Genomic DNA, 144,179 nt, shown 5'->3' on the forward strand with positions numbered 1-144,179 from the left:
TTCCTGGACAGTGTTTTGTGATGCTATTTCGAAAATAATTCAGAGTTGCGAGGAAAACTATACCATGATAAATAAAGCCATGATCTTTTAGGGTTGACAGGAGACTTGTCACCTTGCTTCCTCAAGTCTGGTTCTCTGCTATCAGCCTCAGGGAGTTGCTGCCCTCCTTTAAGGCCTTTGCCCTCCAGAAATCAGGCCACGCTGGGCTTCATTCTGTCCAACTGACTGCTTTTCAAGAAGCAGCCAGCATTGACTTGAGGTTCACAACCTTCTGCATAGCAGGCCTGACAAGACAACAAACAGCCTCGCAGACAATCCAGAAGCAAGGCCCCTTTAAAATCTTTTGTATGAAATGTCTCTTAGCAACATTTGGTTTCCATGACGATGCTCAACCATAGAGTTTTTTGTTTTTTTTCTACTAAAGCCAGGCTAGTGGCATGGCGCTGCAGCCTGGGGTGGGATTTGGATGGTGTGGATGGAGAGAGGATAGAGGGGGAGATGTGGGAGCGAGTGCGGGCCTCAGTGATTGTGTGACTACATTACTGTAATCATGCAGAGATTAAACAGCAGACCAGCATCCTATGGGGCCTGCAGGGGAAATTGTGTATATGGAGGGTTGAGATCACATCCTCTTTGGCCAGAGAAAGGAGCGGGAGACTCAAAGAAGAGTGTGTGTATGTGATATTTGTGCGTATAAAAAGAAGGTGAAATGGAATTGTTGGCTGGGTCATGAAAGACAAAAATCAAAAGGACAAGATAAGAGGGTCCCCAGGGTGAGGGTGCTGGATAGTGAGCAGTGCACAGTCAGAGGAATCTATGCTAAAATGTGATAGTGCAGCCTGGTTATGTAAGATGGAGGGGAAGGATCTGAAGCAGCTCATCCTGTTGGGCTAAGGGGGTTAAAAAAAACTCCCATAAGGACATAACACATCAATAGATGCAACCAGACACACAAAACAAGGCATGCAAAAGGAAAAGCCTCAGTAATACGCTGTACAAAATACACAAGGAATTTATTAAATTAAACTACCCCCTCCATAAATGTGAAATTCTACCAATATGTCAAATAAAACCATGTAGCATTGGCTTCCTGTTAAATCATTAAAGCATATCCTGAGCCTCACTATGAGCAATATGGAAGACCCCTGCAACATTTGATAAAATTGGCAATCAAGTAATATCTGGAGTTATGGATCGAGCATCCATCAAGTGTAAATAAAATGAGTCAATGAAAAACAGTGATTTCACTCCTGGATTAGGTCTTACTGACCTCAGCATGGCCTCCAGCATTCAGAAGCTTGTTACAGCGGTCACATTTGAGACACAGTTTGTGCCAGTCCTTCCCCAGTGATGACACCTTTTCAGCTGCAGATAAAAGACAAAAGACAGAGAACAATGACACTGAATGCAAACATTCACATAAAGCAGCATTTATACTGATTACTGTGAACACCTCCTTTATGTTCTCTATCAATTGTGTATGTTTGTGTCATTATGCGCCTTTAAATCAGCCTACACAGAAAACGATGACGTCCATGATTGCTTCACTCTCCAATATAATGATTAGCTTGTGCTGTAGTCTGTGGCCTTCATGGAAATCCTGCCATCACGCCAACTGGGGGATTGTTTTGTGAAGGGAGGCGGGAACTCTGGGAATGCCTGTGTGCCACACAGGATGCTGCAATGATGTCACAGCAAGACGGACAGACACTGGCGTTAGTCCGAGTCCAGCTGGAACAGCAGGAGGGTGTTCACATCTAACCCAGATCTTTTGTATAACCCCTCCAAACAAACACACAACCATCCCCCAGTTTACAGTATACCCATCCTGTCGAAGACGGCCCCCTCAGCCCCATTTCCGTCCCCTTTTTCTCATGTCGCCCCAAGCAACCCCCCCCTCCAGACAGGCAAGGGACCCCGATTATACCCTTTCCAATAATAAATCTCCGCTGTTTCCAGACAATAGGCCCTAAGGAGTCGTGCAGGCAGCAGAGGAAACACCTTCTCTTATCAAGGCAGGGCAAAAATAGCCGGATACTCCAGTCTGTTTCCTACATTCCCTTGAAAAAAACAAAAACACTATAACATGTGTGCACACATACAGCATGTATGCAGACATAAAGAAGACTACATCCTGCTGTTCTTCCTCTCTTTAGTGGTGTTTTCACATGTACAGAAACCTGTAAAAGTAAGGAGAAATTCTTTTATCTGAGAGACTTTAGATTTTGATCTTTTGAAAAACACCTTCATGACGGATGCCAAAGAACATGAATTTGATGGTTTTAAAAAAGACTTTTGCACAAGATTCTGCAGAAACCTCTTCAGTAAATAAAAGGACAAGACCAGTAGACCTTTTAAAATCAGTGAATAAATCTCTGTGCCTCAAATATGTATTACAGATGTCGGCATTATAAATGCTTAACAGCTCTAAACAGGCTCATATCACACTTCCTCATTTAGCAGAAATTGGTAGATAGAGAGAAGTCAGAAGTTAACAGAGCAAAAGCATGCATAATTCAGGACTAACAGTGCTCTGCTTTGTATAAACTGTGTCTCTCTGGGCTTTTTAAAAAAGTTTCTCATATTTTTTGCACATCTGATTAAATCATCTTTCCTCTGCAGGTAATTGTGTTAAATTTGATTTGATTTGATGTGAATGACAAAAATGATAAAAAAAAAAAGTGGAAAATATCTCTCAGGGTTACTTTGGGAGATGTGATTACTCCCTGCTGGGGTTTCTGTTTACTCTCCAGTTCCACTGTCAGCTCTTTCTGTCAATTGCAGGACAAAGACAAATGGATCCCAACAAGGCCCTGGAGAACAGCTCAGGACGGGGGTACAGGGTGAAGAGGTTAGGGGAGGCTCTTATCAACACAAGACAAACAATTTGGAATGTTTTCAGGCACTTTAGCTTCTTCTACCTTCTACTGACATTTAAGTGTTTTCCAAATATCACAACATCTGCTTTTATCTGTTCAACATCATTTGAAAGGTTTGTGCCTCCTGAACTTGCACTTCATCAGGACAAGTGCAGACATTTAGAAGAAAATGTGTCTTTTTCCAAGTTTCCTTTTCATTAGAAATCTGCCACATCCCAGTAGTGCTAATAGGACTAGTATGGACTTCACAGTCTGCTCTGCATGTGTGATTTATTTCCTCTTACGTCTCAGGGTGCACATATGCCTTGCAACACTTACAGAGTGTTCAAAATAGACTGCCGACGTAGCATAGAGGAACACTGCCAATGTGTCCTCATTACTGTGGTTGTAATATGTGTGAATGTCACTGACTGATTCATGAATGCAGACACACCTCCAGACAGCATTAAAAAGTCGGTGTATGAATGGAAACTGACGTCAGAGACTGTCCACAGTTTAACAACTCCCGCTTTTAAAGGACAGTGTTATTGTAAGAGGGGTGAGCTTCACTACAGTATTATCTGTTGTGGGAGTTATGTGGGAGACTGGGGGGAGGTAAAGGGGATATGCAGCTGACCCAGATGTTTACACACCCAACTCTAAACCAAGCTATATCTTTTTATCCTTTAATACAAGAGCAGCCAGTGAAATAAAGGCAGAAAATCTACACATTTGTTTGGTCTTGAGTTTTTTATGTTTATACCATTAACGATCTGAAAAGGAATTATGTAATGGCTGCAACAAGGGAGCAATATACAGTCTACATTCTAAAAATAGTAAACATGTGGGCTCAAATGATGCAGATGAAGTGCCACAGCATCCTTCCATACGTCGTTACAACAGCAATGTGAGAGTAAATGCATCCACTTGTGTAAACTAACAATCTGCTCTTCACAGGAAAGTCTCTGCAGAAACTCACATTATTGTCAGCATCGATGAGGATGTGCCAAATTCTGTTACCTAATCTGTAAAGAGAAAAAGCACTGCTGGAGAATGGTAGTACATCTTACCTGACATTACTGCCTGCTTGCTGCTAACTGATTTTCCATTCAGGGATAAAAGCCACTGTATCACAAAGTATACGCCATACATTACATGAAATAAATACCATGCAACGTGCAGATATGAAGTTAAGGGTTGTGGATATATTCCATGAATGGGGTGACTGAATGATATAATAATGTGATAAAGGGTCTAAAAAGCCTGAGTGAAGCAGAGGTAAAGCAAACAGTAACCGCTAATGGGCTGTGATCAATATCTGGATATATTTCTGGATCCTAACATTTGATCCAAATGTCTATGCATTAACTTATGCCATTGAAAAGCCATTTTCATTATCATGATTGTCTTTGGCAAAATAGCATTACCTCCCACTTAATGTCTTTACTTCATCAACATTTTCCAGGTTGTTTTTAACCCTACTGGCTCGTTTCTGGTCCTCTTCAGAGCATGATGTCAGTGCACATATAATCACAAATTGCATAAAACAGATGATAAAGCAGAGTTTCTGATGATGATAGTGTCTACAGTTCAATCAGGTCAACTTCTCACTCTTGACATCTGGTTTCAAAAACTCAAACTTGAGTCCTGCAATTTAAAAAAATCATGAGATGATGTCGAAAAAGGCTACATTTATTCATGCAGACTGGTGTAAACGGGTCACAGCTTGGAAAAGGCAGCTTTATATCCTTGATAGCTGGACGCACAGAAAGAAAGAACGATGCCTGTGTTTTCAGAAAGAAAATGAACCTCATGGAAAGGACGGAGATCGCCCATAATTGTGGGTATAAGTATAGAAAAGCTTTAATTTGTGGTTGCTGTTTTGAAAAGTGTTTTGGCCCTATGCAGGGCGATTTAGATTTGCTTGCTGTAGAGGCGTTTAGAAAATCTCTGGATTTGTGGGGCTTTTCACATTTATGTAATTATGATCACTGCTGTTTCTTCTGAGAAATGAAATGAAAAAATTAAGTAAATAAATAAAAAAAAGGGATGGACTGACAGAGGAGGGACGTCCCTACAGGAGTGTTGAACTCCAAGTCAGACACAAACTGCTGGACAGAACTCATCACCATAACCATATGATACCTGCACCGCTGTAAGCTGCTTAACTTCATTTGTAAATTCCTGATCTAAGCTCTTTAGCGTGCTGCTGTTCTGTCTCACTGAACTGTCAATATGGTTTAAGTCACTGAGACAAGCTGCTGCTAATTCTTCCTCTCACTGATTTTAAGGGAGGCAGCATATTTGGGAAATAATCACATCAACGAGTAAATAAAGCATTTAATGGCAATTTTCATGTTAAAATGACCATCAGAGCCTACAAAAATGCTACATTTCAGCTCAAAAGATTTACTGGGAGACAGAATGTTATTTGTGGATCCTGTCAACGTTTCCCAGGGAAACTAGTCATAAGATGTCTGCAGAAGATAAAAAGAGCAATTCAACAACAAACAGATTCAGTATCTTTGAACATGAATTGCTTGTGATTGAGTTTCAGCTGGTAAGAGTATCCGCTCTGCTAGCACAGACAGCAGTGCATCATTAAACTTCAAGCAGGTTATAATTTGATTAATCTTGTTTGTTTGGCTACACGACACACTTGTTTTTCAGACTGAATTCACAGACGGAGCTCCTGAGCCTATAAAAGCAAGCAGCATGAGAGCAGGCCTGCACCAATTGGTCTACAAACACGATGTAATTGGACAGAACATTAAGCAACAGACACTAACGAGGGGCCTTCTGAGGGAAAACATTAAGGCCCCATTTCTCATAATGACTTAATTACTTTTGCTTTATTGTCAACAGTGACGGAGCAGCTACACCAGAGCTGAGATTCACCCTGAGTCAGGAGGACATTTTTCTTCTGCCATACTCATGACAGGTAAACAAGCAAAGCACACCGAACAATATTTATACGGCTGAACTTACAGCATGCAATGTGACAGCAAAGTCCATCAGAAGGGCAGATTTTTAAATTTCATATGGGACTTTATTTTACCGGTCAATAATTCGATCCGGGTACAACAGGCGGAAATATAATGCATTTGACAAAAAACTGGACAACAGGACTGCAGGAGTTTGTCCCTATAACATAAATTCAGCACCAGTAAATGTTCCCATTACAGTTTATCGCTGCCTTTTATTTGTCTCAAATAAGGCTAACTATTTCAAAAGCACCTTCAAATCACAAGTTCAAGTGTCCCATAATTTTCATGATGTAACCAATGTTATTGTAAATATCTGTAAATCACGGCTGGCTGGTTTCAGTTCTGTTGCACCCTCTGGTAACATGGACCCATCTGTTCAGCTTTTTCAGCAATAAACCCGTCCAAAACACACTCAGCAAGCAACACACACACGCAGCCCTCTCTTCATCCTCTTTTCTGTTCCCTTCCTCTATCAGTGACAGCTGATCCACGCGGGTGTTTGTTTATTCTAGCTTTTGTCACAGCAGTGTTCTAACTACACGTCCCAATAAACATTACAAACCTGAATGACAGACTAGAGGTGAAACCGAACCAATGTATGGAAAGTGCATCAACTAAGAAGAAGCTCTGCTCAGGTCTCATGAGAAAAGTGGGCTAACAAAGGAAAAAATAAGCACCCTGCATTTCCTCGTCTGCATCCTCTAACTACTTTGCTCTCTGGAGCACAAACACCCTCAAGGACTTGTGACCTTTTACTTAACGTAAAGACAATGGCCATTCATTTTTACACGCAGGGGCCTTTGGCCTCGTCAAAGGAAGTGACTCCACAGAAAAATATGCCATTTTTTCATTAAACTCGTTCATGTGTGGTATTTTTATCATTGGATGAGAATCAGGCTGCACAAGACAGAAATACGTAATCGAAAAAGTTCTCATGTTAATTTACTGACAAATATTTTGGACTAAAATGAGTTGATGCCAATCTTGGGTTTTCAACCCAAAATTTTTTTTAAAAACTTTCCAAGTGCAAGTTCTGAGGACCAAGTCATCAATAGAGTATGTATGTAAAGTAGACCTTAGTAATACCTTGAGGTATTTTAGGTGTTTATTTACTTGATTTCTGGGTAGAAGTCAGGAGAATGTTTAAAAATCCTGCTAGATCTGTACTCACTAAAAGTAGGTTGACCCTGGTGGTGGTGTGGACCATTTTAATTAATTTGTTCAAGTTGAGTGTGCACATGTAGCTCCCTGTGAAGCTCAGTGATTGTGCAGGGTGGATACCAATGCTTCAGAGCCACTAGGAAACATGCATTTAATTCAGGCTCTCCCTCCAGCTGATGCAATCTTGTAGCAAAACCTAGCTCTGGAGGTCGTCTGTCGCCTCAGTTAAGGTGAGGTTTCCTCCCCAGGCTTTCCCCTTCCAATCCCACTAGTCCTCCCTTAGCGAATAAAAAGAGGCCGACCTCTTGAATCCTGGTGGCTGACGTAAATGGACTGCAGTTAACTCACATCCTGTCTACCCTGGTCAGAGAAGCCGCAGGCAAAACAGCCTTTCCACAGTCCATTTCTGTGACTTGTTCAACCTCTATGAATCCCTGAGCCTGCTTACCATACACTGTATCTCCGCCCTGACCTGACAGGACACTGTGTCCTAACTACAGGGTTTTCAGAGGGAGTTAGTTTGTATGGCTTGCAGAGTAGTGGACCAAATCCTAGAGAAAAGCAAGCAGACCTGCATCACTAAAACTCCACCTTCAATCTTGAGCTGCTGTAATTTGATAATTAGCCCCTTAGGGGGAGACATCACATGTCAGAGGTATAAAATCTGGCAGTCCTTGAGTCTTCTTTAAGTGAAATCATCTGAATCTTGTAAGGCGGTGTAATAAAACAGACAGTGTCTACATGAGGACATGGTGAGACTAATTAGAAATACCGATCTAACAAATGTCTGACACATCACATGAAATACACACACCAACTTATCTTCTGCATCGTGTATAATAAATCAATAAAGAATAAAGAATTTAAAACCTGTCATACGTCATGTGTAAGCTCATAAATCGCTGTAGCCCTCTAATTTGGCTGCATTTTTATAATCATATCTGCAGCTAAATTATTCTTCTTCACTACTGGGTAGAGATGGGAACTGATAAGATAATATTTATATCAACTCCATTATCAGTTCTGGCTATTGAATCTCTTATCAATTCCTGACCCAACTTTCTAAGAAGAAACAAGTACAACACAGATTTACCGTGTCAAGAAATTGTCTGTCTATTCAATATCTAAAACCAGTAAACTCTGAGTTTAGGATCTTTGTCAACACCACACGACTTTGCACGACTACACATCTCCTCTGCTCGTGCACGACCCAATGCGCACACAGAACACACGTCACAAAATAAGCCCCCCGCCATCCACCATATCTGTTCCACCACTACAATCTCAGACTGAATTTTATCAACAATGTGCTCAACTACAGTATACTAAAGTCTCCATGAAGCACATGTACACATGGCCACAGGTGAGCTAACTGCTAAATTAACGAGCTGCTAACAGCCTCCAGACAGATACAGCAGGAATTTTTGCAGCAATAGGAGGAAAACACACATCTCACATCAGTGATAAACTCTCCGCCATCCACAGAAAGCAGGAAGTTAATCCGTTAATGTGAGGACTGGATTGAATTAAAAGAAGCTGCACATCAGGCAGACCTCCAGAGTACTCTGCTCCACTCACATAAGAAACACAGAGCAGAGTAATGATTAGGCTGCGTATTCCTCTGCACAAGGATATAGGTCTGTCCTATGATCTGTTGCTATTACTGTATTGGTCCTTTAATTACAGACATTAGAGCTTTTGCAATTCTCCTGTTTATCAGTAAAATGTAGTCATGATATGGATTGTTTAGCCATGAGCTGGATCGCCTCTTCTGGCAAGAAAGAGACAGATGTCTGACATTGTTTATTTGTAGTCGGTGAGCTGGCCAGCACCTGTCGGCACTGATAGAGGTATTGATAAGCCCAGTGGTGCACGATTCCGGGGTTTTGGGAAAATTAGAACCGTTTCTGAGTGGAACCGGTTCTCGATTCCCATCCCTACTCCTGGGAAATACCGAAACACTGATTAACCTCCCTTATCAACCCCTGTCTGAAGCACCTGCAGATTGATTGCAAGAAGACGTTACTGGAGGAAGCGAGGTAAAGAAAGAGAGAAGAGGATAAGACAAGAGTCGCCACCAGACTGACTTTTACTGGCTGTAGAGAGCTCAGAGAAGAGACAAGATGCAAGGCAGATGTTGAATTATCCCTCGTTGGGGGCACCAAAATCTGAACATCTACCAAAGTAGTGGGGCTTTAAAATCCCTGACTTCATGCTAATTTTCAAGTAAAGTTGTGAATTATGCTGAATTTGTCAATATTTTGATATTAGAATTTAACAGCCTTTATTGGCCAATGTGGCATATCACTATCATGCATTTCTACCTTCACTGGCATCTTGTAAACATAAACTTAATATACTACCTGAGAAAATTAATAATGGTAGAAAGGCTACGCATTTTACACTATCACTGCTTGTTATTAGATAGATGGCTGACTATTTAAAAACCACAGCAGGCTGTATGCATCTATCCATTTGATGTAAAGGGAACCAGATCACAACGTCAACAGCAACAGTGCGTGGGCTATAAAATCAAGATAAATTGTTGCTAAGGTGTCAAATACCTCTGGTATGAATTATCTAGCTTCCTCTGAAAAATGTTTCAGTTTACTACAACATTTTCTTTACAACTGTTCCATCGTGTCTTAAATCCTGAATAAAAGTGTAGTAAAGGTAATGGAAACATGGTTGTTATTGTAAACTTGTGCATGATATACACCATGATTTACTTGCACTTCCTGTGTGCATAAATACGTACTTGGGGAATTTACTGCAGAGAGACGAAAATACTCCAAATATAAAGAATAATCTGTAAATTTGGATGAAAAACCATCTTTTTTCCTTCTGTGGTGTTATGTAACAGGTCACATTGCTGCAAGCTTTCACCTGTGTGTGAGGGAGAGGGAGCTGTCAGCACCTAGCTTAATGCCATCTCCATTAAGGGATCATTTTTGTGCCTCAAAAAGGCAGAGAAAAGGGACCCTCATTGCCTGGCACACAGGAGCTGGTAGGTTATGCAATGTCACTGAGCAGGAGGCAACAACTCAAGAAATGATCTTATATAACTGACAAGGAACATTCACACTGCCCATTGGTCAGCCAAGTGGAAAACAGGGTGCTCTAACATTGACAAAAGGGGAGAGAAAGGGCCATTGTGTGAATGTCATGGGATAAAACTGGAATAAAAAAGATAAATAAATAAATAATAGGTGTGTGGGAAACAGTGGACTGGTCGAACTTGTCAAACCGAGGGGACGAAGGTACTCGATCTTCCTAAAAAGACAAACGGCGCAAACACAAACAACCCTGTGCGAATAGAAATGTCCCCTCTCATTGTAATACATAAAGAACGTTGAGAGTTTAAATAAAGGTGAGTCATCTCACACCATTTCTCCCAGTCCATACAGATAGAAAAAAAAACACTAGGGAAGAGGAATTTGGGGCCTGGGGGCATCACCAAGTGAGTGAGAGGGGCTTGTGAATAAAAGAAAGAAAGGAGACACTCACAGGAGAGCGCCATTAGTTCCCATTAAGTCTCGTTTATTCAGCTTGCTGCACAAAGATGCATTGCTCCTGTTTGTCGTACACAGGAATTGGATCGCTCAGCTGAATTTGGGTTTGGAGTTGAGAGATTTAGCGAGCTGTGCTGTCCTGTGTTCTGCATGGACTCTCTCACACACCATGAATTTCCACTGGGCCTGGTCACATGTCAGCCAACAGTCCCCTGTGCATTTTAAGCATATCTGTACCACAAGAAATAACAGATGCAAGGCCGTGATGCGGACACTGGGAATTTGAATTCAGCAAAGCATGCACTTGAAAAGCAACAGTCCTTTAGATGCTTGCATTCTTTTAATACCAATGCCAAGCATGAATTTCCTTTTCATTTTATGGCTCCTGTTTATTTGCATTTTAGGTTGCAGAAACTTCAAAAGCAGAGGCAACATTCATCTTTTAGTGGCAATGTAATTGAACTGTCACAGCTACGAGACAGCTGTCCAATAAAGTAGCAAAACTGGGAAAAGAAAAAAAAAACTTTTATTTAAAACCAGAAGAAATTCCACCCTGACTGTGGCTCACCACTGCCTTTTGAAAGAACACTTATTTTTGCAGTAAAGATGAGAATCAAATACTAAATGCCTTGCGTGGTACAACTTCAATACTGGGCAACCAGCTGGAACACCAGGTGGGTTACTTCAGGGTGGGCCAGTTACTGTTCTTTGTAGCACACCCCAGACCACCACCACAAAAACGAAAAAAAGAGAACAAAATAGGATGGGAAATAGACTATTTTCTGTATTGATAACACATGGTACAGATGTGAATGAGGAGATTTTTTTCCACTTCACACCCTTCACTCGTGTCTGTTTTCTGACTTTAACACTCCTGAAGAGCTAAAAAGTTGCCTCAGCTCTGGATTTTTTACCTCTCCAAGGAGCTAAGTGACTGAGAAGAGGTGTGTGTAGGTGGAGCAGCTGAGCTCACTCTACAATACCTTAAAGTCATCAGACATCATATTGATGCTGCAAGATGAGTGTTGCTCCCTCGTTGACCTCCCCCAGTTCATTGTCATGTGTTTCACAGCCTCTCTTAAAATAACTTAGGACTTTAATATTGTCACCAATGCCTCCTCCTCCTCCTCCTCACTCAGCTAACTTTCACATGTTCCCAGTAGCCATTCATCATCCTCATCACCAACTCAATCCTGAATGCTCTCCACCCAAAAAGACACACCCCAACCAAAAATAACTCTACAAGGCTGGACCTCAGCACGTTACATAAAAAATAATAAAAAAATAAAAAACATCACCATCACCAAGGATCTGTGACTCACTTGCTGAGGCGAAATAAGGCTGCAGTGCAAATGAATACTGGAGGAGACAAAAATCTTATTTTTATAGATATTATTCCATTCCAGTGAGTCTCGGGAGCCACAGAATGAGTAGCAGCTGTGATGCGTGCTGCCACCCTGTTACGTAAGAGGACTTCCATCCACTCACATAATTGGTTTTGACCCCCATGACAGCTCTGATGTGTGCTGTGAAGTGTGAAAAAGATCACTACAGAAGAATAGAGAATATTTTGATTCCAACATGAGGTAAAACATAAACATAAGATTATTCAAGGTTCAAACGTGCAGCATTTTCACTAGTAATAAAAGGGAGCGGGGCACATATAACCCTCAGATATAAATTATTATTTGTGTTCAAGAGCTGCGATCCTTTAATCCTCTGCTGTGGACTTAACACAGCACATATCTCATTCGTTTTAGAAAATATAAGGTGTTACTTCCCAAGTTGTAACGGCATATGAGTCAAAGCGCTTTGCTCAAGTGGGTGTTCTGATTTCTCAGCTTTGTTTACAAGGATGCAAAAGATGTGCATTTACACGTTTTCATCCCACTGACACAGCATGATGTTGCTGCGCTCCTCGATGAGTGGGCAATCTCAACATATGGCATTTCTGCACTCTTGGCAAAGGCTTCCATCAGCTACCATCTAAAGCCAACTGCCAAGCTTGGATGTTTACCAAAGACAACAAATTAAAAATGGCACAGATCTGTGTCAAAATAAGATAAATCTTGCATGTATCCTTCAGAAGGCAGAACAAACACTGAATGTTTCATGTCATATCAACATTATGTGCCATAAAGAGTGAACCCTGAAATATTTACTGTTGGATCGTTTGTTTACTTTTTGTTTGTTTATTAACCCTTTTGCCCCTCCAGCTTTTGGGTTTTCCAGAAATTTGCCCTTGTTAAACATTTACCTTTCCAGCAGTTATTTGCCTTAAAAATACTGTAATAAATACTGTGAGATATTTCTTTAGGAAATCTGGATAAGCTTTACGTTTTCTTACCAATACCAATAAAAAAAAAACCTTATTCCAAAAGAAAACTACTGACAAATATTCAAATTCATAACTGTTCTGTAGCGATATATTGTTTAAAATACACAAAAATATCCAAAGTTTTGTTCACATTTAGATCTTCATTAAAAAAAACAGACATTTCTAGTCAGTTCTGTTACTAGATATAACTCCAATGCGTTTTAGTTCAGATGAATGGCCAACCATTTTTCACAAGAATAGAAGCATTTATAAACTGTACCTCTAAAAACTGTAAAACAATGTATCCCAAATAGCTTGACTCCTCGTCAGGGGAATCTTTTGGCAAACGAGCGGGACCACCATCATCAGCCAAAAGTAATTTCAGCCACCAGGACCCCATAAACTGGGCACCACTTACCGAAATACACCGTCTTCTCACACTTGGGGCACTTTGATGCCATGCTGGGGTGTTGTGTGAAGAGTTAAAAGTGTTGTATTTGGTTGTCCTCAGCGGCTTTTTCTCCTTCTCGGTCCTCCGGCTCTTGTCTGAACAGCAAGTGTCCCGCTGCTCAAAGAAGCTGGAGCATCTATTCAACTGACGAGTCCTCATTTGCATAGCCACGCCTCCCACGACGACACACCGTTATGAATACTTCAATGTTGTAGGAAATGTTCCGATTTGCTCACGGACTGGTTGATAAACTAGACATTTTATGTAGCCTCTGCAGCTTTTATTTATTTGTTATTTGTTCTTTAATCAAACGGCAACTTTTCTAAACAAAGTGATTTAGAATAGTAAATATTAGGCAGGTTGCTGTTTTATCTATTTGCAAACTCAGTCTTTCTTTTAATGACATTTCTGAACCACATTTAGATCTGTGTGCTTCACTGTATAATTTTTTAAGGAAAAAAATAAGGCCTATTATAAATTCTTGTTTAATGTTTGAAATGTTGAGCATGTATCCACATTTTACTGAGGACAAAACTGAGGATAAGTGGCATTGTACACTGAGATTTGTGTTACTTTGTGAGTGAAAATCTGTTTGTTGTGTTTAGCAACTTTTAAGCAGCTTTTTGAGGAGCAATATTTGATCAATTACTTTTAAGGTACTTCATGGGTAAGTACTTATAATAAAAAAAGCTTCAGCATTTTATGAGCCCACTCCATCACAGATCCTCTGGACTTCTTGAGATATAGTTTTGCTGTAAAGAATGCAAATCTGTGGCAAAGCTCCTCTTAAAATCAGGCTGACTTACATTTTTTATTTTATTTTATTTTTTACCATCTCTTCAAATGACCTGTCATATTGTGATTTTGTTAATTCAAGCAAACCCAGCCACAAGCTTACAGTTGAATGTCAAGTCTTCCAAGCAGCTACTGAAAGCAGCCTGGGGTCTGTTTCTGCCCTGCAAGGCCAGGCGGGAAAATATTTTGAGAAAGTGTTGGGACAGTCCAATGGGCCAAATGCCCTCCCACTTCCTTTTTTCCCCCTTCTCTCACAAGAGGAGTAGGCACTGTTTGCTTGAATTACAATGTTCTCTTTCATGCTGAGCGTCTCCTAGGAATTTGTGAGGCAAAAGAAGACGCTGAAACGTGGCTCGGGTGGATCAGCTTTCCCTTTAGAAGACTTGTTGGCCTCATGACAAATTAGGTCTACTGAGAGAGACAGGTGTAGCTGAAAAGCATGTTCTAAACTTCTCACACTCTAGCATCACATGTAACTGCTGCATTCACCTATGATGACTAATTAAAAACAGTGACAAGATTATCAGTTCCTCCGGCAGAGAGTTTCCCTCTTTTCACAGGGCCCCTTGAGACTTAGATCATCTCTTTCACACATTGATGCTGTCTGCTCTGTCCGTCTGGTGACATAGAGCAGGTCCCGGTCCAGGAACAGCCACCCTGATATTTCCCACATCTGTGGAACAGCTGATTAGCACCTGTCATCGTGCCAGCAACCGCTTCCTTCTTATCTGTGAGTTCACTGTTTTTAGAAAAGAAGTCAGACTAACGGTCAACAGGAGACTCAATGGGCTCTTATGGGAAGCAAAACTGTGTGCTGGACAATCATTTGTCCTAGACAGAGACGAGAGTTCATTACTGTGGAAGAAATTTTACTTATTATGCTCTAAATATATTATAATCACAACTATAATTACTTCCTTTACTATATTCTTTTATAAATTGTATTTACACTGATTACTATATTACACTTTTTACATTGTACATTTTTACTCATCAAGCTTTTATTCACTTTTAAGTTTTATTCTCTTCATATACATGCTTTGTTAAAAGTTAAGGTGACCATTATCTGGTCCTTCCTCAGACCCTTAGTCAGACTGGTTCTGGTGGAGACACAACTATTGTTTTTCCTCTTGTCTCTCCAGAGTCTCTCTCGACTTCACGGGAGTCGGGACGACCACTCTCATTACTTGAAAGTAATTCTGTATTCAATACTTCTCCTGTAAATAAACCTTATATACTTTTACTCATTCCAGACTCTTGGTAATTTTTCTACAACATCAAATTGTTTGCTGTGGTTGCAGGCTTTAGCTGCATTGTACAGACCTGCTGAGAGGAGGTTAAATGCTCTGTGGAGTATATTGGAGACAGAGTGGAGCAAGAAGGTTTTCTAAAAATGTTCTCTAAAATTTATTGGCTCAGTGAACTCATGTAATAAATATCTGTCATATAAAACATTTATATGAGGCTGAAAAAAACTATTGAATACCTAATTTACACAGCAACATCAAAACGACTCAGAGAATTGATGCTCCTGACAGGCTTGTGCTTTGAGGCGGTGTGATTTGATGCTTTTGAGGAGTGGGTGATGCCAGCGAGACGGGAGTGGACATATGCAGGCCAATATTTTTTTCTTTTAACTTGATTCATATTTGGTGTTTGGTTCAAATCCGCACTGGAGCACATCAAGCTCCAGCTCATCCAGCCATGCAGGGATAGACAGAAATAGACAAGAAAGAGAGAAGAGAGAGGTGGTCTTAAGGGCCTTACAGCATGTAAGTACTTTATAGTTATAGAAAGACTAAGAATAATAGATGACAATGCACATCACAGTGTGGCATATTTTAATACTATATCAAAGCGTCTCCTTGAGGGATGTCATAGAGTTTCCACATGAACACTTGCAGTTTGATAGACATGAGCAGTATGGGTTAACTTTAAAAGCAGCTGTTTGGATTGGTGAGTCTAAATTGACCCCAAGTGTGAGCATGCATGGATGTTTTTTTTTTTGTGTGTGTGTGTGTGTGTGTTGATGGACTGGTAACCAGACCAGGATGTATTCTTTCTCCTACTGTAGCTGGGAACAGTTTTATTCTGAACACATGCACCAAAATTAACATAAATCATGTCAGTTTCAGGGCAAAGTCAGTGTCGTATATCCAGGGTAAACCATACAAATATTTGCAGTTAATATGCTGAAAATTTACCAATGCCAATGTCAGGTCAGTATATCTGTGCATTCCTATTTTTTATAGTACAGCTTACATAAATTCTGACACATCTGAATAACTTCTCTAAAATATGGTGTAAATCATTCAGAATACATCAGAAAAAGTTCAGTCTGAATTAAAGCTGCAAGCCACGATGAAGGCCCTCGCACTAACGCCGTCGCTCCGTCCTATTGCACCGCCCCATCAGCTGGCAACCTCCCTCCTGCAGCACAGCAGCTCTCGCCTGCAGCCGAATGCCCATTCTTCCAGAGGTTGTCTACATTAAGGTGATTTTCCTCATGAGAGGATCAACTTGCACTTCAGTCACTGAGGCACTGAAAAAGGCACTTCCTGTTGTGGGCAGGGCTTAGGCCAAGACCAGAAGTAGCTATATATATCTGTTCAGGAGCAGACCCTGATTAATCACTGTAAATGTGATGTGATTGGATGAAAATTAAGGGATTTATACTGATTAATGATGTCATGGCGTCTTATCCAAGTTTGTCATGGTGCCACGGTTTCGCCATTCAGCATTAAGTAATGTCCATATGACAACATCTGGACATGTAGATGTGGTTGGCATGGAACTGAAGTGAAACATGTGCAGTTTGGTGCAGAATTTGTGTTGTATGTCAGAAATAATGGATTCCGTGCTTGATAGCGAAACAAGAAAACTTGATGAGGCGCCGCCGCTGAACGCCACCTCCTATTAGAAAGCTATTGATAACCTTTGACCACACATGCCTCTGGAGTGTTCAGACTGATTTTGGGGTAAATACGATAAAATCTGTAGGAGGAGTTCATTTAAATACAAGGCAAAGAAGCATGCAAAAATGACCCAAAAAATGACACTTTTTTCAAAATGGCTGACTTCATGTTGAAATTATCATATAGGTCCAAGAGGCTTTTTTTGTACATCCTTCCAAGTACTATCAATATGCCAGATTTCAGCCATATCGGTCAATGTAGAGGGCGGTTATGATCAATTAAATATTTGTAAGGGGCGCTATAGAGCCATTTTGCAGTTTTTCCAGCATATGTCAATGTGGCTGAGTTCCTGGCCTGACCACACTCCTCCCTGGCGAGTTTGGTGGAGATCAACGTTACAATGGGTCAGTTACAAGTACTTCCTATTTGATGGCGGACCACCATTCACCATGGTTACGTTTGGTGAAGGAGCCTGTAATTTTTATTCTGGCATCATGAAAGGGTTTGACCTGTTGTGAAGCACTTTCCTGTGTCTGGAGTTCATGCCTGAGGAGAAGGACCCCCGACATCTGAAAAAAAGCACTTCCTGTTGACAGGGCTAGACCGGAATTGGTCATATGGGTCTCATCGGGACCAGACCATGAGTAATCCCTGTAGTTTGATAGTGATTGAATGAAAATTGAGGGACTTATATTGATTTATGATGTCATGGCGTCTTATCAAAGTTCGCCATGGCGCCACGGTCTCGCCATGCAGCGTAGAGCAACAGTTTTCACCGGATATCATCACCAACTTGTTTTCAAGTGTCTGACCAATTTGACCCCGGTTGTGTTGAAAACGTTAGAGAAGTGGGTCTTAGAGTAAAAAACATGATTTCCTGTCGCCAGGGGGCGTGGCCTATTCATAATCTAATAATGACCATGTAGATGTCTTGAGGATGGGTCTAACATCGTTTGTGGCCATTTTGGTTCAGATATGTTGTTTTTTTTTTGTTTTTTTTTTACCCTGTCCTGTCCAGCATCCTAACATACAGAACGGTGGTCTGTGTGCCATATTTTGCTTGACAGATTTGCTCTACCAAGGGAGACATGTTATATACATGGCTGCCCTTGATATTTTTATTATTTTTATTGTAATCTTATTTTCTTTAGTCTTATATGTCAGTGCCGAACCTGACAGGGAGATAGAGGAAGAGAGAGAGAGAGAAAAAAAAAAAAAAAAAAAAAAAGGGAGAAAAGGACAGGATTAAAATGTGGAAATAACAGTTGTCTATGCTGCCCAGAACATATCACAAAAAAAAACAACAACATAAACTACCACAGTACTACATGATACCGAAAGAAAGATAGAATGATGATGATATAAAAAATTACAATAGTCATCAAACTTACCTGCAGATGAACGTACCAACACACAAACATCAGCTACATCTAGTGAGAAGCGGATGGAGAGACGAGCACGTTTGTGAGCATGCACGTGTTAATATGCATGTGTGGCCATGCAACAGGGAGGAAATGTGCACCCGCAAGGGGGCCGCGATCACGCCGCACCCCGAAGCATCAGCGGGGGACGGGGGGAGCCCGAGGCCCCAAAGGCCAAGCAGATCCACAGAGTACCAAGCCCGGGACAGCCAAAGCAGACAGAGCAGTGGCCCACCCGGACCAGAGCAGAGGGGTCCCCAGACCGGAACCCCCGGCTCGAGGGGGCAGGGGCACCGGGCAGCCCAGGGCGATGGCGAGCAGGCCCAGCGGGCGCCGGGCGCTGCGGCATGGGCCGCACGGATGGCAGGCGCCCCACAGGCCCAAGGGCCACCCTTTCCCCCCAGCAAAGCCCCACCCAGGAACCCGACGGGGCCCGACAGCCCCAGGCAAAACCACCGTGGGCCACGCCAACCCAAAACCAAGGCTAGGCACCCCAGGGACAAGAACATGTCCGCAGGTTCCCCCCTCCCAAAAAAAAAAAAAAAAAAAAAAACCCTCTTTACCCCAACCCTTACCCATTCACCCCCCCCCAGGGGCAGCCCAGGGAGTCTAGGGCCTGGTGGGCCCCAGACCCGACCCTCTCCACATACACACACCCACACAACCACATACATTCTCCCTGGGGTCTCACCAGCCCCCCGATGCGGCACCTAGGGCAGCCCCCAAGGCAGATGGCACCCAGCAGCACCCCACACAGGACTCCAGGCAGGCACCGAACCTCCACCCCCCGCAGCCCCGAGTGCATCCCGGGACACGAGGGCGCAGGAAGACCCCGGCCCCCCTGCCCCCCAGCCTGAGTTGTGTGTGCATGAGTATGGGCTATTTATAATGCAATTAAAAACTGGAAGGAGCCATGAGATGGTGATGGGTCCCACTGCTGCCAGGCAGCAGGACCCCCTCAGGACTCCCTCAGTGTGTGTGAGTGTGTGTTATGTGTGTAGTGCAGTACTGTTAAATGTGGTAGTGTCTAACATGTAAATAAAATCGGGGGGAGAGAGGTCACAAAGGGAGGGGATGGAGGAAGGGCCACCTCGGTGGCTCCTTTCCTCTCACCCACAGCCCATGTGCCCATCCCCCCGAGGCCCTAAATGTATATTGATGTCTAGGTTGTGATTAAAATCTAGTGGGGTGGGCAGTCACAGGGGTCCACCGGGGGATCCCGCAATGAGGACCCCCCAGCCAAACCCACCGCCTCCACCCGCCCCACAGTGCCCTATGTGTAGTGTGTGTGATGTGGGGTGGCGGGGGAGGAGAGGGGCTCGGGGAGGGGCTCAACTGGGAGAGAGATCCCCGTCCCAGCCGGGCCCGAGGAGGGGCACAACTGGGAGAGAGATCCCCGTCCCAGGCAGCCAACTCCCCAGCTGGCCGCTGTAGGCGCCCCCACCCCCCCAAGACCACCCGAGGGAAGAGGGGCAAAGGCCCGGCCCCGCCAAGAGCCCAGCGCATGAGCGCCCCGGACGCCCACCCACCCCCGGCAGCCCACGCCACCACACCAGGGGACCAGAGAGCCCCAGGCCGCACACACGCATCCTGGTCGGGTCCAAGGCACAGCGCCCCCATCCTCCCCGAAGGAGCCCCCGGCAGGAGGGGAGAGAGCGAGAAGGAGAGCAGACTCCATCCCCACTGCCCACCAGGACTCCCGCCGCCCCCCTTCCCCCTACCCCCTACCCCTCCCTTAGACCCAACGGACACATTGTAATCCCAAGGGTACCTGCCTGGCATCGGATCAGCCCGACCCCGATGGCATGCCCAGGGCGACCAAGCCCCCCCGAGGCCCAGGAAGGGCCCACCGAGCTGGAGGGAGGCAGCCCCCAGACCCCGGGGCACCCGCCCCCCGCCCGGCCCCCACCCCAGCAACCCGGCCGCCCAGCCCCAGGCCAGCCCCCCAACCGCCCCGGACCCCCAGTCGCCCCCCCGCCCGCCCCCAGTGAGCATCAGCCCCCAGGCCCCCAAGGCCCCGGAGCCAGTCAGCCACACCGTCCCCTACTCAATGCCCCCCCCGACCACCGACCCAGAGAAACGGCCAGGGCCGATGGACCCCCAAGGCCCCCCAGCCAGCCCCACCCCTGACCCCCACAGAACGACTAGATATGTTGTTTTATGTGGAATATATATCAATTTCGTCTTTCATCATGAGACATCAAACTTTGAGGCGACGCCCCCTCTACGCCCTTACTCCTTTGAGAAAGTTTTTAAAAACTTTTGATCACACATGTGTTCTGAACATCCTGAGCTATTTTGGTGTCAGTACGATAATATCTCTAGGAGGAGTTCGTTCAAATGCGAGGTCAGTAAAACGCCAAAATGGCGACTTTGACCCAAAATGGCCGACTTCCTGTTTGTTATATGGCCCATGCTCCAAAAGGATTTTTTGTTCGCCTGAGCATTTCAAACAAGTGTGCCGATTTTCATGAAGATTGACGACGTGCAGTGGCGGGGCACCATAAATAGGTGGCCCTCTCGTTCAATTTTGCCCGAACAGTCCCGAGCACCCCAAAATACAAAATTTTTCACATTCTCAAGGCAAAATTTGATCAGTTTTCCAGCATTCGGCGGAAGAATAAAAATAATCAACGTTTGCATTTAAATAGGCCTTCGCACCCCCTTCGGTGCTCGGGGCTAATAAGAAGAATACGGAAAAAATGCTACAATTACAACAGGCCTTCGCACCGCTTTCAGTGCTCGGGCCTAAAAATAAGTCAGCCTTGTGCATTATTTTAAAATTTCATTGAAAAACTAATCTGCTCCATTATGTGCATGGGTATGATTTCATCAGACTAGACGGATAATGTAGGAAACACAAGCAACAGCTCTACAGCTGTGTTGACATTTGGATTAAAACATAGAATTAATTGGTGCAGGAAAATACTGGTTAATTTAAATGAAAATCAGTCAAAATGCAGAACTAAATTGACAAAAAGTTTCAATATTCTGGCTACCAATAATATGTTCATGTGTGCTTATTTCCTTACATTCTCTTAGTAGTAAACATTTTTTCCTGAAGAGTTCAACCATTTATTTATTCGACCCATATCTACCAGCAGCAGAGAGGTGTTTATGGATCCCAGCAGAACACCTGTCCTAAACACCACTCACCACCGAACACTAATATTACACAATCCCTGTGCCTCAAGGCTGAACAGGTGCTGCTGTTGGCCTCAGACAGTGAAAATCCCACATTTTTGACCTTCACTTCCTTCCTTTTCCCCTCCAGTCAATCCCACCCCCCTCTACACATAAATTCAGACATTCAGTCTACACAGATGCAAATGTGGCCATAATCCACAAGATCCACGTGACAAGTTGTCTCTGCACAACCCAAGAGCGTAGCAGACCCGCCTCTCTTGGCAAACAGGCACAAGTGCAAGAGGCGACCATGTGACTTGGGTTAGATTGAGGGGTTTGAGGCCTCTATTTAAAATTCACAAGTGCATAATTTAAACAGTCTCAGAGAGCTGTAGATTTCCTGAAAATATAAGCACATACTGTTTGTATGGAGAACACGTGATCTGTTGGGTTAACATGTGCTTGTCTTTAAGAGAGAGAAAAGAGCTTGAATTAATTATTGAAATGTTCCCACAGCACATGCTCTAGACGGCTGATTATTTTAGAAACAGTAGCCTGTGTTTATCTCTGTTAGAAGACTGGGATGAGACAAAATATTCTCAGCTGATGATAAGTGTTAAGATGTGTGAGGAGACTGAGTGTAAGTTCTAGAAAGGACTCTCAAGATAAGATGCATTATTCCTGTTCATGACTCAAACAGCTTCATAAGAAGCAAACAGTTTGCTCACAGCTAAGCAGTTCAAGTCATAATGCTCTGAGAACTGATCTAATGTAATCCCATAGTATGTTGCTGGAAACTTGCATTTGTTTTATTTGGATACAGTGTTTCGGTTGTAGACTGTCATTACTTAAGATCCATGGATTGGATGGCAGCGGTACCACACACTGTATACACCCACCCATTTTTCCAGTAGTAAACAAAGTGTGGTAGGTTACAAATTACAGAGGAAAAAGCCACGTTCTTGTCAAAGTTCAATTATGGTTCTTGATACACCAAGACATACATTATTGAGAAAATAGATACTATGGTGGGAAAATATATCTGCTAGGTCAGATTTAAATGGCATGCTCTGTTATTGAGATCAGGGTAATTGGAATGTTTGCCAGTTCTTATGCAAAAAGTGATGCTAAATGGTGGGATACAACTATATTATTCACTTTTTAATGTTGGAATGATTTATTAATTTCCAACTTTTCCAAGGAAAATACGCAATGTGAGCAATGAATTCAAAATAGAGAATAGGGGTTTTATTTTGATAATCAGACAAAAGAAATAAAATAAAAAACAGTATATTACTCCCTTCAGGGAAAATCATGTTGTAGTAGTTTGTTTTTGTTTTTAGATTATTGTCAGTCATAATCTTGAGGACATTGGCTGTTGGCAGGAATGACTTCCTGTGTCTTTCTGTCTTGCAGCTACTTGAAGAAGCCTCTGACTGAACACACATGTTAATTCCTCACTGTGTTGTGTAAAGCATGTGAAGAATTGTCCATTATGTTCAGCAGCTTGTGCAGCATTTGTCTCAGAACCATCCTTCTTGATCTTGATTTTGATTCTTGAAAGATATGGACAAAAACTCATTGCCCCCCATTTAAGAGTCCCATATGCAGATTTTTTTTCTTTATCATGACATGTCCAAGTTGAACAAGCAATGCAGGACCTTCTTTTAGCTTTCTGCTAACTTGTTGGAACAGTCAGAAAGCTGTGTATAAACACACGAGAGTCTGCGATATGTTTATACAGTCGTGTCTCAGTGAAACACATAATACTACTTTATTTGTATTCCTTCTGTGTTCTTGTTAGCACCTTGAGCCAACAACGTCACATTTCACATCAGAGGAGTTTTTTCTGCTTTTCCATTAATCGACCTGATGATATTGCATTTCCCAGACTTCCTTACAATGAAATACACTAGTACGACTCCAGATACTACAACCCCACCACTATCACTGACTGCTATCAAACAGCTAAAAACGGAGGGATTGTTGCTTTTAATGACAAATGTTGACAAGTTAACGAAGGAACTCTTGAGTAAACACATATCCACACTCCACACCAGGGGTTTTCACAAACCATCTTTGTTGTTTTTTTACATTCTTCTTTCTACAAATCAGTCAACCACATGTGGATTCACCACGTAGCTGAGAGGCTTTACATTCCTCATCCCTGTGCTTGTGTATTCTTTCACTGTTTCTTGTATTGTTTGGGGACTTTATAACTGGCTAGCACTGAGTAGCTGAACTTTTTTTTCCCTATAAGATTATTAAAGATATCCTGAAGTCTAGTCTGTACTTGAGCAGTTAGTACTGAGTCCAGTTGGCCAGCCTTGAAAAAGATTAAATTATGTGATTAAATAAATTATAATTTGGGTAAAATTTGGATAAATACTTATATTTTTCTCAGCTACATTGGTTTAAAACCAGTAGGGCTAACTATTCTTATTTATTTATCAAATAAATCCATCTCTGTCAGCTCTGTAACTCTGAACTTTGACGTACAAGCAAACTGGGACAGAGCGCCAGCCTCGAGGTGACTTTTACAGAAAAAACAACAGCTTGTTAGTGGAACATTACAGTGTTTTTAAGTGCAGAAGGGAGAGTGCTCTTGTGTTTTTAGCTCTGAACAGTCAATTTTGAAGTATTTGCACTCCCACGGAGACTGTGGGAAGGTAGAAGGGGGGAGGGGTGTTGGATTCCACTGACTGCCATTTTTAGTGATGAGGATGTATTGTTTTTCTTGGCAAATTACTTTACTGTTTATTGAGGCCCCACTTCATGTGTTTTCACTGCAACTGTGTTGAATGTAAACATCTATTTTTAGCACAGTGTATATAGTCAATAACCTACAACAGCTAGACACAAATCAGCCATTTTAATTCCTGCCCTGCATTTGTTTATAGTACAAATATAAGTGTTGCCCCCTAAACCTGTCCAAGGTCGTAGGGGGTGTAGTGATAAATCCAGCTGTTGATATAATCAGAGAGGCAGACAACAGGAGCTTGTGATTAACCAGTGGCAGGATTTATTCTCTTAACAAAGATCTGTGAGAAAAATCTGTTGAGAACAAGCAAATATTCAAACTTACATGTATATGTCCCATAGCTTTAGCACTTGCGCAGCATATACAATGACACTACATATCAACATCATTTTCTCCAGCTAATAACCGTACATTCACATAAGCATGACTATATTTCAGTGAACCACCATTAGTTACAGTGCTAACTTTTTATCAGACTTGTTACCAGTATCACACATTCAACCCCATATAACACAAGTTGGTACAATGGTTCTTTAGCTATGTATTTAGGGCATAACTCAGGCATAATCCATCAACTAGGCTGTGTCCGAATGTCCACCCTACTCCCTGACCCCTCGTTCACTACATAGGGCTGCACTACATAGCACACTACATAGTGCACTCATTGGCTGTGTCTGAACGTGCACCCTGCTCCCTACATAGTGCCTTATATAGGGGTCACGCCATTTTGTCGGAGTGTGCGAATGTCCAGAGAGAAAAAAGTAGGGCCCTCAAAATTACCCACAATGCATCTTGAAAAGTAGTGAGCATCAATAGTCACTAGACGGGTCAATATAGACCACAATGCATTGCTGGCAGAAGCTCAACATGGAGCAAGGAGGCGAAAAAATTGAGCTGCGCGTAATTACCTATAAGCAAACAAGCAAAGAATAAAATACAACATAAGGAATAAAAATAAAAATATTTACACACAACTTTGTATTCGATTTGGAATGACATCTTGACGCGGTTGTGGTTGCTGTGGTGACGGCGGGAGTGACGTGGTTTGCGACGATGAAAAAATAGGCAGCTTCGTGTCCGAATCGCCAAGAGAATGAGTGCACTATGTAGTGTTGTCATTTTCTTGGCGATTCGGACACGAAGCCCCCAAAGCTGCCTATTTTTTCATCGCTGCAAACCACGTGACTACTGCCATCACCACGGCAACCACAACCACGTCAAGATGCCATTCCAAAGCCAATCCAAAGTTGTGTGTAAATATTTTTATTTTTATTCTTTCATCGCTGCAAACCACGTGACTACCGCCATCACCACGGCAACCACATCCACATCAAGATGCGATTCCAAAGCCAATCCAAAGTTGTGTGTAAATATTTTTATCTTTATTCCTTATGTTGTATTTTGTTCTTTGCTTGTTTGCTTATAGGTAATTTCGAGCAGGTCAATTTTTTCGCCTCCTTGCTCCATGTTGAGCTTCTGCCAGCAATGCATTGTGGTCTTTTTTGGCCCGTCTAGTGACCATCGATGCTCACTACTTTTCAAGATGCATTGTGGGTAATTTTGAGGGCCCTACTTTGTTCTCTCTGGACATTCGCACACTCCGAAAAAATGGCGTGACCCCTATATAGGGCACTATGTAGAGAGTAGGGTGCACATTCGGACACAGCGTGTGTCTTATTTGCTTACAAACTCTGTTGCTAGTTACCCAAGCGGTTAGCATAAAGTCCGCTAGCTTAATACCATATACCATCGCTCATATCATCAATCATTCTGGCTGATTACTCATTTCTATCATGTCTTAGATCATCTCTATGTGTTAATATCACTCTTAAAAGTTATTCTGTCGTAAGCAAGCTCATATTTCCAAAGTATAACTCACCTGCTGGTATAATCAGAGAGACAGACAACAGGAGCTTGTGATTAACCAGCGGCAGGATTTATTCTGCTGTAGTCTGCCCGCTGTAAGTTATATGTACCTCAGAACGCTCTGCTCCCTCTAGTGGTAAGTCCCAATGACAACTGACATTATATTAACATATAAATTAGAATTTTCCCATAACTTTTGAACACAATAAAGGGATAACATTTTTCTTTTACTTTTAAATACTGGGAGGGTCTATTTTAAATTCTTTTAACTCAAGAACTGTGCATAAATCCAAATGATAGTCCCCTTACATAAGGTTTTTTGGATACATGTACTGTGCTGTCAGAAGGGTCACATTAGAGGTGTGGCACAAACAAGGAATCCTAGTGAGGGCCCCCATGGCAGGAGGGTGTGGTGAAGGCAACTGGCAGAAGCCTTTGGAGGTTTTGATCTCTCTATCTCAGAGTTTTCTGATCCTCCCTCTTTAACGCTCCCTTTCATTTAAGGAATAGCGTGAGTGATGCGTATGGGAATTAAACTCTAAATCTACACAGTTTAATATTAGAATCAGAATGATTAACAGATGAAATACCCCATTTATGCATTTCTTTTTCCACTTTTCTGTTTGTACAGTTTTATCACATGTAGGTCTCTGAAAGTCTGACTGATCAATTCTTTTCTGTTTGCATGGCAATATGTTGTTGAAGTGTAACAGACTAGTAATCAGTAAAGTGGCATCAGTGATGGATTTGTCCTAAAAACTCCATCATACTCAGCAGATGTACCAACCGTGAATGTGCTGTGTGAGCTTCATACATAAAGCACCAGTCAGCAGAGGAATCAATCAGTTGCACACCATCGTGTAACAGTACTGATCCTTCTCTCTACAACTAATCCAATGAATGCCTTCCCCAAAACTGCAAACTGGTCCTTTAACTGACCTCCTTACTGTTTCTTAATGTTTTGTAATAATTTCCAACAATGTTGTGGCACAGTGAAAAAATGAGATTATTGGTTCTAATGACACTTTGTAGGTTCCAGGAGTTACTACGAGCACAAACTCCACTTTCTTTGAAGCGATGCTTGGTTTATAACCCCTCAAGAATCAGTCTGTTCCTTCACGTCTTTCATCTGACAGGCGCTCCCAAAAGAAGGCAACCTACAAACAATATCAGTCACTGTGACAAGGCCTTTCCTGTTTGGCCCCAACCTCATAATAAAAATCCTGACACTGGAATAGTTTTTTTTTTTACCTCAGCATCTAACAAAGCTTGCCTGTTTCTTCCATACAACTGCAACAGCATGATGTAACAGCCATGTACAGCTTTGGTCCCATTCAAACTTTATGGACAAATGGTGAAACATGGTGTGTTCTCTGATTTGAACTTATATGGCATATAATAAAATCCCACCCTTGCTGGAGTGAAAAAGAAATCCAGCTCCGTCAGGGCCCACCATGGATTAAGTAATTGCATGGATCTTTAATATTATTCTCACCAGGTGGAAAACGCCCACCATACATTATAGCTTGTATCTATTTGACTGTTTCACCAATCAATCATATAGCATTATGCAACATGCCAGGGATATGCACTCACCTCACAGAGAGATAATGCATCATTGGGTTATTGATCTCTCTGAAAAGGACTTTCAGGGGTGTCGTGAATTAAATGGATTTGTGAAATGACTATCATCACCACAACATGCACTGAAGCACTGCTTCTAAATATTCATCAAGACTTCACTGATACACCACTCGAGAGCTTCCCACTCATATGTTTGTCTGTACCTTGTTATTTTTACTGACTGGTGTTACTCTGATATAAACAAGCGATGATCTAATTGGTAAACTTTATTTTGTCTGAACTTCAAAAACATATATCCCAAGGTGATGAACAAGTGCCTTGACATCAGCTGGTGAAACTCTAATTTAATAGTATTCAAGCTAGAGCGAGATTGAAATATGGTACGTGACATATAGATACTATTTGCCATTCCAAGAATTCCTTTTTCTGTGTCTAACTGTTGTGGGTTTTTCCCACATGGTACAGTCCTTGCACCAACTGCCAGCACCTCTAAAGATGGAGACACATTTGGCAGCTGTTTTTCAAAAAATGCACAGCTCCTGTCTGGTAGCCTCTGGCATTTTGCCATATGGTCCTGTGGTTGAAGTGTTGAAACTCAGCAGCAGGATTCCCCTGCAAGGTGGGGCTTGGGCCATCTTTTTGGGTGCCACATATTCCACCGTCTGCCTCCATTTCTGAGACAGCCTATCTTCTCCTTCTCGTGGTTACTTCTCTTTCACTCTGTGAAGGTCAGAGTATCAATAACCCACAAGTGCACTATGGTTAATCCCTCTGGATTATGGCCAAGGTTTTTTATGTGTTTGATTGTTTCCATCAAGGCCATGTGGCAGATGGCAGACTGGGAGAATTCTTCCTGTAGCGACATACAAATTCATGAATTGATGCCGTTCCTTTAATACCAATAGATAGCATCACCTCAGACTTCACTGAGGTGAAATTTGCATTGTAAGAGTTACCTGTATCTTTGGCCTTTTTCCCTCTCTTTGACTGGTTCCTTTTCAGGGAGCAACTGAGGACAACAGGAAAAGCTGTGTGGATAACGACCTCTGCTGGCAGCATGGGGTCAATGCAATTTCATTTACCTGTTTATTTAGAAGTATTATCAAGAAGCAACGTTCAACTACACCTTTAAAACTCAAATATGTGTTTCATGTGGTCTAAAAATTAGAAAAAAATACTATATTCCGCTGTTCTTGTTGCTGAAGCAGCTATCCCTTTGTCTTAACTGGCATTTTTTGACAAAAGCAACACAATAGCGCCCTCTGCTGATGTGGATAAAATACAGAAAAATACAGGCTGATTATTTTGCCTTGAACCACAGTTCTATGAGGGGTGAAACCATGGTAAATTATCACAAAAGTCTGCAACTGCCACATGGAGGAGGTGAGTACAACTGATCAGAGCAAAATAGACTTCTCCATTTATATGCATATTTTGAAAGTGCTTCAGCTTGACACAAGGTTAGCAATTTTATGTGTAGATGTAAGGATTTATAATAGTCTGCAATGAATGGCTTTATAGGCAGCAGTATGTTTATGTCCTTGTCTATGTTTCATATCTACAGCATGACTCATGACTGAACCGAAGGTACAGAACTTGTTGTTACCAGACAAAGACTGGTTTTGATGAACACCGTCACCAATCTGGCAGAGTGACATTGTTTTGTGGAGAGATCAGTCTTATACAAAGAATCCTCTGGAAAACAGCGTCACAGTTTGTTCTTTGACAAAAGAAGTTGAGCTTTTTCCTTTTCTGTTAATCGGGAAAACAATAATGCACAGCAAAGTGTGCAGGAGAAAGCTCCCTTTTAATGCTGTATGGTCCCTAGTGTCTCTGGATTCATGTGCAGCCCCCAGTGAGAGAACAAATGAGGAAGCATAATCAAAGCTATGGAATGATTTCTACCAGGAAACGGGCCTAATTGATTTCCTAAGCCTTTTTTTTCTCCTGTGCATTTATCTGCAGAGAGGAGGAAGAGAGGAGGATGGGAGACAAAGGAGAAAGTAGGAAACAGAAAGATAGGCCACCACAGACCTCTCTCTAGGATTGAAAAAAAAAAAACAAACAAACAAAAAAAAAAAAACAAAAAAAAAAAACAGAAAGAAGTTTCTGAAGATTTGCTGCCTCTTGGGCCAATCCATCTCCACAGACTGAGATTCAACTGGGAGAACACCTGCACTGCTCTGAATAGAGTTACGCCTGCATGCTCGTCTGGTTGTCATCCTGAATGCAGTAACATCTGGCAGAGGAGCAAGTGGATTCATATGAACATCTGCACCAGCAGCGAGCAGCCAAGTAAAGACTCCTAATGAAAGCAGAAACAGTTTCCAAATTCACAGCTACACTGTGGACCATCTATTTTACCTTAATTAAGGACGTATTAAGTATTGGCGCTGCTTTCTTTCCAGCTTATTGGGGAACATTACAGTGCCTTATAAGAAAGCTCACTTACATTAGCATGTGCAGAACAAATTTGCTGCAATATCACACAATTTTGTTCTATCCGTTAGCAAGCTAAGCATAAATTTAGTACAATACAATAGAATTGTAAACTGGGCAAGAAATCTACTCTGGATGAAAATTTTCTTTCATTGTTTGACACAAAATTGTAGATTATACCACATTAGCATACTTTGTAACTCCCACAATGCAGTGCCACTTAAAAATGATCCTAAATTGCTTATAATTTAATCCAAATGACATTTTGTGGCCAAGATGTAAATGTTTGTACATGGCTGTAAATGAAAATGCACTCTGTCTGTCCCTTGTTCTTTGTCATAATAGAGCTCCAGGACATAATCCAGGATCCCTCCCATGCAGCACACTTTCCAACATTGAGACTCCACACACAAGTAGGAGTGCACACTGTAAGCCAACATGATTGGCTCATAACAGTCATGTGACTGCAGGCTGTAGTCCCCTGTGTTAGACCACAGTAATTGAAGCTACCATATGGTATAGATCAGATGTAGCTCTTACCACAGCATTCCTCCAACACAGATGCTCTATGCTTGTATCCACAATGAAAACTAAGCTAATTTAACAACTGGCTTTGGGTAACGACACTATATTTCATCATACAGTGTGACAAATCAGCTATGATTTCTATGAGAGATAAAAGATATTCTTTTATGGGTTTGTAGGAGCATTTATGGTTTGATTATATTAAAGTGCCAATATAAATAAATGCCACAACATAAAGGAGGAATCTGTTAGTGATAATAAACAAAACATCCAGTTTTACAAAATGCTTCACTCTTACTATTTTGCATGTAAAGCCACACAGTTAACAAAGTGAGTGGTGGCAATAAGCTTAATAGCCCAATATCTACGTTATTTTGCCAAAATCCAGTATAAATCAAACCATCGTTGCATGAGTCACCTTTTGCCTGCACTGCATAGTGTTGTCATAATTTTGTGACATATATTGCTATACCACTGCAACATGGATCCCTAATGCATCTTTTTGTGAATAAAACAGAGCTCAACCTTTTTAAGAAAGAAGAAAATATACTACAATGTGCAACATGCTGCAACATAACTTGGAAACACACACAAAATACATAAATAAAAAATTCAATAAGTAAAATATATATTGTTTGATTGCATGCACTAGTTCATGCAGTAATGCAGCCCAACAATTAGACCAAAGCTTTGCATTGGGACCCCTGAGATCCTCTTCTGATCTAGGCATTTTAGTTGTGATAGGCAAGGCAAGGCAGTTTATATGTATAGCACATTTCATGTACAGGATAATTCAAAGTGCTTTACATAAAATACAGTTTCAAGTACAACAAATTTTTAAATTCAATGGTTTATTTCAATGCACACTACATCCATATAGATACCAAACAAAATGTATCCATATTTTGCAACTTTGTCTCACTTGCCACGAGTTTACAAATCTAACAAGGATAATTAAAAAAAAAAGAAGAAGAAGAAAAAAAAAAAAAAGAAAATTCACCTACAAATTTACCCAGTGCATTTTTTTAAATATCGCGATAATTCACTGTTCACTCCTACATTGATAGAAGATAAACGTTGATTGCGCTAGTTATTTTGATAGCAATCACATTATTTTAGCTTTTAATAACACTGGCTAATTTCCTCAGAAAACAGTCAATTTTTCTCAATTTAAAACTTTTGAAAAAACAAATAATTAACCAACAAACCAAGAAACCTGAACTAACTTAATTAATTAGAGGAAGTTTGGTTTTGGACGTGCCAGTGACGTAACGTGCTGTTACGTTATATGTTTGCAAATAATGGCGTCGTTCCATTTTAAAACTGCTAACACTTAAAGGTAATACAATTTGCCGTATTAAAGTGGCATTTTTTACGTTGCTTGCCCCTATATACCACTGCCTAAGTTGGGGTTTAGAAAAAGGCGAACTGTCTCTTTAAGGTCTCTCGTCCAGTCTGTTTCGTATTGATCAATCCACCATTTTCCAACACACAGCGGCGGCAGTGCTAACACAGCTTCGGCAGCGCGCGAGAGAGAAGAGAGCCACCCCTCTACCTGGAGAGGAAGCCAGGGACCGGGGGCAGCCATGGCAGCGAACATGTACCGGGTTGGAGGTAAGGTTGGGGTATTACATTTTAGAGCCTTCCCGTAATTTTTATGGCGGACTCGCCATGATTCACGTCGACTCTTTTATGTATTTTCAGAGCGTGGTCCGTCTTTCCTTCCCCTCTTTTATTTCACTAAAGCTCAAAGAGCCTTGTTCCTCACAGATGATGATGATGACTGTGAAGAAGAGGTGATGAAGAGTAGTGATTCACGTAAAAAAATCGCTCTCAGATTTCCTCTTTTCTTTTGTCTGTTTTTATTGCAAGTCAACATAAACCCCAACAACTATTTAAGTGTAATAATGCTCCTAAAGTACTATGCATTGCGTTTACATATATGCAAGGTAACACAGCGAACGTACTCTTAAAGTTTTACGTGCCATTCAAGTATTGTTCTGTACTCGCTCACATAAGTAACATAATGAGCACTTCACTGACCTGCAGAAACCGCTTAAGACTGACAAAGCATCAGGGAGTACATGCAAGAGGCAACTGGGGCAAAAGTTAAATTTTACACTTGCTTACAAGAACTAAAAATTATGAAACTACAATGGAGAAATAAATATCTCAGGAATCTTAAAGGGCCTTTCACCCACCTGCAATCAGATTATATTCCCCTTTTTTGCACAGGCAACTACTCTTAATACCTAATTAGGAATCCTGAATCTCCCTCCCACTTATTTTCTGCTGATGTTGCTCTGATTTACATCCTGTAGGTACTGTGTAAAATAGTAACTTGTTAGTTGGTGTTGTTGTACCATAACTTAAATATAATAGTAATGCTGGTTCCCTATATCACTAAATATATGAAGTACATGGATGCAGTGAAAAATTACATCAAATTGAGCTTGCAAAATGTGTCACCACAGGAAGGTGTGCTATTACTATGGACTTACAGGACAATTCCTTTATCCATTTATCTATTTAGGGCATACGTTTTCTTGTAGTGGCTTACTAACCTAATTGGATACATTTACTTGTGATGATTGATAATTGTCTTGTAGACCAGTACTGCGATGACCCCTTCTTGGCATGGGCACATGCGTCAAAAATAGCTCCCTAGTGAACGTCATAGCCCTTTTTGTTTAGTCAAATTAAACAAAGCTTACCAGAGTGAGAAAAGGATTATGTTCAGAGCAGGGTAGAAAGTTAACACTTCACCAGCCAAATGTATCTTAATTTGGTGCATCTCTTCATGCTGTCAGCCTTTTACAAAATTCTTACCTCCTAGGCTCATGTATATTTTTTGTAAATTTACAGTAAGAATGTGCAGTTTTTACTTTATTGATTTACGTGCATTCTGGTCCATGTTTTGTTGCACTGCTCTTTTGCAAATGAAATGTAATCAACACGAAAAAGAACTGAACTCTTCAGACTTATAAGTTCTTCCTTTAGATTATTTTTTTTTGTTGGAAGTCTTAAAACAGTACAAGAAGTTTTAATTTGCCCACATTCATTGGAAACCACAAAGCATAAAAATTCTGTTACTGAATTAACTTACTTGCATAGTCAAAATGATAATTAAGATTAAAAGGAGGGGGGCCGGTTTAGGTGTAGAGTGAAACTCATAAGCTTCTCTGGAGACCTTTTCAGCTCAGGATCAGAACAAAGCAGGGCCCTCGAGGAGATGGCTGCAACTTTGCAAGACAAAGCAGGACCATCTTGGGAAGGCAGCTACTTCCTTTGAATGAGCAGTGGACAAAAGCTGGATCCTTAGTCTTGATGTCTTTGTTTTTACCTTGTAGGCCACAAGCCACTCATCCGGAGCTTGTGCCACATTTTCCTGGTGATTTCTTCATATGCAAGAAAATGTTGGTGACTAATTACAAGCTTGCACATCATGTGTTTCATTAATGGTGGCACAAGTATATAAAGTAATCCAGAGTTTTTGTTTAAAAAGCAAGTTTAAAATAGTTGCATAGACTTACTGCAAATGTATTACTCAGATGAAAATGATTTTTATAGCTGATACACTGTGATTTTGATATAAATTATAAAATACAATATTTTTTTAGTGCAGAAAATGATTGGCCGAGACTGCATTTTTAGCAGGAATTGATCCAGATTCAGCTTTTCACCTGAGAGACCCTGTGTTGTTATTATCCTACCCAATCCTATCCACTTTATTTATATAGCACATTATAAAAACACATAGTTGTCATTGTGCTGTACATATAGAACATAATTTTTGAGCGCATAGAGACATAAAGACATTCCACAAACAGCCAGAAATTTTGCCCTAGAAGAGACATTGAAAGACTTTAAAACAAAATATACTAATATGTCAGAAGTATACTAAAGAAATATAAAACCTGAAATGCATTAAAAGAAATTAAAAGATGAAAATGTGCTAAAAGACTTAAACAAATTAAGATACATTATTATTACAATGATATATTTGTAATAAAACCCTATCTGTTGCGAAAACGAGAATGGACAATTTTATTTTATTATATTTTTAAATAAATCTTTGAGTTTAAGTTGGTTTGAACTTGGCCTGACCTTACCAGATTTATTAGATAAATGGAAACTTTTAGACTTTTCAGTGCATTGTTGCTTCTTTGTGTTTCCCCCAGTATTACTGTGCTTCCCTGCAGCAGATATGCACTAACACAAAGAAATCCTCATTTGATTACGCTGCTATTTCATGTTTATTTTATCAGGAAAATCCCATTAACCTAAAACAAAGCCAACTTTACAGACTAAAACCTGAAAATTGGCATCAGATACGTTTTCTGTGGTATCTTGAGTCCAAAAGGACAAAAGTGGTTTTTATCCCCAATCACCTGCATTGGGCAGTTGGAGTCGATTTCTTAACCCTTGTTCCCAGCTGCAGCATTTTCTGCTCTTTGTTGCACGCTTTAGAAGTGTCCCAAAAACATTGCAGCGCCCCCCTCCGAGTGTGTTTTTTTAGACAGAAGCTGCATTAGAGCATCCAAACAAGATGACACATCAATGCAGACTCCTGATTGAGGACCATCAGAATATGTCATGCTGCAGCTGAAATACAACTATTGGTGGAAATGAGAAGCCAGGCTATCCCTGACATTAAGAATGATTGGTGCATGTAAAAGATGTTTCAGTCTTCATATGGCCATCATACTACATACTTTTAAACAAATATTTTCAAATATTGCCATTGAGTCTGTAGGTCCATGGCAGCTTGTGTTCAGACAGCTCTAAATATGTTATTGTGTTTACCAACTTAAAAAGTGACAAACGTTGATGTCAGTGGGCATTTCTTGTAGCCACTCAGGATTTTCTCCATGCTGCCAGTTATGATTCATCAAGTGCTTGAAGTTGTTGCAATATTTACCAGTTTACAAACTGAGTGACTGTCAAACTTTGACAGTGCTCATACTTCGCTTGGCTTATAGCTGCTGTTAATATCCCACGCCTGCAGTCGTCTCTCACTGATCTTTTGGGTGTACATGCAAAAGTAAAATCTTAGGCTTCTTTGTGGCCTTTCCTGCCAAGTTCAGGATGTCTAGTTGGAAAGATGCTTGACAGCAATTACATCCACTCAACAAAGTGTCCCCATCATTTTATTTCAGAGGCTAAACAGCACATATGTCTGTGACAGTAAACAGTATTTGCCAAGAGCAACGTGCCTTCATCTTAACAGGATCACACATTTTTGGAATGTCAGATCTGGATATTTATGCTAATTTAAAATAAATGTTGGAGTTTTTTTCTGTTAATGCTGCATTGGTTTGTTGGTTAATTACCGCATTTTGCAAACACATGAAGCAGTTAATCTTGAGGCATACAGAAGCACAAAAATGAAGAGTGTTTCACAAATATTTGCTTAAATATAATTTATGTGAACCAAATTTGTTCATGTCTTGATGATATGTGATAGTTGTAGAAGAAATAAGGAGAGGATGGGAGAGGCGTAATTCTATTTATTGTGCCCACAGAAGATGTTGGTGGGAAGATGCAGTGATCAGTATATTTTCCATATAGTGTGAAATGTGTGCAGTTGTTTCTTTGTTTATCAGGCCTTTACAGATAATGTGGGTGTTGTCAAAGTACGAAAAAAAGGTGTGAGTTTGGTTTCAGAATATTCAGTTACCTGCTATTACCATAGAAACCTCCCTTCATATTATGACAGTCTGTGGCATAGTCTCATCCATGGTTGTTGCTCACGACAACAGACACACATCCCAGCGTGAGTGTGTGAGCAAGCATTGGATGGGGTGTGGGATGTGGAGGGGGTATGTGTGCATGGAGAGCCGTGGGCGAATGTTCATGCTCTTCGTTTCCTGCTTCTCACTCCATCCCTAGCTCAAGCCCAGCCCTTTTCATTACATCTGTGGTTTACCTAATGTTCTTGATAGCATAAGGATGTGTTTGGAGCTGCATCCCTTCATCATATTTGTAGAATTTAAACCATGTTGTCATTTGCTTACTGGCTGGGCTTTCCTGTGCTTCGATTGCTACCTTTATTTCACAGAGTGCTTTTTGACGCTTTGCTACAGATTCATTGAATATTTGTGTTGTAGCGAGGATGTGGACAGCTTTTGTAATTGGACCAATTGGCAGAAACTGGGTTCTTTTGTCCCACGTATGCAAGGCTGCCTCCAAAGGATATGCAGACAGGCCCAGAGTGATTGCTTAAACTTTTGATCAATCTTCTTAACACCTTGTTGATTAATAATTTTGAATATAGAATATAATGTAAGTATTTCATGACCACTACAATGGGATCAGTGGCACAAATGTGCAGCAGAGAAATGTAAACATAAAGTTAGAACAGCATAACTGTGTTCTCATCAGATGGTGCATAATTCAGATCAGAATTATAATTCATCTTTAGGTGACTTCTGGGTATTTACAGAAGCAACACTATAAATTTGTAATGTTGAGGCAAAAAGAAGTATGTTATTGTCCTTATTTGACATTTGCACTTCAGGTGTTTTTTTTTTTTTAAGAAGTTGCAGGTGGCAAGCACTGTTGTAAGCGCTGCATCTAAATACTGTGCTAACAGCAGTGTTGGGGCTTCTGAATAAAACTGATGTGAACAGTTTTATTTGCAACTCTGTGAAACTAACCTAAGTATACATGAAAATCTCTTTGAATAAAGTGCATTGTCAGTTATTTCATTGTTGGATTGGTTTGTGTTTCCAGTGAGTTATCCCATTTTTCACATCTCAAAAAAGGTTAACTTTTTTTTTTTTATCAGTTATGTGATATTTTTCCTCTTCCATTATTGCATCTCTTGTCTGTCTCTCTCTCTCTGCTCTGGTTTGGATCAGCTCAGCAGACTCTTTTTTGGGGGGGCTCAGGAACATGCCTTGATTGGCTCACACAGATTTTGACTGCACTGTGACATCATTACCGCCGGAGATTGCTGATTGGCTTATGCTAAGAGTGGGGGATGGAGAGCAGGGTGGTTACATGCGGGTTGAGGCGGCAGGAGGGCTGATGGGAAACGCAGAGACTGAGTGATGCTGCTCAGTGCCTACAGGCCCTCTCTCCCTCTCTGTTGCTCTCATTTTGAGTTCCTCTCCAGCCTGCTCTCTACCAGGCCTCACCTCCTCACATGGTGGAAACTCCAACACTCAAACAGCCCGCTCTCGACAGTCACTTAACATTTTCTTCCGCATTTGCTTTTTCCCACATGAAGTGAGAGTAGGGGAGTTATGTTGATCTTAAAAGTGATTTCATTATTAGTAATTAGTAACTTGTCTTTTTTCTGTTATCAGTTATCAAGCTGTGTCCAATGTCCCTCTACTTTATGTGTGGGTGGACAATGCTGGCGATCCCCACCTCATCAAAGTAAATACTCAAAAGGCGATCCTTCTTCACCCTTAAATGGTCATAATACACTTTGTCTCATGGCTAATGGATCCCTAAGACCAGAAACCATGTTTAACAGCACTGTTTTTTCTCTCTTGGTGTACTTAGACTTATCTCTATCTTAGAGGATCAAACATCATTTGCTGGGCTCTTTAAAACATTTCTGTTTTACCTTAATTATGTATAAAGTAATGGGACCTGCTGTATATTGTAAGTGCTGAATTAAGTTGATGACTTCATTAGAAGTTAATTAGCTTGCAGTTTAATTAGGCCAAACATCAAGATTCTTACATCTGAATATTTATGTTTTATACAATGAAAGGCTTTTAATTTTTTAACTGTTCTGAGGCATTGTGACAAACTTTTATTCTTCCTTTTTTTCTTTTTTTTTTATCAGTTAAAGTATAAAGTCTGAATCCAATTCCTTTTTTTGTCTGGAAACTAGCAAGCTTAGGTGTCTTGTGTTCATTTTCTGACTCATTGGTGCACAGTTTCAACTTGGCCTATTTTACATTCAGAAGCAGGAGGAAGATGTCAAAGTGACAGCGGGTCGTAGAACAAGTTGTTGCAGGGTGAAGGGTGACAGACACGACGTGATGATTTGTGGATGTGTGGATAGAGAGAGGAATACTGACGACTGACTTTCACTTGTAATCTTGATGCTGTTTGTTGTTAAAATGCTGCTCTGGTTGCAAACAGAAACAGTAAATAAGAAACTACCTTCCTTCTTGCTGTTGGAATCTTCCCAGAGGAATGCAGTGTGTGAGCATACAGTGTTTTTGTTGATTCATATTGTAACATGTGAATTATGCTGTCATTTGCAAAATAGAAGATGCAACGCAGTTCAAGAAGTACAGCTAAAATGCAAAGGTGTAGTAGGGGACTATAATTGAAGCTTGAAGCTAATACTTTGTGGCCTTCCTTCCCTTTATCCCATTGACCTCCACCTCAAAGGGATCCCAGTTACACAAATGATCTGTTCCATGACAAGGCAGTTTCCTGGAATTAACTTGTTTTAAGCTCCAGAAAGAGGAATTTCTTTCTGAACAACTTTTAAGAGCTATACTATATTGCCCCCAAGTAATGGTGGGACCCATTCCAGCTTAAATCATACTTATGTGGTTGTTGTCCTAATTGCAAACATAATATTTGATAACATAAAATTATTATTGTTAAAAGATGAACATGGGTTTCCGTCCATTTGGCCATAAAATAACAGAAAAGACATCAGGCCAAAGAGTTTGACACAACTGAAAAAGTGGTTTGGACCAAGATTAATGTCTTCAGTGGAAAAATGTAAAGTCAGTAATGATTTAATTGTTTAAAGTTTTAAAGATATCAAACATCTTTGGGTCTTAATAAGAAGATTTTCTTTCTTTGGCTCCAGTTAATTACGAAATATTTATTCAACATCTTAATAACTTTCTCTGAACGACTAGTCAATTAGTGAAGAATATTCTGCATCCCTGTCCTAAACCCAAATTTGGATGGACCAATTAGAATTATGCTTAAATAAATTAAGATTTCACAACCTTGAAAATATTAATTGACAGATTTTTCTGTTTTCTTTTAGCACAGTTGTCTTATTCCAGCATATTTTTATTTAAGAGCAGTGGTTACATACTAAAAAAAACCCACATGCGCACACAGAAGAGTTATGAATGTTTACTTTAACAGGAATTGTATGTGGATCTCTCTTTGATTTTGGCTGTAAGGTTATTTTAGACGTCAGTTCATATCCTGAGTGCGCTAACTTGATGGGTGCATGCCTGAACCAGTTTTTGTTAGATGTTGTAAAAGACAGGAAATGAAGGCAAAAATCTTATACTGGTGGTTATACTTTGGTTATACTGGTGGAATTTCAGTCCAGATTTAGGGTGACGAGAGGAAAGCTTCACCACCAGGCAACTTACCAAGTGTGGGGTATAATCTGACAGCATTTAGCCAAAACACATGCGGGGCTAAGACCAGGCACCCTACCAAGACCGGGGCTTGTGGGGACATCCTGGTGAGAGCTAAGCCTCCAATGGGCCTGGAGTGGTGCCAGGAGCCACACAGGCACACACACATGGTAAAACTTGTGCAGTCTCTTTCTTCACACCCACACAAATGCAGACACACTGTGCATGCAAACGCCACCACACAGGGAGAGAATGAATGGAGCAATAAGACAAAGAAAGCATGAGGGCTGAGAAAATGCAGGGTTTGCAAACTGAATGGGAGGTTTGGAGAGCCAGATTTGTTACGTGTGTGAGTGTGCATTAACGCGTCAACATCTCTTTCAGTCAGACTTCCCAATGACAATAGGATCTGCTGTGTATTAAATGAGCCCAATCAAGTTAAACCAACATCTTGTATATTTGTTTGTTGCACTTTCCTGTTGGAACATTAAGCTGTCATGATGTCTAAAGGAGATGGTTTGTATATTTGCATGAACCTACTGTGTTGTTGGAAATTTCTTACGTTTTTTTTTTTAACTTTCTATTCTCCTCTGTTTCTCTTTTTGTTCTTCCCTCTTGCTGTTCCTCTGCAGATTATGTTTATTTTGAGAACTCATCCAGTAACCCACTGCTGATCCGGAGGATAGAGGAGTTGAACAAGGTGAGTGGGTGTCTAAGGTTGAATTTCTACACCGTTTTACATCAGATGTTCTTGCTTTTTTCTCCCATGTGCCAAACTTGGAGTCCCTCTTTTTTTCCACTTTTAACAGCCTTGTAAAAAACTAAAGAATATCAGCAATATGAGCTACAGTAGCTTATCTTTTGGATCAAACAACATGAGCCCACATGGGAAATGGGAACATCCCACGAGAGCTACAGTGGTGGAGATGCTAGAACCCAACCAGCTACAAACTCTCTTACTGGATGGGATTGTAAAATACTAAAACTTTATTACAATGTTTATCTTTTCAGTTTAACAGGTCATGTTTTATGGTGTATTAGAATAAACATATTGCCAAAATATATGCAGATAGTCTAGCTTCAGTTTTGTTCAACAATTCCAGTGTTCCAGTTTCTCAAATGTAGTGATGTGCTGAATTTCTTGTTTCATCTGACCATAAATGGAGCGTCATCAGGCTTCGGACTGATGTGATCCTGTCCTTTACAGTGTTGTAACACTTATGTTTTCAATATTTCACTTAATAATTACTTCGTAACTAATAACAGACTTTAAATTCAAAGATAAAATGAAGTAATCTTTTGTGACTTTTTTGATTATGAATGTTTTTTGCTTAAGATAGAAGTGACGTTGTATTTTGTCTCCCACTATAAAAGCTGGGAGGGATGGATGTACTTTATTGATCTCCACTTGGGAGTTGCAATAACTTTTCTACAAGCAGATGATGAAAATAATAAATTACCAATTAGGACTTAAACTCTTGATATGCTAATAACTTACCATTTTGAAGCTGTTGTGTAAAATAAGATTGATTGTTAAATGCTGTGTGGTTCTAAAAGTTTAATCTCTTTCACGCTAAAGTCAGTAAAACAATACTGCTGAAAGACTGTGTAAAGTTTAGACTCATATTTTGTACTGTACTCAGTCATAGAAGAAGAAAAAAATCTTTGTTAACTGGCCGCAGTTCACAGCTCTCTGTCTTCTAATCCAGCCTGTGCTGGATAATATGGAGAGTGTTTAATGTGACTGACACAGATCTCAGAGTCGGCGTTCTACTCTGCCTGTCACTGTCAGTCTCTGTGCTCCTCTGGGATGTTTGGGTTTCTCCTCATGGTTTGAGATGCAGGTTTAGGAAGTATAGAGGTGCAAGGGGGGAAATTTTGACAGCTTCCAAAAAAAAACCAAAAAAAAAAAAAACCCAAACAAACAAAAAATCCCAGAAATGTATTAGCTGAGTCTGCAAGTGTAAGAGTCATTTAACTCAAGGATGTTGGTATGAAGTTAAAAATCTTTGTTTCCTGATTTTAAAAAATTTAAACAGACTAAATGTTCATATAAGTCTTGGACCAGTCCAGACTAAAGATGGACTTTTTGCTAAAAGAAGCGGTACTAGAAAAGTTGTCATGTAAGACAATCCTCATAAAATAATGATTTAATTGAGGTCCAGTCTGACTACTAGGGATTTACTTATAACCCCCTATAATTTTCCTGCCTGATCTACTTGAGGCTTTACAGTTGCTTTCTTATCATCTTGCTTCATCTTCTGCTTCGGTTTGGCTGCAGACCAAGTGTTGGCTTGCAAGTAACTTGAATGCACATATAAATATTAATGAATTTAAACTGTCAGTTCTGGTGTACTTTGTTTGATTGCTTTTTAGTTTAACTGTATTAGTTTGGTCTTAATGTAGTTAGGATTTGTTGATTCCGATCAAGCCTTAAAGATAAAATAAAAAGCTTATTTAGTTTTTCCTGTGCACCAAATCTCTTTGCCCTTTTTTCTCATTCTGCTTCATTTCTCTGTTGAACAATAAATGTTTAATTTTATTTTTGACATATAGATGTAATGATCCAGTTACCCTGTAGTCTTTTTTTTATGTGAAACAGAAAGTTTGTTAGTAATTAATTGCTTAAAAATACAAAGCAGAGAAATTGAAATATTCTTGACTCGTATGATTCTTGAAATTTCCTTAACTACTGTTGCAAGCAGATGTGGGTTAGTGATGAGTAGTACTTAAAGCAACAGGTTTAACATCTCATACGTATTGTAGGTATTCAGTATATTTTATGTGGACTGTTTTCTTTTTTCAGGTATAAGTATAAAGTTTATGATACATAACACAAATGCAGTAGGGTGAAACAAAAGTTACTGGTTTACATCTTGTTCTGATTGCTGCCACATGGTTGCTTTAACCCTCACTTTGTTTTCAGGCAACGTTTCTTTAATTACCAAAAAAAAAGAAGAAGAAGAATAGCTTTTTTTTTTTCCATTTGTGTGTGTACACCCTGCATGTGTTAGGGCTTTGTGTGCGGCACAACTTGTTGCCGTGGTAACGCCAATTTGTCTCTGTTTACAGACAGCCAATGGGAACGTGGAGGCCAAAGTGGTGTGTTTTTACCGGCGGAGGGACATCTCCAGCACACTCATCGCTCTGGCAGACAAACACGCAAGTGAGTAACCGATAACTGCCTTCATACATTAGGCATCAGAAAACATGTCAGCCTTTGCATAAAACTGTTCTTTATTGCAAAGCTGTTTTTCCACTGCAAAGCTTGCAGTGCCTTTATGTCAAATCCAGCAAGATCCCCTATAGCTGAAATATACAACGCTGCTTGTTATGTACCTTGATTGTAGGGCTTGTTTACAGATTTATCAAGAAGTGGTACTAATTTAAACTGATTTTACTGAGCTGGTTCAGACTCCTGCCTCATCTCTGATAGACTTGTTAGCAGACAACATTCGATCTACTGTGATTTTCAATGTAAAAAACATTTTTGTGTGTGTCGGTGCTCTGTTGAGAGTGTTGGTGTGTAGCCTTCACTTAAATGTGACACTGTCCTCCAAATCTCCAAGCAAGCTCTGCAATATCTGTTTCAGCTGGGAGACTTGTGAGTAGTCTCAACCTCATGCTGAGTTGTGTTTTTTTTGATATTGGGTCGAGGTTGTTTCTCAGAGAGCAAGGCTGTCAAACAGGGATTTAAAAGAGGTGAGGGGAAATGCAAAAGAAATATTTGTTAAAGGTCCCATATTATACACTTTATTCCCAATCTGAGACCATTCATTAATATCTAAATGAAATATTTCCGCCATGGTATGGACAAATCGACCCTCAGTTTGAGTGCAGCGGCTTCTCTTCACCTCCCTCTTTTTAGCAGCTTCAGAAATGTGCCGTTTATGGTGGGCGGAACCCTGGTGGAGCAGCTCAGCTGTTGGCTCCGCCCATCGCATCGCCCGTCATGAGGTGATTGACAGGTTAGGCCTTAGCGGTTACTAGACGCTGATTACAGCGTAGTGAAGGATAAACAAACGCCGGAACACCGGAACCCATTCCTGAAGCCCCCATTACCGACCCAAACCGTGACGCACGGAGAACACAGCTAGCTACGCTCATCAATCTGATGCACAATGGCACCGGATACAAACAGTAGAAACAGTGACTTGGCTACATTTACAACAGTGCTAATATATTTTCAAGCTATCAGACTAATAAGGCCGAAACGATAAAATAACTGCCAGCTCTTACCTCTCCAGCTGTGTCACGGACAGTTGGTATTGAACCTGGCTTCAGCTTCAAACGGTTGGCGAAGCCTGCTTTCCATGCACCCATGTTGTGGAAACAGTCCTCTTTGAAATGCTGGCCACAGACATGCAAAACCTTTGGAAGTTTTCCGGGTACATTTCCTCCAAAAATAAAATTAATCCACTCAGTCCTCGTGGGTTCAGTGGATGGAAGTAAAAAAACGTTTTCGTGTTCATTTATGCAGCCACAAACAGAACAGTGCTTCTGTCGCTTAGCCATGTCCGCTAACGAGGGTTGCCGAAAAGGAAAAACACTGGGCGCTAGGTGATTTTTAGAGGGCGGGCTTTGAGAGCCGGTAAGCGGGTCCATCGCTCTGTGGGGAGTGGTTATTGTCCCTTATGACGTCTTAACGTACAGGCTTTCAAACTCGCTCAATTCAGCGCTTACTTCCCTAGAGGTGGAGCAGGGGGGAGAGAGAGCGCCTGAAAGAGTTTCACACTTACGGGTCTCCTACACATGCGGGGGGACCAGTATGACTGTTCCAAAACCATTAAAAAGTGAATTTTGCATAATATGGGACCTTTAAAGACTGAATCACAGTTAAAGTCCAGAGCTGTTCAGGCTGTTGGGTCTCCTCCCAGGTGGTCCATTGGAAACGCTGCCTTCAGAGAAGTGCTCCAGAGTGCCTGAATAAAACAAAGAAAAACACCATTTATTTCAACTTTACATTGTAAAGCCACTCACAAAATAAAGGTGCATCTCAAACCCACCAATAAAAACTTTTTTAGTTTGAGCATAGTATTTATTTAAGGGCAGCATTCCCTCTAGTGGTGCTGTCTTACAGACAGCAGAAACACTGCCATCCTTAAGCATAGTTTAGCACACTAACTGCTAGAATTTGACTGGGTGTGGCAGACTAAATGTTGGCTCTTGGGGTGTGAAAGTGTAAATATGCCTGCATAAGCCTGAGAAACTACCAAGTGACCCGTTCGAATGAGCGCAGATATAAGTATGACTCTAAACCACAGAGTCCGCAGAGACCTTCGGGCGCATCCATGACAGAACAGGATTGTTTCTTCTGTTGGACCACACAGCATCAGCAAGTTAGTCGATGTGTGTATGCACATGTGTGTTTGTCCCTTTAAGACAATGTGCAATGCATTCAGGCTCTGCTACTTCATTAACAGAGCAATTTATGCAGGTTTTCTTTTTGCTGTTTTCATTTTCAGGGTGCAGACTTTTGACAAAGGTCCTTTGAATGAATAGATGAAGAAATTTATTCTTTTTTTTATATGCATCTTCCGTATGCTTGGTGAGGAAATGTGAACGTCTAATTAGTAATCACAGTTGTATTGCTGATGAAAAATAAATGTATAGAATATTTTTAACTACTCGCACATGATGTGATGGAAGATGTTGTATCCTGGTGTGGAGTGATATTTGTATGAATTCTTTCTATATCTATATATATCTTGGCTTTTACTAAGCTGCGCCAGGGACAGTTCGGTGAACTGGTGTTCAGACATTTGTATTATATAGGTTGGAGTAGAAATTAATGTCAAGAATTTCTCTGCACCACATGGGTGTGGGTAAAATCTTGCCAGCATTTCTTTAGCTGCAGGCTCATTTTCTCTGACCATATGTATGCTTATGTGAGTGTGTGCACTTATATACATAATGAGTTGTTAGCTCTAGGCACTGTCAAAGCACTTGCTGGAGGGGCACATTTTATTCACTTTGGTTACAGATCAGTGGGGAATGGTTGTGGTGTGTGCGCACATAAACCAGCGTCTCTTCATGTGTGTCTGCTGTGAGTCATTGATCAAATATTTTGCTTGCAGAGGTTCGGAGCACTCCCTTAAAGAGGCCTCCAGCTCCAGTACTAGTCCCTCCCCTGGGAGTGAAGCAGGTTTCTGAGTGGTCAACCTCTGTGGCAGACTTGGCATTTTACATTTCTCTGGCCCCTCCTCTCACACACTTGAATTTGCCATGACTCAAATCTTTTCCTTCTTTTGAGATGTGGATTCTTCCTCCCAACAAAAGATGTTCTTAGTGAAATGATATACAGAATTAGCAGCAGTTAAAAGAGTTATGGGGACGATCCAGTTATAGCTACAGGATTCTCAGGGCCATAAACCTATTAACCGTTTTCACTTTCATTCAACTTCTGCAGAATGTAATAAAGACATTCACAGAACACGAGTCTCAATCTGGAAACAGCCTACTTTAGCATTTATACAGCTACTCTTTATTTGACATGCATGTGCTATATGCTGCATGTGACCAAATCAGTCACTGAATGGCTGAATTTGTCTCACTGAATCTCATGCTGCACAGCAGCCATATCGGCAGTAATGAGTTAAGGAATTATCGTAGTCTTTCCTCAACATAGTTGTTGACATTTAACTTTGTTTTGTTGTAGTAAATGTATAGAAAAGGTCTCTTTGCCAAAAGGAGATGGTAACTTTACATCAAAATTATGTGTTGCATTTGTTGCTTGAAAACACACACAAAAATGTTAAAATTTAAACAGCCACTCAAGATCTAGACTGAGAAATTAAGTTATGACAGGAAATCACACATGGCAGCAGACACTGCAGCAGCATGATTAAGGCTGGCAATGGCATCCATTTGGTATGCTATTTAAATGGTGGCGCAGTTAGTAGTCTGAAAGAACGTGTTATGGAAATGCACTGTTTTATAATTCATGCAAGAAATCAATTTAAACATTTACCTGACCAAAAAATAACTTACCCAACATTACAGCTGGGATATGTGGTCAAATTATTCAAACTCAGTTGGTAGTAGATCATTTTGGTCCTTTAGGTTGCAGGATTAGGCCTCTATGGATCAGGGATGTTCTGGACACCTTATTTGACTGGGAGCAGGAAGTCATTGAAAGTTGGCTCAAAGGCATTAGCATTTTTTTCATATTTTTTTCAGGCCAATCCTGAGATGTTTTGCTGTTTGGGTTGAGGTTTGATCTGCAGCAGTGTAGCTGAGTGTCCAGGACCACTTGTTCCCTGCAGAACATTCTCTTTTATGCAATAATCAATATTTTTTCACCTCACCTGTTGTGAATGATCAGATGTGATTCCAGTAATTATTTAGTATTGCAGAAAGCTTTGAGAAACATTGCCAAAAATACACCTTATTGATAAAAAAAAAAGCTAATTGGATTTGAGCCCTAATCCCCCCCCACTGCCCACCAGGACCCCCGCCGCCCCCCTTCCCCCTACCCCCTCCCTTCGTCCCTACAGACACATCATAATCCCATAGGTACCTGCCCGGCATCGGATTAACCCGACCCCGATGGCATGCCCAGGGCGACCAAGCCCCCCCGAGGCCCAGGCAGGGTCTCCCAAGCCGGAGGGAGGTAGCCCTTGGTGCCCTGGCTCCGGTCAGACACACAGTCTCCCACCTAATGACCCTCCGGACCACTGACCCAGAGAAACAACCAATGCCGATGGACCCCCAAGGCCCCCCAGCCAGCCCCACCCCCGACCCCCACGGAACGACCAGGCCTCAGCACCCCTTCCCACTACGTGATGTGACTGATCAGCAGGGTCCAGGGAGACTGAGAGTTAACTGATTGTGTTTAATGGATGCCGATGCAGTCTCTAGACTGATGTGATCCAACAGGAGATTTCTGTACTGGTTAATATTTAGATTGTTTTGAGACTTCCAGTTCGCTAAAATAATTTTCTTTGCTATACATAAGGCTGTGAGGACCACGTGTGCTTTGTTAGTGTCTATATTGATGTAACTTAAGTCACCCAGTAAACAAAGTTTAAGACATGCAGGAATGTTACATCTAACCCATGTTGATAAATAATCACAAACCTTATTCCAGAACTTTTGGACAGGTGCACGAAGCCATAAAGCGTGTAGGTAATCATCTGCTGTGTTACCTGTGCACTGTGTGCAGATATCTGAGTGATTAAAGCCCATCTTGAACATCCTTTGTCCTGTGTAATGCGTTCTATGGAGGACTTTGTATTGTATGAGTTGTAAATTTGGGCTGTCTGTTATATTGAAGGCATTAAGACACATTTGTAGCCAAATGGTAGATTTGGATTGATTGATAAATCTATCTCCCATTTTGAAGTAGGTAGGGAATTTGAATCATCTATTTTTAACATTAATCTGTATATTTTTTTAAAGTAATTTTGGGGTACAGAGGTCAGTCTGTTTGGTGAAGGGGGAATTTTGTGTGTATTATGGTTCTGAGTTGTTGATATTCTAAGAATCTGTTGCTATTAATCCCATATTGTGATGAGTGTATTAAAAGATCAAAGTTTCTGTTATAGATAATATGTTGAAGGTATTTAATTCCTTTGTTAATCCATTGGTTAAAATTTAGCATATTTTTGTTTAGTAGAACATCAGGATTGTTCCAGATGGGTGTGAGTTTACATGGTATTATTGAGGAGTTTTTTTTTTTTTTGAGAAATTCCCACCAGGCTGTCAGAGAAGTGCTGATGTTGACACTTTTGAAACACTTTAGCTTTTTTATACTTAAGCTGAAAAAAAGGAAGATTAGAAATTTCCAAATTGTCACAAAATGTTCAAAGGCCATCCATTTTTTTAAATGTTGGGATAAATTCAGATGGGCAAAGCAGAAGCAAGGGGGTGATCAGAGAAAAGCTGTCATCTTACGCCATGTTATCTTGTACATGTTGTATCTCAAACTGTTAATAAACAAATTCAAACTTCACATTATCCCGATAATGGAAGGGCATGAGTCCAGTTGATGTCAAGCAATCTAATCATGCATTTTTATTTGCTGAGGAGAGTGTAGCAATGTGATCTGCATGCATAATAGACTGAAGAAAAGGCAGATGCAGATTTAACTTAAATTGAATATTTTGTTATGGTAGTGAACATGAACATATTACACCAGGAACATATTTTATTACAGCCTGCCGGGGGTCTGGGGAGGGGTTTAGTTCTAGTTCTGTGTTGCCTTCAGCATGAAAAGCGTTTTGTAAAAAAAGTTTGATTTGACTTGGTGCAAAAATAATCAACAAGAGTAAATCTGTCTTAGTCCAGAAGCTATGAATAAAAATAATCCCAAACATCTGGTAGTTGATGTATAGATTTTTTTTCTTTTTTTTTTTTTTTTTGTCATTTTTAAATATAACCAACCTTGAACAATGTTTCTCTGAGGTGGTGGTGTTGTAGATGTCTGGTCTGTCTTGAGTGTAATGAGACAGAATTACACTCAGCTTGTGATGCTTAAAGCAAAACATACATTTGAAGAATTCAACAACAGCAGCTTTGTCAAGTAACCATGACCTGGTTGCTCCAAAAAAAAAAACTCCCTGACATTGTTAGGTTTGTGTTGGAGCTTTTTTCTTCCTACTAAACCATTTAATTTTAAGCACAGTGAGAAATATGCACCTACTCATGACACAGAGCTTGTGACAATGTGACTCAATGTGAACCACAGCGATGTTTGCCTCAGCTGAGCTCTAACATTAGCTTCTCACATCTTTCATTCAAAACTGATGGAATAGACTAGGATTTGTTTTACACAAATTCCCTTTTTTCTCAAGAAAAATTATATTAAATGCAGTAGCTGTGGATAATGACTCACTCTTTGGGTATTTGGCTATTTGGTATCATGGCTCTCAGTCACTCTTATTTCAGGTAAATTTTCTTTTAGTGTAAACAATCCATTAAACCACACTGTCTGAAATGAATCTCAAAGTAATGATCTTTCATTCAATCTTTCATTCTGGCTTTCAGTTAATTCTTTTTTTTTTTTTTGTTTGTTTGATTTGGGATCAAATGTCTGCATGTTAACATTATACAACCGGACCCTTTGGCTCCAACTCAAGGACACACCCACAAGAAAGTTTTGTAGTGATTGCAGACAAGAGTTGAAGTCCCATTGCATCCCTTATTCCAACAGCACAAAAAAATGTCCAGCACTTCAGTACTACCTTGTCTTATTTTCTGACTATACTCTTCTTGTTTCGAAGTCTTGTCTGGAATGTGCTGCCAATGGGGAGAAAAACAAAAGTTCACAGTGCTCTTGAGTGATGTGGAAGGACATTCAAAACCTCAGAAAAACTAAGACTCATTCTTGACTTGGCAAACATGTCTGTCTGGAGAGTTGAACCTCCAAATATAAAGATTTATTTAATACATGGAGGTAGACTTGCACAGCTTTATCTCTGTATTGATTATTTGGCAGCAGTTTGGTATGATTACAGGCAGTTTTGATTTTTGCAGGGATGGAAAAAGTCAGTCGCCTATAGGAAGGAAAAGCTATTTGTAAATAGTCCAGAAAATTGCAACACTTCACTGTAACACAGATTACACATCACATCACGCCATTGATTTTTCTATTCACATATTTAATTGGAGTCATAAGTAAACTTTAATTTTCTTTCTAACTAACAATAAATAGAAGTGAATTTTTATATAACAGTCTGCAGCTACATTAACACACTTTTAGAGGTGTAGTCAGTTTGTTAAGGCAGTAGCGGTCCACTGTGCTCTCATCACCACCTCTGCTCACCCTCAGTCCTGCCCTTCCCTCTCTCTTACCTCCCCTCTCTGTCTCTAAACCCCGTAAGGTGACCCATTCATCAATAATTGATAATTGGCTGGGACAGGTGAGATGGAGAAGCAATTTGTAGAGAGTATGGTGTGGGTGCATTTCCAAGAGATTGACTCATGGGAGAAAAGGAGGAGGACTGAGGTTGGGGAGTTGAGTTGCTACTCTGGGAGTCACAGTCAGGGGCCAACTGTAAGAGTCATCCTGCTGATGGACCACAACGTAATCCTGCTAGCGTGCTTGTGTGCAAGCGTGAATTCATAGATTTGTTCACATAGAACTAATCTCTTTCAATGGCTCTCACCTGAGAGACTCTAATCATAAGTCATGTTTACATAATTTCTGTAGCACAAAATCAAACTATGATTCAAAATGCATTTAATCTTGACTTAGTTCAGCCCGTCATCCTGGGCATGCTCAGGGCGGCGGTTGACAGTGGAGAAGAGTAAAATCCCTGTTAACAAGAAGGAAAAACTTCCTACAATTGCTATAATAGTTATTATGGCTATATAGTTATTCAAGAAATTCGCATTTTCTCTAATGGTGGCAGTCTGGGTTAGCTGTTAGTGTATTAATATTTACCATTATGTCATCTTGTTAATGTGTGCATGTTCTTTGCCTTTTATTTATTTATTTTTTATAAATGTGCATTGGTAATCGTCAAACTTGGATTGTGTATAGCTGAAGTTCAGAGCAGAGTTTGAAGTCGTATAGATGAGTAGTTGTCATGTTTTGGACAAAGAAATGTTTTCTCTTATACTTTCCCAATAGCAATTAATGATGTGTGTGGCATTTAGGGAATGTCAGTAACTTGTAGTGATGTAACCCACCACTACAAATAAATCTATCACTGTAGAGAACTGTGGGCGCAATTATGAGAATGGTTCTTCCATACCAGACTCTGGTGTGGAATACACATTCACATTAAATACATTTAATTTCTAGAGCACTTGACATAATACTCAGACGCTCTAAATAAATCCGGTAGTAAAAGCAAAAAGTTAAGATTAAGTAAATGACAAGTTTTTAAAAAATAAAAGCACTGTGCAGTGTCTGATTGGAGGTGGCAGAGAGTTCCAGAGAGAGGGGGCTGCGATGGAGAAGGCTTTGTTTGTCCGGGTTCTGTACTTGGTCCTGACAGAAGAACGGAGGACTGGAGGCAGTGGGGATGGAGTGTAGGGATAGATGAGGTCAGTAAGGTTATGAAGGGCTTTGAAAATGAGGAGAACTTAAAATGGATGTGTTGAGGGATGGAAAGCCAGTTAAGGTTCTTTAAGACAGAGGTGATGTGGGTGAGTTCTGGATATACTCTATATACGTTTATTAAGGAGTTTGGAAGGTGAACCATAGAGGAAGCTGTTGGAATAATTCAGTCTGGAAGTGATGAGGGCATGGATCAGAGTTTCAGCAGCATAGGAGGAGGGTGAGGGACAGAGGCAAGCTATTTTTCTGAGGTGGAAGAAGGCAGTTCTGGAGATGCTGCAATGTTTTAACAAAAGGTGGCCGTCGAAGATGACTCCAAGGTTGCAGGTATGTGAGGAGGGGGTTAGTGTGGATTGGTCAAGAGCGAAGCAAAAGTTGAGTAGATTTTGTGAGGGATTTTAGGCCAATTCAGTGTTTAACAGCTGTAAATATGCTGTGTAGATGACTCATATGTGTATATTACTGACTCACCTTATACTTTCCTTTTATTTATCTCAATATACATATTTATTTATATACACGTTCAATGTCATTTTTAGTCATGAATGCTTCTCCTTGTTTATTTGTTTTGTGTGGGTCTTTGTTCTTGACTTACTGCTGTCATATAGAAGAGGACGGCGTGAGGCCCATGCTGTGTGTGTTTGTGTGTATTGCTCTGCCTGGGCATTGATGGTGTGTCTGCTGGGTGCTGAGTGCTGGGCAGAGTGAGGGAGCGAAGGAGTACTTATTGATTTTGGCCACACATCTCTTCTCCTGAAAATCCCTTGATTGCTTTTGTTCTGCTCCTCGTCTCCCACTTTCTGTCTCGCTTCCTCTAATGAAACTCCAAATGAATTGGAGCACGTACTGACTGCTCTCTCACTCTTCGTTTCACTTCTCCTCAGGCCGTCTTTCTCCCTCTTGTCCTGCCTGTCTCTCGCCCTGCTGATTTCTCTATCGCTCCCTTTCCTTCTTCCCTCTGTCCTTCTCAATGTCTTTATTCCCCATTGTTTTATGCTCCCTTTTAGTCTTTTATCACTCTTGTCACTTTCCCTCAACTTGTGTATTTTATCTTATCTGTCCTTCTATTCTTCTTTTATCTAGAGCCTGACGGATATGGATTTTTTGAGGCTGATGCCGTTTCCAATATTTCTCTGGAAAAATATTCCAACAACTGATTAATCGGCTGATTAATTAAAAAAATATATATGTATGAATTAAATAACCTTTATTTAATTTGTTTTATTTTAAAGTTGCACCCTGCATTAATCTAGCTACCAGATATGCTGATGAATTTATCTTTAGATTCAGGCCATAAGTGTATGCTGTATATAAGCAATTTAATGAATGAAGTTACTGGCAAAACGATATTTTTTCAGCCCTCTGATGCCCTTTAACATTAAATCACATTTTCTATTTTCTTGGTCATGAAGTCATGACTCATATGAACCAAAATAAAACCAGAGATGCTTTTCTCAGATGACAAAACATGTCCTTTTAAACATATAATGGTCAGAAATAGTCTGGCACTCATGTTACTCCACAACAACATAGTGAGTTGCTGCTACAGTCAGGTTTTAGCATTTTCTGACAAAGTAAAACTAAAAGGACATCATGACAGTTGCTAAAGACAGACAGTAATATTAATCTTTTTAACTTTTTCCCTCCTCTCCTGTTTTGTACACTTACGTTATTACTGCAGTTACTCACTGGCTTTTAATCTGTTAGCTAATGCTATGCTAGGTTGGGATAACCACAGCAATGTTATTGCTAACATAAACAGACAGGGAGTAACTTCAGCTGCTTTAGCAATGCAACTGTAAAGCATGACCAATCTATCAGTCATGTCGAGCTTTATTATCCAACCTGATCATCCCTTCATTTCTATGCCCCCTCTGCGTCTCTCATATTCACTTCTATTATATTCATAATCCACAGGTGAGGAAAGGAGTTTGTTGTGGTGATTCTTCCCACCACCAGCAGATAAATCCGTTCATAAAGAGTGACTCAGACATATTACTAACTCAAATATTCTGATATCACTGGTAAAGTTGATCTATCCATTATTGCTCGACCCCCTCCTCATGACTACTTTTGCCTGGTAGTTCTCTATAATCTCGATTTTCATTTAAATCTCTGACTTGAGAAAGTTTGCCACCAAATGGAAAACTAAAGGAAAACCTGGACTAGTTTGACACATTCAGGACAATTTGCTAGTTAACACATAAAGCAGGTGTTTAATGTCCTTTGTGCTGAAGCTGGAGATTTACTAAGTCTGGGGAGGAGGAAAAAAAAAACAGATGCTTTTATTATTAGTTGTGATTAGATTCAAAGTGTATTTGGTCTGAAAAATATTGTTAGCAAGGATTTCATAAATTATTTTGTTGGAATTGTGTCCTTTCCCTCCTTAACCCACATTTTTTTTATTCTTCATTATATGACACCCAGCCTCTGTAAAACAAATCCACTCAATTAAATTTTGTTTTAATGGAGACTTGTTTGGAGACTTTATCAGATTTATTGTTGGAATTCATTTCTGATTTCCTCACTAACCCAGTTTTAAAAAAATCTTTAAAGTGTAATCACATTTAAAGCAATCTTGGTTTCACTGCTTGCCAGATTTCTGCCAACATCACATCAGTTGCATGTGCATCTCCTTTGCACATTTTAACACTTACAAATAATTGACAGATTTTTTCAAAACTTACTCTCGCAGGTAAGATTCATTTTATAAGATATATAAAAGGTGCTTTCAGTAAACTTCCTGTACCACAAGGAAAAAAGATGAGGGAAAAGTTAATACTGTATTTATTTCTTTAAAAATAATGGAGAGTCTTCAGCCTGCACACTGTAATACCCAGGCTGTTCTTCATAATTGAAGGGTAGAAAATTGAGATTTTAGAACACCCTCTTTGTTTTTGTAGATGAAATCTATGAGGTTCGTATTAAATACCTCTGTATAGTGTGAACACAACTCTCCCTACCTCTGGGGACTTCATTGTTCCGGCTCATCAAGCGTTCACCCTTGTGTTTTATGTCCGCTTGTTGTGCACCTGAGATCTAGCTGTTTGTAGCTACAGCAGCAGAGACATTTGCATTCACACTGTTTTCCCTGTGGATGCCGTTGTTTCGGCTCATCTGATGTGCATATGTTTGACCTTTTACCCCTTTCACCACCTAGGGGAGTTGGAGGAGGAGATGGAGAATCCAGAGATGGCAGATCTCCCTGAGAAACAGAAACACCAGCTCAGACACAGAGAGCTGTTCCTGTCCCGCCAGCTGGAGTCCTTACCAGCCACACACATCAGGTAAAAAACTTGGCAAAACAAAGACATCATTCCTAATAAAGTGGATATATTTCTTTTGCTGTTCTTTTTTAAATATGAAATGTAAACATGCAGTATCTCTAAATACAAAATCTGCTGGGGAAAATATCAGCTCATGCTTGTAGTCGACCTACTTTTGATGACTAAACTGAGGCAATACATTCTCAATCGTTCCTTGGATACTTAAAACAAAAAACCAATCAATGTTTTAGTTTTAATAGGAATTATTGTGGTTAGAAAAGTGGTAACTCGTACTATGTTAAAGTACATTCTGCAACTATATAAGTATATATGCCTTTTAATCATTTCAGCTTGGTTTTATCTGGAATTAGTGTAGTAAAACTGGACTTTCTTGCTATTACAAAATGATTTAAAGAAAATAAATTAGTCAGTGCAAATAAGTAATATAGAAATATTAGTCCTGATTTAAAAAAAATCTTAAGGATAACTGTGACTTAACTGGAGGCATTTGTCGTACCGGAAAAGTTTCACTAGCAGCAAATGTTAGCACTTTATTAGCATTTCATGACCTGCGGTCATCAAAATGTTAAAGATTTTATCAAACTGTTTTGCTCCTTAAAATGCCAATTTCTTTTCCATTGCTGTTTATGAGGTTTTGACCTTCACTGTTAAACATACAAACTGATTTAATGTGTTTTAATGACTAAAATGACCCATTTAGTACTTTAGTGTATATGGCTTTAAAACTGCTAACATGTCAGATAGTAAAGTCTAAAGGGATGAATAAACCAGCAGTACGCAGTGTGCAAACTGAGTGCTAAATGTCAATGAAAAGCCGTTTCTACATTTAGAGCCATCTTCGCTCATCGGTAAGCTCCGAGCAAACTCACCTAATCATTACCCCATTACTACTTGACATTTCTGAAGAGTAGCTGAAAGAGCAAACTGACATCTGCTTGAATAAAAATACTCCGATAAGCAGTTTGTTTATTGAGAATTCAAGCCTGATTGAGTTTTCTAACTTAACACCAGTGAGCAGAAATGTTTCACAAGGTGTCTCACTTTGTTATTCTGCCAAATCACATTTGCCTCAGGTTACAGAGATACGACAAATTAGCTGGTAAAAATCTGAATTCAGACAGTAGCGGTTAGAGGAAGTAGACGAATGCTGTCAGTGTCGGCACTCAGAGCCATTATTTATCAAATAATTGGATGATCCAGCTCATATCTTTTTGTTTTAGTTTCTCATGAAGAGGCGTTCAGGTCAGAGGAACAGCTTTTATGTGTCTCAAATCTTGGCAGATATTCTGTTTAAACATTTTTTTCTAACTTGCTCCGTTTTCTTCCTTTTCCCTGTAATTTCCCCCCTTGTTTCCTTACACTACTTTTCTTGCATCCTTTCTGGGCTTCAGAGGAAAGTGCTGTGTGACGCTGCTGAATGAAACAGAAGCCCTGAAGTCATACCTGGACAGAGAGGTGTGTGTGCACACCAGGTGCTTATGCCCTGGAGCATCAAAGAATCTCCAAAGCTGATAATACATGCTAGATTTTAGGACTTTGCTATGTATGTGAGTGTTGTTAGATGGCTGTAAGTCTTATGAGTTTAAAGATTCTTGTTTCCAGATGAATTATTCATCATGTTGACCCAGAATGTTCTTTTCACGTACACTAATGAGGAGACGAGAGACTAGCAAAGAGGAAAACGCTTGCGCACACACACACATTCACAGAGACAGATGCACCATACTCTTTCCCCTCTCTGCTTGCTGGGTCTCGCTTCCCTTTCCTTCATTCCATCCTCATACCTTCCTGCCATCTGTATTTCCCAGGATGCCTTCTTCTACTCACTGGTGTATGACCCCCAGCAGAAGACCCTGCTGGCCGATAAGGGGGAGATCCGCGTAGGCAACAAATACCAGGCTGACATCACCGACCTCCTGAACGAAGGTAAAAATAAACCTCCAGATTTCCTGTAGGGAGCATTTTACCCCACTGCCAGCCGATCTTTCTGCATTAGGAGTAGTGCAACTTTTCATGTTTTTCCTACTGTTCTAATCTCACCATTAATAACTAAATGGGTAAAGTTGAAAGAGAACAACAAAGGTGCATGTCCACTAGAGTCGGTGTGTCTACTATAATACACTTAATGAAATCTTTTAAATTAATATCTATGTACCCGTGTGCTACACAACTGATGATCTTACAACTTGTCCAGAAAGATGAAATTCTGTATTATTTTCATTTTAACTGGCTAAAAGAGAGTTTTTTTTTTTTTTTTTTTTTTACGTTTTGTGTCAATGTAATGTAATAATTTTCAAATATGGCAATTTTTCCTCCAGATTTAAGGTAGTGTGATTTGCCAGAATTTGTATTCTTAGCAGGTGGGAAAACCTCTAAATTTGCTATTTAAGCATCATGGGATACTAAGTTTTCTAACTGAACCCACATTAATGAACATGTGTAAAAAGCTCAGGCTGACAATCAGACTTACTTCTATCCATTTTTGTGTGTCTTGTTGTTAAATTCAGGTGAGGAGGACACCAGGGACCTGGAGAAACTAGAGGAGAAAGTCTGGGACCCCAACAGCTCACTAACGGAGAAGCAAATTGACCAGTTTTTAGTAGTAGCCCGGTAAGTAAGACTTGGAAAGAGTACGAACAATATCTGTAACAAATTAATCGGCTCACTTTTTGGGAACTACTCTTTAGAAGTTATTTGAGAAAATAATGTCACTTTTAAATCTGAAAGCTAGATCATAAGCCTGGAGATGTCAGTGAGTGTCAGAAGAAGAGGGAAAAAGAACTCAGAACAGCCTCTAAAATTCTCTTATTAACACACATGATGTATGTGTTAATAAGAGGATTTTGATCTGAAGAGTGGAAGTCTGATCTGAAGACTGGGAATATTCCTGGATTTACAGCTGGCATTATTGTGGTGGATCTGAAAAAGGTCCCTGCTGTAAAACATGCAGTTTCTATATGATGATTTTTCAGCTTTTAATACTGATTCACTTCATATACTCCCCATGTCTCTGTCCCGTAGGTCAGTAGGTACATTTGCCAGAGCTTTGGACTGCAGTAGTTCTGTCCGACAGCCGAGCCTCCATATGAGTGCTGCTGCAGCCTCCAGAGACATCACCTTGGTAAGATATACATGGAAGTAGACTTTGGTAAAATCCTCATCACACAATATGTGAAACAAATTGTAGAGAAGCCGGAGTGTTAAAGAAAATGCTTGTGGTGCACATGTGTCTTTATATGTGAATGTGAAAGCTGTCACTGATCGTTTCTTGCTGTAGCTGATTATCTTAACAAGCACGTGGGCCCTGGAGGCCTGGAGTAAGCCTATTCTGCCCTACATCTTATCTTTATATATTAAACATAGATGAGAGACCTTCGAGCTACCCACATGCACACACACACAGCCCACAGCTTCACACATGGGCTGCATCCCAACATGGCTTGAACAGATAAAATATTGTCTTGTTTATCCAAAGATGTCAGCTGATTATTCCGGATTTGGAGTACGTAATTGCTTTAAACAACCTTTTAACACAAAAACATGCATTTCTTTCTTGCGGTTAGTTTCATGCTATGGACACCCTCCATGCCACAGGCTATGACATGACTCGAGCCATCGCAGCGCTGGTGCCTCAGGGTGGGCCTGTGCTCTGCAGGGATGAAATGGAGGAATGGAGCGCCTCAGAGGCCAACCTGTTCGAAGAGGCGCTTGAAAAATACGGCAAAGACTTCTCTGATATCCAACAGGATTTTGTGAGTGGCACAGTAATAAAAATGCATTTGCACAAGTAGTTAAACATTATTAGTTATGATTTATATCCAGCTTTATATATATGCCAAGAATCATAAGGCTGGTGTTGATTTTCCATCATGTCAAATAGTGTTATGCAATTACTGAAGATGCCACAGGTTTAAAAAAATGTTACTACAAGGTGTTAGCATTTAGTTAATTGTTTATGAACACAATAGCAATTTAAGAAATGAGCACTGCATCCAGCTCATTTTTGTTTCATAAAGAATGAAAAGGCTTTTGCAATGCACAGTGTGCATGAATTCCTTAAAGCATTTCAAAGAAAGCATTTCAGAGTTTTGGTTAAAAGCCAGCAGAAAGCTGCCTCTCTGCTGCTCCTTATGCTCCTGTGTGCTTACAGCCTGAGAAGAATGGTGTTGCCTTTAGTGGATGTTTACATGTCCACCACCTGGTGGCGAACCTTTGTCAGTGCTACATCTTCTTGTTTCTTCTCAAGCCTTTTGTCAAACAAGAGGGCTACACCACCATCATGGGTGGGGCCACTATTTATCGAGTGTTACAGCACTTTTTTCAGTATAACTTCTAAAAAGTACCTAATTCAAATAAAAGTGCTGTGCAAAAGTGTTGACCCATCCCTTGTTTGTTCACATACTTCCAGGAAAACTGGAATAGGTTCAGAGGGTTATTGAAACGTGGAAACATAATACAGAAAGCAAAAAACAGAATTTGTACAATTCTAACTTAAAAATCAGTATTCGATATGCTCACATTTAGTTTCCTACACAGCATGAGTATTAGGCAAGCTGACCTGTCATTTTTTAATTAGTCCTCAGGAATAGTTTTCCAGGCACCTTTTCAAGGACTTTTCGAAGCTGTGCTTTGGATGTTGGCTGCTTTTAATCCAGTCTCTGTCAACATGATCCCACACATAATGTTGAGGTTCTAGCTTTGTGGAATATTCATCATTCCATCAGAGCTGTTGTCACTGATTTTCAGTCTAGTTCTTGTGTCATTCTTTGTCATTGGCATATCTTAGCCTTTTCTCCTGGTTTCCCTTCCTGAAGAATGGCTTTTTGACAGCCACCCCTCCATGGAGATCATTTCTGGTGAGGCTTCAGTGAACAGTAGATGACTCAGATGAAAGGGTCAAATGCATCTTCCGGGTTCTGTGATGTTTCCTATTCCTTAAGGACATCACTCTCAGATCCTGTTTATCTGCTGTAAATAGTATTTTAACCTTACCACCTCTTCTTTTATCCTTCCCTTGACGGGTTTCCTCACATTTTTTAGGGCCTAGAGCACACTATGCAGACATACGCTAAGTTTTTGCTTAACAGCTCTTTAAGAATCACCCTATTAGTGCAAAAATAGTATTTTGTTCCCGTTAAACTGTAATACTGAGCCATATTTTTCTGTAGATGTGACTAAATAAAGGGGAACACATGATGTGTGGTTACTACAGGGTGCTAGTATTGAAGAATCTAAAGAGTCAATTGCAGGTTGTTATGTTTTCCGTTAACAGTTGTTAGTTGTTTTTTTATTTATTAATTTTTTTATTTTCTAATGATTAGTAGGTGAAATCGACCAAGCCTGACAACATTCAGGTACAAGAACTGGAATATAAGTAAAAAAGCAGCCACTGTCCATAGAAAATCTTTGAAAGTACTTCAGACAGCCTGGAAACAGGAACTTTACCTTAGCTGTAATGAAATAGTAAATCGGTTTTTTGTCAGATGATTTACTATTTAATCAGCTCATTATTTCAGTCCCTTTTTCTTTCTTTCATCATAGTTTTCTGTCCTTACCCCGATTTGTGGCAGCCTGCAAGATAAAAATCTGCTCCTGTGACCTTTACAACACCTCTGCTGAAATTATGATCATTTTCTTTCTGTTGTTCTGTAGTTGCCCTGGAAGTCACTGACGAGTATAATTGAGTATTACTACATGTGGAAGACCACAGATAGATACGTACAGCAGGTAACTTCTATTCTGTATTGAGAAATACTGTTATTTTTTTTTTAAGCCAGTCATCTTATTTACAAGTCAAATAGATGTTTTTCTTAGCTTGGTCAGCATTGGGTTTATTAAATCTTTGACAAAAGAATGGATTTATTTAACTCTTAAATAATCATTAAAGTAATCATCATTTTTGAGAAGTAAATATTTATCCTTATTATTATTTTTTTATTGAAATGCAAGAGATAAATATTGACTTCTCACCTTTTTGAACATTAAAACAAAGAAAAAGATCTGACTATAAACCATCGGTATCCATATGGGCATCTAAACTCAAAGTTGTTAAAAAGAAAACCTGCTCAATTTTTCCCTTTGCAATTAAATGAAGGTTTGGAAGTAAATAGGTTTGATCCTGTTGTTTTTCTCTCTGCCCTCCTTCCTCCCCTGCTTTCTGCTCCAGAAACGATTAAAAGCAGCTGAGGCGGAGAGTAAGCTCAAGCAGGTCTACATCCCCAACTAGTGAGTACTTGGCTGTCAATGTTGTATTGCCTTGTTTTGTTTTGTTTATTTCCTGCCTTCTTTTCCACATTATAAAAGATTAAATAGCTAATTTTACAAACGTTGCACCAACACATCTGATTTATAACTGCAACAGTTTTATCCTTCGTTTACAGTTTTAGTGTTGATGACATTTCTCAGCAGAGCAGAGTCACTTCTTGGCAGCAGGCGCATGAATGTTATCTGTTCTCTAATTGAGTCTACACTGAGAGGGCCTGTCTTATCTGTGCTGGTCTGACTCTGTCTCTGTTCATGTGCCCTTTCAGTAACAAGCCAAACCCTAACCAGCTGAGTAACAATGTAAAGCCGGCTCTTTTAAATGGAGCAGCGGGTGCAGGCGTCCCAGGACAACCAGGCTCAGGGCAGACCCCCGGCCTGGGCAGAGCCTGTGAAAGCTGCTACAGTAAGTTATTCAGTTTTAAGACCTTATTTGGTTTCTTGAAATTATTTCATAAATAGCAGCTTGATCTAATAAGCTGATTTAATAAGCTTGTTTGTTTGGTTCAGTTTTGGAATAATTGGATTGGCATTTATTACATTTTGAAGTGGTTGCAGCATTTAGCTATTTAAGAAAAGAAAATGACTTTAAAAAGTCTCACAAATAAATTCCCTTGTAATTAATAATTATACAGGTAAATATATTCATTCACAAGTTGCCTCCAGCTCAAAGATCATTTGGATAAACTTGACAAAACAAACATAAAAAACAAATTTATGAGATTATAATTGTTCTGTGAAGGGTTTTTAAATGCAGTGTGTGTTTGCATCAATTGAAGCCAGATCTTATACAACACATCCCAACAACCAAACACCAAATAGATCATCTGACTTTAGTTGTTCAATAAAAGTTCAGAGTATTATCTGACTCATCTGCCATTTTCATTATGACGTAGATCTTTTAAATAGCACAGAACCAGTCTGTCCTTTCTATAGACAGAAAAGAAAATATCCTTTGTCGTCCAGCAGAGTATTCTTACTTCAGAGACTGTACTTAATTTGCTGATGAATGATTAAAGTATTTGCTCTTTCATGCTTGCATACATAAATATACTCTGTTATTTGCTTTGCTACGTCACACTCGTTTGTGCTTACTCATGTGATTTTGTGCATGCAGCCAGCAGCTCCTACCAGTGGTATTCCTGGGGACCTCCCAACATGCAGTGTCGACTGTGTGCTTCATGTTGGACCTACTGGAAGAAGTACGGAGGGCTGAAGATGCCCACAAGACTGGATGGAGAGAGACCGGGACCCAACCGCAACAGCACGGTACAAGTTAACATTTAAAACCTGAAGCCTGAAGCCTCTCTGCTGTCTGAATGCTACTCGTTATAGTTCAGCCGTATGTTGACTTTGGGTTGGGAAATTAGAAATGCTGCTAACATTCTTTATTCATTAGTCATGTTTACACAGAAAAAGATTTTTGCTTTGAGATATTAAAATATGGAAATTTTGAACTGAACATCAGACTCTCATTGAAGAAGTGATAACCAGAAAATGACAAGTATTTTCATGCCTCAGTACCAACATCTGTATCCGTTTTTACTTTACATTAGCGCTGTCACGTGATTAGAAATTTTTTAACAGATAATTCACAGCTTATAAATAAATCAATCATGATTCATCACCATTTACAACTCAACTATGTTTGTTTTCACTGTATTGTATCGACAGAAGGAGCAAGTCAGTCCTTATAGATATTCAGGGTTAACTGGCCTTCACTTGGGATTTTCTTCACTTTTTTACATTAGATGAACACTTTAGTTGTAAAAATCAGGTCAATATTTCATAAAATCTAGACCTTAAAAAAAAAAAAAAAGGTTTCTCTTTTGTGCCCCCTGTTTTCCTGCCCCCCTGCTTTCCCCCTATCAAAACTTTTCAAGACCACCAATGATTTTCTTCTTTTTGCTGATTCACTCTCGCTAGATATCTGGGGTCTCATTTAAAACCATGCCATATGCACAAAAGTGGGCCTGAAAGTGGCGTATGCTACTCCCCACACAAAAGTTGGGATTTATAAAAAGAAACTTGGTGGGACAATGTACGCACCTGTACATTAACTCTGACCCATGCGTGCAGACATTTTGGAGACAGGGATAATCGTTGATGCAGGTAGGCTGGTGGTGAATTGCAGCCAGACTGTATAATAATCCTCTCACACATTAAATGTCACTTCACACCAAACATCAATTTTAGAGCCACGTTATCATACAGTTTCAAAACAGTAATGCTATCTGTGCTTTCTTTAAGTTCATCAGCGATGACATTAATGGCTCTGATGGTGTCCCTTTGTGTTTGGAGTAAAGCTTGGGTCAGAACCATAGACTGTATATAAAAGATGGATGGAGCCTCCATGGCGTCACCCGTAGGTTTCTGAATAGCAAAAGTGAGGATCGTTGGAAAATACAAAATTGGGCAAAGTGGCGGGGCTGAGAGGGGGGCTGTGAGTGTGGGTGTGGATGATTGACGTCTATCAGACTCCGAGCTGCCTGTAGCTAAGAGCTAACTGAGCCAACTCGGATCTAATGTGAGCTAACGAAGGTAGGTGGGCTAAAGCTAAGGCCCACTGTTAGCCGGCTAAAACCCGTGTTTGTGCTGTACTCTCCCTTCTTAGTGTGGATATTGTATACATGTCAATGAAAAGGACACTTCTCTAATTATGCAGAATTTCAAGAATAAATAACATCCAAATGGATGAGTTAGAAAAATATTCACCCCCCTCACAGTTGTCATGAAGTTAAACTTGACCTATTAATCCTAAAATGGATTTTTGTACCAGGCTGTAAACATATTTATTTCTGCTGTAAAGTTGATCTGTTTAACATGGGAGTCAATGGGGATTTGCTCTGTTTTGGAGCCAGTCCCTAGCAGATGAGGGGTGAACTGCAGTTTTTTGCACTTCCACATAGGCTTCACATTTCACTGCCAGAGGTTGCCGCTTGGTCAGAACCCAACCACTTCCACATGCGCCATGCTCACCTTGCAAAACTTGTGCTGAAGAGAGCCAGAGTTCGGCAACCATGTGTCCCTCGTCGGACTCTGATGGTGGGAGGCCAGTCTTTCCTTGTTTTGTCTTTTGCCTCCACCTTTAGGTCCGACCACTTGTTTCCTTTTTTTTTTTAATTAGCTCTGCGAAGGCGGAGGCATGTATTTAGGGGCGTTGGTTCGTCTGTCTGTTAGCAACATAACTCAAAAAGTTATGGACAGATTTTGATTAAATATTCAGAAAATGTCAGAAATGGAATAAGAAACAGGTTATTAGATTTTGGGGCAGTGATCCAGATAACTGTCTGGATCCAGGAAGTTTTTAAAGAATTATTTACTATTGGGAGATAGGGATCGTTTTGCCATTACAGCTTCTAACTCAAAAATAATACCCACAATCATAAGCAAAAAAAAAAAAAAAAACTAAATAAAATTATAATATCTTGGCAGAGGTCTGCATCTCTGAGTTCTTCTAGTTTATTTCTGCTTCAGTTCTGTCAGCCACACCGTCAGTTTGCACCGCACGTCAGCATGTTTCACTCACAGGGTTTCTTTTATTTGTGACTCCGCTACTGTGGGTTTCTTTACTCGTCTCCACCGCACCCACAAGCACTTTAATTTCTGTGTTGGAAAAGTTTCTTTCTGTTTTTTGTTGCCATAATTTCCTCTTTGATCAGCAACGATATTCATGTCTGCTTTGCATTGACCATATATCGCTGGGTTTAGGTGTGCTTAGGGTGGGATATGAGGCCAGTTCACATTTCCAAGCAGTCTGTGATTTATAAAGGGGAAATTGCTTGGAGGTGTGCGTGAGCATGGTTTGATAAGTCTGGAACTTTTTTGGCATATGCCATTTCCAGCATTTGGGCGTACATACTCTGTTAGTATAGATCCTACACAATGTTTTATAAATGGGACTCCTGAACCTGTACTTGGTGCTGTTTTGAATTGTGCATTTTGGGAGACATTGAACGTGATTGTTACCCTTTCTTACCATTATTAATACATTCAACTTATTAAATCTGTCTTAGTTTGCAAAGTACTCCAGATATTTTCCTCATCAGTCAGTAATCGTTAAGCTGTTTATTCACAGGCAACATGTACATACGGTTCTACACTTATGGCATCAACTAAAGAAGTTATTTACGTCTTTGTACCCCCAGAGCCCCCACGGTTTGCCCCTGCGGCACAGCGGCAGCCCTAAGTTTGCAGTAAAGACCAGACAGGCTTTTTACCTGCAGACCACCACCCTTACACGGATGGCACGTCGACTCTGCCAGGATATCATCCGACCTCGATATCTGGCCAGGCACCCCTACCTCCCTGTCAACACAGCAGCCATCAAAGCAGAGTGTAAGGAACCAGTTCTTCCCCCAGCTTATCTATTGACAGGGATAAACCCTCACGTAGTCTTTGTAATATTACACGTTGTCCATGTGTAATTGAATAGTGACATTTCTTTTATTCTGCACATTTATTTATTTATTTTTTTATTTAGCTGTTTTTGCATATACATTGTTTCTTTCCCTGAATTCCTACAGGTGCCCTGCGATTAACAGAGAGGCCAAAAAAGCCTGTGCCACTGAAGCCTGTGGAGCGAAAACCTCTGGAGTCTGTGGTTCGGTACTTGGGTAAGAAACCATGCAAAGTCGTACAAAAGAGGAAATCTTGAATTCTTGCTTTATTTAACAAGAAATGTCTGATGTTTATTTATTGTCTCGCTTTTGTTTTATTAAAGTAAATCTAAAAGGAAATGATCGCATTGTCTCAAATGGAAATAGGCCTCAGCTCTGATAACAACTTATTGGATCTATTTCAGTCCAGCATTTGCTTAATTTTCTTAAAGAGAATTTGACGCATGTGAATATGTTTATTTTTAAGTATTTTACAGATATGTTACTGTTTTTATTGTATTGTATTGTTATTATAACTTTCTTGACTGCAACTACGCCATTTCCCAGCTACCACCTATCTATTCATGTAATTATTCATCCCTCTAAATAATATGTTGATTGTTAAAGCAGTGTCTTTTTGTCCTTGAACATTTTACTTCAGTATTATAAGCCCCTCACATTGACAACTTTACCGAGAGTCAAGCAAAGCTTAATGTAAAGTGTCTTGTTATTGGGCAGCACGATACCTTGTGCAAGATAGATACTGGGCTGGAAACCACAGCTGGTGCACTAGAACAGTTTTTGTCATGCACAGATTTTTAGGGTTCACTAGCGTTACTTTAAAACATCTTAAAACCTTTTGTACTTGTCATCCCACTTTTTGTCCTTTCTGTGTAACCTCTTCATTTCTTAACATTTTCAGAAGCACATCCCCGTCCACCCAAGCCTGATCCGCCGATTCGTGGAGCCACCATCTCTACAGGCAGCTTGACCCCCATAAAGTCTACTCCCATCCTTAACAATGGCTCACCCACCATCCTGGGCAAACGCACTTATGAACAGCACAATGGACTGGATGGTGAGTGATACATGAACTACGTTTACCAGTCACCGCGGTAACATGGTGGAGCTCACAGTCTTAGTGTTAGCTGCTAATGTGAGAGGTAACAGGCTGCTAAATAGGCAAGTTTATTTGTATAACACATTTTATGTACAAGACAATTCAAAGTACTTTACATAAAACATTAAAAGCTTTACACCAGGATGCAAAAGAGGCATTAAAACAAACTTTAAAAAGAAATAAAAGAACTTAAATAACTACAAAAAGCTAAAGTAAAGGAGTTTACAGGTAATTCAATGGTGAATGAAAAAAAAATTAATTTGGCATTTGCGAGAGAAGCTGGTTTTGGACAGAAGCAACATAGGCAACCTTTTAATTGTATAAATATATGCCAAGATCTTGCCGCGCATCGGCAAGTCACGCAAAAGTAGGGTCACCATTGTCACCGGAAATGGAAACAGAAAAAGAACCAACATTTCTCTTTGTCCGTCATAACCCATACAAATGGGCAGAAAAATAGTTATTTTTGGACAAGAAACTGCTCCTAAAAGATGATGAGAAACTTAGTTTTTTTTTTTTTTTTTAAACTTTATGTGGTTTTATCCTGATGGATATAAGTTTTGAGGGAAAACAGCAAAGGTAAGACATTTCATTACTATGTTTTACAAACGTGAAGCATAAATTTGACCTTCTTTTGCCTCTGGTTCGGTGAATCTTGGTCATAGTGAGATGAAACTTACAGTTTTGGAGTCTGTGAAATGAGAGCTTTTAGTAGAGGAGTTGTTTGTGTTCATGCCATCGGGTGGACACAGGGAGCCATAATTTGTGTTTACATATTTGTTTCTTACTTTGTGTACCTGATCTTTTAATTGTTTGTTGTCTTAACTGTGTTAGATGGTCATAGAAATGGTTTCTCTGAGCTGTTAGCCGAGATTCTGGACTTTTTATGTGTTTAGTGCAGGGATCTGCAGCCTTTCCAGTCCAAATAGCCATTTTTTCTCTCAGCCAGCTAATAAAACTCCTTTAGAGCTTCAAATGTTACGAGACCTTTTCAAGAAAGCAACTTAATATATATTTTTAAATGAAGAGCCACCATAGGATATTTATATTTGAGGAACCAAAACATGAAAGCTTTATAAAAAGAGGATGAACAGACTTTCTTTAAAGGATGTAGATATTTGTGGAAAATTATGTAAAGTAAAAAAAAAAAGTCCCTGGTTTCCAAAATATAGATTTAAAAAAATATTTTAGCCACGTACTTAAGAGGCATTGTGGAAGGTCCAGAGAACCACTTGCAGCTCCAGAGTCGCAAGTTGGAGACCTCTGATGTAGTGTTTGTAAACCAAAATTTACTGCATTTTTTTCATATAACCCTAATATATATATATATATATATATATATATATATATGTATATGTATATATATATATATATATATATATATATATATATATATATATATATATATACATAATCAACTCTGAGTTTTTAAATTGATTGTTTGGATTAATATATATATTTTTTTTTAACCCCAACTCTACTGTTAAGTATTGATTATTTGAATATTGAACATGGGCATAAGGCATGTTTAGGCCACAAGCCCTCTCAATGGATAGGACACACAGTTAAGATCCATTTCCAATGGGTTAAGGATCTAGAAGAGGGTCTTGTGTTGTTGGGCTGCGTCCCACTTTTCCCATCCCCTGTGATATAAGAAATGGGTAAAGAGAGACTGGCAGATCAAGAGAAGGTGGGGAATATGCTGGGCAGATGAGGGAGAGGGGAGATTGTGAGAGGATTGGATTGGCCTTGCTGTTTTAGCTGGAGGCTGTGGTCTGTGTTGTCATGGTAACTGTGAAGAGGGGAGGACGAGGAAGGCTCTCTAAGTGTATCCTGAGGGAGAGAATCTCTGTTGGTCTTTGAGCCCACCTCAGGCCCTGGCCGGGATAACACATCAGAAGCACATTTGGGTTTGGACGGCCGCCAGAATCTGAGATTTAAAAGTTAGTTTTAAGGTTTCTCTTTCAGTTTCCCTCCCAGCTTACTGACTTTTCTCAGATCACGGTAGTTTAGCAGAAGATAAGAAAGAAATTCATTATATTCTTTGTTTTTTTTCCATCATTGTTAATTAGCCTTTTTAATTTAAATTTTTTATAAGAGCTCATACCAACTCCGCTGTTTCTATAAGAATGTATAATATGACCATGCCAGTAATACAGTTTGAAGGGATATGCTGCATTTGCTCTCATTTAAGAAGGTAAATAATGAGTAGTAGCTCTTTGTTAGGTTTATTCAAAGCCTCATTTATAAAGCTGGTTCACTCTCATGACAACAGTTTTGACTGCAGCAGACACAGTTGGTAACTAGCTGGTGTAACGGTACAGGATTAAACAGCCTAAGATTTTCATCTTTTTTCCTGTTGGTAGAAGGAAAAAATAGAGCTGAATGTTAAAACTCACCAGGTGGGCAGAAACATGACTACAGCCCTTCTTCTCATTTTCTAGTTTACACATCCACTATTCCTCCCCACCTCTAGTCTTTCTTGCCTTAAATCTGAAGAGAGGAATCAGCATGAGGAAAGAGGAATCAAGGAAACAAGTTTAAACAGATGAAACCTTCTTAACTTTGCATCCCTCATTTTAGCCCAGCATCAATTAAACATGATGTGCAGCGCAGCTACATCATTTGTCTGTTTTGTTCATCCTGCTTCAATATTTTGTGATTTTTTAATTAATTTCAAATTACATATAATGCCCCACATCTCCATAATTCAGCATGGTACTCATCTGTATTCTTGATCATAGCTCCAACAACCCGCCTCTTCTTTACAGATACACATTAAAATGTCACGGACAATGATGTTCTAAGGCAGATACGCCATTCACAGGCAGGAAAAGCAGAGCTGAGAAAAATCAAGGAGGCACAAAATAAAGAAATAAGAAGATGCCTCTATTATAGTAAAAATGGAGGACAAATTTGCAGCATCGTGCAGTCAAAGATTTGTGTCTGCTGCCACCAGGTGGTTAAAATAAATCACTGCAGTTTAGGAACTGAAACTAATTATTACCTCTGAAATAGATAGATAGATAGATAGATAGATAGATAGATAGATAGATAGATAGACAACTTTATTTATCCCCGAAGGGAAATTGCGTTGTTACAGTAGTCCAGTGTCATATGTGGCATAAACTATGAATAAAAAATAGAAGTAAAATATACAATATAAGTAAAGTGGAATAGAAGTAGAAATAAAATAAAGATAGAAATCCAGAGTGGAATAAAATTAGAAATAAATAAAATATGAATACAGAGTGGATAGGCAGATAAAGTGCAGTGGCAAGATGAAGTAATAATGAAACTAGCTATCAGATATTAATATGTAAATATGACTATGTGAATAAAGGATGTGCAAAGATGATACAGAATGTTGGATGTGCAAAGGATACAAATATTGTATAATTATATGATATATAATATCAATATGATATATAATATCAAGCGACAGTTATAGGTTGCAGTAAGTTCAGTGGTTGACTTAGTCCAGTTGTGTGATCATGGCTTTGGCAGAGGTGGATGAGTTATGGAGTCTTATAGCAGCAGGAAGGAACAATCTCCTGTACCGTTCCTTAGAGCAGCGGGGTTGGATCAGTCTGCTGCTAAAACTGCTCTTTAGCTTGTCCAGTGTGTTATGGAGGGGGTGGGAGGGGTTGTCCCTGATTGCCAGCAGTTTTGCCAGCATTCTCTCCTCCACCACCTCCTCCAGGGTGACAAGTTTAGAGCCGACAGCAGACTCTGCCTTTCTGATCAGTTTCTTCAGTCTGTTGGCGTCCTTTGCCTTGATGCCCGCACCCCAGGACACTACAGCAAAGAAGATGGCGCTCGCCACCACAGACTGATAAAACATCTGCAGCATCTTATTGCAGACGTGGAAGGACCTGAGCCTCCTTAAGAAGTACAGCCGGCTCTGCCCCTTCTTGTAGATGGCGTCTGTGTTGGTGGACCAGTCCAGCTTATTGTTAAGTGTGACGCCTAGATATTTGTATGAGTCCACTGAGTCCACATCCGTCCCATTGATGCAGACAGGAGAGGGCAGAGGCTTGTTCCTCCTAAAGTCCACCACCATCTCTCTCGTCTTCGCCACGTTCAGCAGTAGGTGGTTCTCCCCACACCACCTCACAAAGCGGTCCACCAGGTCCCTGTACTCTGCCTCCCTCCCTCCCTCCACACATCCCACAATGGCCGTGTCATCAGAGAATTTCTGCAGATGACACGACTCAGTGCAGTACTTAAAGTCTGATGTGTATGTGGTGAAGAGGAAGGGAGACAGCACAGTTCCCTGGGGGGCCCCAATGTTACTGATCAGACGATCAGACACGCAGCTCTGTAACCTCACAAACTGCGGTCTGCCCGTCAGATAGTCGTCTACCCAGGCGACGAGGGGAGCACTCACCCACATGTCCAGCAGTTTGGCCTTCAGCAGTCCAGGCTGGATGGTGTTAAAGGCGCTGGAGAAGTCGAAGAACATGATGCGGACTGATGTGTCAGGTCTATCCAGGGAGGAGTAGGCCCTCTGCAGCAAGTAGATGATTGCATCATCAACCCCAACATGGGGCTGATATGCAAACTGGAGGGGGTCTTGTGATGGGCCCACCAGTGGCCTGAGGTGCGCCAGAACCAGTCTCTCCATGACCTTCATGGTGTGAGAGGTCAGTGCTACTGGCCTGTAGTCCTCCAGTGCAGTAGGACGTCCTTTTTTGGGCACTGGGACCAGGCACGATGTTTTCCAGAGCACTGGCACTCTCTGAAGGCGTAGGCTCATGTTGAAGAGGTGCTGGAGAACTCCACAGAGCTGACCGGAACATGCTTTCAGCACATAAGGGCTGAGTCCGTCCGGTCCAGCGGCTTTCCTCTCCAGTTCTCTCTTCACCTGGCTGGATGTGATGTGGAGTCCAGACTGGGGGGTGGGGGGTATAGCAGGTTCTGAGGTGGATGTAAGCAGTGGGCTGGGGGGTGGAGGTGACAACAGAGGTGCGAAGAGGTGTCTGCAGTCGGAGGTGGGGAAGAGCTGTGGGGGCTGTGAGGAAGTCCTGGGGGCAGGAGATGAGAACGGGTCCCAGCAGGTGGTGGTGTTGGTGGGAGTGGGGGGAGGTGGGGAGTTGTTGTATTGAGATTGAGATGCAGAAGAGGGGCTGCCAGTGGAGGAGGGGTTGGAGTTGAACCTATTGAAAAACATGTTCAACTCGTTGGCACGTTGCCTGTCCCACTCAGCTGCACCCCCACCTCTCCTCTGAAAGCCTGTGATCTCTCTCATCCCCCTCCAGACGTCCCTGATGTTGTTGTCCCCCAGTTTGTGTTCAAGTTTTCTCCTGTAGTTGTCCCTGCTCTCCCTTATGCTGTGTTTTAGTTCCCTTTGTACACGCTTGAGTTCAGCACGATCCCCCGATCTAAAGGCTCTCTTCTTCTCATTAAGAAGGATCTTCAGGTTGCTGGTAACCCACGGTTTGTTGTTAGGGTAGCAGCGAACCTCTTTTGTGGGGATGGTGTTTTCAATGCAGAACCCAATGTAGTCAGAGACACAGTCCGTCAGGCCATCGATGTCCTCACCATGTGGTTCATACAGCGCATCCCAGTCCGTGGCCTCCAGCGCTCCCCGCAGTGTTTCCATGGCCTCAGGAGACCATTTCCTCACTGTCCTCACTGTGACTGGGTGCTGTTGAACAACAGGCTTATATGATGGTGAGAGCAGGACTAGGTTGTGGTCTGACCTGCCCAGTGGTGGCAGGGCAGTGGAGCTGTATGCATCCTCAACATTTGCATACAGCAGGTCCAAAGTCTTATTTTCACGGGTGGTGCATGTAACAAACTGGTGGAAGGTTGGAAGAGTGGATGAGAGAGACACATGGTTAAAATCACCTGTGATGACGATGAATTTGCTGTCTTCAGTTGATCAGCATGAAACTATAAATATAAAAACAGTGAATTTAATTTTTTTTTAATTCAATGGCATATTATTTACATTATTTATTTTGAACTGTTGAAACAATTGAAAGGAATGGATAAAAATTTCACAGCTACCTCCTGAAACACCAAACTTACTCATTTCTATTTTAATGCTGTTTAAAAATCTGAATATTTTGGTCTGATGGAAATGCATAGACATGAGAAAGTTAGTGACAGGTTAACTGTGTAAGCAGTAATCACATAATACAGCTAAACACAAACTAAATAGTTTTCTATGACATAATAGATATTATCTCTGTGGACCATTCTCACTGATGTCACACTGTTTGTTTACGCTGCTATGCTGGGTGGCAAAAAGCTAACTTGGACCGCTCCCTCTAAAAAAAAAAAAAAAAGGTGCCCTTGCTAGTTCTCAAAATCCATATGATTTTCCCAATTCCTGGTTTAAAAAAATCTACAAAACATCCAACCGATGGAAATATTGCTACCTCACCTTGACATTTACAACTACTGAGGCAATTGACTGTCGAACTTCACAGGGGCAGAATTTTTTTATTTTTATTTTATTTTTTTATTTTTAAATTTTTTTTACCCTGTCCTGTCCAGCATCTGGTGGTCTGTGTGCCATATTTTGCTTGATGGATTTGCTTTACCAAGGGAGACATGTTATATACATGGCTGCCCTTGATATTTTTATTGTTTTTATTGTAATCTTATTTTCTTTAGTTTTTATATGTCAGTGCCGAACCTGACAGGGAGATAGAGCAAGAGGAAAAAAAGGAGAAAAGGACTGGATTAAAATGTGGAAATAACAGTTGTCTAGGCTGCCTAAAACACATCACAAAAACAATATAAACTACCACAGTACTACATGATACATAAAGAGAAATAGGATAATGATGATATGAAAAAGTACAGTAGTCATCAAACGTACCTGCACAGAAACGTACCAACACACAAACACCGGGTACCGGGCAGCACAGGGCGACGGTGAGCAGGCCCAGTGGACGCCGGGTGCCACAGCACGGGCCGCATGGAGGGCAGGTACCCCACAGGCCCAAGGGCCACCCATTCCCCCCAACAGAGCCCTGCCCAGGAACCCGACGGGGCCCGACCGCCCCAGGCAAAACCACCGCCGGCCACGCCAACCCAGCACCAAGGCTATGCACCCCAGGGACAAGAACATGTCCTCAGGTCGAGTAAAGCTGAGTAAGAAAACAGATGCAGATAATGTTAACGCGATGTAAACAATGGAGATGTCCTGGTGATATATTTAGGAGTTAATGTCACTAAGAATTACTGTGAGAAAACATTGCTATTTAAAAACTGTTTACTTATTGAGACGACAAAGGAAAATACATGTCTACATTTCATTAACACTAAAAACTGCCATCACCATGGTTACCCACTGTGGAGGCTGAATAGCCACCCAGTTTCACTGTGGTTGCGTGTACTGTGAGAAACTTGAGAATGTTTTGTTCATTTGCGGCTTCACATAAAACATGACTTATTATTTGACTGTCGTCCCGGTTACACATGAACAAGATTTTTCTGTTTCTTGTTGAATGAACAAGAATATCTGTTAAAAAATTAAACAAATGAACAAGACCATTTTTAAAAACTTTAATGTAATTTGTACTCTTTTTTTTTTTTTTTGCTTGCTGTCGTCTTTCAAACTTTTCCAGATCATCCTTTTGCCTTTTTTTTTCTCAGGAGTGTAGACAAACACAAAGATGGACAGGACACAGGCTGAGGACAACAGGTTTTTGCAGTTTTACCTAGGGGAAGACAAAATTAGCCTCAATTACATGTCCGTTAAACACAGATTAACGTGACGTGTCTGCTCCCAGGGCGCAATAACGTTAAACCACTTCAGTTTGCTGCATTTTAGCATTGTCTTTACTTTTTAAAAATAAATAAATTCAAAGTTAGTGCATCTCATCATAAATACTTTAAAGGCGTACAAAATAAAATTTTCTATAAACTTACCTCCGACAAAGTGCTCACTACACAGCCGAGAGCTTTCTGACAGTTTCCAGTTAACTCGTTTGACGGCAGCAACGCATTTAGCTCGTTGTTCAGGGTCAGCAGGCGTTCTGTAAATTAAAATCCCATTCTTGGGATGTGGATTGGAACATCCAAAGGCACAGCACAGATGTACCATTATTTTTTATTTTATTTTATTTTTTAATGCAAAAACTAGCTGTAGCAGCTGAGTCGGTGGCAGTACGCCTGCTTTGTTTATCTTTTTGCCACCCACGGATGTCAACAAAAGCTGAGAATGGTCCATATGCAACAGAATCAATTTTACATTTAGCATTTCCATGAGGGTTAGTGGTCTGTGCAGACTAGAAGAAACTTTCTGTTTTTTCCTGTGGTCACATCTCTCATTGGTTTCATCTGTAGGTACCAAATCTAAAGCCCTAACTCCACAGTGGGATATTATGGCCAAACGTGTTAGTGATGCAGGGCGAGCTTCTGCCTCGCTGCAGGATGAGGTACATGAACTGGACTGAACGGTCTCTGTGGGAACAATCTCTACTGCAAGCCCCAGTGAGGTGAGGCATGCAGCACAGCTGAGTTCATTTAAAAATCATCTGTTTAATTAGGTCTCTGCATGGCTGCAGTTATATTGTGTAAAACTACCATTTCTGACTGAACCCTGAGGATTAATGAAGATGGTGTATTATTAAGGCAGCTTACAGAGTGGTTTGCTTATTCACAAGAAAGACTAGTTTATTTAATAACCACATAAGTAATATAGTATCAGTAATATTTATGTTATAACGATTATTATTTTCTATTTTTTCTAGTGAAAGTTGCAGTACATAAATGTATTTCCTCAATAATTTTATACTGATGATTTGTTGATGTTTTGGTTTCTGTTGCCACCTAGAGGCCAGAAAATCTAGTTTATTTACAAACTTACTTGACAACAGGTTAATAACATGCATGCCTTTCGTCTTATCTAACAGCAGAGAGAAACCTGAAACGGAGATGGATTTTTCCACTAAACCATAGCTGAGGGCAGCTGAGGGGAGACGACCGCATTGGCCACTTTTCTTCAGTCAGCACAGATCTGTCGTGCTGCTGGAGACCAGTCGATCTGTTAGGCTGGGGTCTATCAGAGGATGAGCCTGACTGTACAGGACTGTGTTTATCACTTACATTTGTTGTTATTACTGTCTTTGTAATTATTGTTATTGTTATTATAATCATTTCTTTTTTTTTTTTTACCAAGTATAACTCAGCTTATTGTTTGTCGATCAAACGATGAAACTTGTGAAGTTTCATGAAAAATGCTTGCAAAAACCCCGTGGAAAAGGGAGGAAGGAAAGTAACATAAGCCACTTGCATCTTCTGTGTTTTACTTTTGAAATGAGTTCAAGTCAGAAAGGAGACGCACTTTTCTGTTGGCGACATGACTTCTTGTCTTATGTTTCTTTGAATCTGAATGCTTTACTGGAAATATTTCTTTTCTGTCGTGTGAGCCGACCCTGTTCTTCGGCCAGAGAGGTTTAACTTATTGAGAAAGACTTGGTGTTTTTTCTACCTTTTTCACAATTAATGCATCTATGCTTCGGTAATGGAATTAAAAAAAAAACATAGAATTTTTTTCCCCTCTTATTTTGGCGTCTGTTCACAGAGGTGAAAGGTGTGAAAACTTGCACTGAATGTTCTATTTTCCAGCTGGTGTCGGCCTGTTTTTCTAACTACACACAGGTATGCAAACAGGGTATATGCAAATCAATGGAAACTTTTCATTCCTAATGGCTTTATATGTTATCAGTATTAGAACAGACTTAATGCACAAACAATAACTTGTTTTGTAAGCAAACATGTGAAAACAACTAAAAAGCAGGAATGCATTCTGCTTTCATGTCCAGTCATTTGTCAGTGTGTTTATTTTCTGTTCATTAGTTGCTGTGTGGAGAAGACATCTTTGCACTGCATGAGACATATGAACACCAAAAACATCTTTTACAAAGAAAATAATGTCTTAAACCAAATCTAAGAACACACATAGTTACGTTATCATATTTATCAATCATTTATGTGCCAGAAGAACCCAAGTATTTGTAGGGTGTCAGGAATTCATTCAACTGACTAAAAATGAATAATTTCCCCTTTAAACTGGACTTGAAAATGCGGCTTAAATGCAGACACATTTTGGACTATTGGAAACAGAATAGGAGCACATCTATCCTCCTGGGGTTTGTTTATTCCAAATATGTTTCAACAAGCAAACATCTCATAATTTTAGGACTTGAAAGCATTGAAATGACTTTGTATTAAATTTTTGCCATAGGAATCAATCCCCATACTGTAAAATAATCCAAACAAATTGCATTTTCTTTTTTTATTATAACATTACTGAGTTTGAAATGAAGTGACTTTAGTAACTTAAGAGAAAGGTATGATCATCTACTGTTAATATACAGAGGTCAATTAACAAGAAATTCAGGACTTGAAATTTAAAGTCAAATTTTGACATTTTTATTGAAGTACTTTTACTTTTTTTTTTATGTATTTCTACATATTTTAAAGCCTCTGAATAATTGTCCAACAATCATTTTCTGGCTTTTAATCATTTTGGATTTTCCTCTTCCAACTTCCCCTCCATCTTTGGGCATTTTTCCCTGGAAGATCCTCCCAAGCTGTCAGACAGTACACTTTGTGACCTGCTATATAAATTCTGATGATGTCCCACTGCTGCTACAAGTTAGAAAATGAGTTTAGTGGCCTTGTTTTTGGAGCCTGTGTGCTTCTGAGGAAGTCTGCATTGAAGAAGCTCAATATTTATAGTACCCGCAGGTACAGTTGCTACTTATAGAGAAATGGCCTGTTCCAGTCCACTCATTTGCAAGCTGAGGTCGATACTGATTGCTACCATTATGATTTTGAGAGAATTTTCCTATTGTCTTTATGAGAGCTTGTGGAAAATTATTTATGTAGTTAAAATCATCTCAGGTTTGCAATATCTCCCAAGCAAACTGATATAATAATGTTTTCCAACTCAATCAATGATTATTCAGGTCTTGTTATAAGAAGGCTGCTTAGAGTGGGTATTGATCTTTCCATTACATCCTGTATTATATTACATCATCAGGTGTAATGACTTTAAACAGTCTGGCTTTTGGTATTGAGTAATTTATCTGCTCTGTGCAGTGCAGATACCATATAATGTTCACTTAATGCACTTTTTCCTTGCCTCCTCCTATAAACATCTTTTAGAACGAGCATATAAGTACAATACATGCAATAAAAGGCTAGATTAGACTTTACCTGAAGGTCAGAGCAGAACAGATTAAACTATCAAGTCTGCTTGGATTCAGCAACATGCAGCAACGCTGATTGAACAGCTATACCCTCTACATCCCCACTCACCTTGCAGTGCCAGCCATTGGACTTTGCATGCTTCAAGTAAATGACTGCATCTGTAAAAATGGTCTATACTGTCTCACATATGGGCACTGACATAGTGTAGAAACAACCCGGGAGTTGTTCAAGATTAAAGACGAGAATCTTTTACTTTGGTTCAGTTAAGCAGCAGTTTACTTATTGAAGACAAACCTAACGGCCACAAACACTTCAACACACAGCTGTATTGTATCAGAATTGAATTATTTCCTGTTTTTGGCCTATATTATAAACAAAGTAGCCCTGCACTGCTTTTGCCGGTGTCTTTGCATGTTTGAAGGTCTAAATTTCTTCAAACCATTAATGCATATCCTTCCTAAGTGGTGCTTCAAAGTTTGCAAACGGAATGCACATTCCCATCATATCCCTGAAAGTTTGAGATCAAAAGTCTCAACAGGGAGCAGGGACCACAAATGTTGGACAGCCGTGTATGTTCTTCTAACAACAATGACCAAACTGGATGACATAACTTGCGCCACACTTGTAGCCCTCTCCTGCCAAGCAGTCTGGATGCCTGCGCTCTAAGCTGCGGAGTAGAAATGGTTAACCAAAGATGCAAGAACTGCACGAGTCTGTCTGGGCATGTGCCGCTGGTGCCGCCGCTGCTGCAGTGAAGTAAAGTGTGCGGATCTCCATAGGCGATTAGAGACACCGTGGAGGAGAAGCCGGGGGGGAGACAGAGGACAAGCAGCAGACTTGACGCCGAGTCATCCGGGACAAACTCACCGAGGGATGTGTCGGATCCGCCGGCCTCTGCGCTGTGGGAGACACCGCAGAGCTCAGTCTGAAGGTAAAAAAGAAAAGAGAGAACGAAAAAGGAATACAAACCAGCACCGATAGCGATGGTTCATGTCGGTCTGTTGGAGTTGGCTCAGCTACATGTAGTCAACATGTTAGGATGTAGGATGAATGACCACAGCGTGCGTTAAAGGATTTATTTTGCCTAATTGAATCCTTTTTGCAAACAACTTAGCTACTGTGTAGTGTTTTCTTTCTAAACAGTGTACCAAATTCATGACTCTATAATTAATGCAAAGAAAACAAACTGAGCTTTGATGTTTGAACACGCGACATTCGTTGTGTTTTTGTGCGCGTTGTATGCACAGTTGCGCTGCTGCACTTATTAAAATATAGACAACTGGGACAACGATGTAAGATGCAGAAACGCATAAATCCTTATTACAGCGAGCCTTTTACAGGATATTTAAGAGTTTCGAAACCCCTCTCGGAGGTGGAAGTTCAGGTCCCCTCCTGAATTGTAATTTGTGAAGGATATCTGCTGCCGCACTGCTCAGCTTGCATGATGCTGCAGCGGAGTCCCAGCAGCCGGGCCTGCGCACTGGCCTCTACTTTCCTGGGACAAGATAGCGTAATTACAGCCCGTTCAGCTCACGTAGAGAGACTATTGATCCCTGTCATGACTTCTTTCCTGCAACATTGTCACATATGCGGATGCGTTTTGCAGAAACCTGGCGCCATATGGAGGATTTTTTCCCCCCTTCTGAAATCTGTCAATGATTCATGCCATATAAATCCTGCAGTTCATTATCATTTGGGGTGAGATAATCCCTACTGCCGCCTCTGTAGCCTATATCCCCCCTCAGCCTATTTATAACCCAAGCAACAGCCTCCACAGCAGGGCATCCCAAAATGACCCCATAATAGAAACACTTGTAAAAACAGATCACATCCCTCAGCTGTGTGGACAGAAGAGCTACATTTTTTGCAGTGAAGCGGTATTGATGTTATTTCTGTATTTGTGCAGGTTTTTTCTTCCTCCGTAAAGATGCTTCATCAAAAACTGTTTCCTGGCCCTGAATCACAGTGAATTTTAAATTGGCTTTTACAGTTTTATCACAGATCACAAGAATTTTCAATGTGACGCTGCAAAGATAAAGTTAGAATAATTTTAAGACAATTTGTCATTAAATGATCAACTAAAGAGGAATGAGAAGTTTATTTGTTTCTTAAATCTTGTTCATCTCACTTCAGTATCTACCTTATGGAATATGATATATTGTGCCATCTGATTTATAAAAAAAAGTAGCAAAAATGTTCACTTTTTCATTTTCTTCATTGTAGTAGCTCAGCTCCTTTTGTTCATTGTAGATCTTTTGCTACAAAACTTTGCACCACAGCCAGCATCAATTATGCATTGTCACAGATTTGGTTATAAAGCTTCTTTGTCTGATAGCTGATTAACATTCCCATGCATCCCTCCATTAAAGGTATTTCTCTTGTCACCAATGTTGACCATCTTGATAAATCTTCTTTCTCTGTAGCTGCTCCAACAGTTTTAATCTACTAGGCATGACCAGTGAGCTATTCAGGACAGAAGATTTAGCTGCAGTTTCTTTGGATTGGCTAAGAGCACAAGAGCTGATAGGACTGTGATAAATAGTGAGGTTAGAAAGGGGGAGAAGAGAAGATGTATTAAGTTGTATTTATTGGTGATAAGGGGATACACGAGCAAGCTTCCAGGTTGGAGAGAAGAGACATTGTTATAGGATGAAATGCCCTCTTGGAGCTTAATTCAACAGAAAATATTAAAATTCAGAGTTACAAATTAGCACCTCTTTCAGGATAACTAAACATTGTCCCTATTTGCTGCATGAATCTGTACAACTTGAAGGTTAAAACAACCATGTTTTATTTATATAAAATATTGTTTAATGAAGATGTTGACTGGATGGTCAGAGGATTTGGGAAACCCCATCTGCACAGAGGTGAGAAGGGAGTAGCAGTTAAACTCACTTCTATGTCAAGCTCTCCAGTTTCATTCTTGACGCTCCTCAGCTATTTCTGTCACTTTTCATGCGTACAGTTGAGACCAGCTCGATGAATGTCTTCCTGCAGTCTGCCCGCCTTTATGTGCCAGCATTCAGATGACTGTTTGCACTTTTGATCCATGACGCAGTGGACCAACACCCAAGAATCTTTTCAGGGTGTCATAAATTCCTAAAAAAAAAATAAAATAAAAAAAAAAACAGACATCATTAATAGTTAAAATAATAGATAGTATTTTGCCTTTGGCAAAACTAATGAGCCTAATACAGCTGTGCTCAAACCACAGATTTGTAATTACTTTATAGGCTTTTTAGAGCTTTAAGCTTTCAGGGATTTTGTGCACAGAAAAGTAAATAAGTTGGTTTAATCAAAGAAGACTGTTAAAATAAGCTTCAAAGATTATTCCAGTTCAGATTTGAATTGCAGACCTGGCATCTAAATTCAGATCCAGTATATTTAATTGTGTGATATTACACCTTTTGGTAGGTTATCTGGTTAGATTAAAGCTTCTGAAGAACCATCTTCTACACTTGACCATTGGTTACAATCTCTGACAACTTTAAATTTATAATCCATGTATTTTCTATACCTGTTTTTTTCTCATTCAGGGGGATGGGAGTACATCCTAACTTTAATCAGTTTAGACATGGGATACACCTGGAAAGTCCATCAAATTATCAGCAAATAATCATGGAAAACAAAACACTCTCTCTTAGGATCAATATAGAATCACCAATTGCAGCATAGCTAAAGAAACCGTGCCTAGGGTGAACATGCACGCCCTACAGAAAGGTTTCCAGCCAAGATTCAAACCAGGAACTGTCTTGCTTTAAGGCAGTAGCACTAACCAACACAGCACCATGCATCCCTGGCTCAGAATTTTATTTCTTGCAGATCAATAAAGCCTTTTGGATATGAAACCCTCAGAGAGCTGCTCTTACCTCTCTGTTTACATAGATCCCTCCTCCCCCATCGCTCTGCTTCTGTTGTTCAGGCTTTCACCTTGCAGATATAGAAAGGATGCCTACCATAAAGATATATGAGACTCTGTTGGCTGTGCTGCGCAGGGCTTTTAGTGTCAGCTCTTATGGCGTCTATCCAACTCTGAGGCCCTACTTCTTTGTGATACTTTGCATGTCAGAGGTGGAAACTAGGAATTAAGTTTGCCCATGAAAAGCAGGCAGAATCTTAAAATATTTAAGAGAAACTGCAGATGGTAACAAATCTATATCTGGTTGTTGTATCATTTGTCCGAATATCTCCATGGTTTGTCTTGGTCTAAAGTAAAAATACAACCACTGTATTATAGGACCAATGCTGTTGTTTCTTCAGAAATCTTTATTCCTATACACACACCATTTACTCAGTTAACACTCACCAGGCACTTTATTAGGTACACCTTGCTAGTTATCCTGGAAGTAGCCATCACAATCAGAATTGTGACTGTAAAGGGATGGACAAGGTCAGCAACAATACTCAGGTAGGCTGTGGTGTATAAAGGGGCCCAAAGTGTGCCAAGAGAATACCCCCCACACCATTACACCACAAAAGATTTTTGGTCCAGAAAGCTGCTGCTCACTGGATATTCTCTGTAAACCCTAGAGATGGTTTTGTATGAAAATCCAAGTAGATCAGAGGTTTCTGAAAACCAGTCTGTCTGGTACCAACAACCAGATTATGTTCAAAATCACTTAAATCCCCTTTCTTCCTCATTATGATGCTCAGTTTGAACTTCAATAAGTCATCTTGACCATGTCTACAGGACTAAATACAAGGAGTAGCTGCCATGATTGGCTAATTACCTACTTGTGTTAACCAGCAATTGAACAGACTTAACTAAGTGGCTAGTTATTGTACATTTAACAACTTAGAACTCTTGCATGAATGAACATAATATTATACATGGTTGTAGCTGGCACCGGCCACCTAATCTTGCATGGTATGCAGCTGCATGGAGCATGCTATTCTGGGCCAATGGAAAAAAAGAACTAGCATATTGCATATGCTTGCATTGCTCAGGTGCTTATTTTGGTGATAAACTGAGCAGCTCATTGAAAATGTATACAAGGGATAGAAGATGAAACAAAATGGTCTGCTTTCTTAACTGGAAAAAAAATTATAAAAAGTTATCAGAAGTTGATGGAATATTCCTGTTTTTTTTTCACTTTGAGCAAAAATCACATAAATAAAACAACAGAGGTAAAAAAAAATAACTATTTTGAAGTCAGAAAATGAGCAAGATGAAAGAGAAAAGAAATTAAATCTGCTTTATATGAGGGTTTACTGAAGCTGTACATTTGCCAGTTGTAACTTCATTCATTCATTCATTCATTCATTCATTCATTCATTCATTCATTCATTCATTCATTTTATGGTTTTAGTTTTTTATCTTATTAACAGCTAAAATCCCAAAAATCCTTGTTTTTTATGATTTTAAATAGAAAAATCACTTTTTTAAAGACTTTTTTTTAGCGCTAGTGGCTAATTTTGTCGGCTAACCATGTCATTGCTAATCTTTTAATGACTCTGGGATATTAGCTCTAAATGCACAGTACAGTCTATTTTCATTATTAGAACTACAAGGTCATATTTCTTGCTCTTGCATTTTCCATTACTGGAGATGAGGCGGTGGTTGGGTCACATTGGTAACATTGGAGTTAAGGTACATTGGACAACTGCACTGCTGGTTTCTGTATGACGCTGCAGCTTCCCAAAGTGACCTTCCAAAAAGTCTGCATAGGCCGGGGATCACCGCAGCCACACAAACTGGGATTATGCTGCATTGTGAAGTCCTCAGCATGTCTGGTGTCTGATCAGTTCAGTTTACATCTCTTGATGCACTGTCGACACCTTACCTTACTCCTGCACCAGTTTGTTTCCTCCTCAATTTTTTTTATTTGCCTGCTGTCCAAGTGTCTGACAAACCTGGCTCCTAGCACTCAGTGAAAAGCTTGTTCTCACACACTCACTCTCTTCCTGTCTGTTTCCTTTTAAAAGCACAAAGTATCTACCTTCTGTACTCCCAGACAAATCCCTGGTTCTTTGTGGTTAGGCTTCACCTTCTGTCATTTCAGAGGGTAACCTGCCTGTTTTGTTTGTGTCTTCACATCATCGTCATCATCCTGAAGTTTACAATGCAGACTGCTCTGTCAGACCTGCCATTCTGATCCCCATCAAACTGATGCTCTGTTGCAGGGTTCAATAAAGTGCAGCGGTGAAGCGGGTCACCGCAGCAGGAGCTGGCAAGAGCCATGCTGATCAATGAGAGAGTTGCTAGGGTGGTGGGGGAAATCCTGCAGCAGCTGCAACAACAGCAAATAAATTACCATGCAGTATGTGAATTGTGTGATGTTGAGGCAAGAAATTAATGATCTAGCCTGAATAAGGTTAGGGTTAGGCAGGGGTATCCTGCCATCTTAGACTTTTAGGATGCTTACCATATCATCCATATGCGATTATTACAGAAACCCCATCTGTGTTCAACCAGGGACCTTTATTTGTGTCATTACTGAAATCTGTCCCCTAATTTTGTGTAGGCTTCCTACTGTCTGCATAAACAACAGAAATGTGTTAAGAAGGAGCAAAAAAAACAAAAAACAAAGGTCAAGGTATAACAACATTTAACTTATAACACAGCAGCCTCTTAGCTATAACTCCAAGCCAGAGACTTTAGGAATTTTTGACACAGCCTCTCGAATTCGGTAAAAAGTGTCAGCAAACAGGCAAATTGCAAGTTCTTGTTCATTTTATGTGAATTGTAACAATAATATAACATGTTTTTATAAGAAAATGGTGACTTTATATAGATTTTATTTCACTTTATTTTACATCAAATCTTGTGAATGTTCCACAAGTTTTCAAAAGTTGGAAATTTCAACAGGAATTGTGATTTTTGTGGATTTTGCCAAGAGATGGGACTTGGAGCCAGTAATCCAAAAAACTCGGGATTTTTTGACCATTGTATATAATAATGGTAATAAATGGTTGAGAATATTTAAAGGGTCCTCCTGCTTTGAATTTATACAGCTGTTTTTTAAATCGTACATTTGAACCCTTATTAATTTCCCTTTGCTTTCTGCAAGTTCAAATTATTAAAACATAAATATGCTGTGTCGGCTCACTTTTTCTGTCAGCCTTTCTAAGGATGTCCGAAACTTTTTTTGCCCTGTTATAACACTGACATGATGATATATGTACTAATGTGCAAAGACACTTCACTGCTCAGTAAATGCAAAGCAAAGATTTTCAGTGTAATCTGGCCTTTATTAATGCGTTACAAAGATTATGACTGGCTGCCAAATATTCTTAATGTACAGACATTAAGGACAGAGAAAATTAGAGGTATGTTTATGGATGATGAACATTAAAACTTAAATCTTTTTATTGCCTAAAAATTAAGAGATTAGTTAGAGGAAAGTCTCTCTCATTTCTTTCTGCATGAACCTTCTAAATTTTCCAGTCAATCTAGCCTTACTTCTATTTAAATGGCTATTAATTGTGCTTGTGTATTAAAGAATAAATTAGTGTAATCCAGCAAGATTACAGAAAAATCACTTGCATCACACCAGGGCTCATGTCAAACCTTCTTCTTCCACCCCCGAGCATATTCATAACGCTTTGGGTTGGAAATCGAGTGGTACACAGCTTGATATTACAATCGAAAGCTTTTTCATTAGCAGATTTGTAGGCGTGTGGATGCTGAATAAATGGTGTGAAGAAAACGTGTGGGAAGAGAATAAAGGCATGTGACTCCAGGGTGAGAAATGTAGGGTGCTTTGATCTATCCATCACTGGTTTGATGCCAAAGAAATACTCATTGAAAGCACAGTTTGATGTTATGGTCATATTACATCTATGCTACTTTTGAAATAGCTGTAAAATGCAGCAAGAAAGATGCAAAAAAAAAAAAAAAAAAAAAAAGGAAAGATGTTATTAGTCAATTACACTATCTATAGAGCAGCCAATAAATTCATCTGGAAGGGGCATTCCACTGCACTTATAACATGAAAACACTACTTGAGCAAGTGGACTGTAAACGTACTGGAAAAGCAGACTGAGCCTGACATTGCATGTCTGATGTTTAGCAAGCATGTGCAAGTTTTCTTACCACTAAACCAGGCAGGCTTCATTTCCTTCCCCTTCCTCCTCCAGGTTAATTGGGAATGTGTCAGGCGACTTGACAGAAAATGCAGTTTTATGCTGATAAATCACAGCTAAGATCAATACTACTCTCACGTCTGTGTGATGAATGTGATGCTTTAGCTAGTGGCCATTGAATGCTGAATGGACTCAATTTATACAGCAGTTTTCAGGTCTTGTTGGCCACTCAAAGCACTCACCTTTTAAGTCTACACATGCAGCGTATCTCTTCATCATCCACACACCTACACGAGTGAGCAGATCAGAGGTAATGTGGGGCTCAGTATTTTTCTTGTCTTGCTTCGATGCATGGACAGAGGAAATTAAGTTAATTTAACAGTTGGCTTTACAGTTTGTCGACTACTTTACCCGCTATGCTGCCACTCTGATTTAGCATTATTAGCTTAACTTAGAGCAAAGAAGCTAGATCCTTAAAATTAAAAAAAATGACCAGATTAGTTTACGATTATTTTCTGTTTGGAAACAGATCAGATAAGAGTCAGTTTAACATGTTTTTATCAGTAATAGGGAACTAACCTTAGATGTTCTAATGCATTAGATAATTTCACACCATAGCAGGTGCAGGATTTTTTCTACTGTGGTTAAAACAAAGTTTGACCCAGTCCTACTTCGATAGAAGGTAGAGCGCTTCCTAGGAAGCCAGTGAATAGATGGAGTAAGTGGGTTTAAGGAGGTCAGTTGGTCCATCACTGTGGCCCAGTTCCTCACATGAAACCCTTGTTCCTTGTTTGGCAGACATGTGCTAATCCCCGTGGACACTCTTTGGGTCTCAGCCAGCCTTTGAAGACAGAAAGAGCCAAAAAAAAAAAAAAAAAAATTCAGCCTTTGTTCTTCAAACAAGCTTTTGTACTGCTAACCTCTCTGAGCTAGTATTTTATAGAGCGGTTATGATCTATTGTTCAATCGTTACAACTATGACACAGTTTCCTCTGGAGGCATTCAATAGTAAAATATAGGCTCAAGCATTTGGTCTTTGAACTTGTTGATGTGGTACCGTTTTTATTTATTTATTTAGATTTCTTATTGGAAATGCAGTGTGTTAAATAGAGTAGCAGAAGAATCCAACCCTGTGTGGGCCCTCTGATACCTGATACCAAAGCACAAAGTGTGTGTCAAGCTGCAGGAGTTGGAAAAAGAGCACATGATGTGGGCAGTCAGATGACAAAGCTTTGGTATACCTTACAAAAAAAAAAAAAGCTGTCAGTCAGTAAATAGCACCAACTTAAAGAAGGTTATAAAGTTTCAGTACTTTGCAGCCCTGCAGTCTTTAATTAAAATTTTCAATGTCAAGTAACATTTAATTGCCTTCCCCTTAATTTAACTACAGCTTGGTTAAACTATTGTTCAACCAGATGCAATTACAACTGTTATCCTGAAGATGTCAGCCATTGCTGATTTGCCCAGACTGCAACAGGAAATAGTGACTTTTACATGTGCATGCAACAAATGCAGAATCTATTAGAATTCATCTACTTACCACTCGATCCTTACTACACACCTTACACATGTTGTCTTCATTAACCCTTATTTTACATTTGCTACACTTGCTTTAGCTTACCATTAGCATTGTAGACTTCCTACACTTACCGCAGCAGGTTTGTTTGTGTTGGTATTATGTTACAGTTGTCAAAATGGGACTAAAGCAAACACACAGTGAAGATTTGATAAATTTTTTCTATTGAGTTGCATGTTCAGTGTGAGGTCTTTTGTCTCTTTGCTCATACGTAATGTTAAGACTTGTTTGTTTAGACCTGCCTTACAGGATTGGTGTTTGGGAGTGAACAGCTCAGCACTTCCTGACTTCAGGTGTTGGTGACATCGTAGACTATATCCTTAGGTAAAACCAAGTGGAAATTTGGAAAAGTATGTTTGACTAATTTTGGAGTAATGTATTAGAAGTGGTATTGTTTTAATTTTGTTATGAGTTTTTTTTAATTAGTTAATTATTGTTAGATTTGTTTGAATTAAGGTTACTGTATAATTTGGCCTTTTGGTGATGGTGCAGTCTTGTTGTGTATATAAGCAGTTAGATTTTGGGCTCTGGGGACTTAAGAGGTGATATGTTTTGAACGGGTTTTGTAGCTACAACATTTTGACTTCTCTCTGCTATGATGTTTCCTAAGTGTACAACAGATGGAGAAGGTTGGAAATAAAATGCTCACCTCAGAGAATTATAAAAGTCTTGTTAAGTCTGCCTACCGTCCACCTTTCTTGATCCTTGAGCCAGACTATCTTACACTGCACTACTTGCTTGCTTGCTTTAACTTAATTAAATGCTAAAACTATTAACGCTAAACACAATGAATGGCTATAGTAGAAAAATCAGAGAGTATTTATGATTGTTCCTTCATAAGCTTTCAAACCTGCTGGGTTTATCTGTGTGAAAATTCCATCATTTTCTTGTGTTTTATTGACATATTCCTTTGCATCTTCTCCCTGCAGTTAAAAGGCATTATGTAAGGTTAACTAATGGCTCTAAATAGTCTGTAAGTGCAGTTAAGGATGGCTGCCTGTTATAGATAGCATATGCCACATTTAATGTCTGCTGGGATGAGTTAAACAAAAGCTGTTTTACTCTCCCAGTATGAAGAGAGAAATTGGTCATTCATTGGACAGTCTTGGATTTGATTGAATTGAGGGTCTTAGCTATACAATTGCAAGAGCTGATATCAGATAGCCAGTATCAAGCATTCTTACATCTTCACTTTTTCTCTTCTCTTTAGATCTGCATCATCTCATTGTAGACAGAAAGGCCGTGTGAAAACCAGAGGAATGATGGTGACCTTGGAAACCTCAGAGGCACCTGTTCCTCTAACAGCGCTCTCACGCTGGTACCTTTACGCCATCCATGGCTACTTCTGCGAAGTAATGTTCACCGCAGCCTGGGAGTTTGTGGTCAACTGCAACTGGAAGTTCCCTGGTGTGACCAGTGTGTGGGCGCTCTTCATCTACGGCACCTGCATCCTCATTGTGGAGTGGATGTACCTGAAGCTGCGTGGCCGCTGCCCGGTGTTGTTGCGCTGCATCATCTACACTTTATGGACGTACCTGTGGGAGTTTGGCACGGGGCTGCTTCTACGCCAGTTCAACGCCTGCCCCTGGGACTACTCAGAGTTCCGCTACAACTTCATGGGATTGATCACGGCCGAGTACGCTGTGCCGTGGTTCTGTGCCTCCTTCATTGTGGAGCGCTTGGTCATCCATAATACCTTAAGGCTGCGTTTCCATGAAGGGCCTGAAGATGGTTGGTCCAACCATCGGTCAGGTGCTGAAGGTGCCGAAGGAACTTTAGGGGGTGGGAGGCAAAGAGAAAGGAGCAGAGGGATGGGTGGTAATGCAAATGGATACCTAAAAGGGGAATGAGCAAAGAAGCTAGCACTAACAGATCATCTTAAACCAGCTCAGTTGTTCTGTTACACCTCCTTGACCCTCCTCAGCGACTATTCATATAACAGTCTTCCCCCCTTAATGATATGGGGTAAAGACAGACAGCTGTGAAGACTGGGTTGTTGTGCACAGGAGTAAAGAGTCTCAGATCAGCCAGAAAAGGAAAAAAGTCTAACTGGGGCTTAAAATGTTCAAATCACTTCTGGGTCCTGAGCTGTTAAAATGTGGGCCCAGTAACTCCATACTGCTGTTTTTGCTGCATTTCTAAACCCTCTCATTTTTGTGTGGGATTGTTGTTATGAAGTCCAGGGTCTTAAATGACCAGGATTAAAGTTTTAATCCCTTATGTCCTGTCACATAGATTTCAGATAACCACAATAAAAATAAACCTACTGTTACAGCAATTAGTACTATTGTACTAAGGGACTTGTTTAGTATGTCTGCTGAGTTCAAGCTTCAGAAAAATTCCCACATAAAGTAGCTTCAGTTGTTAATTGTCCCTTATGAAATGTATATGAAATATCCAATAAAATTCACAGTACTGTATTAATGTAGCTACAAAACCTCTTCAAAGTTCCAGTGTGTAACATTTATGGCAGTCTGTTGGCTGAAATTCCCTCATTTAATTGGGATTAAGGTTTGAATCCCTCATGTCCTGTCACATAGATTTCAGAGAATTATGGATTAACTTTTAAGAATTTACATTAGTGTGAAATGAAAATAATTGTCTTTACATTATAAGCATATCCAAGACCACTGTTCCATCCCTCCAACATGTTACACTATGCTACTACAGTAACCCAGAGGGGGCAAACCAAACCCAAGTTGAGTCAAGTTGAATTACAATCATTATGTTTTATATGCAATTTGAAGTTACACTTTTGAATAAACCTATGGAAATGGGGGAGGGCGATCCTAAATTTGGTTATATTTTGCACTTTGATCCTGTAGGTGTTTTCAACATTCTGCACACTGGACCTTTAAGAATGTACCGTCTACTTAGAAGCAAAGCGCCAAGTGTCAACTTACATCATGAAAAATTGTTTTCTGCACTTTGTGAAAACCCACAATGCCTGGACTAAATGCATGAAAAGAAACTGTCTTCCAGTATACCTTTTTTAAATTTTCTTTAATTTTTTTTTTATGAAGCTCATTTAACGGCCAATAATGTATGCCTCTGGAGTCAGTCTGCTGCATGTTTAAAGAGAATGACAGGAGCTCAGGATGTTGGGTTGGTTTGATGGTGATCGAGATGTACTCATGGTTTCTTTTCCCCTCCTAATAGCATGTCAAAGTGTCCTTGAGCCAGACTTTGGATCCCAAACCACTGCTGGTGAGCAGGCCACGGCCTTGCATGGGAGCTTCTCCAACATTAGTGTATGAATGGTAGTGAGTGTGTTTGTGTATGAAGTCTAGTCCATTCAACATATCTGCTGGGATTCCTTTCTGTTGAAGACATAACCATCAGCATGAAGCCTCATGACAATTTCCTTTTTTGGGGGGGTATATTTTTAAAAAAAAAACATTGTCATGACTCTGCATGTGCATTTTGTGTGCTTGGATATTGTCTCAGTTATGTCAGAAACAAATAAGCATAATTAAGTCTCATAACTCGCTGGAAGTTATTGTTCATAGCATCCCTGCAAAATCTGTATTCCATTTGTTTATTTACAAATCGTCATCACTTTGTTTTGTTTGAGGGATATGTTAAGGCTGAGGAAAAAAATCTGACAAATATTAGAGATAATTTGTTGGAGAATCCCTTATTTCAGCCTAAATGGCTTTGCTGCTCATTTGTTTCCTCCTTTATTAGGAATTATGGGTGATTTGCATTCCATTGAGAGCATTGACCTCTACTGGACATGGGCATGTAAAACAGACTGAAAACGTAGCGTGATGGGAAATAAAATGGAGTGAAATGCTAAAAAACAAACAAAAAAACCATCAAACAAGGAAAAAAAAAAAAAAAAAAAAATCAAAACTAAGATTTTTGACAGGATTCATCTCCCGCATGGTAGGATCTAGACTTTTTAAAACTTGTAACACACAGAATATCGCTTGCTTCCTGTGGTGTTGTGGATCCCAAGATTTCTGCTGTGGAAGTAGAAATTATAAGTCAAAGACTATGTACTGTATTTTTAGATGCCGCCTTAGAAAAAAAAAAACAAACAAAAACAAACAAACAAAAAAACAGCCTGAGTCATTGGCTGTGGTGCTCTGGTACAAAACACAACATTTAAGTATATTCACTGAATGCAACATACCAGAGGACTGGGAGCACACATGAGTAAAAATATAATCCCTGAAAAGTTATTGTTGATGCAACACAGCATTTAGTGCTGACTATAGATGTTTTAAGACAAGAAAATAGACCCCACAGATCCATGCTGGACTCAGCAGATGGTGTGACCTTCACTACTGTGGATGCAAGGAAATGAAGTATTTTTACCCCACTCACTCCTTACAGGTTCAGAGTGTGGATTGCAGAAAACTGTTTAACAGATGAAGCGCTGCCACCTAGTGGATACTTTATAAACTGAACTTTAATCAAGAAGAATGAAGAAAATGAACTGATCATCTGCGCACTAATTTCTGAAGATCAAAACAACAAAGCTGTGTTTTGCCTTGTCACATTTTCATTTAATTTTGTTTTGTATACATATTATTTTGCTTAAAAGCAATACAATAGAGACAATGAGTTTCCTTTTTTCCTTTGAAAATTTTCACCACTATTTCAACTATAATCAGGATTAAACAAATCATATGAACATGCAAATCCAACTGTATTCTCTGCAATATGTGCTTGAAGGAGCATTGGTGAGTGTGAAAGTGTATGTGCATGTTCAGTATGTTAATGCTGAGTTAATTCTGGTTTTATTTTTCATTTTTTACCTAAAGTTTTTTTTTAACCTTTGATTGTGCATGTCCAAAAAAGTTGTGCTCCTACTGATTTTTAGCCCTCGTGTACTGCAATGATTGCTTTTTGATTTAAAATGAATGTACTGTGTATCGCTCACTTTAATTATTTTGATGGATGATTTATCGGTCTTTGGAATTAAATGTGTTTACTTGATTGTAAATGACTGATCTGTGTGTGGTGTGCATGTGTGCGTGTGTGTGTGTTTGAATGCCTTTTATTTCAGTTAGCAGACAAAATGTACACATTATACTCAGATATTAAAAAATAACCCAGAAATTTGCGCATGTTTGATCTTTTATTTACAATATTGAGTTTATGCAAAGCTTCATGTGGTTTTGAAATACTTAATATTAAAGTAGCACTACTGAAATTTAGCAGATTTTTGCACTTTAATGCCCCTGAATGAAAGTAAATTCAGCATTTGTCTTGCTTCCTGTCTCTTCTCTCAGCTCTCTCCCAGCAGTAAAATTCAGGAGACATTGACATTTTTATGTTGTAAGATACCCACTACTGTTGTTAGATATTGTTTTAATAAATCATTTGAGATAAAGGAATTACCGCTGCATGATTCTACATTCAAAGTTCAATACTTCTAACTTTTTGTGAGTAGTGTATGAATGCACAGATGGTGAGAATTAGCAGAAATCTCTGTAAGCATGGGACAAAGCTATAAACCAGCACTGAGGCTTCTTATTGGTACACAGTTCAAATCCAGCATCAGAGATGGTTTGGGGGTGCAGTAGTGCCAATGGCACGGCTATCACCTTCAATACTGAATTTTATATACACATGTCAGAGTAATATTATGTCTTTATCTTTTTTACTTAGACTGTGCAGAATTCTGCATGCATTACAACAGCATTGCTTAAAGGAACAGTCAAGGTGCTATGACTGCCTGCACCCCAGACCAGTGGCAAAGAAATGGAAAAATTAAACAAAAAAGAGGTAAAGAAGAAGAAGAAGAAGAAAACTGCTAATGATGTGAAATCTTATCAAGCAAGATCAGGAAAAAGTGTCACTATCACAACAACAGAATTACATAATGTTCTCGTACACTTTGTATTGTTTAAAGAAGATGTGATGCAACACTGTGGCATACAAGCTCCAGTTCCTTCTTTTTAACCCCCTCAGGACTAAAACCACCTATACAGAAGGCAACAAGAATTACATGCAGTACAGAACATCCTTGCACATGCTAGGAAGCACGAATCCTAACATGTTGCATACCAAAATCATGGGGAGAAACTCAGACCTAGCATTTCCACCCAAACAAAAGATAGTTCAAACCTCAAAAAATTATACCAGAATGTAACAAAGACATGAGAACAGCACTGCCCCTTTTAGAACTTCTGCTTATTTCTCCACCTCAAGCAAACCACAAACGAGACAGTTACAAAGATGTGTGCCTCGTCATTGTATGACAAAAACTCAGATAACAGCCAAAGAGTAGTAAACAAAAAATCACTGAGTCATAAATCATGTTTTACTTTTGCCCTCTTGTGGTCAAAAGTTTTTTCCCCCCTCAAAAAACTCTGCGAATCATGAAGATCCTGGTAGTTTACATAAAGATGAAGGGGGTTTTATAGTGAAGTATTCACTTTCTATGATGCACTTGGGGTTCGTTTCTTTCTGGATCCTCATTCCATTTCTAAGGTGAATTTTGGGGCTTATACCTGTCATATAACGACACATTTATTGATTTGTAAGAGGGGCATGATGATGCACGTCCTTCTTGAGCTGCTGTTCATCAACTCAACCACACGATGGCTCTTATTACCAAGAAAGAAAATCAGCCTCAGTGCTGCAGCCTGAGATCACTGACTGATCCTGAGTCATCGGTCTGCTCTAAAAAGTTAGTTTATCAAGCAGACTTTTCTTTGGACTGGGCTTTCCAAACAGCATTACAGTTACTGGCTTAAAACAGAACATAGTACTCTGCACATCTGTAAGATTTTATAGAAACTAACATGCCTCCCATTCCAGTCAACATGCATTTATGACAGGCTGCGAGTTCAGTATTCTACTGTATAAGAACACCAAAATGTCTAATTTGTTTTTCATAGAATTCAGCAATGGCAGATCTCATCTGATCTCTATTTTAGCCTCAAGCTAAAACTAACTTACTAAATTAATAAATAATGATACTAATAATGATATAATAAGAAGATTCAGTAGAATTATAATCCAAATTTTGACAAAATTTTCCATTTCCTCTTTCTCTTGTTAACACACCTTCCAACCGGTTGCAAGAATGTGGGCCATTAAATCCTTCATTTGCTTGTGAGTCCCTTTGGCCCCGGGGCCTTCTACCAAAGCAATGCTTACTCACCTGCATGAGGGTGTGTCTGCTTCACACACTCTGCTGGCTCAAAGCTGCAGTGGCCCTGCCTCATTTGACACCTTCAGCAGTTGGTTCGATCAGGCTCCCTCCAATCAGTCTTTTGCAATCCAAATATGGAAGTTTATAACCTGCAATCTGTTCGGTGCCGATGACAAGTGACATCCTCGAGGCAAATTCTAAGACCTGTTTTATTAGCGTGTTGTTTGGCTCACGTGGACAACCACTACGATATGTTACAGCTTGGATTTGCCATGCCTGTGTGACTTCACTTTTCTTAGTGTCTGCTTTGCAGTTTGCTAATCAGGAAGTATCAAGTGATTAAAAATGTAGAATCTCCTTAGCAACTCCAAGTGCATGTGCTCTGACCTCACTGAAACGACATATTGAGGGGACACTAAGTTATCATCAGATTACTGAAGACATTCAGTGTTTTAGACTAGCGTGTTCTAGAGAGTTGGTACAGGTTATGAGGAATAGGGAGAATGAAACCATGTGGCTGAGTTTGTTTTTCTCCAGTCATAACACTGAAGTGACGAGAAGTTAAACCTCGAGCATCTCTGCAAGGCCAAGTGTTTATGTTTTGCTTAATTTTTTCAAAGATTAATATTGTTAAATCATAGAAAGTTCCTCCTCATGCTGGGAAAGTACTTACACTGGGATGGGAGCTAAAAAAAAAACCCACAGATGGAGTCGTATTAGCTGCAAATGAAAGCAGTTTCTACACTGCAGACACAAAAATGGGGGGGTTGTTCCTACAATAGTCACAGGAGCTGTAAAAAAAGTGGTGCTGATCTGTGAGCACATAAACACGCTCATATATATAGAATAAGAATTTATGGAAAGATTTAATATTTACACTTTTATTTACTGAAGAAAGTAACAACAGGGGGGTATTTTGACTTCATAGCTTTAGGACATTAAGCCATTAAGATATTTAGTTCATTATACAGTATGTAGGGGTGATTAGGATTTTTTTGTAACTCTGCTTGACAACTGAATGTCATGCTAGTACTGAAGAGAAGGTGAATGACAACATCATGGTGCATTTACCTACAGTATTGGTGTAATGGATGGGGTCAGGTGGAGTGATCAGCAGACAAAATTAACAGTTCCATCAAATCAAGCCAAAGCCTTAAAATTAGCATTTCCACTGAATCAGTGAGGAAAAGAGCTCTTAGTTGAGGGGAAACTTGTTTGACGTGTGAATGGGCAAATGCGTCAGGTCTTTGCTGAAGCACATTCGTGCTTTCACAGCTTTGGACAGAGTTTGGGTCTTTGCTCAGATCCTGCTGGAAAATTCAGGCCTTTTTAGGTCACTTTTTCCTCCCTGTACAGTAGGATGCTTGGCAGGCCAATGTTGGATCAGCTAGGGATGACGAATAGGCAAGTTGATCACTTTCCCTTCTTCCACTCGATCTTTCAATAATGTTGTCACACTCATGTATACCAAATTAATCTACTGAAACACCTACACAGTGGGTTTAAACAAATTCAGTTGCTCAGTTGCCTGGCAGACAGCAAACTTTACATTTCATTCATTTCTTCATACCTGTTTTGTATTTTTGATTACCTCCTCTAGGTGTCCTGTTTGTTGCCGGATTGTCTTTGTATCACAGTTGTGTTTCATTGTGCTATGTTCTGGTTTCTGCATTTTTGCCTCCAGTTGAATACTCCTACTTGCCTACTTCTTTAGACTGTTTTGGAGATGGAATATGCCTCTTCTCTGTCCATGTATGGGCTTGTTAATAAAGTTTGTATTTTTGTATTTAGTCTGTCAAGTGTCCTGCATTTGCATCCTGCATCTGACATTGATAGTTGTGAAATCTTTTTACAACCAATAGACTTCCTATCTGTCTACTTGAAGTGGTCTGTCCAGAAGTGGTCCAGGAAAATTCAGAACTAAACGTAACCAAGTATCTGCAGAGAGACATTTTCTGTCCCAACATAGATAATCTAGAGCAATCCTGTCAAAAAAAAAAAAAAGTACACCATGATAGTAGGATTATTCTAAGAAGACTTGAAGCCCATTTGGGAGAGGGTGCTGCTGTTGTGCATGCTGGTTTGTTAAAGGAACTTAACCATTGCTTATGCCGTTCACTACTCCTGTGGTTTTCATGCTGTGACAAGTCAAAGATGTCAGCGGGGAACAAAATACCTACATTAAAGTAAGTGTAGTATTTACATTATTATTACTTTCTTAATATCAACTAACATTCTGACATGTAGAGAAAAAAATGCTTTGAATTTTCTTTATGAATTTATTTATCAGTCTCAGCTGTTTGTTTAAATGCTAATTTGTTAGCAAATGTTTGCTAAGATGTTGAACATAGCATATTAGCATCCTCACAGTGAGCATTTTAGCGTAAAAGAATAAGAACTTTGACTTAGCCTAGCTTTTTTTTAGCACTTCCTATCTTTATGTAAAGTTACAAGAAACTATCTGTAAGCTTAGATAGCTGTTTATAAAAGGTGTCTCCGGTCACCTTCATGGATATATAAAGACGGTTTAGAAAAAGGTATGTGCAACTTATCTAATATGAAGTTGAATAGGGTAGGTTATATGGCTGTTTAAATTGTGGAGGATGTCTATTGTCTTTAAAGCAACACTACACAAGTTTCCGGCCTTAAAACATTAGTACTGATTATTAGCAACCTTAAAAAACAGACCTTCTTTCCTTCCAGGTGATATCCCTGAGGTGACTTTCAACTCATGAACCATATCCTGCCTTAAGGCAAAAGTCCTGGACATGGGCTTAGAGGAATATGAGGTGACAGATCCTGATACCAAACCCTTTATATTTGGCTCAATTCTCAATCTCTCCACCTGTCAGTTAGTAAAATTAATCTTTATATCTGGCGAAGCTCCTATGTAAAGACACAACAGGCAGCCAGTTTGCTCATTTTCCATGTTGGCAGTTTGAACCTGTGGCCATCTGTAGCGCTCTAGAAAACTGCCGTTGTGTCAACGGTCACGGCTTATCTCCTGCAAGGCTTTGCATAACAAGAAGAAACAGTCTATTCCCACGCTGCTTAACATGTATTTTACCTTTGGAGTGATTATTTGAACTAGAAGTCAGTAAAGGAGCAGCTTTCCAGGTTGCCTGTGCTTCAGTATGAATCTGCAGAGTTAAGTATGGAGATTTTATTCAATATTACTGTATATCAGACTTGGATTTAATAGAGTAAGAAGGGATATACAAGAAAAACAACCACACAGCTACAAAGCCTTCTCATGATCTTGTTGCAAGCACTCTGATTTACACAATATATTAGCACTGAGCTCTGGTGAGAAGTGCTTTCATAACCAGGCAGCATTCAAGCTAGATCTGGGCCTGAGGTCAAAATAGAACCTGCCAAGAAAAAGAAATGTTCCACTGCCCTGCCCAATTTTGTGCAAACTCTTTTCCATATTCAAAGTAACTGTTTGCACTATAAATAATCAATTTTTAACATCCTGCATTTAAATATATCTGATGACCGGTAAATGTTTGCATCTGTATTATCTCCTTCTTTGATGTTCATGGGTGTGGAAACCAGTTATTTTAGTTTCTTGTGCTTTACTTGAGAAGGTGTATTTTCTACTAAATCATCCTTCCATAGTTGCTTTTTATTTTGAAGTTTATATTTAATCTATGATAACATTATAATATAGTGCAATTATCAGTAATTAAACAGGTGTTTTCCAATCTTTTGTGCTTATAATCCCTTTTTGAAAAGGCAGGATGTGTTTGAAAGTTAATGGATATGACCTTTAAACTTCATACATGGTTTGAAAAAAAAAGTATATATTGCAACAATTAATTATATGTTGCAACAAGTAAATACAGGTAAGTCATCCATCAGTCAATGCAAAATTGTGTCGTTAATTATGATTTTAAAATGTGTTTTATTACTTAACTAATCTGCTATACATAGATAAACAATAACACCAATATTACAGTTTTCCATTAATGCAGCTGTTTTGTATTTTCTATCAAAGTACAGAAAATGCATATATTTGCCACCACTGATACTTTCCTTGTCCCTGTTTTGTGTCTTGTCTCTCTGTTGAAGTTGTCCATGAGAATAAACATCAGTTCTCCTCTCGTGGTATGCAGCAGAGCCTGAATTATGCTGAAAAATTAATGCTGTTGCTGCTTCTCATGTGGTCCAAGGATATGGGTGCAGGAACTTGAACAACGTTGACACATTCAACATTCATCTCTTCAGAGCTCTTGGATGAGCATTGCATATTTTTTTATTCTTGTGTGTGCATGTGTCATCCCTGCTTAATCTCAAGTCTACCATCTCTCCCATTTGACCCATTCAGATCCCAGTTTTTGGGCACTTTTTTTTATCCTGTCCTGTCCAGCATCATAGCAAGCAAAATGATAATCTGGTTGCTCTATCATGCTGAACAAATTTGCTCTGCCAAGGGGAAGCCTATGGGTAAGGCTCCTCTTGATAATCTGTTTAATTTATTTTTTTATTTACTTTGAATCACTGAATCTATGTAATCTTGCTGGACCTGACCGGAGATGACAGAAAAAGGTGGAAAATAGCAAAAAAATGCAAAAGGGAAAGAAGAAAAGAGACAAAAACATCACAGACAGAAGGAAACGACCCTTCAATCCACACCATCACAAGACAACAAACTGTTACACTTGTACATGAACACACCAGAAAATTCCCTACAACTTTTAAAGAAAAAGAAAAACAAACACACACAAAAAAACAGATACTAACTCACAGGAAAAATAAAAAAAAGAATAATCTCTCAGTGTATAAACCCACTGGACAACTCAGTGACTGTGTCAGCATGCAGAGCATGAGGAATAAGGAGTGATCAGTGATGAAGAGTGGTGAGTGAGATCGTACAAATGCGACCACGCCTCTACGGAGGTCAGAGGCAGCCCAGAGACCCGGGCCCTCAGCAGCAACAGCACTGGAGCACTAACCCAAGCTACCCCACCACAAAGACAACACCCCGGGAACCAGGGCACCATCGACCCCCTCCCCACACCCCACCTACTACAATCTGCACCCCATATAACCCCACACTCACACCCTCCCCTGTGCCACCTAAGTGGCCCCGCCCGACATGCACCGCATGACATGCCCCCCAGGTGTTTTTTGTGTGTTGTGTTTCTTGTGTTTTGGTGTCTAGGTGCAATTAAAACTGAGAGGCGAGTCGCCATGGGGTGCATCCAAGGAGACCACTGAATGGCCCCCTCCGCTCCACCCCGCAAGGCGTGCACGCCTCCCAACTCCCTACATGTGTGTGTGTGTGTGTGTGTGTGTGAGACAGAGAGAGCGGGAAATAAGAGGGGTCCGGGGATGCAAACTTCCCTCTGGATGTTGAGCCTCTAGAGGCATTAGGCACCCCCAGTCCCCAGGAGGTCCCCCAGGGCAAGACAGGCCACTGATCTGAGTGTCTTATTTATCCAACCTAACTGTTGCCAGCTTCCCCTCAGTCCAACAGGCCAGAGGGTCTTGGTCTGTGTTGTGTCTTAACTTGGTCCACTAAGCTTTAAACAGATGCCATGTTGTGCTGTAATTCCTTTCCTTCTTTGAAGTGGGAATCTTAACACATTATTTCATCATAGTTTGGTTTAGTTTTATGGCATCCAACTTGAGAGGCAGGATTTGTTTTCTGCTTTACACTACATCTGATATTATCTTTAGAACCAACTTTACCTTTATATCCTCATTGCACCACTAAAAAAACAGTAACTGACCAATGACACTAATAATATATTAAAACCTTTAGATAATAATGCAAAAATGAGACAATATTTACACATCACTGATGTAGATTGATTAATTTCTCTAAAAAAAAATGATAGCATGTGGTAAAATGTTCTCTAGTAACAGATAAAGTATAGTAAATGATGAATACCTCCAGCTGCACAATTCTCACACTCATTTCTGCCTCTGTGTGTCTGATAAATGTCCCTGTCATATCAATGTTATGACCCAACTGTATTTAACGGCATTAATGTCACATCACCTGTCTGTTTACACTGATCACAACTGCTGGTGCAAAAATAGTCACATGTGCATCTGCACACACAATATTTTATAGTTTAAACAAGCAAAGATAAGAATCTAACAGTTTACTCATCGCTCAGAGCTGAGCTTCTTGGGCTTTTTTGTTGCGTAAGCCTCTCTGGTTGTAATCTGCTTGTCATGTTTTCCAGCTTTGGGGGAATGACTGGCCTGTAGGGAAGTGTTTGTGTTTTCCATGTAGCACTTCCAAGCCGCTGGCTGTGGCGTTGGTGGCTGACACAAGCCTCTGGAGAAGTCCAGGATGCCATCTGGTTGAGTGACTGTGGCTCTGGCTGAGTGTTTGCTGCTGTGTTTGGATCAGTTTGCTTTTTTTTTACTCGTTTTGGCTTTTTGCTTCCATTCCTACCACCGCAGGCATGGTGTATTTTTTATTTTTATTATTTTTTTAACGCAGGTGTAGCAACACCTCATTAAGAGTTTGATATAGAAACAGTTACAGTTGTTACAGCTGTGGAAACGGTACAGGCACAGGGACTGAAGTAAACTAAGTACATTTACTGAAGTAATGTACTTATGATTTAGACTGAGTTGTTTTGCCTTTGCATGAATATATAAATTTTAAACTTTTTTATTGAGCTGTGTATATTTGACAGCTGTGGTCACATTTACCATGAAGGTTCAAAGCTTAAGGTTCAGTTTATCTGATCATAAAAACTTGGAAATTAGTATTTGTTTATTCTGATTGTTTACGACCAAAATCAGGTAATGTATTTACAAATAACAAAAAAAAAAAAAAAAAAAAAAAAATCATATATCTTCAAGTGCATGAATTTGTATGATGAACAGTGTTAATTTGTCTCTGTCCTACTCCTCAGATGACCATTAACCTGCAGGTGATACCTTATTTTCGAGACTTTACATCAACATCTGACACTTCAGCTTGATAAATGTAGGGGCTCTACAGCTCTCAGCCAAATCAACAGTTTCTTTTACTTGTCATTCAACACAAACTTACATTAGCCTAAATATAGCATACACTAAAAGCTACATTAACAGCCAAGGGGCTTTTTCGCCAAGTACATGGGAGGTGCTCTACAGGAGGCAACAGTACGGCTGCTGTTTGTACAGGTGTGCCGCTATATGACGTCTGATTATAAAATATGCTAGACATTCATAGCTCTTGCTTTTTCAAGCATTTGCTCTGTTCAGAAAAAGTCCCAGTTTCAGAGTCAAGGCAAACAGTATGATTTCCTGTCTGGGTCAATTTTGTGGTGCAGACCCCTGCCATTCCTCCACCATCCTTTACCCCCTTCACCCTCTCAAGCTGGTGAGGCTGACAGCTGAGGGGCACAGTCAGCGTTTATTTTTAGAGCTTCTTTGATGTGTGGACTGACAGCTGATATTTCCAAGGTGCAACTGTAAGCTGTGGACGACCCTCTGAACTCTGCTGAGAGCCACCTGTGAGCTTTGCTGTGTGGTTATTCCTACAGCGAAGGAGTTGTGGAGAGGAAGGTCGTACTGTAGTTGGCCTCTGGCCAATACTGAGCTGTCAGTTTTGATGTTATTCACAAGGACAGACAACTATGACACATTTTTGCTTCCCAAAAAAGTAGTTGTGAAGTCTGTTTTTATAACCCCTTAAAATTGAATATATATTTTTATTTCCTTTCTTTTTTTTTATCATACATGTCAATTCAGCTGCAAGGAGAAATAGATTTTAGAATTTATTATCACAGGTTTCACTAATCAGCTATTTCATAGAATTATGCTTATTGTTAAGTTTCTTAAAAAAATTACTTTGTGATAATGTTTCATATGTATATTCTTAAACATTTTTTTTAAATAATGGGTAAAAGTAGAGCAGGAAAAACACATAATGAGACATGTTTACCCTCCAATCAAAAGGGTCAAGTAGCCAAAAAAGCGTAATTTGGCAGCAACAAGACAGCAACAAGACAGCATCTGCAGGCGTTCGCTCTTGTTGATTTTGGCGCAGAGCTGAGCGTGGTTTGTGTAGTCCGACTGTGGTCCTCGGCTTGCCTGTTCCCCTCATGGGAGCTTCTCCTTCCTCTCACCCCCTCTAGCCTGCTTCCCACCTCCCCCGCTGCATTTTACGAAGCAGTTAAGTTATTTTACATCATGTCTCCCCTCCACAACAGCTCTCCCCCTTTCTACAAATCTCACTTGTCATTATGAAAATAGTCTTCTGCTACAGCTTTGCACGCCAGCATCTGGCGATAGAATGGCCCCTCTGTGGACGAGGATGTGGGTACTGTATGCTTAAAAGTGTACGTAATAGTGTGTGTTTCAAGGAATAGGAGAAGGTGGATGAATGATTACTCGCAGGTGACTGCTGCACAAGTTGCTCGATTGGAGTCATTTTCAGTGACAGGAGAAGTTTCCAATGTCAGGTATAATTATGACAAATGGCCAAGGTCAAAGCTCCAGCATCCCTGTAAAAACTCTCAAGTGTGTAGTAGTCAGCCTTGAGGAATCAGAACAAGGACTTCTTAGAGCTCACCTTTGATGCATGATGTAAAACATCTGCATACAAAACAACTGCATACAAATCAAAACAATTGCAAGTGCCCATTTACAGCACAGTCATCTAAAAGCTCTGTTAAATGTGGACAAACTGCACTAGCGGGATGGAAATTAAATTAAAGCTGCCATGTGGTTGAATAACTGAAGCAGATCATAAGTGTCATGTATTTAGTGGAACTAAAATTATTTGTGGTGTTATTTTTCTGTAAGAAATGCAAAATTTTTCACATTTCAGGTTCTCTTCTAGCACTGAACACTGAATAATTTTGGTGTTTAGATTGTTTCACACAACATGTTTTTTTTCACATTTTAAAAATTTTACAAATCAAACAATTTAGAAATAAAAAACAAATAGATAAATCAGCTGTTAATCTACATACAGTAGTTGCTACTCTTATGCTATGTGGTCCATACTCAGGCACATAAAGGTAATCCACTAACACATTTACTATTGTGGGTACTATGGTGACAATATAAACGCACAATAAAAAACAAGGACACTCTTTACCACTGGTGCTTCCAGCAAATCATTAATGATCTAAGATTGGGCTACTCAATTTGGTCCTATGAGGGCTGCAGTCCTTCTGGTTTGAGTCAGGGGTGCTCCAACTCACACACACCAGGGAAACATTGAAAACCTAGTGGACTGCATCCCTCATAGGACCAAATTGAGTAGCCCTGATCTAAGGTATAACACCATAACAAATATTTATTTCTAAATTGTGGAACACTATTCGGTATCATTGTTTAGTTTGTTTAAATTATATTTGACATTTCTGCTCATCTCTGAGCTCACAGGAAACTGAAATAAACAAAGCGTGATCTGACCTGTCGGCTGAGCTGAGGTGTTTTGTTTTTTTAAACCAAAATTGATGCCAGTTCCTAATAGTCTTTAATCCCCATCCATCATGTTGAAAGGCCCTTCCCGTCACACAGCTCATTAATTGGCTGAGAGCCAGTCGTCAGACAGTACAGCGAGTTCACAGCCATTGTGATGTAACAGTGGGGACTATACCTGAGAGCGCCCTTTTTGTTTCTCTGAGCTCCTTTTGACCTATGTGAGTCATCGTGCTTTGAGTTGCGGGTTGATATAGTCTGTAAGCATAATGCACACCCTTCCACCTTTCATTAGCGCTCACATAGAACCTTTAATGTTTGTTCTGGCTGTTTGGACTTGTCAATCACACATACTAGCAGGCACGTAGACAAGGACGGCACACACATACACATACTAACTTTTCAGTGTGGCAGTGAAGGAAAATAGGTTATGCAAACTGGAATTGCAGGTTTGTTGCTTTTACCATGAAACAGCAGCTCTTTCTGTGAATGGCTTTGTAAAGGCTGAATGAGTGAGCAGTTCTGTTTCATTGTATGCAAGTTCATCACTGACCTCATTCTTTAATTTCCTAAGAAAACAACTTTGTCAGGCTCATATGGGGCCAAGATAACTAGGTCTAGAATATGACTGTGAAGCCGGAAGGCTCCAAGAGGTAATGCTTATTGCAAGAAATCTTGCAATGTCAGTAATTCCATGGAATTCCAATGGGGAAAAAGCAATGAGTTATGTCTCCTTTTGATTATGTAATCAATTATCGTCATAAATGACTAAATATGACATCACTTTATTTATTTTTCCATATAATCACTTAAAATAACCTGATCTGAAATGGTCCTTTTGAATGCTTGAATGCCAAAAATCAGGAAAAGCTGATGATTAATGTTCAAGCTCAGGAAGTAAAATTTTATCTGCAACAGTGTTATAACAATGTTTACAGCTTTATCTTCATTCAGATTTAAGGGAGTGTGAGAAAGTTCATTCTACTTCATTAATGAACTCCTGCACAGTTACAAAAGTCGTTTCACACCGAGTGATGCACAAATGGAACTTATTTAAGTTAAGCATTCATTGGGTATTCTCTGAATAAAGCTTCTGTGTGTTCTAGAAGTAATTGCATTTTTAAGGAGAAAATATGTAAACTGTAAGCTTTTAATACAGTAATATAAATGTAGTGAATTGTAGTTTTTTTGAAGAGTTAAAAACGTCATAAAAGATATAAATACAGCATACAACACAGTCTAAATGACACAGCGGCAAACAAATAAATAAACTGTACAAAGCATAAATGGAAAATAAAAAATATTAAAAGGGCTTCTTTAGTTATAGCAGCATCTTTAAAAATAAAGACCAGGCTCTGAGTGTGATTCCGTAGTGCTAAATAAGTGAGCCGAGTCGCTTAATTATGGTTACATGTGTGGATGTTAGCCAAAGTTGTTATTTTTTTTAAACAGTTTAAACCTGATAGAAACAGCAACAGAACAATAATTTAAATTAGTATGTCAATATTGTTCTAAGTCTGACTTTTTTTCAGCTCAGTCTTATCGAAGGGTCAGACTGGTGCCACAGACACAGGGTCAATGAGGGTCTAATGCATTGCATTGCAGGTGTATTGATGTGATCTTGAACGGGAATCTGGGATGCTGGGAATGCACATCTTTGAGCCCTCTGGGACGATGTGAAACAGATCTGTAACTATGCCGCTGTGATCTTGGCGGGCAGGGGTAGCTGAGGGTGACAGCCAGAGCCAGATTGGACTGTGGGTAACTTTCCACTGGACACCCGGCGCCTTTGATGTCTGCTCATCAGGGCACGCCAACAGTTGGTGCTTTTACGCGCCCTCGCCTGTTCCACATTACTCTGGCAGACCACCCAATTTTGAAAAAATGTCCAGGCAGGTTTACATTTTCCCAAGAATGCGGTCCATCTGAGCATCCCCCAGCCCATCTGGACCCCTCTTAACCTGGGAAACACTGTGTTGACTGCAGTCTGTGTGTTCAGTGTGTGGCATACTCTGAGTGTGTGGCCTTGTCATTGGGGACAATTGAGAGCTTCTGTAAGTTAATTCCAAAGTCTCAATATCAACTAAAGAAATTCACATGTGCTCACTTGTGCCATGCTGTATGAAGTCAATAAATGTTTCGGGATCACTTTACACTCATGTTCAGCTCCTCAAACTCTCTATGCTCACTTAAGGTCAAGAATTTATTTTTCCTTGCTCCATATTAGGCTCACACATGCATGTGCATAGCAAACTTGGGTTAATATACTGAAATGTACTTGTCTTTAAATATTCCTGGTACTCAGTTTGAAGCACTTTAACCTTAATTCACCATTATACATTCAGGCCAAAGTCTTCATGTTTATTCAGACCAACAGCAGGTGATCGACTTTGATATGGAAACCATTTGATAGTGTTTATAGAGTTTGTCGGAGCAGATGTGAAATGTCAAGGGTTGTTAAAGAAGCAGATAAAAGGTAAAGTGCCTGTTTGAGCAGATAAGGTGAAAAAGAGGGCGGGAAGAGGAAACGGTTTTCTGACATAACAAACCTGACCGCTTGGGTCTGGAGAATGAAGCTACACCTGTCTCTGTTGGTGTGCCATGTGAAAAGTCACTGGTGGGAGTGGACAGGACACTTATGAGGTTGAGTAGTTGACATGTTGTCGGGGGGAGAACCAAACAAATTTACAGGCTGGTCTCACATGTATGTTTTGAGAGCATCAGTGGTCCTCATTGTTATTCCGTGCAAGAAAGTGGAAACAGGGAAAGGTTGAGATTTATTCACTTCCAAACAAAATTTATATTGTTTTGGTAATTTGTAGAACTTAAAACACACTGATCAAACTGTTCCAGATGGATTATCTGGAGCGATGATAATGACTTAGAATGGATTTACATGATACTGATAAATTAGTTGTTAATAAATCAGCAGCTTATAACACAAAACAAAGCTTTTGACTGTCACTGCTAATAATAATAAAAACCCGTATACGAAGGGTAATGTGCAAAATATTTGTATTGTTGTATGTTTCTAATTACAAACAATTAATTTCCTAGTACAGGACAATCCTCATTTACTTTCCTGATACCATCATAAAGATATGTATGTGTATATGTCTTATTCATGGAATTGAATCTGCCTTTGTCATTTGGTTGCTTCCTCCTATGCTACCATCTTACGCATCAAATACACAGAATGTTTTTACAAACACTCCAAAAATGCCATTTGGTTTCATTTTTAGATCTTTATTAGCTAATTTTGCGAAGTCTTTCCCTACACAAAGTAATCATTGTTCTAGGAAAACAAGAAACCTGTTTTATCTCTCACATCAAGTGCTAGACAGTTTATGAGTTTGTAAAAACATGAGTCAGAGGTCATTTGCCCAGAACACTCCTGAAATGTCTGTGAGAGTTTGTTACTTAGTCATTATCATTCTGTTGTGGCTATGTTTTTGAGTCACAGTGTCTGTGGAAGATACAGTTATTTAACTTACACAGAGCTAATAGTTTTATGAGGGATCCTACGTATTAAGACTTAGAGTCATTGTTGAAATCTGTTATTACTGTGTGTGCCATGCAGGTGCATTGTAAGCATGCATGTTGGCCTTAAACTGTGCCCTGTATTCTTTCTGGTGAGTTAAAGACAAGCATTTTGTAGAAAACATGATCTGTTGCAACCTATTTGATCAGACCTATTCTTGGCTTTTTATGTGAAGGTTTAGAGCCACAAAAATGGTGTAGTCTTGTCATTATTTAGACTGCAGCTCAGTCAAAGCTAATGTCTGCGCCTAATTGCTGGATAATGATGAGCAAATATTGATTGGAATATACATGTTAGCTTAGACATAGAGATAAAGATGCACTCTACATGTAACAACTATGCTACAGATTTTAGATTTTCATTGAAAGCAATGCACAATTCTATGAATTCTGCATCTTTTTATGGGACACAAACATAAACCAACCAACAAAAGAACCATACAGGAAGAAAGAATTATGGGGAACTGTTATGCATTATTTCTTATTCCATTAATTCTGTCAACAATTTGTCTTTTGTCCTGCCTTTAAAAAACAACTAAACTACAATATAATGTATTTTCCTTTCCAATGTGTGAAAACAAACCCCCTTCATGTACCCAGCACCTCACACAAGCACTTAATGTGGCTTAATAGCAGCTTTAAAAGGCTTTTTACAATAATGCTCACTCTGCAGCTTGCCCACAAAGCTGGCAGGCTGGCAGGTCAGAACTTGTGATTGAGTCAATGAAAGTATTATGTTCCTTCTCCTCCAGCCAGAACCCATAACATACTCAACTGCAGACCTGGGAAAAGACCCCACACTGCTAGGCCTGTAAGAAAACCTGAAGCGAAACACACACATGCATGTTCTCATTCTACTATGATTCAAGCATGCGTGCAGTGGCATGTAGACAGTTATGCATCTACACCTTCAGACAGGGACACAGATACACACTGACTACCTTTTTCTTTTTGAGTTTGTGGATTATCTCACAAAGAATTGAAGGAGTCAGAGGACTCGTGAGAACAGACGGGCCATTACCAATCAGGAAAATAAATTGGATAGATTAGAAATACTGAGTTAACCTCCTTTTCAAATTACATTTTCTCATTTGCAGCCAGTCCTGAAAACCTTTAAATTTGTTCTGGAGGGTCTGCATATGAATATTCCAAATTTCCTCTGCAATATTATCCAGCTCTATCCAGAAACCATTGTGGACTGTTTATAGATATAAACACATCTTCTGAAAGGAATCTTGGAAGAAGCTTAAACATATTTATCTGCAGATACAGATTTCATAATTTTGCATATGCAGAATTATATAAATCTGGCCTAATGCTGGTTACTGTACCAGAGGAAAAGCCAGTCATTGCGCAAACCAATACCCTTATGCACGTTAGTCTTGGCATGTGAGGCCCAGCACTAACTGGACTGTTTTTTTTAAGTTGTGACTACAGCATCACCTATTAATTGTGGCATAGCTTAATAACCCTGCATTTACCACTCAGCTTAACAGTCTCAAATTGTGACCAGTTACTAGAGATGGGTAAGATGAGTAAAGCTTTTTTTTTTTTATCTAAATATTCTCTGAAACACTGAGCTAAAGCCAAACCCATCAAAAGATGACAAAAGAGTATCTAAAAAAATGGGCCTTGTATTTAATAGGAATGAAGTCAGCAGACAGTGTGCATCAACAAACAGTTTTATAGGAAATCCTATAGCCTGTAGTTTGGTGGGGAAAACAAGTACAATAATTTATATTAATATTGTCCACAAATCACATCCCATGAGAGACAATATAGGCTAAATGCATTTTAACCTAACCTTTTAGATTAGTCTAATGCCTTATCTGTGAATATCAGCAACAAAGCAACTGAAGGGTGACAGTGAAGAAAAGGTTGTTCATCAGTCTGGATCCATATAATTTTATAATCTGTTTGCCAGTTTATGCTGCTGCCTGTCTACCTGGACTTTTCCTCGTTCTACAAGTTTTTCCTCAGTTGAATAAAAAAAATCTCAGGATGGAAGAGTGTGCTGCTCAGTTTGACTTTTAATTCTTTGTTAACTATAGAACAATGGAATTATGGAACTAAATACATAAAAAAACAGACAGAACAAGAAAAAGTCTTGAAATTTCCTTTCTTTATTTGTTTCTATAGGTTATTCACATGTTTACATCCAGGCACTCACTAAAAAATGCTGTGTGACATCCACCCACCATACAATGATGAGCCTCAGGGTGGTGAAAAAGTGTCAGGTGTCCTTTTTTCTTTGCCTCCACATTCACTACGTCTGTAACCAGGTCGCAACCTAGTTGGTGCCTTTATGAACTAATCTGCTGCACTGCAGTCGTGCATATCTAAGAGTATAGCATGGCAGGGTGTGGAATCCTTCATCACATGAGTACACTGCAACTCCTTTAACCCAAACCTGAGTGTTGGCAAAAATAGTGTATCATCACAGAGAATGCAGGAGGATATTCTACCAGTGTAGTGTGGGAAAGAGATGCTGTATGTGGGGTCAGTATACAAAGATTATGTAGTAATGCCACCAGGGGGCAGTGGAATAATTCCCACAGGACCAGGCGGTCTTCACTGATGGGATACAGGCCACTTTCCTTCACTCCCTGCTATTCCATTTCCAGTCTCGAAGTGGAGACATATTGCACGCCTCCTCCCCAGGCCAAATTAATACACGTTTATAGGCCCACTCATAAGAGGTTTCAGGTCGGCATGTTTTGAGGGTGTGATGGAAGAAGTGAATCTGGTACAGTACGTAGGAAGGATGACTCAAATGAGGGGGTGAAAGGTGCACCAGAAAGGATATGTTATATTGTGTGGGGGTGAATGCATATCTGTGTCTGTGAATTGTGGACTTTGAAACACAAGCTCCCATGCTGAGGTGAGAGGCCAGAGGGAACGTTTGGCCAGTGATGTTGCTTTCTCCATGATTGCTGCTGTGGTTTAGAGAGGCTGCAAAGTGTAATGGAGTGGAATTTGTTTCTGTTCAGTTGTGGTCATTTATAAGCAGAAGGGTGTGAGCTTGTATGGGTCTTTGTGGTTTTTTTTGTGTGAGCCTTTTAAGGTGAAACATGTCATCAAGCCCTGATATTTTGAGTAAACAAGGACTGTAGATGTATGGAAACATTCGACTATAGTAGAAATATTCGTAAAATTGGCACTGTGGAAATAGAGTTTGGGTGAATGGATTTCAAACTATATGGTTCAGAGGATAAGTCTGAAATGATTTATTCTATCAAAAATAGTTTTTCTTTTTTTTTTTTTTCATTTTTCAGAATACTGAATAATTAAAGTATTTGTTTTAATACAGTTGACTGAGCCACTGCAAACTTTAGAATGAAGCTACAACCTGATCATGATGTATGAGCTCACATAGGTCAGAAATAACCGATTTAATCCCGACATAAATAATGCAAACTGAAGTAAATTCTAGTCTGATTAATAAAAGTAATTCCACTTTTGAAATAGCTGAGTAAAATGTACTTTGTTGCTTTTCACGGCTGTCAGTCAGTTTGCGTTGGCCCCATGAGGTCTTTAGGGCAATTGCTCCCAAAAGCAAGTGGTGGTGTGTTTGTGTCTGAGTGGGTGAGTGCGGGTGGGGTTTTTGGGGGGTTGCATCCATTCCCTGCTGGATGGTGAAAAGTGCAGAGCAGCAGAAATGCATTCCAAGGTGGGGGGAGAGTTGCATTGGTTCCACGACTATCAGGTTCTTTGGCTGGGCTGTGGGTTTGGCTCCATCGTAGCTTAATGGCAGGAAAAGAGAGGAGAGTGTATAGATGATTACTAGTAAAGGGGCCAAACCAGAGAAAAATGTTTTAGCCTCAACCTTTTATTGTTTATAGATAAAACGCGTTGCCAGAGCAATTAAAAGGCGAGCGGGGGGGAGTAAAATCACAGCATTGGACCATTAAGAACAAAAACAGATTCACTTGAAGAAGAAAAAGCTGCCTGTTATGTGATGTTCAGTGTGTCAGCGCTTGCTGATACATGTGTATGTGTCTGTCATGTGCTGCTTGGAGAAGCTTGCAGTAGAGTCTGCTGCCAGTTTGACTGCTAATGAACTTGGATCGGCGTCCATGAACGTTGGGGCTGAAAGGGCTCTTTCTCCCATTTGGCCACAGCCACTCAGCTGTCACTCGCTGACCTACAGCTCTCTGATTATGTCACTGTTGCTTAGAAGGCTCTGCATTCATCCATCATTAGGCTACAAGTCTGGACACCCCAATCAAACGCCCTATTAAAACCTTCTACTGGTCTCCTTTCAGTTTGTTCGCTGATTGCAGCTGCTGCTCTGAACTAAGAAAGCCATTGTGCCAAAATAATTCTATTTTGTTTCTTCCTAAGACTCTTTTGATCACAGGAAGGTGGGAAAACAACACATGAATGTACTGTAGGTGTAGAAAACTACACTGACGCTACTTAAGTTGTGTAAATGCTAAAACTGAAACTTAAATTTTCCACCAACATACAAATTAGCAGTATTCAGCTTGCTAACGCTTTAAGAATATGAGTAGGTGATATGCTTCAGTTTGATTTGGACTAAAATACAGGGCCAAACAGTCAAATCTTGACTGAAAGGTGACCTCAGCCCAAGGCTGTCATTATAAGATCAGAGTGGCGATGAAAATAATGTATTCATTCAATTAAAGGGTGACAGGTGTCCTGCCACCCCGCTGACAAATATTTACATAGATGTGTCTCTAAACTAATCATTGTCAGGTTTTGTAAGATGGAAATCCCACTAGTGATGATAACATGATATAGGTTTGTTTGTAAAGTTGTTTGGTGTGGATGCATGATTGTAGAGTTAAAACCAAACCTGAGTGAAACATATATAAAACGGGACTTTGGTGCAGACTTTCAGGTGTGACAACACCTGAAAACCAATTCTTGAATGGTTTCCATTTATCGCTTCTTTTTGTTTAAACTTGAAATATATATATTTATCTTTATTGCAACCACTAATTTGTGGAAAACCATTTTGAAACTAGTTTGTTGTTTTCATTGTCCTCGAACTGTTTACACCAAACCAAACATGATGGGTGGGTGGTACAGTATGTGTGGAAGAAAATGCTACAAGTTAGTTGTCATTTTTTCCACATCACCTGTGTTTTATTGTATTTATCTCCACCTGGAACTATAATAAATATAATTAATAAATCAAGTGTGAAGTAGTCTTTGATTTTTCAAACTGGAGAAGCTACCCATTGCTGTCTAGTAGCTAGAATGCAGACTTGGGGCACATCCACAATGGCTTTGCTTTTCAGCCCTGGAGGCCACATTAACATTTTTATATCCAGCCTGTAGATTTTATAATACAGTATATTGTATATAAACATATAAGTATTTCACAAACAAACCAAACACTAGAGAGAAGTAAAAATGAGAAGAAATCAATACCAACTTAAGCAGAAAGATAATTAGCTGATATTTATAGTTAGTTAAGTTTTTTGGGTCAAGTGAGTTAACTAATCTTTAGCAGCCATTCCATATTAAAACACCATGTTCTGCTTACACTATTCATGTGACAAGCTCCCAGATTTATCTTGTGACTGTTAAGAGATCTCCGGGTTGGCTACCACAAAACCACATTACATAACATTATATAGAGTAGTGTAACAGCAAAAAGCTAACTGACAGTACATTATCTTATATTATTGGTGCACTTTGAGCTCTTTGCAACTGTTTTCCAATGTGGTTTCTTATACTGCAAATAGCAAATAAACTGAACTGAACTGGTGGCACATTAGCAGTAGAGGATTGGTAATTTTACTTTTTATTTTTACCATAAATATGCTGATAAAAATGCAGTATTTACTTGTTACTGAGTATATCCACATGGCTGCATGTGTGTTTTTACTTTTTCACTTAAAAGTGGCACAGTCTGTGCGTGGCTCAGCCTCTTGCATATGGAGGAATCCTTTGAGTGCTGGTCGCCAGGAGCAACAGGCCTTTGTGAAGAAAAGGAGAAGGCGGGGGAGTAGGAGGGAAAGGAGGGGTCTGGTGTCCACCCATCCACATCTCCCTCTCTGTTGCTCTCACTCCTCCATCAACCCCCCTCCTCTCCTCCCGTCACATGGGCTTTGCCTTTGGCTGAACGCTGGGATTCTTTCACAGTGGCTTCTGGTTGCCAAGAGAGAGCGAGCCTTAGAAAAGCTGGGCAAATGTATGTGGGTCAGTGAGAGTCAGAAGGGGGCTTTTTATTCTCCTGTTCCCTTTTTCTCCTCCTTTTTGTTTCTCCCTTCTTTTTGTTCTTTTTAGCTCTCTGGCTTGCTCCTTTCACCCTCACGAGTGAAAAGATAACATTGATTTGTGTCGGTCTCATTTATTATTCTCTTGGACTTGCTGCTAAAACAAGGCCCAATAAGATATGGAGCCATGTCCCATTGACTTATTAACTTCTCCCTCACTTCCCTGAGCATCTCTTTGTGAGTCTGTGTTTGACTCATGGACAAACACAACGCTCTGCATGAAGGGGACAGACTGCACTAAAAAGGATCTAGAGCAGATGTTTCTCTGGCCTCAGTCTCACTTCCTTTCACCAGCTCTTAACTTCTTCTTTCCCTTCCTCTTTTTCTCTGGATGCTGAGTGGTTTGTGCTGTTTTTGTGGAAGCCCACTGGCTTGGCCAACTGCACAGACGCGAGAAAGTAATCCAGATCAGAAGACAGCTTGTGCTGTTGGCTTGGGTTTTTACCTTATATGTTTGTTTCTGCTTACCATATGTGCGCTGTTTGCATTACTCTCTCTCCTGTTTTTCCAAGGCTGTTTATCTCTTTATTAGTTATCTAGGGACAACCAGAAAAACAACCCCATGGCAGAGTAATATTTCAGCCAGTGAGGTTCATCAGTGCCATCTCAGTCAGACATTTGAAATCTGTTTTGGTCACAGCTAAAAAAAGTTTCAGGTTCAAGAGAGTTTTGTTTAGTTTGACATGTGCCTCCTTTTCAGTTGGTGAAAGTGAGTCTGTGTACCGGAGTTCATCCTCTCAATATCTGTGCCCTTCCCCAGGTTGAGAATAAGTTTGACAATGGGGAATAAAGTCTAGATATCCCAGATATCCACTTCAGAGCACTTGCTTTTATTTCATTAGATTGATATCAGGTTGTCTGACACCGCCCTCTTTCTCCCTCATTCGCCCTTCTGTGGCTGAGTTTCTCATTTCAGCAAAGACAATGGCCTGTCTATCCTGCAGTACTAAGAAAATGTCAGGTACTGTCTACCCACCTCCTCATCTATTCACTGAAATGCTCTAGGGGCTTAGGGGAAGATATCCATCTTGCAGCTTCTGTATACATGTGTGCTACATAGTACACTCCAGTCAAGTCACTGGATCGAGTTTCCCTACATGTATATGGTTTACATGAACTTATACAAACTTCAGAAGAGATTTGAAACATCTTTGTTTAAGCACAAGGATATTTCTTTGTTGATGAGTAATCCTGGATTAAAATGAACAGTTTCTGTAAAGGTTTAATATATGATAGTGCTCTGGATACGAAAGTTTAAGACAGAAATTTTAATTACTGATGAGTCCTGGATGGAAACATAGGAAAATCCTTGTTGTTTTTTGTCCCCCTTATTCCAAAAAGTCGTCTAAATGAAAGAGATGAGGCTCCAATCTAGATGGGAGCTGTTACATCTGTAGGGACTGGTGGCATGTGTCAAGTTATATCATTAGAATAATAATTTCTTCGATATAGGACACCTCTGATAGTCCTCAGCTCTTTCATATCCCCCCGTCTTTGCTGCTGACATCTGGCAGACATACGCTTCAGTTTCCCGGTGAAGGAAGGATGTGGGGGCAGGGATCGATTCCATAACTCTAAAGACTGTTGACTGAGAACTTCAGTATTTTCACTCAGGGAATCTTATGGCTCTTTCAGGTGTAAAATTTGAACAATTTTGTGCAGTTTTGTGTGGCACTAATGAGTCTGTTTCTGCTGTAACACCTACAGGGGAAAAACTATTAAACTCAAGTCACCTGATTTCCTGCCTGTCATCTGAGCATTTTTCTCTTCACTTCCTGCACGGCTGCTTTCCACCAGATATTTCTAGAAGCCCTGTCTTAGTGGTGATGACAACAACATGTGTGCTGCAAACTTGTAGTCTGCAGAGTGATGTGAACAATGGGTCATATGTGTGTTGTAACTTTGTTTATAAAATTCTCTGAAGTCTAATTGCTATCAGACATTAACCAGGGCCTGCTTGCAGAGACTGCAGGGATAAAGGGGTGCATTATGAAAGCGATATGGGATTGGTATTTCTGCATGATTTATAAGGTGGGATGAATATCATTGAACTCAGCAGGAGGAAATTTGGACAGCCACATGACATGCAAAATATGGAACAATGAAAGGAAGACTTAGGTATCAGAAGGAAGACAATCTCCACAGATACAGCAAATAACAGAAACAGCAATACATTATCACAGCTTTGCATTATCTTAACCTCGCTCTCAGCATCCCCCTGTGGCCCTCGCAGGAAGCTCGTCCACCTCCTGTCGAGCTCCGTTCATCTCCATGTTTATTTTCTTTCCACTGCGCATGTCCAGGGGGAGCTTTGCAAATGACCTAGTTCCAGTCAAGACTCAATAGGGATCGTTGTGCCAAGTCGTCCTGATGCCAGACAGGTCTGGGGACAGGCTAGCGTGAGAGTAGAATATCCCTGAGTGATGGAGGAGGATTGATCTGCTGTTTATTTTCACAGTTAATCAGTTTATCCCATGGTTAGGTTTGGTAAAACTTCAGAGAAAACAGAGAAAAGGTCTTACACTTATAAAAGTTTACGTTTTTTTACCTGACCAGTTGCACAATGACTCAATCCTCTCTTTTTAGTTGTATCACTTTCCTTATACACTGGTGAAACCACTCGTGAGTATGAGAAAAAAACAGTCAACTCAGATAAAATACCTCAAATTTGTTGTTGTACAAAAAAAGAAATAAAACAAAAGAAAAAAAAAAAAAATCTGAGACTGTGTTTGCCTCTGACTGCTATAACCAGCTGTAAACCAGGGGCCATATTCAACAAACTTCTTAGAATTACTGCTAAGAAGAGTTGACTTATGAGAAAAAAAAATTCCTTGCAAAAAGCTGAACTCAAAAGTTACTTATCAAGTGTCTCACTCACACTTTTAGGAAAGTGTAGGACTCAATCTGAAGTGTCAGTCTTAGAGCTGGGTTACGACAGTACTAGGTGCCAGAAATGGAATTTTAGATGACGTCCCTTCCAAGTCCATTGCATTGACCAATCACTGAACTGAATCATTCATCTAAAAATATTAAAATATCTTAGAGAAACATTTCAGTGAATCGTTAAATGGACAATGAGAGTGCATATTATGACAATAATCAACTAAATTATACAAAATATATACATTTGTAATGAATCAGAAATAAATGTTTCCTAATTTAACGCTGTAACTGAATGTTTGCAAATAATTTCAGTTTGTATCTGTAAATCAAGTTTTGTCATCCATCATGTTTGTGAATGTGCAGAAAAGGATTTGCATGGTTGTAAAACAGGTTTTGTATTTGTAGAAAAGAAAAGTTCTTTTGCAAATAATCTTTCCACAGATGTGAAGCACAAACACTGCATGCAAAACTCTGAAGTTGTGGTTGTGAATTTAGTCTCCGTCTTTCTACTTTTATCTGTTTGGATGGTGACTAATCAAACTGTCCGATCAGAAAGCAGATGGCTTCCTGTCCTTCCGCACCGCTGAAGACTCTTAAAGGGGAGTAGATCCATTTTAAAGACAAATGATGGCACTAGGTGTGACAACCTCTGTCACAACGGTATGTTAGAGCAGAGAGACATTGAAAATCTGCTGTATTGTGGTCCTTGTGGGACAGAGTTGAATACCCCTGCTCTACAGGCAACTCTTAACCACTCTGGAGGTTTCTTAAATATTTGGAGGAGTAGGAGTAATTCTTAGATATGAGAAAGTTGATAAATAGCTTTAATTCTTAAGTTTGAGAGTAGGACTAAATTTCACAATTTCTTAGCACTTAGAATAAAATGGCACTCTAAGACACTTGATAATTACAGCCCCAGCTCTCCAGAGTTCCTTTCTCTGATTATTATTCTTTATTAGCCAAATTAGAAGTTTATGGTGCACAGAAATGGAGGGTGGGAAAACAAGGCCTGGCTCCCATTCAAGTTGTTTGGGATTTTAATCTAACCATTTTCATCAGTAGTGTTCAGTCAACTGTTTTGGCCTTCAATGCTAGAGGTAAACAGTTAGCTACCTCATGGAAAATGTGCATCATTTCCACACTCGGCCTGGCGCACAATAAACATGCCAGCATACAAGGACACATATTCAAGCATGCACACACAAGACTTAGTGTCAGCAAAACCAGACATAACATAAAGTGACTTTGTTTAATGCTGGCATACAATTTTTCAAAGGTCTGATCCATCACCTCCTCTTCCGGGATAGGTAGTGGCGCTAAGGGGAGCGTTTTTTTTTCTTTACTTTAAGAGGGGAGGGGGCAGTTCCGCTTAATGAGCAACTCTTTCACTGAACCAGACGGTTTATGGGGTGGCTGCCAGCCTCATTAAGAGTAGCTCTTAATTGCCCTTTTCTAGCCAAAACCCAAAAGCTGAAACATCTGCTGGCCCTTCTCTTCTGTACTGTTCTTTCCTTAATTTTGCATTTGTTTATGCTGGTACCAGCATACACTACCTCCCATTACAACAACTACCTGAAAACAGAAAAAGAGCAGAATGCAGCAGTAACAAAAACATATTTAGTCACTGTGCAGTTTTGGTATAAACAGCACCTTTGTCAAAGAAATGAAGAATAAAAGAACAATAGGGGTTAAGCCACATAGTTTGGATTTTAAAACTGTGAAGTGTTTTTGACATTTTTAGCTGTTGCCATTGTGAAACTTCCATTGTATATCCTAGATCAGTAAGCAGGCCTTTTATTCCAAACCCTGTCCTGCTGAACCGACACGGATGCAGCAGTTCGGGCTGCAGAAGAAGTTATTTTATAATCATATGTTCCACACATCCTCTAAACACACATCCACAAATCGCTTTTTGTAATAACCGGTCGATACAAACATTTTGTAACAGCTGTTTCCTGTATCCTCATTGCTCCACTGTTGCATAACTCCCTCCAGACTGGCAGTTGACCCCTGCACTTAGATGTTATTCTGCACAAATGAAAAGTTTTAAGTTGAGTTCAACTATGTTTCAATTGAAAATGATGCCTCATAAATTTAAATAATCAACAGCCACAGTTCTTCTATTTCTCACCAGCCATACAGAACCTTTAACAGAACATCCTTCAGCTTCCTGTTTTGCTTTTGCAGCTTGATCATTAGGACATTGTTTCAAGTTGAAGCATGCTCACCCACAAAAAGTAAGAAAACAAAACTCTTATAAACCATCTTTGTGCTTCCAGCTCAGACAAAACAACACTTTGCAACTAGCTGGTGAACATAATGGAGCGTTTAGGAGGTAGAGCAGGGAGCCACATATATCCCCCCAAGGATTGGGTGAAGGTCATCAACAGGACTGCATACCTGACACAATCACAACTCAAATGAATACTCTGGGCTGCTGGATGTGTAAATAGAAACAATTTGCTTAAATGTTGCCCACAAAATTTTTTAGATGAGTTTATTGCTGGGTTAATAATGCTAAAAAGGTACAAGCACAAGTTTAAAATACAGCCATGTTCACAGTCAGAACATTAATGTCCTTCACTTTTGTGATGTTTAGTTTAGTCAGAAAGTTCATGTTGTTCCCAGAGAGAATAAAACACCACCTGTGTGACAAAATTCATACATACATTAAAAAAACTGACTACATACAGGCACAGCTTTAGCAATAAGAAATATATAAATATACATATTGTAGGAAAGTGTTGAAGGTAAATGAAGTAATACGAGGACTGAAAATGATTTGATTTACTGTTCTGCGGATTTAATATCCGACATGAAAGCTAAGCTCCACGTCACCATGGTAACATATTCTTCCTTGTCTTAGCTTAGCCAAGGTTGTAGGAGGCTGTGGGAGAGTTAAGCCTGAAAAGATCTGTTGATACTTTTCCCAGAGACTGATAACACGAGCAGTTTAGACAACTCCTTATTGTCCGGTGCCCAAGGTCACTAATTCCCTGTGTGTGACCAAGACTTCGATAATGAGTCACTGTGCGCTGAGAATGGCCTTCCTTGGCTCTGTGTTGGATACAGAAGAAAGGAGTGTTTCTGGAGTAACAGATCATAATATACATTGTTTTTAAATAAAACCATTTCCAGACATTTCAGAACCGGAAACTGGAAACCGAATATTCATTGTTTTAACTTGTTTTCCAAGTTTTATAACCTATAAAGTTTAAAAGTGGTCACTGAAAAATAACATTTTTGTGCGCTGTACAGAGGCTGAGAGGGGTTCACAGACTTTTAGTGGTAGTAACATCACATTTTGTGTATTTTCAGGTCTATAGCTAAGCAGGCTCCTTGTGTATGATGTTTTAGACCCATAACAATGCTTAACCTAATTGTTAACAATGGTTAAACCTTAAGGTTCCTATTATGGAAAATGTTTTAAAAAAGAAGATATCTGAGATTTTTTTTTTGACCCTCTGCTTGTGTTTCTTTTGCAGCACAGTGAGAACATGTGAGGGAACACAAAACATACAACTGTGAACATGGTCACCCTGCCAAGGGACAGATTTGTTTGTATGGCCCCTCGTGTCACAACAGCTCATCCCCGTCCCTCTTAGAGCCATGTTGTGTTTGCATGTGCGTTGCCCATTGATTACCTGGCTGGGAGAAATAAGGGAGGAGAGGAAGGGTGGGAGAGTGGGTACTAGGAGAACGTGTGGAATGGAGGTTTTCTCGGCCTTGGCAAGCTGTGGACAGCTGGACCACTGGTTCGAGTTTCTGCTCGCAGTGAGGCTGAAATTTCAGCCCCTGAAAATCGAGGGTAATAAACGATTGGGGCTCTCAAAACAACTTCTCTCTCTCTCTCTCTCTCTCTCTCTATGTTTTTTTTCCCCGCACTTTCCATATTTTTCCTGTCCCTGTTCCTTCGCTCTGGCCTCGACTATGCTCTGACAGGCACTGGCATGAAAGAAAATGTGATTATTTCAAAATACTTTATTCCAAACATGATAACATTTTTTTTAAATAAAATATTGTAAAAATCAGCGTGAATATAATGTTGAATCAGCAGGGTTCACAGTTGTTCCAGACACAGCGTGGTTCACGTGGTTGGAATTATTCCATAACCACAGTGGTTGTCTTCCTCCTGATCTAAAGTCAGTCATCCCACAGTGTTTTTCAGGCACTAAGTGTTTGAGGAAGTGAGAAGTGCTGATGAGACAGTTGTGTCAAAGCATTGGTGCAACTAGAGTGAGTAACAACAGGATGAAGAAAAGCTCAGAAATGACCGGGGAAGTGGGAGAAGAACAGAGATGCATCTCAGTTTGAATCATGGTGACGATAAAGTTACAGTTATTTGGGGTTAAACATGAACGCTGCAACAGGATTTTAGTCAACCTTCACTTTTGTACTTGTTCTAGAGTGCATATCTTTATTTTTGGTCGCCCAGGGTTTCACATTCACTGTCACACTAATATTTGAGAACAGCTGTAAGACCAACAGTAAAAGCGACAATATTTTCCCATAAATACACAGATGGTTCCTGCTTGTCTTCAGACTTTGGCTGTGTGAGTCTAACTCAGACTTCAAGGGTTTCTGTTTCCTGTCAGAGCTGGTTCAGTCTGTCAGAAAAAGTTGAGGACAAGCTTAAGTCTGTGTTTTTTTTTTTACTTTTCTTTTTTTTTTTTTTTTAAAAAAGAAAAAAAAAGTTAATTGTATATTTTCAGAGAATATAAATCAACTATATAAATTTTTATTGCTACATTTGTTTTCATTGTTCTTTCTTTAAGATCAGATGGGAGGAAACGTGACATTTTTGAGCAGTGGTGCAAGCCTGCTGCCCTTTATGCTGAGATACCGGCCCCAGATATGTCCTCTAGGGATTTTAGAGTGGTGCTTCAAATTTTGTTAATTGCATATGTGTAAATTTTTAAATTTAATATATAAATATAAAAAAATATCTCAAGCTTTGACCATCTTAATGAGCACTGTTTAATACATCATCCAAAAATGGAAAAAGGGTGTCAAAAATGCAAACCTACCAAGACATGGCCGTCCAGCTAAACTGACAGACAAGCAAGGAGAGCACTGTTCAGAGAAGCAGCTAAGAGGTCCATGGTCACTCTGGAGGAGCTGCAGAAATCTACAAAATTTGTCCACAGGACAACTGTAAGTTATGCTGTCCATAAATCTGGCCTTTGAGGAAGAGTCGCAAGAAGGAAGCCATTGTTGAAAGAAAGGCATAAGAAGTTCCATTTGCAGTTTGCCACAAACCATGTAGGGGACACAGCAAACATGTGGAAGAAGGTGCTTTGGTCAGATGAGACCAAAATAGAACTTTTTGACCTAAATGCAAAGTGCTATGAGTAGCAGAAAACTAACACTGCTCATCACCCTCAACACACCATCCCCACTGTGAAAATTGGTGGTGGCAGCATCATGCTGTAGGGATGCTTTTCTTTAGCAGGGACAAGGAAGCTGGTCAGGGTTGATGGGAAGATGGATGGAGCTAAATACAGGGCAATCCTGGAAGAAAACCTGTTGGAGGCAGCAAAAGAATTGAGACTGGGAAGGAGATTCAACTTCCAGCAAGACATAGACCTTATACACAAAGCCCGAGCTACAATGGAATGGTTTAGATCTAAGAATATCCATATGTTAGATGGCCAAGTCAACGTCCAGATCGAAATCCCATTGAGCAACTGTGGCAAAACTTTGCTGTTCAGATACTCTCCATCCAATCTGGCTGAGCTTGAGCTATTTTGCAAAGAAGAATGGGCAAAAATGGTAAATGGTCCGTATTCATATAGCGCTTTACTGTACCTGGAATGACACCCAAAGCGCTTAACATCATACGTCACATTCACCCATTCACCCACTGATGGCGGAAGCTGCCATGCAAGGCGCTCACCACAACCCAGGAGCAATTTTGGGTTCAGTCTCTTGCCCAAGGACACCTTGACATGAACTCGACTTGGCTGAGGATTGAACCGGCAACCCTTGGGTTACAAGACGACTGCTCTACCTTGTTGAGCCATGCCGCTCAAAAATGTCAATATCTAGATGTGCAGAGCTGGTGGAAACATACCCCAAAAGACTTGCAGGTGTAACTGCAGTGAAAAGTGGCTCTACAAAGTATTGACGCAGGGGCCTTGAATACAAATGCACACCACATTTTTCAGATTTTTATTGCTTAAAATTTAACACTATGTATCATTTTCATTCTATTTTACAATTATGTGCTACTTTGTGTTGGTCAATCACATAAATAAGGCCATTTTTGAAGCCTTGCATAAACCGCCTGTACTAAAACCTCTCAAATTTTTATCTGGTTCTCTTTATGTTCACATATTGTACTATGATTGGATATAATTTCAGAGTTACAGGTGCAGCCAAAGGGAAATTCATATTTACTCTGAAATCGTTTGACTTTGTTTTTTGAAAACATTGACATTAAACATTCTTTCTTTGACTGATTATTGTGTGAGTTCATTGTCTTCTTGCTTTTTTGAGATTTTCTACATCTGGCAGGTTCTTTTTTTAATTACATAGCATAATTTAGATTTCACTATTTTGCCCGCGATTATCATCAAATTATGAAACTACCACCACCATACATCACAGAAAGATAATGTTCTTGTCTTTAATTGTTTTTCTTTCTCAGAGGTCTCCATGTTTAATTTTAGCAAACTGTCCTTTAGAGGAAGTTGCTTTTTCTACACTCTGTGAGCCAGTGTGAAACAGGGTTTTAGTTACTTGTTAGTTAAATGTACTTTCAATGGTTACCTTGTGGACTGTACAGTCCTTTAAAACAGGTCTCTATTGTAAATGAGAATGTGCGCCTCAATGGGACTACCTCTAGAAATAAAAGTTAAACAAAAATTACTTGAAAGATATTTGTTGGTTGGACACTCCTGTAGAGAGAGAAAAAAGGTCTTGAATTTCTAGCATTTGTACAGTCTGACTGTTTTGTTTTTTAAAAACATGCTCTGTGGGAATTAGACTTTGGTAGATCTGTTATTTTAATGAAACAGGGCACCCAGTCACACCTGAATGTCATCCCACTGATCGAAAACACCTGGCTCTAATTTCCCCTTCACATGAACTGTTAAAGTTCACACACTTAACATTTGCAGTTACTGTATGTACTGAGTCATTTACCTATAACAGTCAAATGATCAGCTATTTCTTTCCATTTAGGACATGTGAAATCCTGATGTTTTTAGGTCACAAGTTCACAAACTTTTAAGCACTACTGTACATTGAATAGCTTTCATTAGTAGCTCTGGGGGTGTGTTAAACACAGGTCTGTAATATCTAGACTGAAGTATGGTTTTGCATCATTCCCTCACACAGTTTTATAAAACACAAGTTGCATTTGGTTGGAAAATATATGTTTTTCTTTGCTGTCTAATAGTTATCCTCTTGCCACTACAAAACTCCTGCAGTTAAAGTGCACAATATACCCTTACAGCTTGTGCTTGATCAATTCGTAGACCACTCATCTCCATATTTTCTCTTCAGACGGAAAAGTAATCATCTAAATCAGGAACAAAAAGAGTGTGAATAAGCATATTTCCCCTCACAACTCCCTTGCTAACCTTTTTAAACCAAATTTTTATATTTGTTGCAACTGGTCTATCATCAATTCCTGAAAATCAGAAAAAAACTAAACAAAAAAATAAAAGAGCAAAGACTTTCTATTTTCTGTGTGCTACTGACATTGTTGGCTGCTACAAATCTAGGGTGACTTGTGGCTTAACGGTCACATGAAGGAGACATGAGCAAGTGATCATTCAAGCAGAGGTTTCACAGCCCAGCTGTCAGAAAGCTGAGCTTACCTCTCTCCTTACTCAGCAGAGCAGAAAAAAACACACGCTCTTGTCTGTTCATTTCCTCGCTCTTTCTTTACCCTCCTCCCCCTGCTCTGTGATGAATGGAAGGTATGAATTCTCCGTGGCCTCCCCGGGCTTCTCTCTGAGGCCCTCAGCAGCTGAACAAACAAGGCGCTCTCAAGTTAAAGGCGCAATCAGGAATTTATTGGAACCATGTACGTTTGGGGTATATTTGTGTACGGTCATGAAGCACTTGAGAAGAAACATGGAAAGTAGATTTTTGTAGAGCAGTCATAATTCAAAACCCGTTCTTTCTTTTTCCTGTAGAAATGTGCAGCTGTAAACAAACCTTTACCAGAATCAGAAAAGCAGTTCCATGCTTATTTACCCTTCAGTTCAAGTAATGGATTTTAATATATACAGAAAAATAACAAAAACACTTAAACGGATCATTGCATAAATAAAACTGAGGATTCTCTCAGTTCTGTTGTTAAAGCATGTGAGCTCGGACTCACAGAGGTGGTGGTGGTGGTTGTGGTGGGGAAGAAAAGGCAATGTTGTTGGTCAAGTCTGGAAGGGTGGTCCCGGTCAGGAGTCAGGCCCAGCTGTTGCGGCCTATTTATCCATGCCACAGCTCCAGAGTTTGTGGTAGAGGGCTGGATGAGCTGGCAAAGCAGAGCATGAAACAGAGAGGGAGAAAGAGTCTGTTTGACAGGGGTGGGGGTAGGAAGAGGAGATGGATGAGGATGATGAGAAGCAGATGGAGGGTGTGTTTTTTAGTTCTTTAAAGAGACTATCTGCCTGTGACGAAGGTTGAGCTCTCCAGGTGCATTGTGGGTAGCCTCTGTGAGTACGTGCACAGCTTCTTGTGGCTGCAGATTGATCACGGTGGATAAGCTGCGGTAATGCAGCTGTCTGCAGTGGCTGGAGAAATATTCAGACCTTTCACTTAAGCTGAAGTACCCAAACCTTGCTTAGGGGGAAGTACTAATGCATTATCAACTAAACACACTTCAGATATTGCAGTAAAAATCCTACTATAGTTTCTTATTTTCATTCTGATAGTTTAGTCTCATTGTTCCCAAGATAAAGGTCAGGCTCTCTTAAAGAGGTCACAAGATAAATGTGAAAGATCAAGAGATGATTAATGGGGAGGAAAAGGAGGGAAAGCTGTGTGAGGCTTATTTTATGGTGCTTTAAAGTGAATGCTAACAACAGCATGCTGCTGTTAGCGTGCTAACAAATTAAAATGTCAAAGCAGGCAATTTGATGTTTACCATGATTGTTGCTTTAGAGTGTGGTCAAGTTTTCCTGTTCATCCTGCTGTAGACATGAATGTGTCCATGGCCTCTAATAGTAGTGGAGATTTTCTGTTTTACTTACAGAAAAGTTTAGGGATCACCAAAACAATGTGGACAAAGCTGTTAAGCAAAGAGCTGAAATGACTCCATTAAGAGTCAGGTATAACTTCAAAGCACAATATATTCTTCTAAAATGTGTTAAATTACTATAATATGTAAAAGGAAAGTACAAGTACATCACTGAGTACTTTTCATTGGCAGGTGTGGAGGTGAAGCACCTCCAATGCTTGGTGGCCCTTTAATGAGCTGCAGGCTATGTAATTCGACTGTTCTTTGATCCAATCATCCATCCATCCATCCATCCATCCATCCATCCATCCATCCATCCATCCATCCATCCATCCATCCATCCATCCATCCATCCATCCATCCATCCATCCACCACCCACCACCTCTCTGCACAATGCAGCAGCCAGAACATTCCTCACACATCTGGCTGCAGAGTCTTTCCCATACGCTCCCTCTCCCACCACTCTGCGCCACAATTACCCACAAGTCCTGCGTATTCCTTTTCTCTTTTCTTTTTACGACTCTCAACCCCCTTCCTCCTCAGCTCCGAGCCATAAAAGCAGGCAGCGCAAACGTCATTTATAGCCATGATTTAGAAGGAAAGAGGCTTTCGAGGGTCTGCAGAGATGTGCCATCCAGAAATATGCTTTTTCTTTAGCCGATTGCATGTTGCCAGAGCTTATGAAAACAAGACAAACATGATGAATCAGTTAACCAGTCTGAATTGTAATTTCTCCTCTAGATAGCTGTTTGCCTCTTGGGATGTCTGTGCTTGAAGGGAGCTGAGTAAAGCAGGATTCAATGAGTAGGAGTGGGAAAGAGTTCAATTTCTCATGCTATAGATGTCTTATGGGACCTTGCTTGCATGTTCTAATGTTACAGTTTCCATTTATTTACTGAAATGCAATTTGAGGTACTTACTTCACTTGAGTAAAACCTTTTGTTGCACTTTCTAGCATTTTTCTTTCACTACATTTAAAGAGGAATATTCCAATTTTACCTCTGCCACAGTAAGTGACTTTTACATTAGCAATCTCAAGAATGAGTAATACTACCTTTGTGTTTATATTGTTCATTACACTTCTGCTCCCTGGATGGAAAACCACTGTTATGTTGCTTTTGAGTAAAGTTGTGTGTGAGAAAGCTGCTCTGAGGTCAAAGGTTGATGGCATGCAGGTCAGCCTTTGCTGATGTGTCTGTGGTCAGCCACATGTCTGAGCGTCCACAGGAAGTGAGGGCGCATGCAAGAGGGCGCACATACAGGAAGGCACTTTGTTGTTACTCCCTGCCAGGAAAGAACTATTGTTAAAAGTACACGACTGTGTTTTTTATCTGAAGGCACTGTTTACTCCTGCTTTGTCTGTAATCTTAGGCCCGCTGCTCCTGTACCTCCCACCCCTGGCACTCAGCCACACATTTGTCTTGCAGCTCTTGTGTTTTAGATAGCGGCTTACTTTCACACAGTTGGAACAATTGTTACGACACTTGAGTGCCTGATATCTGCATTGGATTAAAGGTTTGTTTGGAGCTATATAACACCCTCGAGAACTGATATGGTGGGAATACATACGAGTAAGAGCAACGTATGAAAGTACCTCAGAATACCTGCAAATACACAGGGGGAAACATGGCAGGAGAAGCAGATAATAAGAAAGGAATAGAAAGCAAATGCTCTTTCGAGCGTGCATTTTCAGATCCTTTAAAGCACTTTTCATGCCACAACCTAGTCTTTGAGTTTTGTTTACATTTAATGTTCATTCTCAGGGAAGAAACGAGACATTCTTTAATTTTCTTACCAAGACAATCACTAATTACATGCTGAAAACAAAAGTAACACAACTTACAGGTGCTAAAGAGATTTATTACCTCCAACCAAAGGGCTGGTTCAATACCTACATGGTTCATTTGGTTTATTTGAGAAGGGTTTCATTGTTCCAGTTAGCTTGATCTTTGGTTCTTAACGCCAACAGACTTCTTACAGTTTGGTGTTGATGTCATCCAAGTGTCTGTCTTTGCAAGAGAGTGGCCAGTAAAACAGTACATTCTCAGCTTTGAGTTAAAGGGTCAATACAATATCCTAATAGAATATATCTGCTTAGTTTGTCTCTAATATTGGTCTTTATTGTGTTTTAATAAAAAAAAAAGGTCAGAACTAAAGGATGGACATACAAATAAAATTGTTGTCAAAGAAATTGACTTTCTTGCTTTGTTTCTCTCTTTACTCCTAGAGATAAGGATTCACTCTGTTGTTTTACTGTATGCTCTGCTCTCCACTGAAATCCCCTCAGTCTGCCTTCATAGAAATGGAAATTTTAGGCCCTTGTCTCCCACAGCTCCTTGTCTCCTTACTCCACTCCCCCAGAATGAGTCAGGATGTTGTGAGATGTGGGATATTGCTCCTAATGGATTCCAAACACCACAAAAGTTTATTAGGAAGCAGGGCATCATAAAAGTTGGATGTGGGGGTTGGTGGGTAAGTGGGAGGAGTGGGAGTGTGGATAGTTTCTGTTTATGTTAAATATTGATTTTTTACTCTTATTTGTGCATTTTGTCTGAATCACTGTGTGAATATTTTTGGTAATACTAGGTGCTTTTTAAACTTCTAAGATCCACTGTCTTTTTTTAGCCCTCTCCTACACAGTTTCATTGGTATGACGAATGCAAATTAGATGGCAACATCTGTCTGATTATATATAAATGTAACCTTTGTCACTAACAGACTGACGTGGATAATTCACAGACCACGCGCTGTCGCAATTTCATTGACTAAAAGTGATACAATCAAAATGCAGAATTTCCAAATTCTTGTACACACTGCAACTCACTCTCTTAGTTTTATTGTTATGATTATTAGAATAAAGGCAAAGGTGCAACTGTGTGTTATCAGTGTGTCCTGGTTGTACCAGACCACCAATTATGTCTTATAATTTTCCTTATGATCAACAAACTTCCCACAAAAAATAGAAAGGGGCCCAACATATCTGTGTGCCGATAGTGTCAACTAATACTGGCCATATTTAAAATCAGAGAGACATAGTTTGTTCAGCTCATTGACTTTCACTTTATTTTTGACTATACTTTCAGTTTTTCCTGTGTTTATATATGATTGTTACTCAAGTTTAAAGACAGTTCTTCTGAAATGCTCATAACAAGAAAATTATCATTGTGTATTCTTCCTGGTTTGGAGGGAGCAAAATACTTCTGCTTGGTTGGTATGCCCATTAAAACAAGCTGATTGAAGATTTTTTCCAGTGGATTTAGTCATGGGCTTATCATCGGTTCTCTAATGGCTACTGTTCCTCTGTACCTCTACCACCCAGAGGACATGACATCACTAAGCATTTGTAATAGACCGAATTTATGATGATCACAACTCAGTTATTTTCAACTAGGCTGCAGTCATTAAGTCTAGTGCAGAGTCATCAAATTAGGATTGAATGCTTATTTTCATACTGCCCACAAGAGTCAGATGTTAGAGGGTTTTGTTGGGTGTAGAAAGGGCTTTAAAACATCATAAAGTGTCAATATAGGCTGTGTTACATATGGCTGAAAAAAACAGTGCTGAAATCATAGAGAAACATCAAAGAAAGCAAAGAAATAAACAATACATGTTCCCTTGGCCAAATGAGAATTTATTGATTTATTTTTCATTTTTTTAAATGGGCATATTATTATTATTAAAAGCTGTAGCCTTGATTCTTCTCTACAAGCCCCGACAATTGTCTCTGTTTTACTTTCAACATGTGCATAAAATAAATAATAGAAACTCAAGAGACAATGTGAGAAACAGTTTCAGTAATGTTTAATCTCATAAGTATACTTTTTTTATCTGTTGCCATTTTACCTCAATATTTCCAAATGCAAGCATGTTTTATTACAGGAAGAGGAAGGTTGCAGCGTGGGTAACCCTTTTTGGCCTATTTGTTTGGGGAAGTGAGTAATTGGCAGCCATGCCAATAGAAATGTTGAGATTACTCATAATCAGCAACTAATGGGCATAGTGCACAGATGAGCTATTGTCTTGTTGTTGCTCATCATATATCATACAAGGATTATAGCTGAAACAGCTATGATGAAGTAACTTTTTCCTCACTGTCATTGGACCAAACAGAAAAAGTTAGTTAGCAGCCAGGCTAATATCTTGAAAGAATAAAGCCCTCAATGCAATTTTGTATTTAAAACACGGTCATTGATCTACTAGGTTGAGGAGTATGGGGGAAACAGCCATCCATTGTCTATACCTGCTTACTCCAATGCAAGGTCTCGGGTGGCTGAAGACTGTCCCAGTGGCTTGTGAGATATCACCAGGCTATCAGAGGGTCAACACTGAGAGACAAACAACTAGTCATATTCATGCTTAGTCAGAATGTAGAAACACCATTTAAGCAAAGAAAAAGCACATTTTCAAACTGTGGAAGGAAGCTGGAGTACTCAGAGAGAACCCATGCACAGGGAGAATATGCAAACTCCATACAAAAGCTTTTTACAATTAAACAATGTTTTAAGCTTTCAAGATGTGGGAACATCTGGCTATAAATGTTATGATTGATCATTGGTGCCCCTTTTTATGATGACTGCTGCTATGACAAGTAAATACTTTGATGCATTTTCTTTTGATGTGGATGTTTTGATGACAATGCTGTTAATGTTTTGTGATGTGTGCTTAAATCATTTATCTGTCTATATTGTTGACTATTATTGGTTTTCTGTTGCCAGGACACTCTTGAAAGAAATTTTTTTAAAAATCTTAATAGTCTTTTATCCTAGTTAGATAAAGGTTTGATATCAATATTGATTAAATGCCCAAACAGCATGATATTTGAGCATATATATGTTAAACCCGCACCTGGCTCCACCATGGACACACCCACTCCTGCCATGCATCATTGCAGCCAATCTCTGGAATACTAACTAGTCACACCTGTAATCATTCTACTCACCAGGCTTCAAATACTCCAGCTCCCCACTCAGTCCTCGTCAGATCTTGTTTCCACACAGATGGACTTTCCTATTCACCCCTTCCCGGTCTCGATTCCTCTGGTTGAACACCAGACTCCAATTTGGCTTCCTAGCTCCCTACGCTTTGTAAGCTTCTCTGAGAAAGAACTGTGTTTGAATAAATCCTTCATAACCCCTGATTTGTCTCAGTGAGGTCCTTCATAACAATATACGATTGGGTTTTACGTAAATAAACAAACATATTTTCACTATTCTCAAAAAGGATTACTCATGATTGTATTTACAATTAGTTATGCCATGAATTAAAGTAGAAACCCAAGATTCAGTAAAATTGGAAAGTTTTCTAAAAATAAACAAAACATTTCATCTTTTATTTTTTTAATCAGCAGCAAGGACCAAAAAGAAACACTAAAAAAAGTTGGAAGGAATGCAAAGGAAGCTAGAGTTTATAGAAGAGTCAAGTAACAGTGTTGTGAAACATTTTATAATAGGCATGGATGGGTTGTTGTTCACCAGTTTGCACCAAACTCAATCAGAAAATCCTCAATTACCGCATTATAACTGTGAAAAGACTTAGGGAGAATGGGTAAATCTCTGTTTGTAAAGTTTAGCTCTGTGATCTGTGATCAGTATAGCCACATAAGCTTAAGGGGATCTTGGAGAAACATTGTCACTCAACACAGACATCGCTGCATGAGAAGAAAACTGAAACAGTTCAATGCAGTGAGGAAGCCATTCATCACCTCTGCACAGAAACATTACCAAGTTCTCTGGGGATGAGCTCATCTCAGATGGACAGAAAGACAATGGATATGTGCGCTGTGGTGAAATGAATCCATATTTCAGCTGCTGGTTGGAAAAAACAGACTTCAGGTTCATTGTTCCAAAGATGAGAAAGACCATAGGAGTGGATTAGCCCCAAGGCTTTGATGACTTACATTTAAAGATACCATTGTGCCAGACTTCAGTCTAGATAACGTCCATCAATGTGGCTTCATAGATAGAAATAATGTGTGTTTGACTGGCCTGCCTGCAGTTCAGATCCGTCTCCATGGAAGTTTATGTCACATCATGAAGAAGAGAATCAGACAAGAACCACAAACTGTTGAGCAAGCCTTGCATTAAGTAAGAATTTACAGGTTCCTCTTACGACAATACAGTTGTAAGAGGTGGACTTGGTCTCTGAAAACAATAAAAATAATTTTCTTTGTGCTCGTCTTTCTTAAATAAAGGTTCAAAGAAATGAATAAACTACAGGTTTCAGTTTTTGTTGCAAGCAAAAATCCAACTGTTATAAAAATGAAGTTTGTAAGTTTTTTCTACAATTTTCCTGGGTTTATATAGAAAGACGCTATACTACTGTTTACTACTTCTGCTACACATGATAAATATGAATCTTATTAAGCATTTGTGTAAGAGTGTGTGTGCACAAATGTCTCTGCATAGCTGTACATGTAGACATCCAGTGAAAGTAAATGGAAAATGTGGAATTAGTCTGAATACCTTTGCAGTGTGTTGGCCTGTGTGCTGAAGCACTTTTCCTTAATTTGTGTGTGTGTGTGTGTGTGTGTGTGTGTGCTTTCATGGCCTCTTCTTGGCTGGGTCCATCCTTGCGTCAGAGGCCCTAATCTGGTCCTCTCCTCACAAAGCCTCTCTTTGATGTGATTCTGCTGCTGCTGCTTCCTGCCATGTTCAAATAAAGCTTCACAATCAAATTGAGTCTGCCTCCACCGAATTCATTAGTCTTTAATAGCGTTATTGATCAAGCTGGAATAATTCTACAAGCCCCTCTCTCAATTCCTCCCTGCTTTGGTGCTAAGCCTCCACCACCACCACCCTCCCCACTTTACCACTGCAGCTTCAGAAGTGAAGCAGTGTGTTGAGTCCTGGAAGGAACAAATACCCTTCAATGACTTTCCCTCACAATGGGTGATATGAGGCTCTTTAGAGAAACTATGGGATTGCATTTGTGATTTCCTGCTTGATCCTTTAATCTTTTAGTCCCTTTTCTTAGACAACAAAACATAATTTCACTCCTCAAATCCTCATTTTACTTTCCAAGGCTTGTTAAGTCACTTGCTGATTTACAGAAAGGAACAGTATGACACAGGCTTATTCACTTACTTGCTGGGAGTTAGATGAGTAGAGGAGTGCTACTCCCTGGCCTGCACAGCTAGCCTGTTCACCAGCACCAAAATCACTATTTCACTTGATGTCTTGCTTGTTTAATCCATACAAAACATGCAAAGTGTAAAATATATCAACATGTGCTTAAACTTCTGATGGAGACGTCAGGCTATTTGCTTGTGTTGTTTTCATCCTTGATACGAAGCTAACCAGCTCCAGTTACATGTCTACTGTATAGCCAGTAGTGTGGTATCAGTCCTCTAATCTTTCAATCGGCAAGAAAGTGAATAAGTGTAAAATGCCAAACTGTGCTTTGAAGCAACCCCCCTGCCCCCCCAACTCCAGATCATTCGCCATGCCTCTACAAGACGGTGGTTTGAGAAAGCTGGCGTCTCTGTTCCTCATCAGTGGACCCCTGACAGACGTGCTCTCCAGCCCCAATAATCAACCAAAAAGTGAGGGGAGATGTTTTCTCTCTGCTGCTCAGTGGGAAAAGAAAAGCGCAGTGGGAGGGGAAGGGGAGGGGGAGTCAGCTGAAGATTGGAATTCTCTGAGACGTGCTCGGCCCCCACCTCCCCCGAGCCTTCTCGGGCCAAGTTAGCCGTTAAATCCTTCTTTCTTCTTACAGATGACCCGTGAGTGATGTGGGGGAGGGGTCAGAGGGTGAGCAGAGTGTGGGGAGGAAGGGGAGCAAAGGGGTGAAGATGATGATGAGGGTGGTAGCGAAAAAAGGGGGGGGTATACTTGGGATGGGGCAAAGCCAGGCAAGGAGGCGCACTTGTCTTTCCACTCATGTAATCCCTCCAATTTGGATTATTAAATCTAAATCTGTGTTCCGGATTCATCAGAGCCCACATTGCTCACAAATTACTCCCAGGTGTGCAGAGGACAATGATTTATACAGTGTTGCTGGAGGGTGAGGCTCATGTCTTTGGAGTTTGATAATTTATTTTCCTCTTTCCTTCTTCTTTCTGATTCTTTAGTGGTTAGATAAATATTCTGGTTTGGGCTGAGTTTGTTATAACTTTTAGACGAGCTGAAGTCTTAAAACAAATGCCAAACACAAACCAGTACTTTTGTCATCAAGGCGTCAGGCCGGATCCTGAGTCTGTTTTTGGCAACTGAAAAGATGGCAGGATCAGAGGGCATTTACTTTTCACAAGCACAGTAACAGGTAACCTGCTGTGTTGTGGCCTTGATAAAAAAAAAAGTGTCTTGTGAAACTGAGAAATTAGGCAGGGACTAAGCTAAAGTGAAAGCAAGTGGGAGTAGTTTTATTACACTGTCCAAATGTCATTAAAATAATTACTTCCTTTATAAAAACAAAAACAAACGTAAATGAAACACTAAGTTTCAGCTATGTACCTGCTAAATCCTTCTTTTTTTCATGTTATCGTCAGTTTGCCACAGATATAACTCCACCTGGCCCTGTCTGCGTTGAACAAACTGCCATGATGACTTAAAAAGAGGACATTTTCTAAGATTCTCAGTACTTGAACAATGACCGTGTGGTGTATAAGATGTAGTGAGGAATGAATTAAACTTAAAGCTAAGTATTGTTATGAACTGAACACTAATTTTGAATCTTTTGACTTTTTCACTGCCTAGGCTCGTATGATACAGGGGACCGGCACATCTTAACCAATGGAAACAATGCTGAGATGAAATGCAGCACACCCAAAACGCCCTCGAGTATTTATTAAGACGAGTCTATTCTTAGAGCTTGCACCTGAGCGAACATCCAGTTATACTCGTGAGGACCTTGGAGGTCACTTCAAGTAAGGATAGCTTGAACTGAATCATTATTTCCTTTATTTTTACTCAGCTACCTAAAAAAGTTCATGTTTTTATTTTTTGTCTTCTTAGAGGAGGCACGCTGTAGTTGTGCTGATAATGTAAACAGCTTTGATTTTTTTTTTTTTTTTCGTAAAACTTCCATTGCTCTTGATTTACCGTAACGTCAGTCCTGTGATCAGCATTGTGGAAATTAAACAGACTGTAACTGTCTGAATGAGAAGATGGTGAAATTTCCATGTAATGTTTGTGTTATTTTCATGCTTCCCTAAGCTTGTTGTGGTAAACTGTACAGGTGGAAACATGCAAAGTAGATACGTTTTGATTACATACAAGAAAAAAAATTCAGTCGAGCATTATTTCCATCTAATGATAACCACAACTGACAGACACGTTTTCGGTGCCAAACTAAAACAGCTGCTCAATTGATGTGAATGGTGTTTTGCCTGAGGCTTCCCCTGGAGTGAAGTCATGATGATGCCAACCATCACATTCCAGTGTCAGCCACATGAGTGATGACTGAGAATTAAATTCACTGTAAAGATAGGGAGAAAGGAGAGAAATAAACCTGAAGTAAGACAAAAACAAAAGAGATGAAAAAGTCTAACACACAGCCGGGTGGTTCATATTTTCAGGTCATATTGAATGAGGCTGAGTATCTGGAGTGCGAGTGCAGCACTGCTGGGGTCAACACCTCTCCACTGTGACCAGGAAAGCGTGAAATCTAGACAAGTGCAACCATATCTTCCAAATCCTGCTATTGCCTAAACAGAGAGGTTGCTGTGGGGGTGTTTTAATGTCCTTAGGCTGTATTTCTCAGTTTCTCAAAGGACGCAACAGATTCAGGATGTAATAGTGAAACCAAAATATAAAAGAAAAGGGACTTTCACTTGGGTTTTCCAACTTATCTTGCCATTCCTGCCAAATTGTTTGGCCAGGAAAATTACCTTTGGTTTTACCAGTGAATGAATTTAATGGCCAGTTCAGTGAAGACCATCATTAAAAGTACAATGTTAGAAACAGGGTTGCTTTTTAGAAAGGGCAGGGGTAAGATTTTATCTCTGCAAGACATAAAGAGACCCTTGTTTAGCCAAATATAATCTAACAACAAATTGAATTAACAAATTCAATAATGCATCCTCACATACTATGTAAAACACAACATACAGTACTATAAGGCAGTTGGAACACTAATGATCTGCTTTCATAGAAGAGATGCAGAGAACAGAATTATTGTATCATGAGGTATGCATTCATGTCATAAAAGGTTGCACTGTGTCCTATTATTAACTTTTAAACTTATCATTTCAACAACTTAACATCAACTCAGCGTCTTATACAAGTTTGCTTGCCATCGTCAGTGCGAACTCTGTCACAGTAATTTATCATTTAGTCTGCTCTAATGAATTTTTTACACCAATTGTACACTAATTATACGGATCCATTTTTATCTCCCTTAACTTTATAAGAATTCAGCTATTTTAGCTTTTAGTTTTATTGCTTCCAAGTTTACTGATTGTCTCAAGGACCATTATATTGCATTATATCATCTGATTATTCAAGCAGCAGACATCTGTTCTCAGTTGAAAAAGCTCTTTAAAAGAAAAGTCCACTGAACAACATCTTCAGAGGTCTGTAACAACCAGATGCAATGTTCACAACAATAAAAACATGTCTAACATCTGTACTCTGAGTCATTTGCAGTCTTCCACATTGCTTTGCCTTCTTTATACAGAAATAGATTTTTTTTCCTGTCTCTCTGTGATGGCAGTTTTATAAAATTATAACAATCAACTCCTACACTGAGGATGTTCTATTTGCAGTGGGAAAATGTGCTAAAACCTGGTACCAAAAGCAAGAAGAGTAGAGTCTAGTTAAGCAGTAGCGTGAAGTGGAAACAGACCTTAACCACTGGACCTTTGCAGCCTTAGATCATCATGTGGGGCCCTTGTAGCAGTTCCAAAGCTGAGGCTTAGACCTACTGTAAAGGTGACTGTGCTTTTGCCATCAGGCTGTGTAACTGCTGGATTTATAAATAATTTACAGTTCAAGTCCTTGTGCGGTAAACGCAGAACTCGGAATATGCATCACTTTTTCTAACACCGTGGTACAATCATGGTTTTATTAGTAGGATGCAGTATCAACATATTCTGGAGGTCTTGACAAGTGGACATGCAGTGACTGATGGCACCCAGATATACCTGAAAATTGAGTTGAGAATAAACAACGTGACCAAAATATTCTTTAAGTGTACAGTAAAGGATATTTGATTAATTATAAATCCATATTCATTTATTTTTGTAGCACCAAAATGTTAGTTAACATGTACAGTGTATTCTCTTACTATGTGATATTTCTGGGTCAAAACCAAGATATTCAGCAATACCTATGATTTGCCACCATATGAGAAGGAAAAACATGACTCAGTTAACAGAACACCATAAAGCACAATATCCTCTGTTTGTTTCATGCATGAATTGAGCAGTGGAGACCCTGTAGGTGCTAAATCAAGAAAAAGTCTGATTTTAGGTCAATTCATGAACTTAAACTCAGAGTAAAGACCCACATTACAATAAGGACTAAAGCATGTCTTTATGTAGTCCCTCTGCTTTGATCATTCTGCCTCTATCTTTTGCACTTTCTCTTATGTCATTTGTCATCTTGTGTGTCTTTTTCCAACCACACCACACTAGCAGACCACAGCGTATGGTACCCAGTGCATCACGGTTACTTCGGCCTTTCTTTTTCTCTTCCATAGGAAGTTCAATTTTCTAGTTGTGTGCATGGAAACATTTTGGCCATGGCTATCAGGCTGTCAGAGATGTTCTCCATTTGTGGTTTGACCTTTTTAAGTCTACCACGCTTTCTTCACCTACAGACATAAAAAGACCAGGTCTTAAAATAGAGGATGTGTGGGAGGCCCAGTCTAACCAAACAAGAGTATACAAAGATAGTAACTCTGTTTCTGTTTCACATGTCTTAGTATGTTTAAAGTTTGAATATTGAATAACAAGCTGGACATTAAAGCATAGATGTATGCATAAATATTATAAACTGTAACAAGGGCTTTGGTTGACCAATTTTGCTAATGGATAACCTCAAAAAAGTTAAAGTGATACAATATTTTATGACTCTGAAAATTGTACTTTGCGGCTGTAGATGTCTTAATGTTTTTTATAGGTGAATCTGAGCCCACAAATTTCTTGCCAGATCATCTTGATCCAGAACAACTGAATAGTAAAACAAAATGTTGACACAGATACCATCATATTGCCAGAGAACTTAGCCACTACAGGCTGTCCCATCTGATGAAGACACTGGAGAGACTGATCCTGGGACACCTCTGCTCCACTTTTACAACACAGTATTGACCTACTGTACCATCAACAATGGCAGCAAGCAGATATGTCATTATCTGCGCATGTGCTACGTCGTGTTCTAGCTCTGGAGTGTTACTCTTTTATAATCGTAGCGCCTCCCCACAGCCTTGTAGTATGTACTACAGTGGTTTTGTGGGGATGTTGAAGCCTTTCTTCTAGTTTTCACCACACCTGAACTGCTTCAGTGCCGTGTGGACAAAGCTTTAATAATAAGTCTTGTGTGGAATTAGCCTAGGTACTTTAAACTCTGCACTGTGCACACAGCAGTTGTGTTAGAGCCAGTGGGTAGTAAACAAATCACACTGTAAATCCTCTGTCATTGCCGGTCCATTCTTTTGCTATTTTTTTAGAAACTAATTAAGATTTTTTGATTTTATGAGCAATTGTTCACTGATGTTTATGTGCTGCACAGACAAGAAATAGGTACGCAGAGAATTTTCCAGAGGAAAATGAAATAATAATAATACAAAAAACAACAAGAAGTTGGATTTCCTTCTCAGGATATAAAATTAAGACAAAGTGCTGGTAGAACATTGTAATGATAATTATTATTAGCTCATTTCCTTTTGAAGTGAAGAGAAATGCGATGGCAGATTGCTATTAATAGCAAAGCAAAAATGCAGAAGCAAGAAGTTTGACTTCCCTTTTCTATGGTACAGTGAATACAACATAACTGAAGTTGATGCTCACTTTAAAAAATACAATACTTAACAACTAGAATAATTATACATGTTTTATCACACTGTTTTTTCTCGATTTTCCTCATTGAAAATGATCTGCTTTTGTAAAGGTTTCAGAGAAGGAGAAGGGTGGCGAAGATGCAAATCAGGACAGGGCTGCGATTGTTCTGAGTAGTGTGCATAGCTGAAGAAAGGTGTGGATTGAATTGGTTGGGTGGTTGTTGGTTGAGAGAAGTACAGGAGGAAGAGTGGTGGTGAGGGGAGGTGGCAGGGTCAGGAGAGGCCCATGGAAATGCAGATTGCCTCCTTTAAATCTATTGCCAGCCTCAGCTTTGATGTAAAGTGAATAAAAAAAAGCCTCCTTCCTGAAGGCACAGTGAATGTATTTTTCAACAAGAATTTGACTTCTTTGAAGTTTGGTCCCTTTATAAATAATATCTGTTGTGTCATATAGCACCTTTTATATGTATTTATATATATTTATTCATATACTTTTATAACCACTCTTATTATCTGGTTAAAATTAACACCCTAAAAGACATTTTATTTGGCCTGATGTAATGAATAACACTGATGTAATGCTGTGATAATCAATCAGGAATCTGCCCAGGGTGTTTTTAATGAAACTGAATGGATTATCTTTGCTATGTCTTTCATCTTCCTCTGGACAGCTTACAATTTCCAAAACACAACCAATACCTTCTTTTTTATATAGACTTAGAAGATACTTTTGAAAGGCAACTTTGGACCTTACATTAAATAAAACCAAATGAAGGTGCAACATTTCTCAGCAGTTTATCCTAGAGTAAAAACAGCCTACATTACTTGGTTTCTAAACTCATCATCAAGTGATATAATCAAGCATGTGCAGGATGCACTTGAGCAAACCTGATTCCACCAAAAGACTAAACCCGGAAATCTAGAAATCATCTGTCAATGTCCTGCTGTCAGACCACAGAAGAACTCCAGAGGTCACACTTCAAGCCTGGATTGGCTATTTTGACCTATATAAATTTAGGCAAGTAGATTTCATGTTGCAGCTGATTGATGCAGAACTTGACATACATGCCTTTTGCAGCTCCTAACACACTCAAGAACTGCAGATAGGCTGCTTAATCCTGCATGTAAAACATTGCAGTGTTCTTGATGGACATAATGCACGAACACCGTTGCTCTCATTTCCAATTCAAAGTGCTTTCCCTCCTCGTCCATCTCCACCCTTAGCCCTTCCTTTCACCAAAGACCTGCATTTAAAATTAAGGCAAAAAAAAAAAGAAAAGTGCAAACACACACACACACATGCACACACACAAACTCACAAAATGATGGAGTTCAGGTTTTTAGGTGGTCTGGAAATGCAGAGTAGGCATATTGGAATACAGATAAAAGAAAAAGCTGATTGATTGTAAGCCATGAAGAAATGCTTGGCTAATTAAATCTTTATACCGTATTTCTGAGGAGAAGCTATTCTGCTGGTGGGTGGGAGCTGGCCTGTCCTGTTTGAAAAAAAGAAGAGAAGTTTTCAAAAACTTTTCTTGTTTAATGCAATCTCTTTCTCAGCCCACCCCTGAATTTCTTTACCCTCAGTGATTTCTCTTTTCTTTTCCTTTTTTTTTAATTTACTGTGGTTGATGGAAGATTGAGAGCGAGCTGGACAATGCCAAGCCTCATTACTGGAATGAGGGCCAAGCAAAGATGTCTAGAAAGAAAAGGAAAGGTGAGGGGGTGGGGGGACTAAATCACTCAGCAATGAGGAGGATTTAAAGCAGGGAGAAATGCGAGGCTCCAGAGCAAGAGTTTTATCTTACATTTGAATGTATGAATACAGTTGGCAGTGGATGTGAGGGGTGGAATTACAAAGAAGGGAGAGGAAGTGTGCTTTCAAAGAAGCGGTTAGTGGCTCATAGAAGGAGGACACTGTGAGACTGCACTTTTTGCCTGCATCCCAAGTAGACAGAGTTGTGTGCGGGGGTGGGTGGGGGGGTGCGGAGAAGCTGATGATCTAAGATCAGATGTTTCCTCCAGATAACAAGCATCTATGATGATCATTTCCAGACACAGACTGGGATTTTTCAGCAACCAGGCCAGAGGTTGACGTCCACATGCCCTGTTCACATCTATCTATCTATCTATCTATCTATCTATCTATCTATCTATCTATCTATCTATCTATCTATCTATCTATCTATCTATCTATCTATCTATCTATCTATCTATCTATCTATCTATCTATCTATCTATCTATCTAATGTAATTTTTTCATTTAACAATTATCATGCAGGATGTGAAAAATGTGAATTGTTTTCTTTGGGATGTTATCCGTCACATCATTGTGGAGGAATTTTCTTTACAACATTCCTTCATTTCATTGAGGTTTGTAGATACAGATTTATTCACAGCTTTATTAATGTCCCACCACAGCATTTGACTGGATCATTGGCACACCTTGATTCTTTTCTCTTTCCTGCTGTGTTTGGGATCATTGTCCTGTTTCATTACTTAGTTTGAGACAAGCTTTAGATGTCAAACAGATGGCCTCATGTTTGACTTATGATTTGTCAATTCTATGTCTGCAAGCTGTCCAGGTCGGGTGTGTCCTGCCCAAATAACAAGTCCAAATAATTATCCCTCCCTCACTGTGCTTAGCAGTTGCTGTTTTTGGTCATTATTTCTTGTGATTTGTTTCTATTAAGTTTTACAAGCCTAAACTATGCTGCCACAGCAAATTTTCCTAAACAAGCCATATTTTAAAGGTCCCATATTATGCAAAATTCACTTTTTAATGGTTTTGGAACAGTCATACTGGTCCCCCCGCATGTGTAGGAGACCCGTAAGTGTGAAACTCTTTCAGGCGCTCTCTCTCCCCCCTGCTCCACCTCTAGGGAAGTAAGCGCTGAAATGAGCTTGTTTGAAAGCGTGCACGTTATGACGTCATAAGGGACAATAACCACTCCCCACAGAGCGATGGACCCGTCTACCGGCTCTCAAAGCCCGCCCTCTAAAAATCACCTAGCGCCCAGTGTTTTTCCCTCTTCGGCAACCCTCGTTAGCGGACATGGCTAAGCGACAGAAGCACTGTTCTGTTTGTGGCTGCATAAATGAACACGAAAACGTTTTTTTACTTCCATCCACTGAACCCACGAGGACTGAGTGGATTAATTTTATTTTTGGAGGAAATGTACCGGGAAAACTTCCAAAGGTTTTGCATGTCTGTGGCCAGCATTTCAAAGAGGACTGTTTCCACAACATGGGGGCATGGAAAGCAGGCTTCGCCGACCGTTTGAAGCTGAAGCCAGGTTCAATACCAACTGTCCGTGACACAGCTGGAGAGGTAAGAGCAGTACTGTTAGTCTTCTTGCTCGAACTTCTTCAGGAATGGGTTCCGGTGTTCCGGCGTTTGTTTATCCTTCACTACGCTGTAATCAGCGTCTAGTAACCGCTAAGGCCTAACCTGTCAATCACCTCATGACGGGCGATGCGATGGGCGGAGCCAACAGCTGAGCTGCTCCACCAGGGTTCCGCCCACCATAAACGGCACATTTCTGAAGCTGCTAAAAAGAGGGAGGTGAAGAGAAGCCGCTGCACTCAAACTGAGGGTCGATTTGTCCATACCATGGCGGAAATATTTCATTTAGATATTAATGAATGGTCTCAGATTGGGAATAAAGTGTATAATATGGGACCTTTAAGTTAAGTGTATTTGTAAGCTAATACTTGCACACTCCTTATGACCTTAGTCACCGCTTCTCAATTTTAATTTTTTTTTAATAAAGAATGGTATGGTGTAATATATCATGTTGCTATTTTAAATCTGAGTTTGTATTTTTTACCTACTGTAATATCTGACAAACACCAAGTGAGTTTTTCTTTTGTGTCCCAATAAGTAGAACATTAGAATTGAAAGAGGATGCCCTTTCTTTTACTCATAACTGTAACTCAAAAGGAACTCTTAGATCATGCAAGTATAAATTTCACCTGCATTCAACAGATAACCCAGACTGAATGCTAATCTTGCTTTGGGCTCTCTGAATGTGTGAGAGATCAGCTACCTCTGACTATACCAACTTTATTTAGTCATACACCAGAGGCTACTACTACCACCAAATCTATCACAAATGTGACTCCAGTGCTTTTATTTACCTTGCTAATCTTTTGAAAAGGAACATAACAAAATCAAACTTTCTTAGGATAACCACCATATTATTTAATATTTCATATTATGCACTGTGCTTAGAGAAGAATGGTTATGAAGTCTTTTGGGGCATATAGTGGGAAATGGGTTAATTATGTTGCTACTAGAAACACCAATTTGCTGCAAAGTCAGGTTAGACAAATATGACTAGCAAGTATAAGCTAATGTAAACATGATAGGATTCTAACTTTCAGGAAATATTATCCGTGCAAATATACAGAATTTGGAGTTGCATGTACGTGAATGGATTCTCTTGGAATAATCCAACTTCTACCCACAAACCAAAAAAACATGCTTATAAGCTTAATTGGTAACTTTTAATTGACCCTAGGAGTGAGTATGATGCTTGTTTATCTCATTGACCCTGTAATGGACAAACAACCTGTCCAGGTTGTACCCCAGATCTCTCCTGGTAGGAGCTGGGATAGGCTCTTGCCCCCTGTGACCCTGAACATGAAAAAGTGTCTGTTAAATTTAAATGCACACATTATGACTGTGTTAAGCACACTTGAATGTTGACAGTTATGTCAAAGGACAACTTCAAATATATTTAAGCTTGTTAAAATCTCCTCATTTCAGAGTGAGATGTGCTCTGCTTCAGAATGGTTTATGTTAGCTAAATTGCCAATAAACTGAACGAGAACATACTGACTCAGAAAAAAAGAAAGAAAAATAAAGAAAATACACACACCGCGAAGTTTAATCCGACAAACTACAACTGAGCTCATTAAAACACTCAAATAAGCATAAGTAGAAGAGAAACAGACACAGGTAGAAAGTAATGGAAAACAAGGAAAGGGAAGAGTTAAGTCCATTT

At 39.8% G+C, this 144,179-nt stretch overlaps 4 protein-coding genes and 1 long non-coding RNA gene across 6 annotated transcripts in view; 3 read left to right on the forward strand and 2 right to left on the reverse strand.

The window, feature by feature from the left end:
• The window catches only part of crip2 (cysteine-rich protein 2), a 19,246-nt gene extending 5,834 nt beyond the window's left edge, over nt 1–13,412 (reverse strand). Inside the window, exons 1-2 of the mRNA XM_041971724.1 lie at nt 13,254–13,412; nt 1,271–1,365 (exon numbers count right to left, since the gene is read on the reverse strand). Of these exons, the coding sequence (XP_041827658.1) occupies nt 1,271–1,365; nt 13,254–13,296 (138 nt within the window). The 5' untranslated portion in view covers nt 13,297–13,412. The remainder of the gene's footprint in view (nt 1–1,270; nt 1,366–13,253) is intronic.
• Nucleotides 13,413–31,991: 18,579 nt separating this feature from the next.
• On the forward strand, nt 31,992–76,867 carry mta1 (metastasis associated 1). The gene is made up of 19 exons (XM_041971668.1): nt 31,992–32,057; nt 32,214–32,332; nt 40,659–40,726; nt 43,099–43,192; nt 55,194–55,320; nt 56,712–56,775; nt 57,129–57,246; nt 57,828–57,930; nt 58,342–58,441; nt 58,884–59,072; nt 60,973–61,047; nt 61,487–61,545; nt 61,851–61,987; nt 62,699–62,850; nt 65,730–65,919; nt 66,108–66,197; nt 66,883–67,038; nt 75,388–75,539; nt 75,957–76,867. The coding sequence occupies exons 2-18, from the start codon at nt 32,305–32,307 to the stop codon at nt 75,495–75,497; spliced, it is 1,860 nt and encodes a 619-aa protein (XP_041827602.1). The 5' UTR covers nt 31,992–32,057; nt 32,214–32,304; the 3' UTR covers nt 75,498–75,539; nt 75,957–76,867.
• On the reverse strand, nt 71,438–72,943 carry LOC121631042. The gene is made up of 2 exons (XM_041971669.1): nt 71,745–72,943; nt 71,438–71,507 (listed from the first exon to the last, which is right to left on the reverse strand). Coding segments are annotated over exons 1-2 (942 nt in total). The 5' UTR covers nt 72,686–72,943; the 3' UTR covers nt 71,438–71,506.
• A 1,722-nt stretch (nt 76,868–78,589) lies between the features above and the next one.
• tmem229b (transmembrane protein 229B) lies at nt 78,590–92,932 on the forward strand. Of its 2 annotated transcripts, none has more exons than XM_041971670.1 (2): nt 78,590–79,192; nt 89,073–92,932. In XM_041971670.1, exon 2 carries the CDS (start codon nt 89,122–89,124, stop codon nt 89,710–89,712), a length of 591 nt encoding a protein of 196 aa, XP_041827604.1. In that variant the 5' UTR covers nt 78,590–79,192; nt 89,073–89,121; the 3' UTR covers nt 89,713–92,932. The 2 variants fall into 2 exon arrangements, with proteins under 2 accessions (XP_041827604.1, XP_041827605.1); XM_041971671.1 differs by lacking the exon at nt 78,590–79,192 and adding an exon at nt 86,238–86,596.
• Nucleotides 92,933–128,899: 35,967 nt separating this feature from the next.
• Nucleotides 128,900–144,179, forward strand: part of LOC121631547 — a 19,653-nt gene continuing 4,373 nt past the window's right edge. Inside the window, exons 1-2 of the long non-coding RNA XR_006008764.1 lie at nt 128,900–128,911; nt 144,161–144,166. This is a non-coding gene — a long non-coding RNA (uncharacterized LOC121631547). The remainder of the gene's footprint in view (nt 128,912–144,160; nt 144,167–144,179) is intronic.

The sequence above is a fragment of the Melanotaenia boesemani genome, chromosome 20 (genome assembly GCF_017639745.1).
Source record: "Melanotaenia boesemani isolate fMelBoe1 chromosome 20, fMelBoe1.pri, whole genome shotgun sequence".
Lineage (NCBI taxonomy): Eukaryota > Metazoa > Chordata > Actinopteri > Atheriniformes > Melanotaeniidae > Melanotaenia > Melanotaenia boesemani.

Excerpts from the sequence above, each read along its gene's own strand:
- mta1 (XM_041971668.1), top strand. The coding sequence starts at position 32,305 with ATGGCAGCGAACATGTACCGGGTTGGAG. Across the intron at positions 57,247-57,827 it reads CACCGACCTCCTGAACGAAG|GTGAGGAGGACACCAGGGAC; the intron begins GTAAAAATAAAC and ends TGTTAAATTCAG. Across the intron at positions 66,198-66,882 it reads GTCTGTGGTTCGGTACTTGG|AAGCACATCCCCGTCCACCC; the intron begins GTAAGAAACCAT and ends TAACATTTTCAG.
- LOC121631042 (XM_041971669.1), bottom strand. The coding sequence starts at position 72,685 with ATGGAAACACTGCGGGGAGCGCTGGAGGCCACGGACTGGGATGCGCTG.
- tmem229b (XM_041971670.1), top strand. The coding sequence starts at position 89,122 with ATGATGGTGACCTTGGAAACCTCAGAGGCACCTGTTCCTCTAACAGCG.